General features: G+C 42.7%; 1 protein-coding gene across 1 annotated transcript; it reads right to left on the minus strand.

The window, feature by feature from the left end:
• Positions 1 to 51,609: 51,609 nt before the first annotated feature.
• LOC309559181 (glutathione S-transferase theta-1-like) lies at positions 51,610 to 111,993 on the minus strand. The gene is made up of 5 exons (XM_082262367.1): positions 111,824 to 111,993; positions 106,549 to 106,636; positions 106,292 to 106,442; positions 61,884 to 62,060; positions 51,610 to 51,909 (listed from the first exon to the last, which is right to left on the minus strand). The coding sequence occupies exons 1-5, from the start codon at positions 111,936 to 111,938 to the stop codon at positions 51,691 to 51,693; spliced, it is 750 nt and encodes a 249-aa protein (XP_082118493.1). The 5' UTR covers positions 111,939 to 111,993; the 3' UTR covers positions 51,610 to 51,690.
• Between the last annotated feature and the right edge of the window lie 32,186 nt (positions 111,994 to 144,179).

Below are 144,179 nucleotides of genomic sequence, written 5' to 3' on the forward strand. Positions count from 1 at the left end.
GAGATTTCATCTTCTGCACCCTCTGTGGGGACAGTATGAGTTCTGAGACTTTCCCCTTGTAACGGTGGTTAAGGAGGTTTGCCAACCAATAGTGATCCATCTCCTTGATGCCACGTATTATTGGGTCTTTTCCCAGGCTTTGAGGGAGCCCATGCACTGAAAGTTTGCAGGGGCATGAGAAAGCAGACTCCTCAGGGTTACTAAGGATTACAGTATCTGGAACTGCTTCCTCTCAGTCACGTACTACTCCCAAGGGTTCTGGAGATGGAAAAACATCTCCTAAGGTTTGATGTATGTCTTCCTCTAATTCAATGACTCCAAAATTGCCAGAATCCTCCTCCTCCCTCTCCTCTTGTGCATTCTGTGGTGCAGGAAGAATAATACCACACAGAATCTGCTCCAGCAGGAATACAACAGGGATTGTGTCACTGATGCATGCATTGTCCTTGTGGCCTTCTCAAATGGTGACAGCACAGTGCATGCATCCTTTATCAGCAGCCATTGGCGTGGGAAAAAAAAGCCAAGCTGGCCTGAGCCTGTCATGCCATACTCACGCAGGTACTCTTTGACTGCCCTCTGCTGCCTGTGCAGTAGCTGCAGCATTGCCAAAGTTGAGTTCCACCTGGTGGGCATGTCACAAATCAGGTGGTTTATGGGTAGGGGCAATTCCCGCTGAATTTCAGCCAACCGAGCTCTGGCTGTGCATGACCGCCTGAAATGGCTACAGACTCTTCTGACCTGCTTTAGCAGATCTTCCAACCCTGGGTACCTATTTAGGAAATGCTATGCAACCAAATTGAAGACATATGCCAGGCATGGCACATGTGTCAACTTTTCCCATCTAAGGGTGGACAGGAGGTTTGTGGCATTATCACACACCACCATTCCTGGCTCCAGCTGGCATGGCATGAACCACCTCTGGGCCTGCCCTTGCAGAGCTGCAAGAATCTCTGCTCCGGTGTGGTTCCTGCCCCTAGACACACCAACTGAAGCACTGCATGGCACTTTTTAGCCTGACTCATTAAATAGCCCCTTGAATGCTTAGGGGCTGCTTGTGGTTCGTAGGACAATTCAGCAGAGGAGGGGATGGAGGAGGAGGAGAAGAATGGAGTAGAGCTGACAAATCTTGCATCATCACTACTAGCTGTATAGAAATGTGGAGGCACAACAAGCTGCAGCACTGAGCTCTGTCCTTCATCCTTCTGAATTTCAAGCAAGGTTACCCAGTGTGCTGTGAACAAAATATTGCTTCCCTGACCATGCTGGCTGGACCACATGTCAGCAGTAATGTGGACTTTGCATCTGACTGCCTTGCCCAACAATGCCACAACATTGCCTTCCACGTGATGGTACAGAGCTGGAATGGCCTTACATGAAAAGAAATAGCGACTGGGAACCTGCCATTGTGATACAGCACATTCTGCAAATTCATGGAAGGGGGCAGAATCCCCCAGATGGAAAGGCAGAAGTTGTAAAGCCAGCAGCTTTGACAAGCTTGCACTTAGACCCTGGGCATGTGGGTGGTAGTGATTGTATTTTTTTTTTTTTGCTGCACCAGATAGGGCAGAGAAATTTGCTGGCTATAGGTGCTCTTGCCAATGGGCTGAGTGGTGGGAGGTTAAATGCCTTGTCAAGCATGTGGTACCCAAATGGCTGGTGAATCATTTGAATCAAGCAATGGCTATGCATCATCAAGGAGCAAGTGGCTGACACTGTTTTTAAATAACTCAGCTGACTCCTCCATGCCTGATGCTGGGGCTATGGCAAGAACAGCTGTGGACAAGGAGTCAGATTTAGCCACTCTGGCAGCTGCAGAGGACTGCGTACTAGTCTCTGCTTGGGTGACAGAGAATGAGGAGGATGAGGATGCTTTAGTAAGCCAGTCCACCACCTCCTCTGCATGCTGTGGCTAGAAACTAAAAAGTGGAAATTATGCCCCGCCTGAGGAATGACCATGTCCACCTTTAGCTGTGGACACATATACTGCTAGCCTCACAGTTTCATGGGAACCTCTGCCTCTCCTTGTTGGCCTCCCTGACATGATAGGGGGGTGCTTATTAACAAAATGCAATAAAGATATGTACGTAGGTGCACTTTAATCAATGAAAAGTGGTGTTTGGTGCACTTTTACCTGAATACTCACTACACTGATGTACTACAAAGACACACTACAATATACTGCAGTAAAACTGCATTAACGCACAGAAATATACTGCTTTAAATGTGCACTAACATACAGAAATATACTGCGTTAAACGTGCACTAATGCACAGAAATATACTGCATTAAACATGCACTAATGCACAGAAGTATACTGCAATATGTGCATTAACGCACTCAAATATACTGCGTTAAACATGCACGAATGCACAGAAATACGTATACTGCGTTAAATGTGCAGTAACGCATTTAAATATACTGCATTAAACGTGCACTAACACACTGAAATTTACTGCGTTATAGGCACATACACCCAGAAAAATAATGCATTAACCACTTGCCGACCGCCGCAAGTACATATACTGTGGCGGTCAGCCCCGTGCAGGCAAAGTGACGTATGGGTACCCACGAGCCAATAGGGGGCGAGCGCGCCACCGGAGGCGCACTCCCGCCCCTGCTCATTCACGGGCATCCCTGCGCGAGTGACCGGCGGCGTCGATGTCCGCCGGTCACTCGTGATCTCCTGCTGGAGAGTGAGAAAGGCAGGCGGCTGATGTAAACAAAGCCACCTGTCATTCTCCCTGGTGTAACTGCAGAGCTCATACAAACATCAAAAGCCACGCCCTTTACAGTTAGAAGCATGCCCCTAGGGACACACTTAACCCCTTGCTCTCTAATAAAGTTAACCCCTTCCCTGCCAGTGTCATTTTTACAGTGCATATGTATAGCACTGATTACTGTAGTTATGTCACTGGTCCCCCCAAAAGTGTCAAACATGTTAGTCAAGGGTCCGACCTGTCCACCGCAAAGTCGCAGTCCCGCAAAAAAAATCACAGATCGCCGCCATTACTAGTTAAAAAAAACAACGCGCTTCTCTGTAGAAGTCCTTTGATGACGAAATGCATAAGAGCGTGAGCATGCGGTCACCAGGGTAATGTCTGACGCCACGCCACGGAGCTCTATCGACTAGGTTCCAGTACTTTGATGACGAAACGCGTGAGGGCATGAGCACGCGGTTACCAGGGTAATGTCTGACGTCACGCCAAAGAGTTCTGTCGGCTAGGTACCGAGCCTCAGAGACGCTGAGTGGAGTCGGCAGAGGAGACAGGTTACCGTTTCTCTTCATTTTATTTTACTAAGCCTTGTTATATTATAGCAATGTGAGTTGTATTTAAGGGAGCAGGGGGACTATTTGTTTTAATAAATATTATGCGAGTTACGCTATGAGTCCTCCCTCCTTTATTTTCATGCCTTGCAAATGATACGAGATTCCATGTGATCAAGTAGCTTTATTGGCTGAATATCATCTGGACCATTCTGTCTTGGTGAGCAGCGGGACTTGGATCTTCCGGGTGGCATAAGCCTTAAAGTGATTGGATAAAGGCATGGTAACAGTCACATCTGGTGAAGGTGAATTGCTGAGGGGCTTCACAGTGGTGCGGTGGAGGTGCACTAAGTTACCATTGGAGCACTGACTTTTTCTGCGATCCTTTTTAATCCTATTCTGCTCACTTGGACATTTGGGGGAGTTTAAGCTGCAGAGCATTGCTCTTTCTATTGTGGTGTATAGATTTGTGTACACTATTAGCGCTGCTGGTGTGACTTTGTACTGATATTGGGATTACTTAGTCAACTTTGCACCCGTTTGATATTCTTTTGTTTATATACACTATTAGCGCTGCTAGTGTGATTTTTGTACTTATAGTAGGCATATTAAGTCAATTTTTTGCACCTGTTTGAAATCAAATATATATCTATTGGTATGAATCTCATGTGCATAAAACAAAACAAAAAAAAAAAGCGTTCAACAATAATTTAACACTTAAACACAAAATATTGTGCAAAATAGCAATAATATAGTGAGGAAAACCAAAGTGTGCCAAAATAATAAAACAACTAAACACAAATGTTGTGCGAAATAACATTTGGTGATATATATACAGAGAGAGAGAGAGTGCGATCACCACACACGCACACATATATATAAACAATTTATTGACATTCCCCTGAGCAAGACATGTGACCCTGTGTCGACACGCATAGGGGAGGGGTCAGGACAGTCACGGCACCGGGAACCAGCGTGGAGCTTGTGACCAGAAATCTGAAGGCTGTTGCGTGTGGTGTGGTGCGCTGCAAGCACCAGAAAAGAGTGAGTAGCCTGAGTTTGTTTTGTCAAGAAATTGTTTTAAAAGGGTATAAGCTTTATTGGTCTCTTTTATCTTTGTATATTTAATATCTGAATGTCACAACCCCTATGGAGGAGATCACAGAGGAGATTGGAGGAGCTGGATGTAGCCACTAGTAGGCTCAAAGCATTTTTAGATTCTACTTAACGGGGATGGTCGCATTACCCCAGGTGAGAATACTCCTAGTGGGGGGGGGGGAGCACCTTGAGGTGACACACTAGCTTTGTGCACAGAAAAGAAATTGCACGAACACTGTCTATGGATTTTTGCTTGGATATTTTGCATGTGCATGGACATTTTGATATATTTATGTATGGTGATCGCTCTAACTCTATATATAAACACTGTATATATATATATATATATATATATATATATATAGTGTGTCACTGTGTCACTGTGTCACTATATTTTTATTATTTCAAAAAACATTTAAGTGTTTGATTATTTTGGCACACTGTGTTTGTCTCACTATATTATTGTTATTTTGCACAATATTTTGTGTTTAAGTGTTTGATTTTTTTTGGAAACTTTTTTGTTTTTTTATACACATGTGATTCATACAAATAGATATATGTTTGACTTTTTTGAGCACCAGTAGCGCAGCATTAAATTATGAATTGAGTACAACACTCACACTGACTGAACTATCACTAGATTCACTCTAAAGTGACACTAAAGTAAAAATGACACAATACACTGACTGAACTATTACTGGATTTACACTAAACTGATATTCTACACTGACAATAGAATCATAATAGCACACTATAGCACACGGGCTCTCTAGTAGCACTGAACAGAGCCCTATTATTTCTCTCTCCACGCCGATATCATACTACAAATGGCCGCTATTGAAAGAATATTTTTATAGTGTGGGGTGGGACTATGAGCCATGATTGTATAGAGTTATCATTACATCCTCCAATCATGGCTTTGAAAGACAGTGCTCTGTGCCCTGATTGGGCAAAGCTTTCATTGCTTCAGCCAATCAGGACCTCCAATGCACCGTGCGGCAGTGCCACGTGTTGTGGTCATTCGGTGGGCAGAACAAACGGTCGAACGTCCCGATAATTCAGGTGTTCGTCGAATGGTCCAACAGCCAGTGTTCGGCCCGAAATCATGCTCGGGCCGAACTGTTCGCCCATCCCTACTGATGACCAATGTAAGTACAGACCCTCTCTTTTAGCCATAAATGTAAGAGTTATCCTCTTGGACCCAGCGTGTGTCAGTGGAGGGAGTAAACCAGTGTTTAATGTGTGATAGTTGTGTTGATAGATAATAGTCTATCAACTCAACCATACCAAGTCCTCCAGCTTTTTTATGTTTGATCATGTGAGACCCACTAGATTGCTAAATTGCACCACCAGAGGTGCAATTGTGCCATGATTGGCTAGCGGAGTTGTCAATTAACGGATCCGCCGGCCACCCGCTATGCAAACAAGGCAGATCGCCATTGTCAGGCATGAACACAGTGATCTTGTGTTCCTGCTGAGCAGGAACACATATCTCTGTTTTCATCCAGTGAGTCCATCCCCCACAATTAGCAAGCACCCCCTAGGGACACACTTATCCCTTTGATCACCCCTGATGTTAACCCCTTCTATGCCAGTGTCATTAGTACAGTAACAGTGCATATTTTTTTAGCACTGATCACTGTAATAATGTCACTGGTCCCCAAAAAGTGTCAAAATTGTCAGTTAGATGTCCAATTTGTCTGCCACAATGTCGCAGTCCCTCTAAAAATCACTGATCGCCGTCACTACTAGTAAAAACTAAAATAAAATAAAGAAAAATGCTATCAAAATATTGCATAATTTGTAGACACTATAACTTTTGCACAAACGAATAAATATACACTTATTGGGTCTTTTTTTTAACCAAAAATATGTAGAAGAATACATATTGGCCTAAATAATGAAAACATTTGATTTTTACATTTTTTTATTGGCTGTGTTGTATAGTAGAAAGTAAAAAATATTGTATTTTTTTTTTTTTTTTAAATTGTCGCTCTTTTTTTGTTTCTAATGCAAAAAATAAAACCCGCAGAGGTGATCAAATACCACCAAAAGAAAGCTCTATTTATGGGAAAAAAGTGACATATTTATTTGGGTACAGTGTCCCACAACTGTGCAATTGTCAGGTAAAGTAACCCAGCGCAGTATCACAAAAAAGGGCCTGGTCATTAAGGAGGTACAACCTTCCAGGTCTTAAGTGGGTAATCAGAGTTTGAAATAAGTCTCAGCTAGTGAAGAAACAGATGGGGTCAAGGTTATGCCTAGATATGGTATCTCACTAGATGTCCATACGTATGGAAGTTGGGCTTCTAGATGGGCTTTGGTGTGTTTTTGCATCCCCAGATCCAGGATCAAGGATTTTGTGAAGTTTACTTTGTAATAGGAAACATGACTAAAATAAGTCAAAATCTGATTGACAAAGGGGAGCGATATCAATGGATTTGTTAGGGACAGAATCATCTGCAAAAAGGCTTATCATGTGGGATGTGCCTTGAAGCCAGAAGCCTGAGATGTGTGGGTGCATACAGATAGCTTCTGCCATAGGTTCTATCGTAAGGTTAAATATAGATGGAGATAAAGGACACCCCTGGCGGGTACTGTTAGCAATAGAGAAGGGTTTAGAAAACAAACCCAAAGTGAACACTTTTTCCTGATGGGTTGGAGTACAGCACTAAAATTGCTGATGGAATGGATCCCTGATCCAAATTTATCTAGGACTATCGACATGTATTTCCAATGAACCCTGTAAAATGCCTTGTCTGCAATAGATCAATAGAGAGAAGGCATTTTAGACATATCAGCACAGTGGATCAATCCTAAGGTTCTTCTAGTAGCGTCTCATGCTTGCCTATTACTCATGAATCCCATTTAGTCAGGTTGGATTAGGAATGATAGGACCTTGGAGATGCATCTAACAAGCAATTCAGCATATACTTTTATGTCAGCTTTGAGTAAAGAGATTGGTCAAAAGTTAGCCGGGGAGTCAGGTGATTTGCCTGGTTTAGGGAGAGTAACTAGGTGTGCCTGTAGCATTTAAGTTGGAAGGGATTCAGAGGAAGAGGTTTCCTGAAACATTCTTAGGAGGTAGGGGGTTAGGCTGTGTTTGAATGTTTTGAGATACTCATTGGTAAAGCTATCTGGACCAGGGGACTTATCGTTAGGTAGTGAGTCTATGGTTTTAGCAATCTCTTCTGTAGTAAACAGAGAGTTGGGATAGGACAGTTGTGTGTCTGAGAGGTTGGGCAGGGATATTTTGTTTAGGAAGGAGTGTATATCTAGCTTAAAAGGTTGTGGAGTTGAGGGGACATTCTGTAGTAATCCGCAAAAGCATCTATGTCTTGGGGGTTAAGGAGTTGCTGTTTAGTGAAAGGATGTAAAATGTAGGGAATTTTAGATTTGACTTTGCGGGCTTTCAATCGGGTTCCTAGAAATTTCCCTGCTTTGTTATGATGTGAGTAATATTTTTTTTTTTTTACAAATCAGTGAGTTTATTGGAAAAAAAGAAAAAAATTAAAACAAGATTTACAACAATAAACATAGAAATTCAACAGATGTCATCAAGGACCATGCATGTAGGTACAGTTTAAGCAAGGCACTTCAGTTGGGCACAGTGGTTAACATTACTTGCACAGAGCACACATAGAGTAGAATTTGCTACTTGCGGGGGTCACAGTCATGGGCAGGAGGCGTCTCAGCTCCCCGTGTCCGGGCTCTGGACCCACCTATCCCATATCTTAGTGAATTTGGCTGGATTTCCCCTGTTCTTATACATGAGTTTATGGTACGGTAGGACCACATTGACTTCAGCCTTCCAGGCACCGAAAGTGGGCGGGGAATCACGCATCCACCTTCGGGCGATCAGCTTTCGAGCTATGAACAATGTGGTCTGGAGAAAAATAAGTTTGCTTTTGTCCATATCCTCATCTGGGTATATACCCAGCAGGCACTGTTTGGGGACCAGCTGTACCGGGGAGCCCATCTTGTCGTGAAGGAAAGTAACGATTTGTTTCCAGTACCCCTGGAGCTGAGGACAACTCCAGAGGAGGTGGAAAAAGGTGCCCACAGCCAACCGGCACATTGGGCAACTGGGTGACACTTCAGGCCTGTAGCTCTGGAGGCCGATGGGGGTTAGATATGCCCGGTGGAGAATGAAAAGTTGGGTGAGTCGATCCGACAGTCTGGGGGACACAGTTTTGCACGACCCCAGAGCATCATCCCATTCATCATCTTCTATAGTCCCTATATCTGCCTCCCAGGGGGTTTTAGCTGCATAGGCGAGCGCCGTGGAACTAGGAGTGTGGAGTTCTGCGTACAAGATGGAAATCAAGTGGTGGGGGTCGGTACTCTTAAGGAATTCTAACATAGAGGGGGTCTCCAGAGGGTGGGGAGGGGTCGGGAATTGGGCCCTAAACGCATGTCTAAGCTGGCAGTATCGGAAAAGCATGGAGGCTGGGAGGTCAAAGGTGGAGCACAGGTCAGCGAATGTGCGTAGGGTCGTCCCATGCAGCAAGTGTGAGAGGGAGTGAATCCCTTTACTACACCAGAGCTCAGGGTCCGGCACAGACACGAACTCCGCCAGAGTCGCATTGTGCCAGAGGGGGGTATGAGTGTGTAGGGCTGGGTACTGCATCTTAGTCATAACCACCTCCCAGACCCTGCCATAATGATACAGCAAGGAGTCCGTCTCACCTGCAATCTCGGATCCCCTCACCCCCCGAAGAATAACAGTCAGTGGTTCGTCAGTCATCTGGGACCATCTGGGGCACAGGAGCTGCAGAAAACGTGTCCTGTCGGTTTTGTCTATGTGAAACAGGTGGGACAATTGGGCGGCTAGGTAGTAGAGGTTGAAGTCCGGCAGGGCCACGCCACCCAGATTTGAGGGATTTTTAAGTTTGCGCCAGGCAAGCTTGTGCCTGCTCTGGCCCCATACAAAAGCTTTAAGAAGGGATTCCATTTGTTTGAAATATTTTAACGGCAGGTATATCGGGGAATGCCAGAGAATATAGAGTATTTTCGGGAGCAGGACCATTTTTACAAGATTCACCCTCCCCATAACACCTAGGGGGAGCCTTGCCCATATTTGGGTTTTGGCTTTGATCAGGTCATAAAGGGGTTGGACGTTATCCCGGATGTAGTCGCGGGGGTCAGTCGTGACTATGACTCCCAGATATTTGATCTTCGATACTCGCTGTAGGGGTAAGGGTGAGGGGGACCGGGGTGGGGCGGGATGATCTACAGGCAGGATCTGGGACTTGTCCCAGTTCATCTGCAGGCCGGAGTATCTGCCATATCGTTCTATCAATTGCAAGGCCGTGGTAAGAGAGGCGTCCGAGTCCGCCAAGTACAGCAACGTGTCGTCCGCATACATGCTAAGCTTTTCGGTCAGGGATCCCATACGCAGTCCTTCTATACCGGGGTGATTACGGATAGCAATGGCTAGTGGTTCGGCCGCCAAGGCGTACAGTAAAGGAGAGAGTGGGCAGCCCTGTCTCGTCCCCCTGGTAAGCGGGAACGATTCAGAGGTCCTGCCATTCGCAAGAACCTTGGCTACCGGAGCACTATACATCAAGCGGATCCACTTAATGAACCGCGGGCCAAACCCGAACCTCTCAAGGCATGCCCAGAGAAAGCTCCACTCCACAGAATCGAAGGCTTTGGCCGTGTCCAGTGTCACAACAACCCTGCTGCCCGAGTTCTCATGCCGAGCCTGTAAATTCATATGTAACCTACGAAGATTAAAGGATGTGTTTTTTCCGGGCATGAAGCCTGTCTGATCACCATGTATCAGTGACAAGATGACCCGATTTAAGCGGATGGAAAGAATTTTTGCAAGCACTTTAACGTCCACCTGAAGGAGGGAGATCGGGCGGTACGACTCCGGGAATCGGGGGTCCTTACCCGGCTTAGGAATCAGCACGATCAATGCCTCCCTCATGGACGCGGGTAACCTATCTTCCTCAAAGATGGCGGTAAACAACCTCAGTAGCTGCGGCAGAAGAAGTTCGGAGAAATGGGCATAAAACTCAATGGGGAGTCTGTCCGTCCCTGGGGACTTAGACCTGGGGAACCTGGACACGGCCTCAGCAATCTCACCTGCCGATATCGGAGCCTCCAACTCAGACACCTGTTCATCAGTAAGCCTAGGGAACTCAACCGCATCCAGTAGCAAATGCATTTCCGTGAGGTCATCAGGAGCCCGAGACGTGTACAAATCTGCAAAGAATGATCGGAACCTGTCAGCAACAACCACGGGGTCAGTCGCCAAGTCACCCGATTCGGTCTGAAGTGAAATGACTACTGGGGGCCTGTCTTCACAGTGAACCAAATAAGCCAGTAGTTTCCCGGCCCTCTCACCATGCTCAAAGATCTTCTGACGTTGGAAGAACATCCTGTTATTAGCCTGTTCGAGCTCAATTTGAGCAACTGCTCTCGTCAGTTCCCTAAGGCGGGAGGCCCCATCGCTGGAGGGGGAGGCCACGAAGTCAGCCTCCGCCCCCCGAAGGTCGGCTATCGCACTGTCGTGCGCCGCCGCCGACCCAGCCCTGAAGGCCTTAATGTGGGATATCAGGGTAGCGCGTGCGTGAAGCTTAAAGGCCTCCCATATCGCCAAGGGAGACGCCGTGCCCACATTGTCACCAAAGTATCGTTCCCACTGGGTGTCGAGCGAGGCCTCCGCCGGCAACAGTGATAGCCAAAGCGGGCGCAGACGCCAGGCCGGTGGCGACCTGTCGTGTGGCAGCCCGATCGACACCCAGTAGGGGCAGTGGTCTGACAAGGACCTGGGGAGGAACCCTACTGTCAACAGTCTGGGAAGTAAAGTTTTAGAGAGTAGAATCAAATCAATGCGGGACATCGAATGGTGGGTTGTGGAGAAGCAAGAGTATTCCCGTCTGGTGGGGTACCTGACCCTCCACGTGTCCACCAGGCCCACACTGTCCATCAAGCGTGCGAACCGGGTGGAGGTGGGGGTCCCGCTCGCGTGTGGAGTCGCCTGCATCCTATCAACGCTCGGGTCCATCACAGTATTAAAGTCCCCGAGCCAAACCGCGGGGATTCCTGGGTTTTGAGCCATAAAAGTCAATCCCTCCGTGATCACAGCCATTGCGAATGGTGGAGGTACATAAAAAGCCAGTAGCAGCCACGGTTCACCAAATATCAGCACAGACATAAAAATAAATCGACCCTGAGAGTCAACCCGAGACCCCTGGAGCTGGAAGTGGACATGTTTGGATACCAGCACCGCCACCCCCCGGGAGTGGGAGGTGTGGGCAGAATGATACACCCACCCTATCCAGGGACGCTTAAGGGATAGGTGCATGCGCCCCTCCAAATGCGTCTCCACAAGAATCAGTACATCAGGCTTATGTTTTTTCAAGATGGCAAAGGCCGCGGAGCGCTTCACCTTATCTCGCAGGCCTCTGACGTTCCACGTCATTAGTTTAATATTAGCCATCATGGGACAGTTGTAGCAGGATAGCAGGTGCACCCAGGGATCTCGGGAAACGCCGTGTCCCCCGTCGGCTGCGGGCGCGTGCGCGGCAGCGAACCAGGCCACAAGGCGAGTCGCTCCGCACATCCCCCGGGCCGACACCGGGGACACAGTAAATGAAAAGCAATGGTATCAGAAAACATCTATGCACGGTCCAATAAACATTTGCAGTATAACATAACAAAAAAAAAGAAAAACCCCCAACCCCCCACCCCGCCCTGCACCCACCCCAACTTGTGCGGGCCTGTAGTCCCAAAAAACCCAAAAACAACAGCAACAAGGCCCCCGCCATAGCCAGCCAAAAACAAAGGGGGGAAAGGGAGATCTCGTGCACGGCATGGAAGGCTGTCCTCCGCGTTAACTCCAGACATGCGACAGTCCAGAGAACCAATTGCAGGGTGCGGGAAGGGAAAGACAGGGGGGTCAGCCGAACCATGCAAGCAAAAATTGGGAGTTTTGGCCAGACGGGGGCCATACACCTGGCCCCAGCAGGTGTCAGGGGCGAAATAACGCTGGTCAGCATGTCACAATTCTCTCCCGGGGCTTGAGGCGTGTTGGAACGTAGCAGGGCTCTCTAGCCCCGTCTCCTAGAAATGGACCCTCTCAGCCAGGGGAGGTGAAGCAGTACTGTTCGGTGTCAGGTGGCTAGTGCATGTATACAATGTCCGTCTGGTCACGGCCAAGGCACAGAGTTCTGCTGCTGGTGATGTGAAAAGGGAGAGACAGCCGAGGCACGGACCAGAGCCAGAGGCGCATCAAGTGGAGTAGAATGTTGAGAAAAAAAAAATTTTTTGGGAAAAAAAAAGAACAAGGGGGGGGGAAGGGATAAAAACAAGGGGAAACGTACAGTTGAATGTATAAGGGGGGAGAAGAACCTGAGGAAGCAAGATGCCAGTGTCAGAGGGTTTCCCAATTCAGCCGCGGGTATCAAGGTGCTCCAGCCACGCTATGGCCGCTTCCGGGTCGTCAAAAAAGTGAACCCGGTCCTCTCCTTCAACACGGAGTCTGGCTGGGTAGAGCATTGCGTATTTGAGGTGTTTAATCCTAAGTCTGCGCTTGGCCTCCATAAAATTCTTTCTCTTCCTCTGCACTTCAGCCGAGTAATCCGGGAATATTGCCACCCTGTTGTTTCCCATTGGGATGTTCCCCTTCTCCCTAGCCAGGCGAAGGATAGTGTCTCGGTCTCGGTAATTGAGGAATTTGGCGATGAACGTGCGGGGGGGAGCTCCCTGGGGTGGGGGTCGGCCTGACAGGCGGTGTGCCCGCTCCACCACGAATGTGGGGGAGAATGAGTCCCGGCCATATGTTTGAATAAGGAGAGTCTCCAGGTATGTGTTGGGGTCTCTACCCTCCGATCCCTCAGGGAGCCCAATGAAGCGGAGGTTACACCGTCTCAGGCGGTTCTCCATATCATCCTGTTTGGCAAGGATTTGAGACACCTGGTCCTGCAATCGAGCGGTGGTGTGCTGCAGCGGGGGGAGGGAGTCTTCCATTCCCCCTATCCTGTGTTCCGCCTCTGTAACCCTCTCCCGCAACTGCCTCATATCTTGCCGGATTAAAGAAATGTCTACCTTTACCTCATCGATCTTAGAGGTCAAGGATGCCTGGCATACAGAGATTGCCTCCAGCACCGTCGCTGTGTCTGCGCCGCCCTTCGATCCCGCGGCCGTGGACGGCCCGGCGCCATCTTGGATCGGGGCCTCCCCAGCCTGTTGGCGAAACTTCTCGAGCTTGGCCGCTGCATCCGAGGGCTTCTTCGGCGGCGACATGACCCGTGGGGTGTCCGGAGTGTGTAGGGGTAGGTGGCGGGTCAGATCGAGCCGAGAGGGTACAGGATTATCAAGGTAAGGATGTGTGGGTGACGGAGCTCCAGCTACTCACGTCTCACCTCATGCTGCGCCAGGCCACGCCCCCCATGATGTGAGTAATATTTAAGTCTAAGGCAGCGCATGGATTTGTCAGATCAGAGTTCACAATTCTCAGACAACTGAGGAGTAGGGCAGGTTTTATTTTTTGTTTCCATAAGATGGATTTCCTGTAAACTTTTAGTGAGGGATGCTTGGTATTGTCTTTTTGTCCTAGCTCCTAGTTGAATCAGGATGCCCCTTCATGTAGGCCTTATGGGCATTCCAGAGGATGGTATATGATACTTCAGCAATATCATTGTTAGAAAATACGGATTGGATATGATGGGATAGTAGGTTTGTATTGGCAGGCGATTGAACTACTACATTGTTGCAATGCCAGTTGAACATCTGAGGTGAGTGACTCTCAGTTTGTAGGGTGATAGTGATTGCTGCATGGTCAGACCAAGTGATGTTGTGCATCGTGGATGAGGAGATGTGTTGGAGTAGCCATTTATCTACCACAAAAAGATCTATTCTAGGGTAGGATTGATGCCTGGATGAAAAAAAGGAAAAATCCCTCTCATTAGCATGGATGCACCTCCACACGTCGTATAGCTCCTCTCTGTGCAGTAAGCCATTCAAAGAGGTTGTTCGGCCCCTACCCAGCGAGCAGTAATCGAGGTAGAAATCAGGTACCACATTAAAATCCCCACAAATTAACATTTTTTATTTTCGCATCATAGAGATCTTCTTCTAAAGCTTGTGAAGGAACCTCAATTGGTGTGAATTTGGGGCATAGATGGATACAAGGGTTAGAAGAATAGTATTGATAGGACAAATTATATATTTACCCTCTGAGTCCAATATCGATTCATGTAAAGTGAAGGAGACAGTGTCTCTTATTGCCACGAGGACACCTCTTTTGGTGTTTGCAGAAGGGGGTTGCATCCTTCTGAAAATATGATTCTTGAATGGTTATCACATCTGCTTTGTGGGTATGGGCTTCCTTCAAGATAGATCTCTGTTTTGCCGGGTGGTTCAGTCCATGCGCATTAAGGGATAAAATAGTAAGTCCCATATTTAAAATAGAGTAACATGAGATCCAGAGGCTGTAGATGTACAGTATATTGAATGAGGTAGGGTTCAAATGAGGTGGGTTGGCAGCTGGCAAGGGCCAACATCTTGGTGGAAAGGTTCTGTGCGATATCAACATATTCGGTATAGAGAGAATTTGTGCTGGAGCCAGTATCCAGTGGTTTGTTCTGATGTATACCAGAAAAGATTTAAACTTAAAGCAGGAATGCAAGTAAAGACTTATACCATAAGTTACAATGGGAACAACAAACCAACTTCCACATTGGAGATTAGAAAAAAAGCCCCTTTAGGAGGGCTCCGAGCAGAATAGACTGCAGTGAATAAAGGGGATCAAGTACGGTGTTGTATACTCATGTACATGACCAGGGATTACGCATGAGATAATGTGGAAAACATGGAAATCAAGAGACTTCCGATGTATATTGTTGACGTTTCTGTGAAACATTAGACTGCCCGGTGTTTGGAATTGACCTTAGACAAGGGACCAGCTGGTGCAGGTAGTGTTGGGAGAATGTCCCAGCTCTTGAGTAGATCTTCTTCCAAGGAATGAATTGTTTTCAATGACCCTTCATGTGTAATAGTCAAGCTGGCAGGATACTTCCATTTGTATTGGATATCATGGGTAAGTAAGGCCTTTGTTTTTGTGAGAAGGTTGTTACGACGCTGCATAGTAAATGATAAGAAGTCCGGAAAGATTTGAAGATGCCTAATCTTCTCTGGGAGCTGATTTAATTTTTTGAAAGTGGTCAGGAGTTTTTCCTTAACCTGGTAGTAATGCACTCTCAGGAGTACATCCCTTGGCACCTCCGCTGGTAGATGTGGAGGTTTTGGGACATGATAAATCTGGTTGATTGTAAGGTCAGTCAATGAGAGGTTAGGTATAGCAATATATCTCAAACAGAAGTTGAAATGGCATAATCGTTTCAGGAATGCCTTTTACTTTGAGATTATTGCATCTAGATCTATCTTCTAAGTCAGCAAGCTTAGATTTGATCCAAGATATTTCTTCTGTTTGTGCCTCGTGTGCATCCACTATTGTGTTAAAAGAGGAGGCATATTCTGACATTTGCTCCTCCATTTGGTCTACTCTATCCCCCAGGTCTACTCTACCACCTGCACTTCTACTCTGAATTGGTGGAGGTCAGAGAGCAGATCAACTTGAAGAGAGGCTCTTAGGGATATCAGCATCAGTTTGAGGGTTGTATCAGAAATAGGCTGGCCACTGGTAGGAAAGGATGTAATAGGATCTGTAAAGCCAGTGTCCATAGAATGTGAAACTGTATTGCCTCCTACCCCTTCTGCTTCTTCATCTGCTTCTCCCTGTGAGTCACCCCACTGCTTTATTTTAGCTGGGCTTCTAGTAGAGGGAGTCGAGTGCCAAGAGGCATTAGGAGGGCTTGAGTATCCTGAGAAAGCATTATATCGAGGCGCCTCTGCCGTCACTAGAGATCCTTCTCAGGAGTGAGGAATATGGGTCCAGCTGCCATTTTGGCAGAGTCCAACAGACACAGCCAAGAAGAACTTTGTTCGTTTCTTTGGCTGTGGTGGGTCTTGGCGTCTCTGGGGCATGTTGGCAGAGGCTATCGGCTGCTTTTGGCGATGGCTCCTCGAACAACTGCAAAAGAGAGCTCTCAGGTCATGCGGCCATCAGCTTTAGCGGTCGCTCCACCCCCCTCCAGAGGTATCCACTTAATTTATGAGAAGATGCCCTTTACATTGGTCTTCAGTGACCAATAAACTCAAAAGGATGGACACTTTTTAATGATCATTAAAGTGAGGGGGCACTTATTCACTGACCACCAATATAAGAGGTAACTTTAGCACTGATTATCAATATAGGGAGACACTAAAATGTTAATGGTCTGCATTTTTTTCCATTAGTATTAGTTTACATTATTGATTTTTACTGACAATAATTTTGCTGCATATAAGAAGATGGCTAAAAATCCATCAGACATCAAGTGTGCTATGTCAGCCATTGTTCTGACCTAGTAGCCTAAGAATGTATTTATCTTTAATTAGAAATCTTCTCCTTCATTTAAATTTTCCCTGACTCTCCCGGTAGAGAAAATAAATCTCCTGAAAGTAGGGGCAGTGATTAAGAGGAAACCATTACCTACTTCAATGTACATCCTACACACAAACAAAAGATATATTCAGCTTTATGAAGAAATAATTTAATAATCCACTTTCCACATTATAAGCACAATGTATTAGTAAGTGGACACACATCTGCATAGTGTAAATCTGATAAATGTAATATATATACAGAACTAGCAATTGTTTTTAATGGCAAATTAATCCAAAACTAACATTCCAGGTCTGAGCAAATACAGATTCATTCTCTCTGTCTTTTATCTTTTAGGAATCTTCAAATTCTTTTGAGCCATTAGGTGTACTGACCTGATATAGAGTTATTAAAGAGTTGTACTATTGCTGTTGGATTATTCATTCTTTCAAGTGGGAAATCAGATTTGATTTCAATTTTATCCACTTTTTAGGGAAGATGACAGTGAGTATGCTACAGTGATATTACATGTTTTTAAAATCAAGAATCCCATATGGTATTGATACGAGAAATTTGATTTTAAGTCTCTAATTAGCCATTTAAACATTTGAGGTATGTGATGTTCCTGTTTTAGTTTTAGTGATGCATCAAATGCAGATAGCAAAAATAAGACTTAAAGATTCAATTCCTAATACTGGTTTACTTTACTCTGTTTCCAAACACTAAGCAGTAGTTGAGCAACAGCCATGATAGAAGCAGTCATAAGAATAATAAACATCCTGGGAAAAAAATGAGCTTGGCCATGAAAAAACCATTGGCACATTAACAAGCATAAGTAAAGAGCCAAATACGTGAGTCAGTCCTGGGCATCGGACGATTTGTTAGTGCCATTCTGGATGATGATTTATGACTTTGCCTTAAGTGGAAGATCTCTGAGACTCTGCAATCTGTTGCCTTAGTACTAAAGACAGTCTAATTAGCTATCTGGGTGGATTCTTCAAGATGGTGCACCATCTGCTCTTGCTAACAAGCAAAACAATCATATTGATAGGGGATGGCAAAAATAAATAATAATGAATCCTGAAGGCCAGTTGGTAAAACAGGTCAAAACTGTTAAGCTACAGGATACAAATGACTGCAGCTGATTACTGGGAAGAAAGGCAATAGGTGTGACATATGGAAGAATGGGTCAGGAACTCCAGTATATTAACTTTTAATGCCTAGACATGAGCCTTAATGAACTTGAGGGCATTAATACATTTTAAAAAGGATATAATTCATTTAGATATTGCATGCATGTTGCTACATTCCAAAATAAATGTTAAATAAATTCCACTTGAGCATACTAGCTTGTACAAATCATAAAAAAAAATAGCTTTTGAGTTTCTTGTTTATATTTTTACTATACAAAGCATATATAAAATAATTTTTTTATGTATAGTAAACTATAAGTATTTTCACTCATTTATATTTGTTGCGGCTCATGTGTTACATTTTTTTTTTTTTTTTTTTGCATGGTTTCTCAATTTAGTCCATTTAATGCTTTGTGATTGGTGAAACACCAAACCTTTGTTCTGTAAGTTCTGGTGACAAGTGAACAGAGACTGCCTAACACATTTAGTACTGTTCCCTGTATCTTTCATTCAAACTGCCAGTGAAAACTCTACCACTATGAGCCCCATTAAAAGTTACAGTACATGGTAAAAATTGCACATGTCCACCCAGTCCAACGTGTGTGTGTGTGTGTAAATTTGTCAAAAATCCTAACTGGTACCACTACCTGGGGAAAAAGTGCCATATTTTATTGCTGTACCCCACTCTACAATTTCAGATTAAACCTTTTTTCCTAAACCCTAAATTATGTCCATTTGTTCTCATCAGGGATATAAGATTAATCAAGTTGTTACTGCCTTTACAGTCACCATTGATTGATTAGTAGATAGCGATCATGTCTCCTTCTATGTGCCTTTTATCTAAATACAGTGAGTATAGAAAAGAATCAAATCACCCCCTCTTAAAATAATCACCTTGTGTTGCTTCCCAGCCTGAAATGAAGACAGACACCGTTTTTATTTTACCCAGCTGCATTTACTAGTGGAATATATAACATCCAAAAAAAAAAAAAAAAAGATTTAACACCAACATGTCAGAAAAAAAGTTTTGCTTTAATTACAGCCTTTAGTCTGTTGGGATATGTCTCTACTAACTTTGCACATCTAGACTTTGCAGGATTTGCCCACTCTTATTTGCAGAATTTCTCAAGTTCAGTTAAATTTAATGGTGACCGTTTGTGGACTGCAGTCTTTAACTCATTCCACAGATTTTCAATAGGGTTTAAGTCTGGGCTCTGAGTAAGCCATGCAAGGACATTTAACTTTTTCTCCTTTAACCACTGTGTGATCATTTTTGTTGAGTGATTTGAGTCATTGTCATTTTGGAAGGTAAACCTTCTTCCCATTAACAACTTTCTGGCAGAGGGTAGCAGATTTTCCTTAAGAATTTGATGGTATTTTGCCCTATCCATTTTTCATTCTATCCTGACAAGTGCTCCAGTCCCTGCTGCAGAGAAACACCCCCATAACAGGATATTACCACCTTCATGCTTTACTGTAGGAATGGTGTTATTTGAATGGTGAGCCGTATTGAATTTCCACCAGACATATTGTTTGGTGTTGAGGCCAAGTAATTACATTTTAGTCTCATCTGACCACCTTAAACACACCTTGGAGATTCTCAGGTAATGTGGAAAACGGTGGTATGGTCAGATGAGACTAAAATTTAATTATTTGGCCTCAACATCAAATGTTATGTCTGGCGAAAAATCTTATACAGCTCACTATCCAAATAACTCCATTCCTACTGTAAAGCATAGAGGTGGTAATATCCTGCTATAGTTGTGACTGGACTGGGGGTGACTGGACTGAAGCACTTGTCAGGATAGAAGAAAAATGGATGGGGCAAAATATCATCAAATTCTTGAAGAAAATCTGCTGCCCTCTGCCAGAAAGCAGTCAATCAGAAGAAGGTTTACCTTCCAACATGACAATGACCCAAAGCACACAGCAAAAATGACCACACAGTGTTTGAAGGAGAGAAAGGTAAATGCATGGTTTTATCAGAGACCAGACTCAAACCTCATTAAAAATCTGTGGAATGACTTGAAGACTGCAGAGGTCTTTCAAAAACCACGTTACGCAAAGCCTATTTTAGGGCTTGTGGATGTACTAGGGAGGATCTCTTATTTAAACAGAAATAAAAAGCCAGCTATGGTGTAAGAATGATTACACCATATACATGCCAACAATCCCAATTAAGGGATATACTCCAAAAACATTGGCATCTTTTATCTAATGATTCTATTCTCTATAAATATGTTGGTGATTGTTCTGAGATCTCATATAAACAAACAAAATCTTTTAGAGATAGGTTTACGAGTAGTCACTTCACCGATCGTGATGTATCTACATCGGATGAAGCTCTACCTAACGGTACCTGGAAGTGTGGAGATTGTAATTATTGAGTGGATTTATGGGAATTAAGCCTTTTACCTACCGAATGGCAGTTTACATCAGATTTAACACCATGTAAACTGCTAGACAACAGGAATTGTATATACTGTATTAAGTTTTGTGTCTGCGGCATGTTCTACTGTATGTCAGTAAAACCAAAGGCCAATTTTGCCGCTGAATTAAAGATCATGTGTACTATGGCAGATTTAAAAAAATTATCCACTCCAACAGGTAGACACATTAGCTTAAAATAAAAAAATTACCCCACAATGATTACATTTGCAGCTTTGAAGCATATAGTGCCCAACCCTAGAGGAGGGGACTGGAACAAGATCATTCTGCAATGTGAATGCAGAAGGATCTGTAATCTAAAAGTGACCATCCCACCTAGTATGAATGATATAATGAGTTTCAAACCCTTTGTATAGATATTTTAATATGTCCCTACTATGGACAAGTATTCAATGTGATGTATCTTTAACTCCTTTACCCCTTGTATTGCGACAGCTCTTCCACATTTTTTTGCCTTGTTTATTCAACTGTATTCAGTTCACCTGTAATTTACCTGTTTTTATATACAGTACCTTGAAATATTATTGTAAAGCTAGTACTGTCTACATATTGGAACATGCAATTGCTCTGGATTGTGCAAGTCCTAGGCTTTCTGTGGGCAGGCATATGTGCTCCAGATGTGTAGCGGTATACAGTGTGTAAGGCTTGGCATGTGGTTCCACCCAAATTGGGTGGTTTCTTGCTTGCCCAGAGGCCCACCACCGTGCACCGCCATTTTGTGCATGCGCGGTGTCGGGGCCCATATCACGTTATATCTATTAGCCACATCCCACGGTCATGATGCGTGCAGCGGGGGTATATTAGGGCACATGGTTTGTGGGTGTTTGACAGTCCAGCGGGCACCATACTATGGCGTTAGTGGACATGGGGGGGGGTCTTTTGACACAGCATATTTTGCTCCTTTTTGCACAGGTACTTTCCTCTCTGATCTTGGCTTAGTTTAATGTATCCATTTATTTCTACTTGACATACTTTCTAGGGCTGACACATACTTTATGTGGGGTATATGGAACTTACATCTGTGCAGCTATAATAGTCCCTTTTTAAGTGGTCTTTTAAATATCTCTCTTATGGTCTCTATATATCCTTCCTGCATGACCATAGACTTCTGACTCTCAGAATGCCTTAGTTGATTGACGGGGCTCTATGTGATTCCTTCGCTTTGCACACTACCCAGTGAGATCATCACCTATTGCCAAGCTTGGCGATTATCCCTAAATAATCAAATTATATAGTAAGTTGTCTACTTATTTTATTATTTGGGCCATTGTGGTTGTATACTGATATAAGGACAACTATATACCATGCATTATAAGGGTTGCATTGATTGGCTAGTTCCGTCTATATGCTCGTGACTTGCCCCCACCACCTGATTTTTGGCCCTGGTGCCCCTGTGCCCACCCCCAGACTGTACTTTGCTGTACTCGCACAATCCACTGTAATATTGTAAGTAGAGTTGATCGAACACCTGGATGTCCGGGTCCGGCCGAACTTGAAAAAAAAGTCCGGGTTCGTGACCCGGATTTAACCCGAACTTTACCCCGATCCCGAACCCCATTGAAGTCAATGGTGACCCGAACTTTTTAGCACTAAAATGGCTCTAAAACAAACATGGAAAGGGCTAGAGGGCTGCAAATGGCAGCAAAATCACATTAAGAGCATGGCAAGTGCTCTGCAAACAAATGTGGATAGGGAAATAACTTAAAATAACATAAAAAACATAAAAATAAAAAATAATAATCTTGAATGATGTAGGAGGAGGATGAGGCCCATATGGAGTAGGAGGTTGAGGTGGCGGTGGATATGGCGGTGGATATTTCGGTGAAGGTGGAAGTGGCGGCGGCGGTGGAGGAGAAGGACGAGGTAGCCAACACTGGTTTTGGTTTTTAATTACTTTTTTTTTAAATTAGGGCACACCCCAAAAGAGTAAGAAAGATCAAACACAACAATGGTTGGGTAAGGCCGGTATACATGTTTATTCTGCACAAGGTACGGACAAGTCCTGTGGGATCCATGTCTGGTTAATTTTAAAGAACGTGAGCTTGTCCACATTGGCTCTGGACAGGCGGCTGTGCTTGTCTGTGATAACTCCCCCAGCCGTGCTAAATACACGTTCAGATAATACACTGGCTGCAGGGCACGCCAGCACCTCCAAGGCGTAAAGGGCAAGCTCAGGCCATGTGCCCAACTTGGAGACCCAGAAGTTGAAGGGGGCAGACCCATCATTCAGTATGTCTAGGCGTGTGCACACATACTGCTCCACCATGTTAGAGAAATGCTACCTCCTGCTAAGACGTTCCATATCAGCTGGTGGTGCTGCTGCTTGTTGTGGCACGCTGACAAAGCTTTTCCACATTTTGGCAATGCTAACCCTGCCTTCTGAGGTGCTGGCGGTGCCCTGGCTGCGTTGGCGACCTCTTCCTCCTCCTCTGCCTTGGCCTTGTGCTTCCACTGTGCCCCTGCTGTCAGGTGGGAATGCCACCAGCAGCGCGTCTACCAGCGTGCGTGTCACGGAACCATGAACCAGACGTACAACAACAGATAAGTGAAAATAAGAAGGCTTTATTGAAAATCAAGCTGTAAAGCAAAAGTCCAAACGGATGGCAAAACCGAAGCAGAGTCTTTGCGAAGCCAGAGGTCAGGAGCCAGGAGGGTAGTCAGACGAAGCCAGGATCAGGAACCAGCAGGGTAATCAGACGAAGCCAGGATCAGGAACCAGAAGCAGCAGCAGTCTTAGAAGCATGTGAACACAGGAGGACCAAGCAGGGAACTGAAGCCACAGACCTCCTATATATATGAGCTAGGCATCCAGCTCCTCCCAGTGGGAAGGAGGAGCCGCAGAGTGGGAGGCTACAAGAAACCCAGAAACCAAGATGGCCGCCAGCACATGTCAAACGAAGGAGAACAGCAAGAAGGTAAGACCATGACAGTACCTCCCCTCAAGGGCCCCTCCTCCGCGGAGTAAAGAACGGTTTCTGAGGGAAGCGTGCGTGGAAGGCACGGAGCAAGGCAGGAGCATGGACATCTGCAGAGGGAACCCAGGAACGCTCCTCTGGACCATAACCACGCCAATGAACCAAAAACTGCACCCGACCGCGGACCAGGCGTGAGTCCAGGATATTGCTCACCTCATACTCCTCACGATTGCCCACTTGGACCGGACGAGGCCGAGGAACCGAGGAAGTGAAACGATTACACACCAGTGGCTTCAACAGGGAGACATGAAACACGTTGGAGATCCGCATGCCAGGAGGAAGCACAAGGGCATAGGCTACCGGGTTTACCCTGCGAAGCACTCGGAAGGGACCAACAAAGCGAGGCGCCAGCTTGGGAGTGGGCACTCGAAGGTTGAGGTTGCGGGTGGACAACCATACACGGTCTCCGGCCTGGTAGGAAGGAGCAGGCGCTCGTCTGCGATCAGCCTGGAGTCTCTGGCGCTGCGCAGAGACCTCAAGGGACTTCTGGATCTGTACCCAAGAAGCACGGACGGAAAGGTGATCCTCCACAGCCGGAATATCCTGGGGAGAGAATACCTCCGGTAACACGGCAGGTTGGAACCCATAATTGGCCATGAAGGGAGACGTCCCAGAGGAGGAGTTCACCGCCGTGTTCCTGGCAAACTCAGCCCAAGGCAGGAGGTCAACCCAATTGTCTTGGTGATCGGAGACATAGCAACGAAGGAATTGCTCCAAGGCCTGATTGGATCGTTCTGCGGCCCCATTGGACTGAGGGTGGTAGGCCGAGGAGAAGGAGAGATGAATCCCCAACTGGGAGCAAAAGGCGCGCCAGAACCTGGACACAAACTGACTCCCCCGATCCGACACAATCTCCTTGGGCAAACCGTGCAACCGGAAAACCTCCCTGGCAAAAATCGTGGCCAACTCCTGTGCAGAGGGTAACTTCTTGAGAGGAACACAGTGGCACATTTTGGAAAACCGATCCACAATCATGAGAATGACCGTATGGCCTCGGGATGCAGGGAGGTCCACAATGAAATCCATCCCCAGGTGTGACCATGGGCGCTCCCCGGTGGCTATGGGTTGCAGAAGGCCCAACGGAAGGTGCCGAGGGGACTTACTCTGGGCACAAACGGAGCATGCCGCTACATATGCGGCGATGTCGGAACGTAGGGAAGGCCACCAGAACAGACGTGAAACAGCCCAGGACAGCTGATTCTTTCCAGGATGCCCCGCGGTCTTGGAGTTATGGTAGGTTCGCAACAACCGAGTGCGCAACTCCTCAGGCACAAAACATCTGCCGTTGGGTCTCCCAGAGGGAGCACCAGATTGAGCCGCCAAAATCTGCTCACCCAGGGGAGAGGTCAGGCTGGTGCGAATGGCGGCCAGGATCTGATTCGGAGGTATGACCGAAGTCGGAATCGACTCCTCCCTGGACAGGTCGGAGTACTGCCATGATAAGGCATCCGCCCTGATGTTCTTGGAACCGGGTAGGTAGGAGACCACGTAATTAAAACGTGACAAGAACAGAGCCCATCTGGCCTGACGTGGTGTCAATCTCTTGGCCTCAGAAAGGTAGGTCAGATTCTTGTGGTCCGTCAGGATGAGGACCGGAACCACCGAACCCTCGAGCAAGTGCCTCCATTCTTTAAGGACCTGCACGATGGCCAATAACTCCCTGTCACCAATCTGATAGTTGCACTCCGCGGAAGACAGTTTCCGGGAGTAAAACCCACAAGGAAGCAGAGGACCCTCTGGTGTTCTACGCTGAGACAGAAGGGCGCCTACTCCCGTCTCAGACGCGTCCACCTCGAGGACAAAGGGCAACCCAGGGTTGGGATGCGACAGAATCGGAGCCGACACAAAGGCGGACTTTAGAGCCTCAAAAGCTCGGATGGCCTCGAGCGGCCAGACCTGGGAATTACTGCCCTTCCTGGTCAGATCCGTGAGAGGCTTGGCTAGCATGGAAAAGTCCCTGATGAACTTCCGATAATAATTGGCGAAGCCCAAAAAGCGCTGCAGGGAGCGAAGACCACTGGGCTGGGGCCACTGTAAGACAGCCGAAACCTTCTCAGGATCCATGGAGAACCCCTCAGCGGAAATGATGTAACCTAAGAAGGTTACCTGGGATCGGTGAAATTCGCATTTCTCAAGCTTACCGAACAGCTTGTTCTCTCGTAACCGTTGCAACACTCTTCTGACATCCAGAATGTGGGTCTCCATGGATTCAGAATATACCAAGATGTCATCCAAATAGACCACCACACACTGCTGCAACAGGTCACGGAAAACATCATTGATGAATTCCTGAAAGACTGCGGGCGCATTGCACAACCCAAAGGGCATAACCAAGGATTCATAATGACCGGTCCTGGTGTTAAACGCGGTCTTCCACTCATCGCCCGCCTTGATCCTTACGAGGTTATATGCCGCCCTCAGGTCGAGTTTGGTAAAGACCGTGGCCCCTTTAAGGCGATCGAACAGCTCGGAAATCAAGGGTATCGGGTAAGCGTTCTTGATCGTGATGCGATTGAGACCCCTGTAATCGATGCAAGGCCTCAACTCACCGCCCCTCTTCTTCACAAAGAAAAATCCAGCCCCTGCCAGGGACGAGGATTTGCGAATGTGTCCGCGTGAAAGCGCCTCCTTCACGTACTCCTCCATGGCCTCATTCTCCGCTACCGACAGTGGATAGACCTTGCCACGAGGAGGAACGGCACCAGGTTGTAACTCGATGGCACAATCGTATGGGCGGTGCGGAGGTAGGGCAACCGCTCGCACCGTATCGAATACATCCCGGTACTCCTCGTATTCAGGAGGCAACAGAGAGTCCGAGGAAGTACACAGCAACTTGACAGGCCCATGGATGCAACTAGCCCCACACTGTGGTGACCACGAGAGGATCTCGGCCGGTCCTTAGCTGCAACCTCATCCTTCAAGGCATCCGAGAGACCATGAGAGAAAGCAGCGACCAGAGCCTCATTATTCCAGCCCACCTCTGCTGCCAGGGTACGAAACTCAATGGCGTATTCAGCTACGGATCGTGAACCCTGTCTGATGGACATAAGGAGCTTCGCAGCAGAGGCAGCACGAGCCGGCACATCGAATACCCTCCGAAGAGAAGCAACAAAACCGGAAAACTCGGCAACCACCGAATTGTTGTTCTCCCATAAAGGGCTGGCCCAGGCCAAGGCCTTGTCCGAGAGCAGCGAAATTAAGAAGCCCACCTTTAATCTCTCAGTAGGAAAGGCATGTGGCAGCAACTCGAAATAAATGCCCACCTGGTTAAGGAAACCTCGGCACTGAGTTGGCTCTCCCCCAAAGCGCTGTGGAAGGGGGGCAGAACCGGACATACCCCGAAACACCGCAGGCGCAACAACAGGTGTCGGGGTAGACTCTGGCGCAACAACCGGAGCGGCAGTAAGAGCGGGCCCAGGAGCGACAACCGACCCATCGGCAACGGGAGCGAAATGAGCCGTGCGTTCAAGCAGGATTTGCAACGCCACGGCGAACTGACCCAACAGGTGATCCTGCTGATCAAGTCTGGCAACCAGCGTGGGTAGCGAGGATGGCCCTGTACCGTCAGAATTCATGGCTTGGTCCTAATGTCACGGAACCATGAACCAGACGTACAACAACAGATAAGTGAAAATAAGAAGGCTTTATTGAAAATCAAGCTGTAAAGCAAAAGTCCAAACGGATGGCAAAACCGAAGCAGAGTCTTTGTGAAGCCAGAGGTCAGGAGCCAGGAGGGTAGTCAGACGAAGCCAGGATCAGGAACCAGCAGGGTAATCAGACGAAGCCAGGATCAGGAACCAGAAGCAGCAGCAGTCTTAGAAGCATGTGTAGACAGGATGACCAAGCAGGGAACTGAAGCCACAGACCTCCTATATATATGAGCTAGGCATCCAGCTCCTCCCAGTGGGAAGGAGGAGCCGCAGAGTGGGAGGCTACAAGAAACCCAGAAACCAAGATGGCCGCCAGCACATGTCAAACGAAGGAGAACAGCAAGAAGGTAAGACCATGACAGTGCGCTTGTACTCGCACATCTTCCGATCATGCTCTAGTGAGGGAATAAAGGACAGTACGTTGTCCTTGTAATGGGGATCCAGCAGTGTGGCCACCCAGCAATCAGCACAAGTTACAATGTGGGAAACTCGGCGGTCGTTGCGGAGACACTGCCAGCATGTGCAAGGTGGAGTTCCACCTTGTGGGCACGTCACATATGAGGCGGTGAGCGGGAAGGCCCAAGTTACGCTGCAGCGCTGACAGGTGAGCAGCAGCAGGGTGAGAACGCCGAAAGTGCGCACAGACGGCGCGCACTTTCTGCAGCAGCTCTGACATATCGTGCTAATTTCTAAGGAACCTCTGCACCACCAAATTCAGCACATGCGCTAGGCAAGGGATGTGTGTCAAACCGGCTAGGCCCAGAGCTGCTACGAGATTTCACCCGTTATCGCACACCACCAGGCCGGGCTTGAGGCTCACTGGCAGCAACCACTCATCGATCTGCTGTTGAATGGCACTCCACAACTCCTGCGCGGTGTGTGGTTTTTCCCCAAACAGGCAAGTTTTAAAACTGCCTGCTGTCGTTTACCCCTGGCTGTTCTGAAGTTGGTGGTGAAGGTGTTACGCTGACCGGATGAGGAGGCGGTAGAGGATGAGGAAGCGGAGTAGGAGGAGTTAGGAACAGGAGGCAAACTGAAGCGCCCTGCAATCCTCGGTGGTGGAAGGACATGCGCCAAACTGCTATCTGCCTCAGTCCCAGCTGCCACTGCATTTACCCAGTGTGCTGTTAGGGAGATATAACGTCTCTGACCGTGCTTACTGGTCCAGGTATCCATAGTTAGGGGGACAGATGGCGTTGCGCAGTGTACACCTGATTTTGTCACTGTAAGATTCTGGTACCTCTGGTACCCTTAATAATCTATTTCCTTCCAAATATGCGTCCCACCTTTCTTACTAGGTGGTACGCATACACCTTTAAGACAGATGATGTCATCGCTGAGCGCCGCAGAGCGGCTATTTCAACCGCCCGCGTTCTCACTCACATCGTTCGTTCAACCTGCCTTGTGTATCCACATGCTTTCAAGCCTGTCTTGCTGTCGGAACCTCCAGCTGGTTGCTTCTACCTGGAGCAGACCGGAACCTCGCTACTGATCCCTGTATCTCGCTACCGGATCTTCCCCTCGCTACTGGACCCCTCTACTACTAACATTTACTAGTGATAAGTACCCCACAGGGGAATCCTCCATAACCTACTTACACTATCTATCATCTGCACTGTTGCATAGATTGCTAGCTCTTGAGCCTACTACCATCTATCATCTGCACTGTTACATAGATTGCTTGTTCTTAAGTCTACTACCATCTATCCTTGCACTGGGTTAGTCTATCCTGTAATTGTCATCTGCTGTCCTTACCACCTGTCACCATACTCGATTACTAACCTATCTGCACTCTACCTAATACCATCTAGTACTCTCCTGAACAAACCTATCAAGTACTTACCATCTCTATCACTGTTCACACCTGTCCCTTCAGCACAACACCTTCATACTGTCATATACATTCCACCACTCCAGGAACATCTTATTGAGTGTGTATATTTCTGTATGTTGAAGCTGACAGGCCCACAGTGATGAGTCTGGAGAGTTGGATCTGGTTATTCAACACATCTCTACATGACTACTGTGTGGAGATTTTGCAGCTGCATATCCAGCTTACTACAAAAACGCAGGAGCGTTACAGATTGAACGAACCAGAAAAAAAAAATGGATTCAGCAGAATTACCCACTCAAGTGACACAATTAACACAACAAGTAAATGCGTTAATACTTGCTCTTACTGAAGTAAAAGAAGAGAATCAGACTCTGACGCAGCAGGTAACCCGTCTCTCACGGCTTACTACTGTTCAGCCCCCTGAACCTAAAATAAACCCTCCCCTAGTGTTTACAGGTGATCGGAAAAAAATTTGTGAATTCAAAAACGCATGTTAAAAAGTGATGGTGCGCTTTTCTAAATTGGTGAAAAAATCATATATTAAACAATATATAAAAAAAAAAAAAAAAAAAATTTGAAGGATGAAAACCCAAATATCACAGTGTTGAGTGAATGAAGTGTTAAATCAATCAATGAAGTCTTAAAAAACTTTCAATGTAACTCCAACAAATAAACCACTAAAATGAAAGTCCATTAAATAATGTGGTCCAAAGTTGTGGGAATGGTGAAAAAGAATCCAAATATAAATCAAAGTGATGTTAAGGTGTTCCCTCCACCTGGTGAAATGCCTCCTTACCCGGCGGAAAGAAGGTAAGTGCCTGATAATGATAATTCATATGTGGATAAAGCCAGTGTCCTAATTCCACCTGCACACGTGCACGGTCACCCGGGTGATAAGTATATACAAGCCTCTTACCAGATGTAAGAGACAATCAAGCCTCTAAATATCTTGGGCATGAGGATGCTTCCTTAACACAATGGATGGATAGGATCGTTCCCACTTTCTTCCCTCTGTACAAGCCACCGTATGTCTCCTATTCCTTAGGGTGAGTAGAGTATACTCCCCACGATGTTCCAATGCACATGAAAGAACAGATGGGACTAATAGTGCATTACCTTTGTAAACAATTTATTGTATATAGACTTGCACTTACAGTTTAGTAGAACGGTTACGGGCAGATTATCAAAAAATTACAGGCTGAGGATCTCTGGGTACATCGGGTCCGGCTGCAGCACGGACCGCCGATGACGCAATGACGGCACGCCTCCCTCCTGACGCGTTTCCTCCAATAGGGCTTCGACTCGACCCATCTCAAGTCGAAGCCCTATTGGAGGAAACGCGTCAGGAGGGAGGCGTGCCGTCATTGCGTCATCGGCGGTCCGTGCTGCAGCCGGACCCGATGTACCCAGAGATCCTCAGCCTGTAATTTTTTGATAATCTGCCCGTAACCGTTCTACTAAACTGTAAGTGCAAGTCTATATACAATAAATTGTTTACAAAGGTAATGCACTATTAGTCCCATCTGTTCTTTCATGTGCATTGGAACATCGTGGGGAGTATACTCTACTCACCCTAAGGAATAGGAGACATACGGTGGCTTGTACAGAGGGAAGAAAGTGGGAACGATCCTATCCATCCATTGTGTTAAGGAAGCATCCTCATGCCCAAGATATTTAGAGGCTTGATTGTCTCTTACATCTGGTAAGAGGCTTGTATATACTTATCACCCGGGTGACCGTGCACGTGTGCAGGTGGAATTAGGACACTGGCTTTATCCACATATGAATTATCATTATCAGGCACTTACCTTCTTTCCGCCGGGTAAGGAGGCATTTCACCAGGTGGAGGGAACACCTTAACATCACTTTGATTTATATTTGGATTCTTTTTCACCATTCCCACAACTTTGGACCACATTATTTAATGGACTTTCATTTTAGTGGTTTATTTGTTGGAGTTACATTGAAAGTTTTTTAAGACTTCATTGATTGATTTAACACTTCATTCACTCAACACTGTGATATTTGGGTTTTCATCCTTCAAATTTTTTTTTTTTTTTTTATATATTGTTTAATATATGATTTTTTCACCAATTTAGAAAAGCGCACCATCACTTTTTAACATTTACACTATATCATCTGGTTGCAGCCTTTCACTCAATCAGCGCACCCCTTTCTTTCAACAATTCAAAAACGCATGTCAATTGCTTTTTTTGTTAAAACCTCGTACATACTCTACTGATCAGATTAAAGTCTGTACCGTTATTTCATACTTAACGGGTGATCCCCGGGCCTGGGCAGACTCTCTCTTTGAGAAAAATGATCAGATTCTCAACTCCTATTTCTTATTTCTAGCAGAACTCGCTAGTTTATATGAAGACCCCAATAGGCAGAGTACTGCTGATATTCAACTAAGGGCTTTAAAACAAGGAAGGAGACCTGTAGAAGACTTTGTAGCAGAGTTCAAAAGATGGACCCTTGATTCAGGGTGGAATGATACATCTCTGCGAATTCAATTCAGACTCGGGTTATCAGAAGCTGTTAAAGACGAGCTCGCCCGAGCGGATTTACCTGGCACCTTGGATGCCTTGATACAACTTAGTATCGACAGACGACTACGAGAAAGAAGGGCTGAAAAATGGAAATGCCATTAACTAGTCCTTCTCAGATTGCGGCCATTGACCCTACTCCCATGGAGGTAGGAACTATACGCCCACCTTTATCAACTACTGAACGATCCAGAAGGAGATCCAGAAATCTCTGCATGTACTGCTCATCCCCAGATCATTTGATATGCGTCTGTCCCCTTGTCCGCAAAAAAGAGGGTGAGTGTTCACATGTCTTGCTAGGAGGATTAACGACTTCCTTTTCTAACCCCTATCTTTTTGTTCATTTAACATTACAGTGGGACCAGACTAGGATCACCACCAAGGCTATGATCAACACTGGATCTTGTGGAAACTATATTGATACACGTTTTCTTACCTTAAATAAAATACCTATTATTTCAAAGCTTAACCCTGTTTCTGTTAGTTTCATTAACGGTATTCCATTGTCTTCTGGTCCAATCACCAACCAGACACAGGCACTCCTTGCCACTGCCAACGAGTCTCATGTGGAGACCATCACCTTTGATATACTATCCTCACCCCATTTTTCCATTATTTTGGGACTTCCCTGGTTACACACACACCAACCAATCATAGATTGGAAAAGACGGACTTTGGCCTTCCCTTCTCACTATTGTGAGATTACGTGTAACCTCCCATCTTATGGAAAGATCCTGTCTTTGGTGTCAGATGAGATTGCACCACTATGCTATCAGGATCTGTCCGAAGTATTCCTTGAGAAAAATGCTCAAGTGTTGCCTCCCCATAGGGATTATGATTGCACTATCGATCTACTCCCTAACAGCAAATTGCCTTTCGGTCATGTTTATCCGCTTTCACAGGATGAACTTTCTCATCTCAAGGAATACTTGGATGAGAATTTGAAAAAAGCGTTCATCAGACCCTCTACTTCTTCCACAGCTGCAGGACTTTTCTTTGTCCGCAATAAGGATTCCAGTCTTAGGCCTATTATCGATTATAGGCAATTAAACACGATTACGATAAAGGATCGCTATCCTTTGCCGCTCATCCCTGAACTCATTGAACAAGTGCGTGGGGCTACTTACTTCTCTAAATTAGACCTGAAAGGGGCATACAACCTAATCCGAATCCGTGACGGAGATGAGTGGAAAACAGCATTCAGAACCAGATACGGATTATTCGAATATCTTGTGATGCCATTCGGGTTGTGTAATGCTCCCGCAGCCTTCCAAAGGTTCATAAACGACATCTTTAGAGACTTACTTGATGTCTGTGTCGTAGTATACCTGGACGATATACTTATCTATTCGCGATCTATGCCTGAACATATAAAACATGTAAGACTTGTGTTATCCAGATTACTCTCACACAATCTATACGTGAAATTAAAAAAATGCTTATTTCATAAGGAAGAAATATTATTTCTAGGATACATCATATCCAAAACTGGAATTAAGATGGATATGAGCAAGATATCCTGTATTCTGGACTGGCCTATACCAACAACTCGTAAGGCATTACAGCGATTCCTTGGATTCTCCAACTTCTATAGGAAGATCATCAAGAACTTTTCCGCTATTGTGAGACCTCTCACACAACTGACAAGTATAAAGAAACCATTCAAATGGTCAGAAGAAGTGAATCAAGCTTTCTGTTTGTTAAAATCAAGCTTTACCTCTGCTCCCATACTACGCCATCCAGACCCATCCCTCCAATATATTTTGGAGGTAGATGCGTCAAATATGGCAGTAGGAGCAGTTCTCTCCCAACGACCAACAAATACTTCACCACTCCACCCAGTTGCTTTCTTTTCAAAATCACTAAGCAGCCCAGAGGTGAACTACCCAGTAGGTGAAAAGGAGTTACTTGCCATAAAACTGGCACTGGAGAATTGGCGACATCTACTCAAAGGTACCCAGTTACCAATACTCATATATACAGATCATAAAAACCTTCAATACCTCCAGACTAACAAAACTCTCTCCCACCGACAGGTACGATGGTCATTATTCTTCCTAAGATTCAACTTCCTAGTGACCTACACGCCTGCAGACAAAAATAAAAAAGCGGATGCGCTATCACGATTAATCGAAGATAACTGCCCCAAATCCCTTCCATTCCCATAATACCCTATGAACGTATTATTGGTGTTGTCCGTTCCTTGAAGGAAGAGATTTTGCACAGTATAGGATTGGATTCACCTCCACCACAACTGAGTACTGATGCAGAAGGCTTCCTCTATTACAACGACAAACTTTACATACCCCCTACTATGCGCACCAAGATCTTGGAGTTGTCACATGATGTGCCCATGGCAGGACATATGGGTATGACGAAAACCCTTAATTTGCTTACCAGGCAATTTTGGTGGCCTGATATGAAGACGTCTGTACAAAAATTTGTTTCTTCATGTGACATCTGTGCAAGGTCCAAGATTGACACTACAAAACCATCTGGTCTACTCTGCAGTCTACCAATACCCCAGGTTCCATGGGAAGTTATGTCCTTAGACTTTATAGTAGAACTACCACCTTCTAAGGGATTTAATACCATTCTAGTGTCAGTGGACCACTTGACAAAGATGGCACATTTCATTGCTATCCGTAGACTACCTTCGTCTAAACAAACAGCAGAACTACTGATGAAACATGTGTTCAAGTTGCATGGAATTCCAAAGACTCTTTTGTCCGACCGTGGTTCACAGTTCATCTCTAAATTTTGGCAAGCACTTTGTCAAATATTACGGATTGAGCGAAAGCTCACTTCTCCCTACCATCCTCAGACCAACGGACAGACTGAAAGAGTCAACCAGTGCATTGAGCAATATCTACGTTGCTATACATCATACCTACAGGATGATTGGGTGGATCTCCTCCCTCTGGCGGAATTTGCTTACAACAATGCAACCCACAGTAATACTAAGCAAAGTCCGTTCTACTTAAATTATGGGTTTCATCCCACTCTTCTTCCACCACACATCCTGCCATCAAGTAACCCAGTAGCCTCGGATTACCTTACCCAAATAAAAGACTCTCTGGGTTTACTCAATACCACTATATCACACGCTCATAGTCAACAAAAAAGGTACTACGACCTTCGTAGAAGACCTTCTCCTCAGTATGCTATTGGGGACCTTGTTTGGCTATCAACAAGAAACTTAAGATTAAAAATCCCTAGCAAAAAACTTGGACCTCTATTTTTGGGACCCTTCCCAATTAAGAAACTTATTGGAAAAGCTGCAGTACAGCTCACCTTACCAGCAGATCTTAAGATCCATCCCATCTTCCATGTGTCGCTACTGAAGCCCCATGTTCCTAACCAAGGAATAAGGCCTACTATCTTGCCTCCACCTCCAATACAAGTTGAAGGCGGAGAAGAATATGAGATCAAAGAGATTTTGGATTCTCGCATCCATAGAGGAAGACTCCAGTATCTCATAAGATGGAAGAACTATGGACCCCAAGACGACACCTGGTTGCATACCTCTGATGTTCATGCACCTAGGCTTATACGAAGGTTTCACTCGAAATACCCAGAGAAACCAGTGCTATAGGCCTTCCGGAGCCGGCCTTAAGGGGGGGGGGGTACTGTAAGATTCTGGTACCTCTGGTACCCTTAATAATCTATTTCCTTCCAAATATGCGTCCCACCTTTCTTACTAGGTGGTACGCATACACCTTTAAGACAGATGATGTCATCGCTGAGCGCCGCAGAGTGGCTATTTCAACCGCCCGCGTTCTCACTCACATCGTTCGTTCAACCTGCCTTGTGTATCCACATGCTTTCAAGCCTGTCTTGCTGTCGGAACCTCCAGCTGGTTGCTTCTACCTGGAGCAGACCGGAACCTCGCTACTGATCCCTGTATCTCGCTACCGGATCTTCCCCTCTCTACTGGACCCCTCTACTACTAACATTTACTAGTGATAAGTACCCCACAGGGGAATCCTCCATAACCTACTTACACTATCTATCATCTGCACTGTTGCATAGATTGCTAGCTCTTGAGCCTACTACCATCTATCATCTGCACTGTTACATAGATTGCTTGTTCTTAAGTCTACTACCATCTATCCTTGCACTGGGTTAGTCTATCCTGTAATTGTCATCTGCTGTCCTTACCACCTGTCACCATACTCGATTACTAACCTATCTACACTCTACCTAATACCATCTAGTACTCTCCTGAACAAACCTATCAAGTACTTACCATCTCTATCACTGTTCACACCTGTCCCTTCAGCACAACACCTTCATACTGTCATATACATTCCACCACTCCAGGAACATCTTATTGAGTGTGTATATTTTGTATGTTGAAGCTGACAGGCCCACAGTGATGAGTCTGGAGAGTTGGATCTGGTTATTCAACACATCTCTACATGACTACTGAGTGGAGATTTTGCAGCTGCATATCCAGCTTACTACAAAAACGCAGGAGCGTTACAGTCACCTACTTGATTGTGCAGGGAAGGGATGGCTTGCCTGGAAAAGTAGTGGCGGCTGGGGACTATGTACTGTGGGACAGCCATCGCCATAAGGCTTTTAAAACTCTGCGTCTCCACCAGCCGGAAAGACAGCATTTCAAAGGCCAGGAATTTTGAAATGCTGGCATTCAGGATCAGGGATCGCAGGTGGGTAGGGGGGTACTTCCTCTTCTGCTCCAGTGTTTGGGAGATAGAAAGCTGAACGCTTCCATGGGACATTGTGAAGATGGTTGTTGGTGACCCAGGTGGTGGTGTTGCTGGCAGATCCTCTGTTTGCAGGGTGGCAGGTGCCACTGTCACTACAGAGGTGGATGAAGAGGCCGAGACTGCAGCAGCAGAAGAGGAAGCAGGAGGAGCCAGAGACCCTTCTTGGTTTTTGAGGTGTGCACTCCACTGTAGCTCGTGCTTTGCACTTAGATGCCTGGTCATGCAGGTTGTGCTCAGGTTGAGAAGGTTTATGCCTCACTTCAGGCTCTGATTGCACAGCGTGCAAACCACTCGTGTCCTGTCATCATCACATTGTCTGAAGAACTGCCATGCTAGGGAACTCCTTTGAGCTGGCTTTGGTGTGCTTGGTCCCTTGCTGCTTTGGGCAGTAGCAGGTGTAGTGTCTATGGCACGGCCTCTCTGCTTTTGCACCCTGCTCCCTCTTCTGCTGTGCTGGTGGCTCTGTGCGACCACCGCCTCTTCCTCCAAACCACTCAGGTCACCTTCATGACGTTCATTCCATGTGGGGTCGAGGACCTCATCGTCCTCCACATCGTCTTCCACCCAGTCTTCTCCCCTGCCCTCCTTGTCGGTCTCCACAATTTGGAATTCCGCAGCAGTTGGCACCTGTGTTTCGTCATCATCCAAGACGTGCTGCGATGGTTCTTCCATGTACTCATCTTGAGACATAAGTGGTTGGGCATCGGTGCAATCAATCTCTTCCACTTCTGGGGCAGGGCTAGGTGGATGGCCCTGGGAAACCATGCTAACAGAGTCATCAAATAGAAGAAGAGACTGCAGCATGACTTGGGGCTCAGACTTCTTGGCTGATTTGCAAGGGGGTGAGGTGAAAGATTGATAGACATCGGCTGCAGGTGCCAACTCTGACCTTTCAGCAGAAGACTGGGTGGGAGACAATGTGAAAGAACTGGAGGCACTGTTAGCAACCCAATCTACTATCGCCTGTACTTGTTCTGGCCTCAACATTTGTAGAAGCACATTAGGCCCTACCAAATACTGCTGCAGGTTCTGTCGCCTACTCGCAGCTGAGAAAGGTGTTTCACCTGTGCATGTAGCTGGCACAGATCGAACACTTCCTCTCCTTGCAACAGGAACTCCACCAGCAACACCACGACCCAGGCTACGTCCCTTATTTGACCTTCTCCTCATATTTATTGAATTTTGGATCTTCCCTTAAATGGGTTTTTATTGATAAGTGGAATACAACAGCAGTATCCAAAGGGTGTATCTCACTGTAACATATGCAGACTAGGCCACAATTAAATTTTTTACCCTAAATGGGTTTTTATTGATATGCGGAATACAACAGCAGTATCCAAAGGGTGTATCTCACTGTATCATATGCAGACTAGGCTGCAAATTATTTTTTTTCCCCTAAATGGGTTTTTATTGATAAGCGGAATACTACAGTATGCAAAGGGTGTATCTCACTGTACCATATACAGACTAGGCTGCAAATTATTTTTTCCCCTAAATGGGTTTTTATTGCAAAGCGGAATACAACAGTATGCAAAGGGTGTATCTCACTGTAACATATGCAGACTAGGCTGCAATTAAATTTTTTTCCCCTAAATGGGTTTTTATTGCAAAGCGGAATACAACAACAGTATCCAATGGGTGTATCTCACTGTAACATATGAATGAAAAATTGAAAAATAATTGTCCCCTCAATTGGTGCTTGTTGAATAGCAGATTTGAACTGCAGTGTCTAAACGCTGTAAGTCACAGTAAAATATGAAGGGAAAAGGTTTTTTTTTTTTTAAATCCAGATTAAGCAGACACATATGCACTGAGCTTGCATTACATGGCCGCTACACACCACACGCCTAACAGGTTGGATACTGTTGTTGTTCTATTCTGCTATTGAATTAAAAAAACCCATTTGAATGAAAAACAGAAAAAACATTTTTTTCCCCTAAATACTGAAAAATAATTATTTTTGCCTTACATTGGTGCTTTTTGAAGAGCAGATTAGAGAAAGCAGTGTCTAAACACTGTATGTCTAAGTAAAATATGAAGGAAAAAAGTTTTTTCTTTTTTAAATGCAGATTAAGCAGACACATATGGACTGAGCTTGCATTACATGGCCGCTACACACCGCATGCCGCCCACCTAACAGACTTATAAAAGTTTTTTTTTTCTCCCTCCTCCCCCTCACTGGGCTCAGGTCAGGGCAAAAAGCAATCTCCAGCCTGCAACTACAATAATCTCCTATCTCTCCCTCAGGGCAAAAAGATCATGCACTGCACCCCCACACAATAAAATCAATGTAGATCGCTGTCTGATTAAAGAAGATTCTTCCTTTTCTTTACTGAACGCAATCTCCAGCCTTCCCCTACAATAATCTCCTATCTCTCCCTCAGCAGCAGCATCAGGAACCTCTCCCTAGTATAGTTATAGCAGAGTGACGCGCGACGCTATGTGACTCCAGCTTATATAGAGTCTGGGTCACATGCTGCACTGGCCAATCACAGCCATGCCATTAGTAGGCATGGCTGTGATGGCTTCTAAGGGCACACTAGTTAAACGCTTTCTGATTGTCTGCCTTGCACCTGTTGAAACCGTGCCATCAAAACCGCGCCAAAACTTTAAAACCACGCCAAAACATCAAATAACATTACCGAACAACGGACAGTATCCCGAACATACAGTGAAATGTTCGGGTCCGTGTCCGGGTACCGAATACCCAAAAGTGCAGTGTGATCCCGAACAATACAGTCCGGGTTCGCTCAACCCTAATTGTAAGCTTGATCTAAAGAGGAATTTGTTTATTGTGGTTCACATGTTATACTTTATGTATACTTATACCATTTTCTTCTTTTTGTATAAAATATTTGGTGTTGCTCTACCTTGCATTATCGGATCCTGAAGAAGCTGCGTTTTTGCCGAAAGGTTTCCCTGGCAGACTGGGTTACCAAAAGCATACAGCTTTAGAAGACAATATGCTTTTTGACATTTATTTATGGTCTTCCAGTACAAGTAGTGTCAATGAAAACATTTATTGATGAATCTATTTTAGGCTTATATGCCTTTGTTTTGAGAATTTTTTTACAATAAAATGTATCTTTTATCATACTTTTGTCTCCTATTGCTGAACCTTTAAAGTCCCATCAGTTAGGCGGGTTCTGGCTTATCTGGTCCCGCATCTTTTTTGCTTTAATACTTAGCGGATGTGGCCTTAGCCAAAATCTTTTTTCTAAAATCTTTAAAAGGGGGTGATTCTTTTCCATACCCACTGTATGTTTAACATACTTAATCATTAGTCATAGCTGAGGTCCTCTTAATTTTTTATTGCCCTTGGCTGGACTTTGTCTAATTCTATTTGGGAGTGCTGTTTTTTTCCATCTGCACTGTGGTGTGTCTTGCATCAGGTGTGCTCTTATGCCGGCCCCATGCGTTTGGGCTGACTGACCTGCTGCTGGCTTTATTAGTAGGAGTATACGATATACAGCCTTGCTAAACTACATAGTGATTGTATAATAAAGATCTGTTACTATTATGTTATTCTAGGTAACTCAAAAAATTGGTCATGTGTCTGGGTCCTGAGGAAGCCAAGTTGATGGCAAAACATTGACAACATCATACCATTGTATGGACCATGTTTTTCTAATTTGTATGTCTACTGTACATATATTATATGTACTATTTCCCCCTGTAGGGGCATTACTAAATCTTTCTTAAAGAATTATTTTAAACTTTTCAAACAAAATTGTAAAGATTTTATGTAATATGTCTCCTTTCTGAGGCCGATATAGTCCGTCATTGTAGGATACTGGGGGTCTCTCCTGTTATTTACTAATCATTTTTAGACTTATTTGGATGAGACCCAAGTCCATTTTATATCTTTTTCATTGTCTAATTATAGGACATTCTTTCTATTCTTTGGGGGCCAAAACTGAACAGCATACTCCACATGAGAGCAAACCAACGTTTTGTATGGAGATAAAAGTATGGACTTGTCCCTTAAATAATTACCATCTTTAATGTATATTTTCTACCGTATGCATAATTTGTTAGTAACAGCCTGCATGCTTTTGCTGTGGTCCACTAGAACCCCCAAATTTTATCCAGGTACTTTTGTAATGTAATGTGATGTTCCACACATCCCGTGTGGAAGTACCTCCTTGCATAATTTTCTACCATAAGCAAATACATAAATGGACTTGATATTCCAAACTCAATGTCTATTTTAAATAAGTTTAATAGCATAGTCCCAAGACAGAACCATGGGGGACACCACTCACAACCTTAATCCCACTCAAAAGTAATTTACCAATACCCATTCTTTAAGCTAGCTTTTTATCTAAATACTGTACATATCCTTACCTCCACTCCAATAGACCTTAATTTATAAATTAAGCGTTTCTTGGGCATGGTGTCAAATGCCTTTGCAAATTCTAAAAAGATGGCATGTTCTATCCTTCCTTTTATCTAGGTTACTGTGTACTTCCTCAGAGAATGTTACCAGGTTGGACTGACAAGAAATCCATATTGATTGTTATCTATAATAATTTCCCCTAACAAATTCTCCAATAGAGTACATTCCTCCAAACACCTGCCAAAGTATTGATGTTAGGCTGACTTGTCTGTAGTCCCTAGTATACATCTCAACCCTTTTCTTCATATAAGTCCTACATTTGCTCTATGCCAGCAGATATTATTTTAGTTATACAATATATAATATATATAATAGAAATAATAATAATATTTACCTTTTTACTGTTTTTTACTGTTGTGTGTTCTCATAATCAATTTTAGCGGCTCTGATTGCATTCTTACGTTTTTTTTCTTTGCGTTCCTTGTAAAACCCTATTTCTATAAATGCAGAAGCTGTACCTTCTGTTTTTTTTTTTGTTTTCTTTTTAAGACTAGCATTGATCCACCTACTGTAGGTTTAAATTTTGTTCTCTAATATTTTATATTAAAAATCACCTGCTCTAGCAGAGAATTGTTTCTAGCTGGGACTTCTAAAATGTATCCCATAAGATTATGCTAAACTGTGTTCAGGAACTGGCAAGTCTTAGTTTCTAGCTTGTTGAAATACCCCATAATAATATTACCATGTTTCCAAGCTGTTTTTTTTTTTAAGTAGTTTCTTCTCTTCCTCCTCATTAATGTTGGGCAGCCTATAACATACTGCTATAACCAATGTACTGTTACTGTTAAAGTTACTCATATGCAGCTTCAGCCAAAAAGATTCTTTGCCCTTACAACCCTCATTGCTGATCTCCTCTTTCACACTCACTTTCAGATGGATTTTTTTATCCAATAATTTTTATTGAAATTTTCAAAAAGATAACAGAAGATTGATAACAAACGAGGCATAGTAATAACTTGCTTACACATGAACTTTTGTGTAGAACAGTACAAGAACAGATAGACTTGGCAAGAAAACAAGGCCAGCGAGTGCTGGAAAAACTGCTGATCAATAAAAACTCCCAGTATGGCTGAATTCCAAGATAGATTGAGAGCCGATCGCCCGGGGCACCCCTAATGGGCTCATACTGGGCCCCAAAGAGAAGCGGCTAAAGACAGCTGAGAGAAAACCGCCTTTGTCTCTGAAAACCTGAAGGGAGGAAAGGCAACTTCCGTCAAACCCCAATAAAAAACATGTATTAGCCAATAACTACCAGTGTAATTATGGTACGAGGTACTACATATGCCTCATAAACAGACTTAAACGTGGAACAGGATAGAGCAAGTGGTAGGAAGAAGAAGAGTAGAAAGAGGAGAGATATCAGAAGGGGAAGGAGAAAAGGAGGGGATGGAAGGGAGAGAATAGAGAGAGAGTTGAGGAGAATAATTCCATGGCCCGACCCCACCTAACCCATAGATGGGTATCAAAACGGAAAGAAAAGGGGAAAACCAAAAGGAAAAAAGGAAAAAAGCGTCCTTCCGACTGAGCCCATCTTAGAGTGTTACATTCACAAATGTCGCCCAGGGTTCCCAGACTGACTCAAATATTGCCCTAGAATCATTCAAGATACTGTACATCTTTTCTTGGGTCATCATCCATGAAATTTTACGCTTCGCAACCAGGAAGGAGACCGTAGACTGTTTCCAATGCTTAGCTATTGTGATTTTAGCTCCTAGGAATATATAAGAAATGAGAATCCGGGTGTGCTTGGGGACCCTGAGAGGATGATGACCTAGGAGGGCATATAAAGGTGATTGCTCAAGGGAAACCCCCGTAACGCGTCGTATTGTGTGGAACATCCGATTCCAAAAAGAACTGATTTTTGGGCATTCCCAAAAAACGTGTAAAAGGCTCCCCAGAAGATCACAGCCTCTGAAGCAGACCGGGGACGAGTTAGGGAAAATTGTCGCCAAGCGAGAAGGAACCATGTACCATCGCATCAAAATTTTAACATTAGCCTCCATGAGGCCCACAATGTGGATCCCACGAAAGGCTCTTCCGGCACAGGTATGCCAAGCATCTAGGTCCCAATCTACATTCAGGTCCTGTTCCCATTTCAGCATGTAGGAGGTTTTATCTTTGGGAGAAATTAAAGAGGCATAAATGAGGGAAATCCCTCCCTTGATGTCTTGAATTTTGGAGCACCATTGCTCGTAGGGGGTTACTGTGAGGGGGCCTGAAGATCCCCTCTGAAGCGTGCGCAAAATGTGTGAGATCTGAGAGAAGCGAAATCGCTCCGCAGGCGGCATCTTCAGATTAGTTAAACAATGTGAGTAGGAAAGAGGACCTCTGGCATCAAAAAAGTGTCCAATTCTATAAAGGCCTTTATCCGTCCACCATTTAAAAGCCTCAATGTTAGTTCCAGGAGGGAAGTCAGGGTTATGAAAAATATGTTTGAGAGGACCCCAGAGGGAGGAGATCTTATTGGACTTATGAATAAGGTCACAAAGAGCAAATGAATGTGAGAGAGTAGGAGCCAGGATTGGGGGGCGGGAGGCAGGAGGGCTCCAAAGTAAGAAGTCCACAGTATGGAGAGGGATGGCCTGTCTTTCCATGTAGTACCAGTCAGGTTTTTCTCCTTTAACATATATAACAGAAAATTGTGCCAGTTGGGCCGCTAAGTAATACTTCCAAATGTCCGGTACCCCGAGACCCCCATTTTTACGAGACCTAAAAAGCATGGATTTGTTGATCCTATGACCCTTCCTGCCCCAAATAAATTTGAAAATGTGTGATTGAAGGGATGTAACTTGTGACTTCACTAGCGGAATAGGAAGAGCGCAAAATAGATATAAGAGACGCGGAAGCAGGGTCATCTTGACTGCGTTGATTCTTCCCAGCCAAGAAATATTATATTTTGACCAGTCCTCTAGGTCCTTTTTCAGTTTATTAATAAGTGGTGGAAAATTGGCTGAATGCAGATCAGAAATCGAGGCAGTGATATGCACCCCCAGGTAGGGTATTGAGTCGTAATGCCAGGAAAAAGGAAAGTGTTCTTTTAGGCGAGAGACCAGGGATTGTGGAAGGTTGACGTTCAGAGCCAGGGATTTGCTCATATTCACCCTCAGTCCCTAGACCGCCCCAAAGCCATGGAGAAGTGATATGATGTTGGGGAGCGAAATCAGGGGGGACGTGACAAACAGCATAAGGTCGTCGGCGAACAAAGCACATTTATGCACTGTATTGCCGCAGTGTATGCCACGTATATCAGGATGATGACAGATGGCAATAGCTAGGGATTCCAAGGCAATGGCAAAAATAAGGGGGGAAAGGGGGCACCCCTGCCGTGTACCCCTGTGGATGGAAAAGGAATCAGAATAAAGGCCTTGCATCTTGATTCGTGCTGAGGGGTGGGAGTACAGGGCCCGGAGAATGGCCAAAAAGGAGGGCCCAAAACCCCATCTCTCCAATGTGGAGAAGAGAAACGGCCAAGAGAGCGAGTCAAAGGCCTTGTGTAGGTCTAAGGATAGTAGGAAGCCCTCTTGGGGAGGGGCTCCATGCCAGCCCGAACGCAAGAGAGTAGCCGCATCAATCACTCTTCTAATTTGGTCGGTCCCTTGTCGGCCTGGGATGAAGCCTACCTGGTCCTTGTGAATATAAGAATGAATGAAGCTAGAGAGGCGAGTAGCTAACATTTTTGTTAGGAGCTTGAGATCATTACTAATAAGGGAAATGGGTCTGTAATTACTAACGTCTGTATGATCCTTACCCGGTTTTGGGATGACCGATATAAAAGCCGCATTCATGGATTGGTCCATAGGTTCCGTGCCTCTGAGGGAGTTAAAGAATCTTGCCAGGTAAGGGGCAAGTGTATCAGCATAAGTCTTATAATATATGTTAAAGAAGCCATCGGGGCCCGGGGGAGAATTGGTGCGTAGAGCTTTAATGGCAACTAGGATTTCCTGCTCGGAAAAAGGTTCTTCTAGCAGGGAGCGCGATTTCCTGCTAAGTTGTGGAAGGGGGACCCGTCCCAGAAAGGACTCAATATCATGTTCCTGGGAAGGCTTAGGGTCAGCATACAGGGTAGAGTAAAAGGATTGGAAAGTAGCCATAATCGAGGCAGGATTCCTCGTGAGTTCCCCGGACCTAGCCTTAATTTTGGGCATAGAAACAATCCTATATTTCGGTGTCAATTTAAGAAGCAAGCCTAGGTCCTATTTTATCCTGCGTGGTCAGCAGGCGTGCATTTTGCCACTGTAAACTCTTAGCTGCCTTGGTGGTTAGAGCCAAATTAAGGGAAAGCTTAACCGCATCGAGTTTGCCCAGAGAAGTCAAGGTCGGGTCACGCTTATGCTCCTCACTCAGCCTTTTAAATTACCATTCCAGCTCAGTAATTTCGAACTGTCGTTCGCGCTTGAGTTTAGCCCCCAATTGAATGAGATGGCCCCTGATGACAGCCTTGTGGGCCCCCCAAAGAGAGGAGGGAGTTATGTCTTGTGAGTCGTTAAGGGCGAAATATTCTAGGATCATTTTTTCTATTGTGGATTTCCACACCGGTTCGTGGAGAAGAGATTCGTTCAGACGCCATGGGGACGGGCCAGTACGCAAGGGTGTGCTCTTGAGTTTAAGGAACACTAAAGAATGGTCAGACCAGGGTATGTCTCTAATTACTGATGTAAGTGCCGAGGGGATGTCCATGGTAGGGACAAAAATATGATCAATTCTGGCGAGTGTATTGTGAGGAGCTGAGAAGTGGGTGCAGTCCTGGGCGGAGGGGTTAAGTTCTCGCCAGATGTCAACTAAACCCAAGGAATGGAGAAGCTTGGCTACTCGAAGGCTTTGCTTAGGGGGTCTGCGCAAGCTTTGAGGTCCTCGTTTAGATTTATGTAGAGCGTGGTCAAAAGCTAAATTGGAATCACCTCCCAAAATGAGTCTACCTTCAAAATGGGTGGAGAGAAGAGGGATCACCCTAGAAAAAAAGGCCGCCTCACCCTTATTAGGAGCATAAAAGGAAACAAAGGTGTATAAAACACCGCCAATGTAACCCTTTACCAAAATGTACCTCCCCTGGGGGTCCGCTATGGTATGAGTATGTGAAAAAGCTACAGTTTTTGAAAAAAAAATTGCTACTCCCTTCTGTTTAGAGGGTGCATTAGCCAGGAAAAAGACTGGATATTTATGGTGGACGTATTTTGGCCTATAAGACTCCGGGAAATGGGTTTCCTGAAGCAGGAGGACCTCAAGTCCCTGGGAATGGTAATGTTGGAATGCCTTTCACCTTTTCACTGGAGAATTGAGGCCCTGAACTTTGTGTGATGCCACCTGTAGAGAGAAATCAGTACTCACGGTTGCCGTCATTGGAGGAGCGAGGTTTGAGCGCCACGGTGTACAGCTGTGGAACAGTAGTCGGTGGAATCGAACTGGAGTCTAGAAGGCTGCGACAAGAACAGAGAGCTCAATTGAACGATGGGATCAGACCATAGGATGCTGAAAAAGAGAAGGAGAATTAGAAAAGAAGGAAAAGGGATAGTAAGCTTGGGAGAGAAAGGCAAAAAACATGCCAGGACAGAGCCTAGCATGGTGTTAGGGAGGCAGGGGATAAGTCCCATGCCCCCTAACCAAAATCGTAAAGGCACCCTATACCAGATAGGGTGCTGTCCTGCCAGGAAAAAAAAAAGATTTTCCAAGCTCCTACTGGGGTGTGCACACTAAAACCTCTCCGGGCATGGAGCCCCTACCTGGACGATTCGAAGAAAAAAAACAAATATGGTGGTCGCCCCGACCTGAGGCAGAGCAAAAGCGCATAAAGGGGAAAGGGGAGGGGGAGGGAGGGAGAAGGGAAGGGAGGGAGAAGGAAGGGGGAGGGGAGGGAAAAGGAAGGGGGAAGGGAGAAACGGGGAAAGGAAAGGAACACGGGGAGGGGGAGGCCTCTGCTACCGTATTATATCAAAGGGAAAAGTGAAGGCAAGATCACAGCACAATAACTTGGGACCGGTCAATATGAAAAAGAGTAACAAACATAAATCGGTACCCCAAACTGTATGGTGATACACAAATGAAAATCAAGCACAAGATAAAAGTTCCGACAGACAATGTCCAGCAAAAAAAAAGGGGGAGATGAGAAAAAAAAGGGGGGGGGAAGAAGGGGGTTAATGGTCAACTCATTCCAGTGGAGAGTGACAAATCCACTAAGGATGGTTGGAGTAACATTCTGGATCAATCAGGAACATCAGGGAGGCTTGACATCACGGTGGCGTTTATGTTGTTGCTTGTTCCAAACAGACGATGAAGGACTGATTGGCGGAGGTCACTTGGAGGATTCCCGTGTCGGGTGAGAGGAGGAGGGGGAAGGATCTCTGGAAATGAGTCCCAATTGAAGAAGCAGGCGCTCCCCATCCTGAAGGTACGAAAAGCCGTGGGTTTTGTTCTATAAGAGAAAGTTAAGTCGGAAGGGAAAGGACCACCAATATTTCAAAGATTTCACAGAGAGAATTGACAACAGCGGTTTCAGGGCTCTGCGACGCTGAATGGTCATAGGAGACAGGTCTGCAAAAAGTTGTATCTTGTGACCCTAGATGGAGAGGTTTTCCTTGTCCCGGCTCTTCCTCATGAGCTCCTCTTTAACCCCATAGTAGTGGGTTTTCACGATGACATCCCTGGGAAGACCGTCCTTACGGGGCAATTGGAGTGCTCTGTGCGCTCTGTCAAGCTCCAGGCGGTGGTCCGGAATATCTGGGAGAACGTCTTTGATAAATGTTTTAACGGTATCGGGAATATCTTTGACAGACTCAGGGATCCCCCTTATTCTGAAATTTAGACGGCGACTCCTGTTCTCCAAATCATCCAATTTGGATAAAGCAGTGTCCAATTGTTCCTGAAGAGTCTGGATACAAGCAGTATTTTGATTGGTTCTTGTCATGGTATGGTCGACAGTATTCTCTATGGCCTCAATCCTGGAGCCTAAATTTTGCAGATCAGCTTTGATAGATCCTGTGATCTGTGCGGCATTATGAGCCAGTCCAGTAGCCAGCATCGCAGAAAACCTATTCATGAGCATGGAAATGTCAGGGAAGTGGCTCTGAGAGTGGAATCCTAGCTGATACTGTAGAGCCAGGGCCTCAGGTGATACCGTGCCAGGCTGACCAGGGGATTGCTCCATGGCTCTGCTCAGCAGGGATGCAGTGGAGGCTGGTGAGAGGAGCTGTGCTTGTGGGAGACTAGTGGGGGTTGCTGGGGAAGGCCAGGGCTCTGGGGTGGCTGGTCGGATAGCAAAAAGTACAGTGGAAGTGTCCCCTACCTCCTGGTCACTGCGGATGGCTGAGGGAAGAGAGGAGGCGGCCGACATCTTGTCCGGATCCCCCTGTGGAGAATCAAATAGCAGCCGGCGGGAGACCTCCCTGCGGGGTTCCGCAGACATACAGGGCCGGATCGCTGATGTTAGCAGGGGCGGTGGTGTAAGTGGCGGGGCGACCGAGCGCAATGTGCCGGAGTAGGGTCCGACGCTGTCCAGAGAGGCGCAGAGCTCCGGGACTAAGCCGCCATCTCGGAGCTCCCGCGCATGCGCACTCCTTTCAGATGGATTTTGGTGTATAACCATACCCCTAAACTATTTCTATCAACCCTGTCCTCAAACATTAAAAGTACCAGTTCATCCATTTTATTTGCCAGGTTTTTAGTATTTGTATTTTGTTAGTATTTTGTTTTAGCAACTAGTATTTTATTATTTATTTTTATTTATATTACAATTTTCATTTTCTAGACTTCTTACATTTTTGTAGGTAATAATATTTTCCCTCTGTGTTGTTTATGTCCCACCTTCCTCACTGTGCCACCCACCTCTACAACGTATATCCTGTATTTTCGTATATAAAATTTTATCACATGGTGGGCTGCGTATAATGTATATGTAATGCATGGAAGAACCTTTGATAATTATACTTTGTCACACTTTAAAAATAATAATATAAACATATACTTTAGATATGTATGTTAAAATAAAAAACTATACTTGCATATAAATATAGACTTAAGGGTCTATTTAGAAATGTTTTCAACCAAGATCTACGCAACATTTTACCTATGAGTCACACATTTTTCTAATTAGATTTGATTGGGATCGTGTGGCTCTCAGGTGATAGTTTTGTGATACATAAAAAGACTCCAACTGTACATGTAATGTACATAGTGTTAAAATGTATTGTTTATTTTTACTACAAACCTCTTAATTTAAATTTTAAACTTTTGTTTTGTGTTTTATTTTTGAGTTTTTAAAGTTTTGGACATATGATATACAATTAAGGACTATGGGAACACAGGAAAAAGTGTTTTTTTTTATTTTTTATTATGGGAACCAACAGTGAAAATCAATACATGGATTGAACAAAGTGTGTTATTAGTCAACAACTACTATTATATGTTACCGGAAGCAATTGTATGTGATATGATACATACTGTCAAAAGCTACTTAAAGTATATTGCGTTCAATTTAGAATGTTTTATTTCTTACAGTAGACCATATCCACCTACAAGAATGCTCTCGCAAAAAAAGTATCAATACTTTGCAATGTTCAATTATAGTACTTTTTGTACAGAGAACAATCTTTCAGAAGCATCTCTTGTTAACTGAATAGTATCTGATTACTGAATACAGATATTCTATCCTTACATACAGGTTTTATTCTGCAAAATTGTATCCAAAGTAAGTTGTTCAAAAGCTGAATTGCTCAGCTACCCAGCTAGCTCTGTGTATGGCTAATAGCGATGAGGCTTGGGCATGAGTCTGCTGTGATGCAAGGCTTGCAGCTAACTTTACCTGTGCACAGTTCACTGAACTTAATGGCCAAATTTGACCTATTCCATGACACCTTTAGCTCCTAGCCAGAAGTAGTTAATTTAGTGGTGGTATTACTACTGCTGCTAAATGACATTTTTTCACTGTGCGGGCCACAAGTGTCTTTGGTTGCTAGAATGCAAGTGGCCACATGACATCATTGGTTGCTAGGATGTGGGTGACTGCATGCATCCTAGCTTCCAAGGATCTGTGCTGGATGGCCAAATGTGTCCTGTAAACCAATGACATCATTGATTGCTAGGACACCAGCAGCTGCACAGTCACTGCAAAGTCAAAAATGACGTGAGCCTCCCCAAAATTATCACCAGACCCTTATTCTATATACTGTAGGGGTCTTTTCTTGAAATGGAGTTTAAGGGTTGACCCCATGCAGAAAACAAAGTGCTGTGGGGTCCTTCCAAATTCATATCAGACCCTTATTTTAGCATGCAGCCTGGCTGATGTCGAAAGGGGGGCAGTGAGCATGCTAGTTCCCCTCCTGAACTATACCAGGTTACATACCCTCAATATGGGAAGGGTACCTTGCTTGGCCCAGTGAATGTGGAGGTTTGTGGGGGAAATATGGAAGCCTCCTTTTATATAAAATAACCAGCCCCCCTACATGAATGAGGGTCTGGCATGGATTTTAAGGGGGAACACTACACACTTACAATCTCACACAGTGCAAAGTGGTTGTCATTTAGTGGCAATTTAAATGGTAACTCTGCTTTCATGGGGAAAAAAGCTAATAAAAACAAAAGAATATAGCATATACAATTGCTACACAAGTCATATTGTAATTGAAGGTATGGCCCTCACATATAAGTCTAAACAAACCATATACAATATCAAAGTATCAAATAATAAAGTAAATAAATCAAATAGTCCAATTTGACATAATCCCATCACCAATGTTTGTTCAACACAAATCTCCTGTTTCTTCACCAATTGTGCTCAAAGTGTAGATGTCTACTGATCACAGATGTTTGACCCCTTTTTACAGGTAGATTAAAAAGCGCATTTGCCCTCAAAGCCTGAGATTCCCCTTATAGTAGGCTCCAATATAATCCTCTGGTTTTGAGGTGATTATAGAGATAATGACCAGGCAGGAGACATAATAAAGTGTTTCATTGTGTAGTAGTAGGGAAATCTCAGCCTTTGAAGGCAAAAGCGCTTTTTGACCTACCTGTAAAAAGGGGTCAAACGTCTCTGGTAAGTGGTCATCTACACTTTAAGCATAAGTGGTGAAGAAACCGAAGATTTATGTTCAAGATACATTGGTGTTGTGATTATGTTACATTGGACTATTTTATTTATTCACTTTATTGTTTGATAGATTGATATTGTATATGGTTTGTTTAGATTTATATGTGAGCGCCATACCTTCACCACTTTCTTATAATTACTGTAGGTGGATTTGTTCCACTTAAAGGGGCAGCTACATTTATTTGATGTTTATTATTTAGTTACCAAGAGGCACCATACACTGGTTTATTTTTTCATATTGTAATTGAACGTTTTTACAAATGACTTTTCCTTTTCAATCTGCCGAGCTGCAATTTTCTGTAAAGTGCAATGCAATATGGCAACCTGGAGGTGTTCTCTACACAGAAATATAATTTCCTGCCTGTGTGATTGGCTTACTGATTCTCTCCGAAGTCTGTACTATGATACAAGTCAGATTTTGGGCATCCCCTGCAACAAAACTTTCATTTTTGGTGAGATACTCTCAAAGGTAAATCATATCTACAGGAGATCAGAGCTTGCCACTTTACAAAGCTCTCATTCGGCCACATCTTGAATATACAGTCCAATTTTAGTCTCCAGTCCTCAGGAAAGATGTGCTGGAATTGGAGAGGGTTCAGAGAAGGGCAACTAAACTAATAGGGGGGCTTTTAGATAGGCTTCTTAGTGTAATCAATATACAGGGATATGAGAAGTGTATGAGACCTACACACACCCCCATAGATTGAACTGGATAGATTGATTTCTTTTTCAACCTTACCAATTATGAAACCATAAGCACAGAGCATCCTTTATAAAAGAAAAAAGACTGACTGGAGTAATTGGATGACTTAAAACGGGATTTTATTTTACTACATGTATACAGTGCTTTACTTCTTGTAGATTGGAAACACCTGTATTAAATAGGAAATATATTTTAATGCTATGCATGAAATCATGGAAATCATAGATTTGATTATAATGCTAATGAAATTATTTTTATCAAATTCTGCTAAAAATGCCATTACATTTGACCAGTATTTATTATAAATGATCATATTATGTGAAGGCACTAAGGCTTTGTGGTATTTAATATCATTTCATCCTTGGCTTAATGTATAAATCTTACTTTGCTTAGCAGAGCCACATTCCACAATTTGTAAAAAGAAGAAGTCTTCCTTTAAGTTGCTCTTTAACTTCAGGAGACAAAGAATTAAGCTGTTGCTCCTTGACATTGAGAATGTCCTCATGTGCCTCTTTAAAGACTTCTGGACCCAATGCTTCCTCTACTCTTTGTTTCCAGGCTTCTAGCTTTGGTCTTTGTTCAAACACAGGAACCCCACTTGCAACTACCTACAAAACAAAAAACAAAGAATTGCTGAATCAGCTTCTTTCTACTTTTTAATTCAGATTTGTGGCCATAACATTAAAAAAATACTGACCCCCCAGTCTTCAGTAGTCTAAAACATATTTTAAAATATAGTTTCAAACAAATAGAAAATTGAATCTGCAGTCCTACGATAGTTGGTGTCCCAGTCTCTACTCATCAATGATGGAATGTGGATGAATGCTTCTAGCAGCATCCACATTCCATCCTGATGTATAAGTGATGATAAAAGCTAGAGTGGTAGCAACAATATTGGTTTAGAGACCACCAAGAAGAGCAGCTTTGGTAGACTGGTTGTCAAAGAATGATGTTTTTATCACATAGTTACATAATTACATAGTTAGTCTGGCCTAAAAAAGACACAAGTTCATCTAGTTCAACCAATAGAGGGAAAATATATATGTGAATGCATGATAATGGTTTTATTTAGACGTTTCGAGGAGGCACATCCTGAGGAAGACGAGCTTGTGCCTCGTTGAAACGTCAAAGAAAAAATGTTATCGTGTGTTCATCTTTCATGACCCGTGAGTGCTGCTCTCTCTTGGTTTATATACATATATAAATACATACTTATATATACGCAAATAAACACATATATATATATATACACACACACACGTACAAATACATACACATACTATACTTACATATACATACATATATACACAATCCCATACCCACAGTTGATCCAGAGAAAGGAAAAAAAAACCCCAATAAAGCATGATCCAATCTGCCTCAGCAGGGGAAAAAAATTCCTTTTGATCCCCCAAGAGACAATCGGATATTCCCTGGATCAACTTTACCTATAGATATTAGTATCCAGTTATATTATGTGAATCCTGGCCTTTCTTAAAACAATCTACTGAGCTGGCCAGAACCAGCTCTTAAGGGAGTCTATTCCACACTTTCACATCTCTTACTGTGAAGAAGCCTTTCCGAATTCGGGGATGAAATTGCTTTTCCTCCAGACGTAAAGAGTGCCTCCTTGTCCTCTTTAATGACCTTTAAGTGAATAACTTGAATAAATTCAGTTCCTCTAATCTCTCTCTCTCTGTATTCCCTGCCTCTCCTAATACAAGACAGGATTTTTCTCACTTTGGAAACCACAGCTTGGCATTGCGCATGCGATAATTAGGCTTATGATCTACCAAAACATCCAGATTTTTCTCCACCATTGACTCCCCCAGCTGTTCTCCTCCTAGTATACAGTATATGATACATGCATATTATTAGCCCCCTTAACTTTACATTTATCAATATTAAACCTCATTTGCCAAGCCTCATTGGCTTGTAAATTGGAGACCTCCTGCAAAGACGTTATTCCATTGGATAGCTTGGTGTCATCTGCAAACACTGAAATGGTACCTTTAATCCCAGACCCTATATAATTTATAAATATATTAAAAAGTAATAGTCCTAACACTAAACCTTGGGGTACACCACTTTGTTATCTTGGCTGTGTGCTTAGGGCCATTGTCCTGTTGGAAGTGGAACCATGACCCTAGTCTGAGGTCCAGAGCAGGTTTTCATCAAGGATGTCTCTGTACATTACATCATTCATCTTTCCCCTGATTCTGACTAGTCTCCCAGTTCCTGCCACTGAAAAACATCCCTACAGCATGATGCTGCCACCACCATGCTTCACTGTAGGGATGATATTGGCCAGGTAATTAGCGGTGTCCGAGTTTCCTCCAGACATGACGCTTGCCATTAAGGTTGAAGAGTTCAATCTTTGTTTCATCAGACCAAAGAATTTTGTTTTTCATGGTCTGAGAGTCCTTCAGGTGCCTTTTGGCAAACTCCAGGTGGGCTATCATGTGCCTTTTCCTGAGGAGTGGCTTCTGTCTGGCCACTCTACCATACAGGCCCGATTGGTGGAGTGCTGCAGAGATGGTTGTTCTTCTGGAACGTTCTCCTCTCTCCACAGAGAAATGCTGAAGCCTTGCAGAGTGACCATTGGGCTCTTGGTCATCTTCCTGACTAAGGCCCTTCTCCCCTGATCGCTCAGTTTGGCCAGGAGGCTGGCTCTAGGAAGAGTCCTGGGGGTTCGAAACTTCTTCCATTCATGGATGATGGAGGCCACTGTGCTCATTGGGACCTTCAATGCTGTCAACATTTTTCGGTACCCTTCTCCAGATCTGTGCCTCCATACAATCCTGTCTCGGACATCTACAGACAATTCCTTGGACTTCTTGGCTTGGTTTGTGCTCTGACATGCACTGTCAACTGTGGGGCCTTTTCAAATCATGTCCAATCAACTGAATTTACCACAGGTAGACTTTGATCAAGTTGTGGAAACATCTCAAGGATGATCAGTGGAAAGAGGATGCACCTGAGCTCAGTTTTGAGTGTCATGGCAAAGGCTGTGAATACTTATGTATATGTGATTGTTTTGTTTTTTATTTCTAATAAATTTGCAAAGATTTTAAACAAACTTCTTTCATGTTGTCATTATGGGTATTGTTTGTAGAATTTTGAGAAAAAAAATGAATTTAATCCATTTTGGAATAAGGCTGTAACATAGCAAAATGTGGAAAAAGTGTAGCGGTGTGAATACTTTCTGGATGCACTGTATGTCTTCTCTTTGTCCCCAATCACCCACTCCAGGTTATTTTGTAAAGGGCCTACATGCCTAGACCTGTCCTTTTTACTATTAATATATTTGAAGAATTTTTGGGGGTTTGTCCTACTATCTTTTCCAATTTGTCGTTGGTTTTGAATGTTTGCATCCTTTGTTTCCTCTTTACATATTCTGTTATATTCTTTGTAACCTTTAAACAATGATAGCGTTTCTTAATTTTTATATTTTTGCTGTAGTTATGATTTAGGGTGCTATTCCAGGTGAAATGTATATATCATAAAGAATTTAGAAAATTTAATTTGGTATTGTCCAGTACAGTATACAGTATCCAGCCCATGGATACAGTATATAGTATACACAGCAACTTGGAGTACAAGGACTTGTGCTTGTGTACTTGTGGGATACCCCATAAAAAGGGAGTGGAGGTTATCTCAACCTTTCTTGTGGAACAGGATCGATCTAGTTGACCATTGGCAGACTTTGTGTTTAGGTTATTGGACCATATCCTCACATCCAATATTTTCCTATTCAATGGGACCACATACCTCCAGGTACAGGGGGGTGTGATGGGGACATGCTGTGCCCCATCCTATGACAACCTGTACCTGGGGGGTTGGGAAAGACCACTATTTTCAGATGATGCCGCGTCGGTCTACCTTCGTCACATCCTTTTGTGGCGTTGCTACATCGACGATGTGCTGGTTGTCTGGTCGGGACCCCAACAAAATTTAAACAATTCAAGACTTTCATAGCTAACAACCAGTCCAATTTAAAATATACAATGTAATTTGACATGCACAGCATCCCTTTCTTGGATGGTAAACTTTTTTTTAACTCAGATGGATCACTATATACCACCCTGTACCACAAAGAGACTGTGGCAAACACATTACTGCACTCTACCAGTGCCCATCCTCGCCCCCTGGTACGCAGTATCCCTTAAAGCCAATACTTTAGGCTGTGGATTACCTTTGCCAGGGGTAAGTATTTTAAATTGGAGGCAAAGGCTCTATGGAACCGTCTCTTAGTCCAAGGGTACAGCAAAAAGGCCCTCAAAAAAGCTTATCAAAAAGCGAAACTTAACCAAACAGAAGAACTAATCTTTGCACCTAAAATCCACAAGAAAATGGACACCACTAAAGTGATTACGTGATTTACTGTGTATCAGGAACAAAGCACAGAAATACTTACTCGAAATTGGAACTTCCTCATTGAGGATAGTACCATCTTGAAATATGTACATAGTCGCCCTGAGGTGGTATTACGTCAATCTAAATCTGTGAGAGACAGTCTGGTTCATAGCGGATCATTCTACATTGGGAAAAAGAAAAGGATATCTGGGCGACAAATATAGAACCACCTATATTATATTGTACATGCCCATTGGAAAACATGTGGGTTTAGACATAGTTATGACCCAAAAGTAATCTCTTTCTTTGTCCTTGAGAAAATCCCCCAAAACCCAAGGGGTGGTGATTTTGACAAAAAAATATTAAAACAAGAGGCAAAATGGATATATAATTTAAAGTCAACTTCTCCTCTGGGGTTAAATACAGCTATGTCCTTTAAGCCATTTTATAGTATTTGAGAATTGAGAGTGATTTTGGGGATGGGAGATGCTCTTAATGGGATTATGTTGATATAATCGACTTTCCTACTTTTTAGAAGTTCCATTTATATAGTATATGCTTGTTAAATATTATTGTAAAGGAGTGTTGTTCATATTAACCTTGCTTATATAATTCTTATTGACCATAGGCTTTCTCTATTGTACCTCTGGACATGATGGCTGTGGGTTTCTGTGATGGGCCCTCGGGCACCCATCCAGGGTGGAAGAGTGATACTTTTCTCATAGCCATCCCTACCCGACAGAAGTTCCACCTCCAGATGGGAATGGCACTGCCGCGTGGTTTAAGGTGGCTCTGAATTGTGTAGTTCACATCCCGGGCCATGTTGGACCATGCGCATGCACACTAGTCTGGGTGCCCACACCGGACATGACGTAGTGGGCCGGGTTATGGCCCTGTCATGTCCAGTGAGACCATGCAATATAATGCGACCTGGCGGGTCTGTGAGACAGATGCGGCTCCAGTGGCATCTTTGCAATACAGACAAGCCTGTCAAAGAGAGTTAAGAGAGAACCTTAGATGCTGGCAGTGGCTGACTGCCTTACTAGCACATTATGTAGCCCTATGGAGTTGGTTGTGTGTGAAGGGGGATACCTTTTTGACATAACCAGGTGCTACTCTATTTGTTACATGTACATGGTGGATGTTGGATTGTGGGCTGTTGATGTTTATGGATCTATTGATGGGATGCTTTGGTATGGAGGATGAGGCTATGCATCCTTCCTCCCCCTATATATGGTGATGATTGTGTGGATTACGTGTTGGTATGATCTGTGGGGGGGGGGTGATTTGGATGTGGGTTATGTAGGTATGTTGGGGTATGTGTGTGGTATTAATGAAAGAGGGGGAGTAAGGGATTATATTAGGTGGGGTGGGGGGGTTTGGAGGGAGGACACATAAGGGGGTTTAGTGGGTTGGTTTAACGGATGATTTGGGATGTGTGCTCAGGGTGTGTGTTGTTATGGATACTGTATGTATTCCGGTGTGTGGGTGGCTAGCTGCGGGTGTATGTGTAGGCTGTTAGTGCTTGGCATTTATCTTGTTAGTCAGCAGTGTTTAGCTGTCGGCCCAGATGTATAGACATATATTGATGTAGTCTAATTACCTCTAATTTTCAATTATTGGGCACTGACTTAGTCCGTCTGAGTCTCGCATGCATGGTCCAGTGTCCATCAGACCTGCCCCTGTATTTTTGTCAGGTGGCTAGATGGCCATTCTATGACTCATACGCATTTGGATGGTTTAATGGCTATACTGTGGTGAATTTGGTGCGCACAGATACAGTATGCCCTTAGTTAAGACAATATTTTTATTCATGGTACCATATTGGATGTATAATATATTTTTTCTTTTTCTCTAAGCTTTATGACAGCTTAGATAATACTAATGTTCCCTGAAGACGCAGGGAAAATAAGTGTTATGCGAAACGCGTTGGAACTTTATTTCCAATTATGAAGTTGTCAATACATGTACTGTAAATGCAATAAGCCGCTATGCTGTTGTCTTGTATACATGATTTTTTATTCAATCCTAGATTTTAAAACCATGTTTGTACAAAAAAAAATGTCTTTTTTTTTTACACACGTTACATAGTTTATGTGGGCATCTCAAGTGACAGCCCCATATCATACAAAGTCCGGTTCTCCTATGTAGGAGTTGTTTTCTTCTCTTTTTGTGATTTATTTAATATATTATTAGGATGTGGATGTGGGATGTTGTCTGTAGAACTGGTAAACTACAATATGATTATGCAAGGACTTGTGTTCCGTGACCCTCTCGGCACATTGGTCTGGTGTTTACACCGCCCTGTCTCCACACCACACCACCACAGGCTTCAGTGCTTGAGTGTCTCTGTCCATACTCTCGCAGCAGCCCTTGGCTCAGAGTCCCAGGCTGGAATCAGCAGCACATCATGGAGCAGCCATTCGGCTGGGTGGATGGGATCACACTGGCTCTATTTCAACTGTGACAGGCGTGTTGTTCGCTAGAACCATGTGAGTGCATCTTAATATTTCTTCCTATTGTGTTAAAATAAAGAAGGTTTTACACTAGGGGAGCATTTCCCTTGTCTTTTCCCCTTCCTATCGTCGGTTACAGATTTCAGCATAGACCTTGTTGGTAATTTTTGTTGGGAGAGTCAAATCAAATGAACCTCACCTAATCAATGGTTCATTAGGTTGAAGAGCGCAGGACTAGAACCTTTTTCCCATATTTTTGGGCAAAGCACTTACATTTTTTTTTTTTTTTTACGTTTGTTTAATAAAAACACTACACTATTTGATTACATTTATTTTTAATTGGTGATAAAACAGGGGTGAGAACAGCTTTTCTATAGGGTAGAGTAGACTGAAAAGGTCTGAGCAGTGTGGGGATATATTCGTATTGTACTTTTTGCAGGGATCCCTGTAAATTGACTTACCGCTCTCTACAGGTGCTTGGAAAGCTGCGAGACAATCACATAAGCAGGTGGATGGCAAATATGGGGGTATGCTCAAAGTAGGGCTCTATTTTAATGGAAAGGTGTTCTGATGGGAAAAAAAAAACGAAGGGGAGTCTGTTTATACAAATGTGCTGGATGATTGACGCAAGCCGATTGATTTTCCCTGTATTTTGTCTAATATTGTTATTTACTTTGATCATCAGCTCTATCTAGTGGTCATACAATGGTATTTTCCTAAAATACCTCAATCAGTAAAATGCCATAGTATTGTCAGAGGTGGAGTTGATGATCATGGTAATTAAAGTAATACTATAGTCTTATTTTTTTTTTTAATTAAAAATAACAAACATGCTATACTTACCTGCTCTGTGCAGTGGTTTTACACAGAGCAGCCCAGATCCTCCCCTTCTCGGGGCCCTCTTTTGTGCTCCTGGGCCCTCCCTCCTGCTAAATGCCCCCACAGCAAGCAGCTTGCTATGGGGGCACCCGAGTCGCAGCTCCCTGTGTCCATTAAGACATGGAGTCATGGTCTGGCCCTGCCCCTTCTCTGCTCATTGGCTCACTTACTTACTGATTGACAGCAGTGGGAGCCAATGAGGGGGGAGTCTTGGGCAGCCGAGTCTCTCATGTAACATCGCTGGATCTAGATGGGTAAGTAATAGGGGAACTAAAGGGGACTGCTACACACAGATTTTTTTTATCTTAATGCATAGAATACATTAACATAAAATAACATCTGCCTTTAAAACCACTTTAATCATATTAGACAAAACATAAGGATAATTCATTATGACTGAGGGAATGCTTGTGAGGTTTCTTCAATTATTATTATCTTTTTAATCCCCCAAGGAGTTTGATAATTTAGGAAGGGTTGATCATATTTGATTTCTAGCTAAGATTATGCTGAATTTTTTAAACTGGTAATTATATCTACAGGCAGTCCCTGGGTTACAAACAAGATAGGGACTGTAGGTTTGTTCTTAAGTCGAATTTGTTCTTAAGTCAGAACAGGTACATTTTTTAAGTGTAGCTCCAGCCAAAAGAATCATTTTTATGTTTTTTGGATAGCATAGGGAAGGGTTAACACCCCTGTACCATTTTTTGCTGTCTGTGCCCCTGTTCAGAAGATTTCACCTCACTTTCTGTCCCTATGACATGGATTTTGAAAATTTTGGGTTGAGGTTCAGTGGAGACACCTTTTTCCCATGAGAACTCTTACAGGAGTGAATTTCCCTTCCTAGAGGTAGATTTCTTCTCACTTCCTGTTGTCTCCCTCCGTTTGTAAGTAGGAGTCGTTTGTAAGTTGGATGTTTGTAACCTGTAATGGTATTTAGGAATAACCTTTTAATTAAATGTATTTTTTAGGTAATACCCACTAGCAGCAATGAAGAAGAGGAATTGCCCTGTCCAACAATTGTTATCCTCTAAACGCAAATAGGTCTTGCCTGGGTGTCCCTCATCTTATTACACAATTAATTGCACTTTTGGCCCTCTGAGCTGAAACCAAAAATCACATACAGAAGCACCCACTCCATCCCTAGGAATGACTGATGTCACTGGGAATACCTACCACTTAAGGCACTGGCCATTAAGGGGGATTCCAAATTCCAATAATTCCCCCTGCCCACAAATCCCCACAACTACCAGCTAGGATTAAGGGCAAGAGGTATGTTTGACAGTATCCTTCCCCCATGCTATATTTTTACATCCCCTTGTCTATTTGCCCAGAAAATTGCATTTTTAATTTGACAGATTGAGCTCCTATTGATTTCAGTGGGGTTCCACTTGGACATCCAAACTTTTTTGAAGCTTAACAAACCCTGCTCGAGCTTAACACAAGATAGTTTGGCTCATCCCTAAGGGCTCTTTCACATGAAACTGACCTGCTCGATGAGAAGTTCTGCTAAATCACAGCTGAACAAGCTTTGAGTCAGGTATTTTTACAATTTTCAATTTATGTCCAGTGGACATGGGTGGGCCCATGATAGCTCTTTGGGTGTCTGTTTACATCAGGCTTCCTCTCATTCTTCACGTTTAGGCCCAGAAAAATATATATAGTCCCTTTGGACAGCCTCAGTGGTAGGCGGGTGTAAACAGACACAATAAACAAAGCCCTTTTTGGGTGGACTCGGAGGTAGGCAGGTGTAAATGGACACAATGGACACAGTCCCTTTGGGCAGACTCAGAAGTGGACACAAATCTGTTTACATCTGCTTGTCCATAGAGATGCATGGAGATTCCAATCAGGTTTGCCTGAAAAAGTGACAGGCTAACTTAATCGGAAAGCCCATCTGAAAGGGTCCTAATTTAAAAAATGTGTTCTGCGTTAAATGAATAACTATAATGATTATTGTAATTTTTTAAATTTCAAACTTTTTTTATTTGTCCAGAAATTGCACAGGACTTCTAGAGCTTTAAAGAGAGAGAGAGAGTGATGAGCCACTGCTCTAGCTCATACAGTTGTGCGTATACATTTCAATAAAAGTTATTGAGATATTGAGTTCTCTGAAAAATAGGGGTGTGGGGGCTGGAAAATATGAGATAGAAGCCTTACTAATCGGCTAGATATAATATATTTATTATTTACCAAATCTAAAAAAATTTATTTCGATCAAATGTATATTTTAGTCCTGACCCTAATAAATAAAATAAAATATGTAAAAAACCACTACACATTTTTTTTAACACATAGGCATCCATAATTTGCAGAAAAAAGTTCTCAGAACATTGACCTGCATTTTATTTTAGAACTAGGAGCCCAGAGTTAACCAGTGTGGTTCCTAGGATGTGACATCAGCAGCCCCAGACAGACTCAGAGGTGTCATTTAAATAATGCTCTTTAATATTCATCTGCTACCTATTTACTGTATGTTTGAAGCTCACTGAACAGTCTCTCTTTTATCTGATGAGAGGGTAGAAAAGCTGAGAGCAGTATTTTGCACAGAGCAGATACACCTCCTCTGCTCTGAACATACAACAATAAGCTTCTGCTAGGTTTACATGTTTGTGCACTCTGCTCCAATGGGCACTTCTGTTTCATTCGGGTATGGATCCACAAATCACATTTTATAATAAATAACTGTGCTGTCAGGACAGACAGTAATAGACATGAGTACTAACAAAGAAAAAAGTGGGGAAGCTTTTTAGGTAGACATAATTTGTGTAACTAGTCACAGAATTACTGTTAACTGAAACTCACTGACACTGCTAAATTTGACAACTAGACCTCAGTCATTTATGGTCAGATAGAGGTTAAATAATAATATTATACTTGTATTAGCATTATCTCACCTGCATAATCTCCACAAGAGCCACAAGATCTGCCAGTGAGATTTCATCACCAACAAGAAAAGGTCTGTCCTTCAAAAATGTTTCCTCCAGATGTTTAATGACAGCAATGAACTCAGCAAGGACCTGGTTCAGTTTTTCTGATTCAGCATTCTGGCCCAGTATTGCTGGAGTCATACACTGTAAAAAAAAAAAAAAAAAAAGTATGCAGATTTGTACTATTTTCCTCAAATTTATATAACTATGCATATTAAAGTTCAGTGAATAACAAAAAAAAAGAATGCTTATATATTTTCAATATTAAAGAAAACCTATACCAATAAACATATTGAGTAAGTCATATCCTAATACTTCAGTTGGGGTTGTCTAACTGTGTTGGGTTTAAGACTTTGAGATACTGACTTTGAGATGAGCTCAAAGTTTGGTCCAAACACAAGTTCGAACTGAACCTTGGCTGGTCAGGCATTTGTCTGAACAGACTTTTTACGCATTTGGCAGGAAACAAACATTATATATATATATATATATAGTAGCAGATTTTCTACCACTACTATGTAAGACAGCTTTCTGTCGATAGTTGCTAAGGAAATGGTAGGTGCTGGCACCTGCTGAGTCCTTAGGAACCAGTGGCACAAAAGTGTCTGGAATAGCTCTGATATCATTGTCCAAATATGCCCACACTATTGCACTGCTAAAATTGCTGCTCCCCGACAAATGGAAATTTTGAGAAAATGTGCTTTTGATTAGATACATGCTCCCATTGGAACCCAGCCCCAATTAGCCAATAGCCTTTACTGCTTTTTACAATTCATGTCAAAGGCATTCAACTCATCACCAAAACTTTAGCTTTATTAACTGAAAATACCTCGAACCAAACCCAGTTGTGTTCAGCGCATCCTTAAAGTGTTACTAAACCCAGAACCTGCATTCACTATATCTGATCTCCCACAGTACACATCACTTAAAAATGCAATTATTTTAGTAAATATAAACAAATAAATACCTTTTTTTTCTCATCAGCAGTTTTGTGACTTGTATCAGTTCCTAGTAAAGCTTGTAGGAGGAATTTTCATTCTCCCCTGATCCTCTGCCTGGACATGTCTGGACAGTGCTGATTGGCCCTGTGCTGATAACATGCACTCTCCCAAGAAAAAAAAAAACTCTCTAGCAAAACACACCAAACTGAGCATGTGCAGCCTCTCCCCTGGCTCTGTAAATATCAGGTTATTTTTTTGAGACAATGAAAAAAAGGAGGATCAGAGAGGCACGATCAAACAACCTTTATACACAATGCAAAGGATTAACCCCTTAGGTTCCACAGTGAGTATAACAAGCATGCTCTACTGCTCATACAGATTGATTTTACTGTTGTGGGTTTATATATATGTGGGTGAAGCTGTATTCACACCAGATGCAATTGTTTTAGAGCATGTAAATGGAACCATGATTTTATATTCAGACTTCAGCATGGGCTGTGAAGGCCAGCTTACTGGTATGGGAAAAAAGGTCTATGCAGCCAAAAAGTAATAGGCAAGATAGTTTGGCAAAGAATTTCAACACATTATGCTATTGTGAACATGAAATTGATACAATTCATTTATTTCATTGTTACATTATAAATGAACCTCCTTCCACCCACAATCTATAGATTCCCCCATGCAATGTCTCATGCTGTGGATACTATATTTTATGTCTTTTGATGGCCAGCTGTCAGACTGGGCTGTCACAGGCAGCTCTGGTTCCCACTAACAATTAGGAACTAATTTAGTTCCCAATGACATGACCACTAGTGATGGGTGAATGTGCTTGGTTTTGACTTGTGGGAGGTTTAGCAAATTCTTTATAACCTCTGCAATTTTCAAATTTTAATGTGAACCCCGAATTGATGGGAAAAGTAAAAATGGTAGCCGGCCGCACATCTAGAACCACCTTTATTGTAGATGCTTGAATAAACACGCAACCAAGGGCTACAGTAGAGGAATACAGAAAACAACAAACATCTTTCATCCTAGCTGTCCCAATTAATGGGAAATTAATCTTTAAAATCAATTCTTCCCATTTTCAAGTCCAATAGGCAAGAGATTGTCAAAGGGCAGGAGTAACTGGGTAACTATTACGAGGGTCATGTATCAATTAAATTTTTATTTTTGAATTACCATTTAGCAAGGAGCAGGTTTTTCAATAGGAATTTAAATAGGTATAACTTTGAAATGCACAATTCCTTTAAATAGCATTTAATGGAGATGTCTTTAACCTGTATGTTAAGTCATGCACCCGTGTGACGTACTAAAGCAAAAGTGGCATTTAAAAGAAAGAGGAAAGAAAAAGCAAAGAAAATAATATACAATTTTGTCACCTAATTATATTTCTAGTCCCTGGCTTGCTATTGTTTGTAAACAAAGCAGCCAAGCAGCCTGGGTGATGTCACTGACAACATGTTTGTGACTATATATGGTCACTAACATCAGCCACCAAAAAAAAGAAAAATTAAGAATGTCACAAGTTTCCCCCTAAAAATCCATGCCAGATCATTATATTTAATGAAAATAGTGGTATGGCATCTAAGGGAAGCACGCACACACATAAAACCAGTGTGGATTCCTCCTAAAAAGCATACTAGATCCTTTGGGTCTGGAACATATTTTAAAAGGAGTCCCTATGCAAAAAAAAAAAAAAAAAAAACAGCATGGGTTCACCCCCTCCCCCCCCCCCAAATCTATACCAGACTCCTACCTAAACCATACCATGCCTCAACACAGTAAGGGGACCCTGCCAGAGGCCCCACTGGCAAGGCACCATGTCCCAATGTTGTGGACAAGGGCCTCTTCCACACAATCCTGGTCCAATGGTTGTGAGAATTTGCAGGGTGGTTATGAAAATCTAAAAGCCCCCTTTAAAACCCTTAGTTCAGTGGTGTCCAAACTTGTTTCAAAGAGGGCCAGATTTGATGAAGTGAACATGTGTGAGGGCTGACCATTTTGCCTGACATTCTTTGGAATATTAAAATTAAATGAAAATTAACTATTTTATGCAAAGTTTATTGCAAACGGCATACTTTTCATTTCGTCACATGGACGACAAATCTAAACAGGTGTTAAATCACTCTGCTTTTTATATCCGAAGGCCAGATAAAAATCCAGGAAGCTGAAATATATGTCAGGAACATTGTAAAGTACATTACATATTATTGGTAATAAAGGTTGTCTTTAACGTTAAAAAAATATGAACAGGAACATAACACCAAGTATACATGATACAACTGATTTAGACCAACTGACATTAACTGAGATTTTACAATGTATTCATCGGAATTCTGAGCATGCATGCTCCCTTATCAGTAACACAAGGTTTAACCACATATAAGCGCTATATGAACCCACCAATGATGATTAATGATGGCAGCAACAATAGTCATGAATGATGCCAATGTAGAAAATAGAACATTGAAAAGTTTTATTCAAAATCAGTTCCATGTATGTATAAAACAGCAGGACACCTTGTACAATGAATGACCCCCACTGGATCTGCAATGGTGAAGCCAAAATTAGGGGGTTAAAAACTCACAGCTTGGTGACCATCCAGTGTGTGTGAAGGCCTAAAACCAGCCAGGAACAATGCAGCAATGTGGACAGTTGTGCCATGCTTGGATTGTGAGGAGATGAGAATGGAATGCCTCAATCCTGGACAGGGAAAGGTGGAAAAGGGGTCACACAATTCCCGGTATAAGAGGCAAGGAGGATCACCGTCTGTGGCTGCTCTGATTACCCACAATGAGTGCTGATCAGGAAGGGGACCCGGATGTGACATCAGACTCTGGGGGAAGGAGGACCAAAACAAGGCTTGAACCGCTATAGAGCGCAGCATGTGCGGTGACCCAACAGGGAGCCCAAGGAGTGCCTGCTTCTCGTATGGTTGTCCTGACAACTTTTCAATGTTCTATTTACTACATTGGCATCATTCATGACTATTATTGCTGCCATCAGTAATCATCATCGGTGATTTCATATAGAGCTTGTTAGTGGTTAACCCATGTGTGACTGATACTTTTGAATATCCCTCCTGGTAAATTTTGTTCCCGCACAGCTTCCCCAAGGTGTTATGCCAATTATCATAGAGAGGGTGGTCCTGTCATACTAGCGCCGGATTTATTTGTGGTTCTTATTGCTTCCTAATCAGGCTAAGTCTGAGGCCATACTGAGCAAGGGATATAAAGCTGGCAGGGATGGGAGGTGGGTGTTAATAATAGTGTATTCACAGGTAACAGGAACAACTTGAATTGGATGCAGCGAGCGGGCTGGGATGGACCATCATTTTGAGTATAAGTCATTCGAAACAGTAACATATATAAGAGGATGTATAAAATGAATGGAAAAATAACTAATATGGCATACGTGCAGTCCTGTGGCGTTGAAAGATGCAGAAATACCAGGGGTCCTGAGCAGTGCTCTGGGATTCACAGGGGCCACAACAATAGATTTTTTCAAAATGACCTGTGGAGCCATATAAAAAGCAGCATGTGGGCTGCAATCGGCCCACGGGCCGGACTTTGGACATGCCTGCCTTAGTTACTCATTCACAGAAAAATTAAATAGTAAAAAAAAAAAACCATACACACAAACCCACAAGGATAAAATTCTTTGTTAACACCCCCTCCCCCCACCCCCATAAAATGTCCCATAGTGTAAATACATTATCAATGACGTCATCTAGTGTTCTAGACCCAGTGTCAAAAACGGTAAACTCAAAAAAAATTATCTGCACATGACAATCATGTCCTTATTGACTGAAGAACAAGTGGCTGGCTGCTGAATGTCAACAAATTATCCGGAGATGAGTCCCCAGAAATGCCCACTGGCTTGTTTACAATATAAAACAGGCCAGCAAGCAGTAGGATCCTTTGTTGCTAGGGCACTAGTGGCTTACTGCGCCCTAGAAACCAAAGAGGTTGTGTGGCCTCTTGCAACTAATGAGGCTGGCAGCTCCCACACAGGAAAGTTGTCATTTAGTGACAGTAGTATACCACCACTAACTGATAGACTTCTGGAAACAACCAACAGAAAAAAAATTCAGCAGTGCACACCCTGCATTACCCCAAACTTAAATGTCATCCCTAACAAATACTATGTCATATCTGACATATTGATCGCTTTACGGTACAGATGAACAATGAACAAAAACACACTGCAAAAGAAACCCAGGAGCTCTTGAAGGAAGAGAAGTGGAATATTCTTCAAGGGTCTAGTCAATCACCTGATCTCAACCCAATTGAGCATGCATTTCACTTGCTGAAGGCAAAACTAAAGGCAGAAAAACCCACAAAGAACAACTGAAGACAGCTGCAGTTAGTGTCTAAGAAAGCATCAGAAAGGTCTGTGGTAATGACCATGGGTTCCAGACTTCAGGCATTCATTGCCAGTAAAGGATTCTCAACAAAATATTAAAATGGAAAATGTTATTTATGATTACATTAATTTGTCCAATTACATTTGAGCCCCTGAAAATGGGGGGACTGTGTATAAAAATGTTTGCAGTTCCTAAACATTGTACTTGATATTTATGTTCAACCCCTTGAATTAAAGCTGAAAATATGCACTTCAAATTTATTTGGATTGTTATATTGAAATTTTTTTTCTGCTGGCATACAGAGCCAAAAGTATGAAACTTGTGCCTGTGTCCAAATATATATGGATCTAACTGCATGTACCGGACATCTTGGCTTTAACCACTTAATGACCAGGCCATTTTTTTGTGACACAGCACTGCTATTTTAACTGACAATTGTGTGGTCGTGCAACGCTGTACCCAAAAAAAAAAAAATGATGTCCTTTTTTTCCCCACAAATAGAGCTTTCTTTTGGTGGTATCTGATCACAAATAGAGCTTTCTTTTGGTGGTATCTGATCACCTTTGCGATTTTTATTTGCTGCGCTATAAACAAAGAAATCGGGACAATTCTGAAAAAAAAAAATATATATATTTTTTACTTTCTGCTATAAAACATTCCCAATGAAAAAAAAATACATTTTTTCATAATTTTAGGCCAATATGTATTGTGATATATATTTTTGGTAAAAAAAAAAAAAATCCCAATAAGTGTATATTGGTTGGTTTGTGCAAAGGTTATTGCATCTACAAACTAGGGGATAGATTTATGTCATTTTTATTTATTTTTTCTTTTTCTAGCAATGGCGACGATCAATGATTTTTAGTGGGACTGCAACATTACGGCAGACAGATCGGACGCTTAACTGACACTTTTGGGAGGGACCAGTGACATTACTACAGTAATCAGTGCTAAAAATATTCACAGTATTAATGACACTGGCAGGGAAGGGGTTAACACCAGGGGCACTCAAAGGGTTAAATCTGTCCCTAGGAGGTTCTTTCTAACTGTGTGGGGGATGGGCTTGCTGGATGAACACAGAGATCTGTGTTCCTATATAGGAGGACCACAGGATCCCTGTGTTCATTACTGACAGAACAGCTGTCTGCTGTGTTTACAACGGCAGACCCCCGTTCTATCTCCATGGGGAGCGATCGCAGGTGCCTCGCAGCAGTTGTGGCCGCCAGACCCGCTGATTGGCTCCTCCACGCTAGCAGGTCCTGCAAAACGACGTACAGTTACGTTGCTTCGCGGGACAGAGCCGACTTGCCGCAGTAAATGTACTGCTGTCAGTCCGCAAGTGGTTAATAAAGGAGTAGAGGTAGTTCACTTAGCAAAGTGTATGTTAATTTTGAAAAAATTAAAAAATGTTAGTAACAAGGCTAAGCCTGTGATCATTTTAAATACTCAGTCACATGCTAGTAAAACTTTACCTTTTTTTTAACTTTCTAATTTTATTTAGTATTTAAAATGAAAACAGGTACACCTTATATACTAATATTTACTCTGCTAGGTCAACAGTATTTACTCCATTTAGTAAATTATCATCAAAACTTTGCAATGAAAATCAAGAAGTTTTAACATACAATGGGCAAGTAAGGCTTCCGCCACACTCATCTGTTGTTATAAATTATACATGACAAAAAAATATTTAAAAGATTAACACATATATTGATAAGATTGCTTTTATAATGCTCTTCTCCTCTTTACTTAAAACATTAAAACTAAGGGGCGTGGCCGCAGCGAGACTGCATGGACGTCTGAGTGTGTAGCTCCGCCGGACCAGGGAGAATATCGGCATCCATCGGCGCCCTAAGGCTTCGTTTCTCAGCCAGACCATCCCCGATCGACTGCTACACACCCCAGACAAGAAAGAATGACCGCACTTCTGATGGATTTTCAAGGAAAGGAGTATCTTTATTCCACATCAACCAAATGGCAGGTACAGGTACACACTGTGATTGCAGGACAATAGGTGGACGCGTTTCACGACTGGATATGTCGCTTATTCATCACCAAATTCATTCTGGATGTGCACCGGCCATATATACCCCCCATACATGCAGCTGGCAACAATTAAGTTCATCAAACTAGTTGTTCCTCCCATCGGTCAGCTGTTGGGAATCCATGGCCGGATTGCACAGGCAGAATGACCCCAGCAAATACAAACTTGAACACACTTATGTAAAAAACATTTTACATTTTCATTATGTATATAAATGAAATAAAATAAGTATTCTAATGATAAAGTGTTGAAATAAAAAATAATCAAGAATGAAAAGCAATCCAAAGTAGACAACATAATCAATATTAGTGATGCATTTTATCATATATCATATCTGATATGTGTATATCTAGTATAGATAAAAAGAAGAATATGTGTGGAAAGCTTTGTAAAAGTGACTTTGAAAATGAAAATAGTGATAATTATCATAAAAAATAAAAAATAAAAGTGTATATTGATAAAATAATTTCTTGTTATGTGTAAAGTGTCACAAAAAAATCTTGAGTTCTGAAAAATCAATTTCGCCGATGTTTTTTTAAAAAAATATGTGTGAATGAAAGAATAATAAAATGTATATCAGAGAGGGAGTCACGTGGAAGCATCTCCCCTCCGTATTTTCTGCCCAATAGTCATATGTGAAACAATATAATAATGTAAAAAATGAAAAACAGAGGAAAAATTAATTCCTGCATAAATTGTCGTGTGTATGTCTCAAAAGTACATTTTCACTGAAACACATATGGGTGAAAAACACTACTAAAAATATATCTGTAAAAATACATGAGAAAAAATTCTCTCGCATATGTAGTCCATGCATTTTTGGGAAGCAAAAATAAAAATAATGATCTCGGTATGTAGACAAACACGCCTAGTTCACGGTATCCAATATGATATATAGAAAGGATACATAGTGCATAATGATATAGCCAGTGTTCCTTTAAGTTGCAATATGTATCAATTTAAATGTTACATTAATATATCATGCATGACAACACATTGTTATATTAAGAACAATACAAACACTGTTATGCACTTGCTTTCTCATGGACTGAAATTTCCTATATAGTGTTAAAAACCAAATTCTCTCTCTGTATGAAGACCTTCGAAGAAGGCCCTCAAACAAGAGAGAAAAATTCTTTGGGAAGAAAAAAGGAATACAAAACACATACAAGAACGGGTATGGTTGACTATATATCCATTGGCTGAATCTATCTAGATATGGTTTTCCCTTTAGTGTTGGAATAATCAACCATTATTGTAAAAAACCCGATCTTTTAAAATCGGCCAATGTATGGGCGAATGTGGGAATTAGTCTCATCAGAAATTTTTTCTCATGTATTTTTACAGATATATTTTTAGTAGTGTTTTTCACCCATATGTGTTTCAGTGAAAATGTACTTTTGAGACATACACACGACAATTTATGCAGGAATTAATTTTTCCTCTGTTTTTCATTTTTTACATTATTATATTGTTTCACATATGACTATTGGGCAGAAAATACGGAGGGGAGATGCTTCCACGTGACTCCCTCTCTGATATACATTTTATTATTCTTTCATTCACACATATTTTTTTAAAAAAACATCGGCGAAATTGATTTTTCAGAACTCAAGATTTTTTTGTGACACTTTACACATAACAAGAAATTATTTTATCAATATACACTTTTATTTTTTATTTTTTATGATAATTATCACTATTTTCATTTTCAAAGTCACTTTTACAAAGCTTTCCACACATATTCTTCTTTTTATCTATACTAGATATACACATATCAGATATGATATATGATAAAATGCATCACTAATATTGATTATGTTGTCTACTTTGGATTGCTTTTCATTCTTGATTATTTTTTATTTCAACACTTTATCATTAGAATACTTATTTTATTTCATTTATATACATAATGAAAATGTAAAATGTTTTTTACATAAGTGTGTTCAAGTTTGTATTTGCTGGGGTCATTCTGCCTGTGCAATCCGGCCATGGATTCCCAACAGCTGACCGATGGGAGGAACAACTAGTTTGATGAACTTAATTGTTGCCAGCTGCATGTATGGGGGGTATATATGGCCGGTGCACATCCAGAATGAATTTGGTGATGAATAAGCGACATATCCAGTCGTGAAACGCGTCCACCTATTGTCCTGCAATCACAGTGTGTACCTGTACCTGCCATTTGGTTGATGTGGAATAAAGATACTCCTTTCCTTGAAAATCCATCAGAAGTGCGGTCATTCTTTCTTGTCTGAAGCTATCTTGGATTGCGGATCCGACCGGCACCTGATCCTAGCCTCACCTGGAGCGGTCTACCCTGTTTGGATTTTGCTACACACCCCAGCCTTCCTGCCTGATGGCCAAAAAGAAGAAGGAGACTGGCCACCCGAGGCAGCTCCAGCACTTTTTCATGCCCCAGGACAGGCCGCGCGGCCAAGATGGCGGCGGTGGCGGATCTCCGGCCTCGACTAGCGGGACGTCCCATTCCTCGCTCAGTCCTCCACAGATCTCGGCACAGAAAGCGGGCCAACCTCGATCGCCAGCAGCATCGACCCCGATGTCCAGGAGCCCCGTCAAGAGCAAGCCCAGACTGTCGGAGGGAGCTCCGGCGGAGGTAAGCCAGGGGGATCTGTCCTCTATGGACTCCACCAGGGAGCTTCCCCCTAACTTCGACTCCTTTCCTGCTAGTGACAGACCGGTTTCTGAGGCTAGGCTTAAGGACATGATGACATCCCTGCGGGCATCCATGCACGCAGATGTCATGGAATGTGTCAGCGCATTTAAAGTGGAGGCCAGAGCCCTGGGGGGTCGCATGGACAGAGTTGAAACTAAGATGGGGGAATTTGCAGCATCCCACAACGAGCTAATAGATGCCCATTACTCCCATGAGGATGAGATCGAAAAGCTCCAGGCCAAAATTGCGGATATGGAGGACCGCTCCAGGCGGAACAATGTTAAAATCAGGGGGGTCCCGGAGTCTGTGCTTCCCGGTGACCTGGATAGCTATGCACGTGCCTTTATCCTGGCGGTCCTCCCGCAAACCCCTATATCTGAGTTGGTTATTGATAGGATCCACCGCCTGCCTAAGCCATCCTTTCTCCCTGATGAGATTCCCCGGGATGTCATTATGAGGGTGCATTTCTACCATGTGAAAGACAATCTCATGTCAGTGTTCCGGAGGAAGACCCCCATCCCGGAGACATACTCCAGGATCCAATTGTTTGCGGATCTATCGCAATATACATTGCAAAAGAGGAGAGCCCTGCACCCGCTGACTAAAGTACTCAGAAATCATTCCATAGTTTACAGGTGGGGGTTCCCTGTCAAACTTGCAGTAACCTACAACAATAAGACCCACAATGTCTCCTCCATGCAGGAGGGCCTGGATCTGCTCCGGACATGGGGTATCCTCCCTGATCAAGACCCCACCCCGCGGGAGCCCTCTGATCGCATATCTCCGCTGTCTGAGGAATGGCAAACGATCACACAAGGCAAGAAAGGGAAGAAAAAGGCCAAGGGCCAGCCCACCCAGGCTGCTTCGCATAATTCCTCTCCCTGAGTCTGGCCACAGGGCTCGCATACCTTTCTCCCCCCCATGATTTTGTGCAGTATACCTGCTCACGAGACTTGTTTCAGCTTCTCAACCGTTAACAGAGCTACTCCAATGAGCTCTTTCGTTTTAATATTCTTTGTTTTCACCTTGTTATTTTGTTTTTCTGGTCAGCCGAAACATGCCTGGTTTTGCACACATCAACGTACCCTACCTGCAGCCGGAGCCCGCAACCTTGAATGGGGATCCCTGTCACCGCTCTTTAGAGGTAATGGCCCAGGCAACACTCTATATTCTTCTACTTTTCTACCATGACTGTAACTGTTACATCCCTGAACGTACATGGCCTGAATCACCCTGCCAAGCGGGCGTCAATGTGGCGCGAGGCCTTAACCCTCAAGAGTGATGTCCTCTGTATACAGGAAACCCACTTTCATCGTTCTGCAACCCCTACACTATCTCATAGGAGTTTCCCGCATATATTCATGGCTTCTGCTGATTGCAAACGCAAAGGAGTCCTCATAGCCGTCAAAGACACAGTGGCCTTTTCACTACGTACTGCAGTTTCTGACCCCAACGGTCGCTACCTTTTGCTACAATGTGATATCAATAATGCCCCCTTTACAATTTTGTCTGCCTATGCCCCCAACTCACACCAGCCGCGGTTCTGGAGGAAAATGTTCCGCTTGCTGGACAGACATAGATATGGATCCGCGGTTGTGTGTGGGGACTTCAATATGACAGCTGACCCGTCCTTGGACATCTCTTCCTCGCCTAAACGTCGCCCTCCTGCCCTTCAATCCATGTTGCACGAGGTGGAGATGTTTGATGTCTGGAGATGTCATCACCCGGGGGAACGTGACTACTCTTTTCACTCCTCCAGATACAATATGTACTCCCGTATTGACATGATCCTGGTTGACAAACACTTGCTGCAAATGACTGGGAAGTCTTCCATCCATGACATTGCCTGGTCGGACCATGCCCCTGTGTCCATAACGATACAGGAGGCTCGTTCTCCAGGCATGGCCTACATTTGGAGAGCAAACACTCAGGTCCTGGACACCCCTCAATATGCCTCTCACCTGGAGAGGCACCTTGTGGAATATTTCTCACACAATGCGGGTTCAGTTTCTGACCCAACGGTAGTATGGTGTGCCCATAAGGCCTTTATCCGTGGTATTTTTATTAAATTGTGTGCACGGCTTAAGAGGCAGAGGACGCGGCAGCTGGACCATATCTTGGCTGAGATTCGCAGATTGGAACCTATAAATAAGACCACCCCAAACCCTACTCTGTCCCTTCAATTGACCAAACTCAGATCTGACCTGCGCAGTATGTTGATAGCGCAACAGGACAAATGTTTTAGGGCCCTTAAACTCTCCCACTATTCAGCGGGTAATAAAGCCGGGAAGCTCCTGGCCTCCAAGCTCAGAGCTAGGCGGGTCAAGGATAGGATAGCCTATCTACTAGATCCTGTGACCAAGGCGAAAATTCTAAACCCTCAAGATATAGCAAACGCGTTTGCTAGCTATTACGAATCCTTGTACAATTTAAAAGATGACGCGTCCACCCCCCAACCGACAGAACAGCTTATCTCCGATTTCTTAGCTTCTATTGACCTGCCTGCGCTTTCCCTTCCCCAACTGCAAACTTTGAACGCCCCGATAACACAGGCTGAAGTAGAACGAGCTATACAAACACTCCCTTCTGGTAAGTCCCCTGGACCAGATGGTCTACCCAATCTGTATTATAAGAGATTCGCACAAATACTCAGCCCCCATTTAGCCTCGATGTATGCGGCTGCGGTGTCCTCTGCCTCTCTACCTAGGGAAATTCTTCAAGCACATGTAGTAACGCTACCCAAACCAGGGAAAGAGCCGGTATCCCCTCCCAACTTTAGACCGATATCCTTGTTAAATACCGATGCAAAGTTGTATGCCAAGGTCCTGGCTCTTAGACTTCATCCCATATTGCCTGCTCTTATTGATCCGGACCAATCCGGATTTGTACGTGGTCGCCAGACTTCTGACGCGACTAGAAGGGTTATAGGGCTTATAGACAGGGCGGGATCTGGTCGGGTGCCTTCTCTGCTGCTCTCGTTGGATGCGGAGAAGGCATTCGACCGGGTACACTGGACCTACATGACGGCAGTGCTGCGGCGGTTTGGCTTTCATGGTCCCATTTTGAACGCAATTCTAGCGTTGTATTCTAACCCTTCAGCGAAGGTTTACACCTCTAACATGTTATCGACAGCATTTGACATAACCAACGGAACGAGGCAGGGCTGCCCACTATCCCCATCCATCTTTAATTTGCTTATTGAGCCACTGGCGGCGGCAGTTAGATCTTCCCCCCACATAAAAGGCCTTGTGACCGCCTCGGGCTCCCATGTAATTAATCTTTTTGCTGATGATGTAATCATCTTCATGACGGACCCAGAGAGGTCACTGGCCGCCACACACTCACTACTGCAGAGATTTAGTCTGATTTCCTATTACAAGGTGAACTTTACAAAGTCCCTGATCCTGCCTTTGGGCCTTCCCCAGCTGCTTTGTCGTAAATTGCAACAGAAATACCCCTATACCTGGAAAAGGGACTATATACCCTATCTGGGTATCCTATTGACCCCTAAAGTGGATCAGTTGGCTATAACTAACTACCCCCCTTTGATTGCCAAGATCTCACAGGAATGCCAACGAATAGCAAAAACCGAGCTCACATGGTCGGGACGCCTTGCCTCGTTCAAGATGGTTCTCCTGCCCCAAATTCTCTACATCTTTCGGTCCTTGGTAGTCCCAGTTTCTCGGGGCATTCTCAACTCCTTGCAAAGGGCACTGAGGGGGTTGGTATGGAGGGGGAAGAGACCTAGGAGCGCACACTCGTTCCTTATCAAACACTGGTCCGCGGGGGGGATGGGTATGACCGACATCAGGGATTATCTCCTTGCCTCTCATCTGACCCAACTGCGCCATTGGGTAGATCCCGGATCCCATGCAATTTGGAGCTCCATGGAGGCTGGTGTTTGTCCTTCCCATCCTCTGCGGACGATGCTCTTGGCAGATGTATGGAACCCCGTGCCACTGGAGGGACTGCCTATTTCGGTCAGGGCCTCCCTGTTGGCATGGAGGGCGTTCGTAAAACAGGACATTCCGGCCCCCCTGAAGGCGTGGGTTCCCGTGCCGCTGGGGGTGCTGGAAATGGCCATACCTCACTCGTCCTTTGGGGTGTGGAGAAACAAGGGTATTAACAATGTTGACCATATCCTGTCAGGCGACACTCTCAAATCCTTTGAGGATCTGCAGAGGGAGTTTAAACTTCCGGCCTCTGAACACTATCGATACATACAGGTGGCACATCTTTTCCGATCATTGCCGTCCCCGCATATCCACTTGCCTTCGAGAGGTTGGTTGTTCATGTTGGGCAATCTACGCTCGGTCAAGGGCACATCTCTATTCTACAACCTGTTTCAAGCCAAAATGGATTTTAGCACATCCACTCCCTTCACAAAATGGGAGGCGGATCTAGGGGAAGTGTTTACAGCTGCCCAATGGAAAATAGCCTTCCGTTCCATCAAACAGTCCTCCTCCTGCACCAATCACTGGGAATTGTCCCAGAAGATCAATTTGCGTTGGTACCTTACTCCCTATAGATTGTCCAAATTTCTTCCTGACCATTCGCCATTATGCTGGAGGGGATGTGGCGAGGTGGCCCACCTCCTACACGTCTTCTGGTCTTGCCGACACCTTACTAATATATGGAATGCACTCTTCTCCATGATATCGGATATCTCTGGGCTCCCTACCCTGCCCTCTCCAGCATTGGCGATCTTGAATGTGGGGGTCGAGAGGTTCCCTTTCGATAGCAGCACCATAGTTACCCACATTCTATTGGCTGCTCGCGGCCTGGTGGCTCAGAAGTGGAAATCTAATATTGTGCCCCAAGTCTCGGACGTTATTGATAGAGTCAAAACTACCTTTGACTATGAACGCCTACTTGCCTATAAGGCCGGTCGCAGTGCCAGATTCGATAGGGAATGGTCTAAATGGTCCTCCTGGCTCAAGGGTAAAATCTAACATTGAGTAACCCCAATATTGAATACTTTGAAATTGATGTGTTGATAATTCAGCTGACCAGCTGTTATTCTGTTGTTATGTTGTTAAGTTGTTAGTTGTTATACCTTCTATTCCAATTTCCATTACTCCTCCGTTTTGGTAATACTGGAGATGGCTATTGACATGCTTCACATCCCCTCCAACACGTACACTATGCCCTATCCTCCCCCCCCATTCATGCTACCCTAATCAGGTACTCCTTCCTTCCCCTCTTCCCACCCCCCTTACTCCCCTCCTGTCTCCCTCCCCCCCTCCCCCCTCCCTCCTCCTCCTTCCTTCCCCCCCTTCCCCTCCTTCACGTCTTCTTCTTCCCCTGCTCCTTCCCCCCTACCCTCCTCCTGTCTCGTCCCTCTTCTATGAGTCCCCCCCCCCTCTCCCATTTCTACCCCCCCTATCTTCCTCCTCCCTCCCCCCCTCCCTTCCCCTCACCTCTTCCTCTCCCCCCCCCTACCCATCTCCTCCCCCCCCCCTTCCCCCCCCTTACCCCTCTTCCTCTTCCTCTACCTCCGCCCACCTCCCCTATCCCCCCCCCTTCTCCCCCTCCCTCCCCCCTTCCTTGTAGACTATGACTGTGTCAATTGGCTCCTCTCCTGCTTGCAGAGTATCAGGTCGTGAATGTACATCTGTGCATAATGATGCAATTATTGTCCGTATTACGCTACTCTGAAGTTTTTGTATTTCCCTTTTAAAAATGCTGGATGTTATTATGCTTGTATTGCCTCAATATTTAATAAAAATCTTTAATGGAAAAAAAAACATTAAAACTACAAATTCCTCTTATCAACATGACATAATTCTACTAATCACATAAAATAAAAAGTAATGATAATATTACACACAACATTAATAACAACGCATCAGTAATCATTTAAAAAGTACAGAAATTGAAGGGTTAGGGCTCTGAAGCTGTTCTAACATGGAATGTTGTAATTTTACAATAAAAGATGTGGTGTGATACTACAAAACAATACAATACCCAAAAATGTTTGAGCTTTTCTTGGTCAGATCTAGTGATAAGATAAAGCTAGTTCTCTAATTGCAAATCTGGATAAGGATTTTTACTATAGCCTGCAAAGCTAATACACATTTCTCTCATTTTTCAGCAGAGGGTTTGTAAAGGAGATATCAACTGAACGTTTTGCCTCCAGGAATATACAAGATCTATATCAGCATCTGCATTTGCAGACAGTGAAGCTTTCCATGGAATGTGCTGAATCACAAATAACATAATGTATTACTGGGTAATATTAAAACAGTTAATTTATATTATCTGGCAATGAAGGCAGGCATAATAAAAACAAACAACTTGGGATGAGATTGGGATAACTGCTACCATGGGTTTAATGTGAATCTTGCTTGATTATAGTTTACAAATAAATGTGGGAATTCACCATAGTAACCATAATGCACTGCCTGACCTTTGAACCTGGGTCTGCTGGCTTAGACGGGCAAATAAGGGGGATTTTGAATGAACCAGCTCATCAGTCTGAGATGATGGGTTCCAAGCAACCATATTTAGAATGTGCTCTAAATTTTATAGGAAAAGCATGTAAAGTGCATAGGGAGAGATTCGTTTAAAGCTGGGTACACAATGATTTTTTTTTTGTTCAATTGGTGGGCTGAATGAAAAAAATTATAAATTCCTGCATCAACACAAGTAATGTGGATGCAGGGATCTCCCCTGTTGCACTAATGTATTCTTACAGTGTGGACTACCCCCATGTCAGAATACATTGATCAGAACTGCAGCCATTGATTGCAGCACCTGATTGAATGCTGGTTTTCCAGCAGGACCATTTGACAGAAGCTAGTCTAAAGCCCCGTACACACGTACCGATCGTCGGCCGAACGATCGGCCGTCTTTTGTCCAGGGCTGTCGTGTCTGTTGAAAACTGCAAAAGACTGCACACGAATTTTGTCGGCCAACAACAGCCGACTGCAGAAGTGATGTCATGTGATGGTTAACTTTCCTTGTCTTTTTTCTTTTCTGAGCATGCCCAGTCTTGCAAATCTGCTGTCTGTCGGCCGAATTCTGTACTGACTGGCGAATAATCGGCCATTCTGGTGTTGGCCAACAAAAATTTTAATGCTTGCACGGCAGATTCGTCCTCGGCCGAAAATGCGCTGTCGGCTGTCAGAAGCATCATACTAACAAGCCTACAATCGGCCGATCGGTCGTCGGCCGAATCTTTACGGCCGACAATCGGTACGTGTGTACGGGCCTTAACAATCGGCTTCTGCTGACCAGAGAGGGCTACACACAAATCAACATTCATCCAGTTGCTGGTAAACTGGCCACATTTTGATAAGTGCTAACCCACTTAAAGCTTGTAGGCACTGGTAGGTATTGTAAACCCTCACTGAATGCCTTTTAGGAAGCAAAACGTGCATTTTGGAAAAATTGACCAACGTCAAATACGCTGTAACGGTAATTGTGAGAGACAAGACCCCTTTTTTTTTTTTTTTTTTTAGAAATCTGTTTATTATTTTGCATACATCAAATTATACCATACATATTCACATAAATGGTAACAACGACAATAACAAAAAAAAAATAAAAACGAAAATTGGATAAATAAAAAATGAAAAAAAAATATATATACACTATATGAACAATATATATCCTTCCTTCCTTCCCCCATGCATAACCTTCATAAGGATACTTTAAATATTATCTAAAAATAAAATTCCCCAACTCCTACTCAATGCCTGACTACTGCCAGGATTAAAGAAGATAGAGACAACTCCTTATGCGGCCGTGCCACCCTGACCATATCCTGTTGTATTTCCTCAGACAACCCCTATGTGCATAGGTTTCTCTGTACAATGGTAAATTACTATTACCCAGACCTTTCCTTCCTTCCTTCCCCCATGCATAACCATCATAAGGATACTTTAAATATTATCTAAAAATAAAATTCCCCAACTCCTACTCAATGCCTGACTACTTCCAGGATTAAAGAAGATAGCGCCAACTCCTTATGCGGCCGTGCCACCCTGACCATATCCTGTCATATTTCCTCAGACAACCCCTATGTGCATAGGTTTCTCTGCACAATGGTAAATTACTATTACCCAGACCTTTCCAAAATGAAACCGTAGGTGGATCCTTTTTCTTCCAGTGTAAAGTGATGGCCTTCCGTGCGTAAAATAAAAGAAGACTAACAAGAACTTTTTCAGCTCTGGTGTGTGACAAGCCTATCACCAGACCCATTAAACACATTTCAATAGCCCTAGGTATTGAGATTGTTGTATGTACATTAAGTACCACCAAAACTTCCTCCCAATAACTAATGATCTTAAGACCAGAAAATATGTGTAAAGTTCCCCGCACGGTCTCCACATCTCCTTTACGGAACCTTAACATCAGTATCACCAGTTGTTTTTTTTTTTCATGAATGCTAACAAATAAAAATAGAAGTTTAAAGTGATATTATCATTTTAAAGCTTTTATGAGATTTTAGTAGTAGGTTTCTATCTACCTTACCAAACTATGTTTGAGTTTTTGAAATTGCAGTGCTAGGTATATATATATATACACTTATTTCCCTGTGTGTGTGCACAGATCAGTACACCCAAAACCAATATCTGTCTGCAACAGCTGATCAATAACTAACTCTTCAACTGTCAACATGAATTTGTAACTTTTATGTTGAGGTGATTTGTTGCTATTTTTTTTGCAGATACTGGGCTACAGAATAGTACAATTCTACAGAACAGCATCAACAATACCATATTCTGGCATCACATAATTTATATATATATAATATATATTTTTTTTAGTACTTTTTCCTCGGGGCTTAGATAAAGCATGAGCAGCCTTGTCTGATTATTTTGAACTTTTTAGAACCCGTTCACACTGGGGCGATCCAACTTGCCGGGGCGACCCTTTACAGGTCGCGGCGCGCAGCTCGCACCGCGACCTCGGAGCGGCCGGCGCGGACTTCATAACATTGAAGTCAATGCAGGTCGCTCCAGGTCGCCCCAAAAAAGCTCCGGACCCTTTTTCTTAGTCGGAGCGACTTGTGTCGCTCCTATTAGAACGGGTCCACAGCTTCTCTATGGCAGACGACCTACGGCGACCTGTCAGGCGACCAGGTCGCCTGACAGGTCACCCCAGTGTGAACGGGGTCTTAAAATGTCGCAGGTAGCTTTTGCTATGGTTGGTTAATAGATCTAGAAATGCATCATTTCTAGTTGGGTAATCCACCAATTGGGACATGAAATTGTCCTGTAAGACACTTAAGAAATGATGGGCCTTTAATGAGTGAGCTTCCTCTTCTGCCCAGTCAATATCGGGATAGTTGAAGTCCCCTATTTTAATAACATTTCCCTGGCTCGCTGCTACTTCAAACTGAGAAAGGAGATCCAACTTCTCCTCTTCCTTTAGGTTAGGGGGCCTGTAACACACCCCCACTATTAATTTACCCCTTGTTTCCACTCACCTACATGGATTTCACCTACCCCTTGCCCCATCACTGATGTCACTCTTCTCATGCACCCGTAAATCATTCTTGATATATAGGCAAACCCCTCCACCTTTTCTACCCTTGGCTGGAGCACACAAGGAACACACTGAAGGAGGGATGCTGGAGGCAGCTGGAGTGCATGGGGAACTTAATAGAGCTTTTGGGTTTGATGCAGCTGGGAGTGCACAGGGAACACACTGGAGCTGAAGGACAGACTGTAGTAAACAGAGTTGGATACAGGCAGGCATGCACAGAGACACAGAAGCAGAACACAGTCTGCAATGCACAGAATCACAGGATCAGAAGCAGGCCAAGGTGAACACATTGGAGCTGGAAGACTGACTGGGGTACTCAGCGTCACTGAAGCATGATACAGGCAAGACTGTATAAAGACAGGAGCAGAACACAGGGTGTAATACACAGGGTCATTAGATCAGGGTGCATGCTAACTGGGCCAAAGGATGCAGGGCAGTGGGTACATTGAGGGTTGCTAGAGGCATATGGGCCCCTGTTCTGTCAGTTATGAAAACAGCGATCCTGTGTTCCTCCTATTTAGGAACACAGGTCTCTGTGTTCATTCAGCAAGCTCATCCCACATACAGTTAGAAAGCACCCCCTAGGGACACATTTAACCCTTTGATCCCCCCTAGTGTTAACCCCTTCCCTGACAGTGTCATTAGTACAGTAACAATGCATATTTTTTAGCACTGATTACTGTAGTAATATCACTGGTCCCCCCAAAAGTGTCAAAAATGTCAGTTAGGTGTCCGATCTGTCCACTGCAATGTGGTAGACCTGCTAAAAATCGCAGATCGCCGCCAATACTAGTAAAATAGAAAACAATAATAAAAATGACATAAATCTTTCCCCTAGTTTGTAACTTTTGCGCAAACCAATCAATAAACATTTTGTTTTGTTTTACTAAAATTATGTTGCAGAATACATATTGGCCTAAAATGCTAAAAAAAAAAATATTTTTTAATTTTTATTTGGAATGTTTTATAGCAGAAAGCAAAAATTTCTCAGAATTGTCGCTCTTTTTTTTATAGCGCAAAAAATAAAAATGGCAGAGGTGATCAAATACCACCAAAAGAAAGCTCTATTTTTAGGAAAAAAAGGACATCAATTTTATTTGGGTACAGTGTCATACGACCACGCAATTGTTAGTTTAAGTAATGCAGTGCCGTATTGCAAAAAATGGCCTGGTCATTAAGGGGGAAAACCTTCAAGTCAAGAAGTGGTTAAAGAAGGCCTGTGAAAAACCAAATGAAGCTTGCAACAATTAGGAAATATGCCCTGTGAAAAAATACATGCAGTCATCACTGTAGTGCATGTAAACAGGAACAGCTTGAAAAGAGGCTGCAGAACAATAGCAGCATGTGGCCTCATACACATTGCCATACTAAAATACTCTTATTTATCTTGGATCTCTCTGCCAGGCGCTGGCAGAAATATCCAGCTTTAAAAAAATGCTCATTTTGGTGTGTAATCATGCATAGCGTTTAGAGGCATATGCACATAAACTCATTCTATTGGCTAGTATATTTAGATATTCTAGCCACTAGAATGCATTTACATGTATTTATAAGCTTTTACTTGCTTTTAGCCCATGTGCTTCTATGGTAACGTGATCTTTGGGCATTTTTTTTAAATTCCTGAATGCTTCATGCAACTAAGGACTTAAATGCTAACATGCAGCTACATTCAGAGGTGTGAAAAAAAAAAAAGCCAGAAGCCTCTGAAGGCTATTTTACAACTGTGCATGAGGCCTTAAAGTGTTCCAAAGGCAAAATGTTTTTTACCATAATGCATTCTTTGCATTAGGGTACAAAACCTTCAGCATGCAGTCCCCTCCCCTCGGTGGCGTAGCATTGGGGGGTGCAGAGGGGGGGTGGCCCTGGGCGCAATGTTTAGGGTTGCGCATCCCACGCCCACCATCTACAAAGCCACTCTGCCCCCCCTTCTTTATCCATACACTGTCCAGTCCTGTGATTGGCCCGCTTTCCCCCATTTGGACTGCGCTCTGTGACCGCCGCTTGTCTAGCACATGGGTGCCCTGTTAATAGCTGAAACTGTCCCGTGCAGCCACGGGGCAGGGATGGGCTGTTGGTGAAGATCGTAGTCGGTGCTTGTTTCCAAAGCCCCACCTTGCTGTCCGGCCGCCTCTATGCTGGCACACTGCGTCTCTCCTCGGCTCTGCATCACCTCTTTGATTCCTCATTGTGGAAGTGTCTGGCAGAGGCAACATAATAGCCCAGGGAAGTGGACATGGTCAGGGGAAGGGGGTGGAGGTAGGTTAGTGTTGTGGTCAGGTAGATCAGTGTAGGTGTCAGTGTAAGGGTCAGGTAGGTCAGTGCAGGAATCAGGTAAGTCAGTGTAGGGTCAGGTAGGTCAGTGTAGATGTCAGTGTAGTGGTCAGTGTAGGTGTCAGGTAGGTCAGTGTAGGTGTCAGGTAGGTCAGTGTATGAATCAGGTAGGTCTGTGTAGTGGACAGGTAGGTCAGTGTAATGGTTGGGTAGGTCTGTGTAGTGATTAGGTAGGTCTGTATAAGTGTCAGTGTAGTGACAGGTAGGTCTGTGTAGTGGTCAGGTAGGTCAGTGTTGGAATTAGATAGATCTGTGTAGTGGTCAGGTAGATCAGTGTTGGAATCAGGTAGGTCTGTGTAGTGATCAGGTAGGTCAGTGTAGTGGTCAGGTAGGTCATTGTAGTGATTAGGTGGGTCAGTAGGTCTGTGTAGAGGTTAGGTAGATCTGTGTAGTGATCAGGTAGATTTGCATAGGTGTCAGTGTAGTGACCAGTTAGATCTGTGTAGTGGTCAGGTAGGTCTATGTAGAGGTTAGGTAGGTCAGTGTAGGAATCAGGTAGGTCAGTGTAGGAATTTAGGTAGGTCAGTGTAGTGGTGAGGTAGTTCAGTGTAGAAATCAGGTAGGTCAATGTAGTGGTCAGGTAGGTCAGCGTTGGTGTCAGTGCAATGATAATGTAGGTATGTTTAGTGGTCAAGTAGGTCTGTGTAGTGGTCAAGTAGGTCAGTGCAGTGGTCAGGTAGGTCTGTGTAGTGATTAGGTAGGTCAGTATAGGTGTCAGGTAGGTCAGTGTTGAAATCAGGTAGGTCAGTTTAGGAATCAGGTAGGTCTGTATAGTGGTCAGGTAGGTCAATGTAGGAATCATGTAGGTCAGTGTAGGAATCAGGTAGGTCAGTGTAGGGGTCAGGTAGGTCAGTGTAGTGGTCAGGTAGGTCTGTGTAGTGGTCAGGTAGGTCAGTGTAGTGATTAGGTAGGTCAGTGTAGTGGTCAGGTAGGTCAGTGTAATGGTCAGGTAGGTCAGTATAGGTGTCAGGTAGGTCAGTGTAGGAATCAGGTAGGTCAGATTAGGAATCAGGTAGGTCTGTACAGTGGTCAGGTAGGTCAGTGTAGGAATCAGGTAGGTCAGTGTAGTGGTCAAGTAGGTCAGTGCAGTGATCAGCTAGGTCAGTGTAGGTGTCAGGTAGGTCAGTGAAGGTGTCAGATAGGTCTGTGGAGGTGTCAGGTAGGTCAGTGTAGTGACCAGGCAGGTCAGTGTTTTGGTCAGGTATGTCTGTGTAGTGGGCTGGTAGGTCAGTACTACTTTACTAGTGGAAGGTACTGCTACAAGTCCATGGGATAGGGGGTGCAATTTACTTACCTTGCCCCGGGCGCTAACAACTCATGCTATGCCACTGCCCCCCCCCCAACCCCTCCATACACATCCTTGAGCCTAACCTCAATCCAGAACTGTGCTTGAGGGTTGCAGCTCTCTCCATTCTCTCTCTCCTCACTGGACAATTAGGTCGCAGTGGGAGCCATTGGCTTCTGCTGTTGTCAGTCACAGTCAGTAGAGTAGAGAGCGGGGGATGAGGCTGATGGTGACACAGAGCGTGGCTCAGGATCAGACCCGCAGTTGTGCCACCATAGGATGCAGCGTGCTATAGTGGCACACTAAGAAGAGGAGGAGCCAATGCCTCCAGGGATTGAGCTGCCCTGTGCAATGCCAGTACACAGAGAAGGTAAGTAAAACATATATGTTATTTAAAAAATGTTTAGGTTTACAATCACTTTAACATTGTAACAAAGGAGGAAAAAAAAGAAAAAGCATAACTTCTCCCCACCCCCCTATTATCCTAAAAAAATAAATAAACAGCACTTTACTACCAACAGGACATTCAGTAAGAGTTTACATCTACTTGGCACTAAAATAGGTGGGGTTATCTCCACCCACAGTACAAGTAAAGTCCCGGCCTGAGGGGAGAGAGAGCTGCATGGAAGCCTTTCAACAGGTGAGGGGGATATGGGATGGGGGAGGATGGTGAACTTCCACTGCCATGGCCAGCAATGAAAGGAATTCTCGGGGGGGGGGGGGTGAACATTCACTGCCATGACCAGCAACATAGAGGATTATTGGGGGTCAACTCTTACTACCAGCAATGGAGAAAATTACGTGGGGGGGGGGGTAACTTTCCCTGCCATGACCAGCATGACCAGCAATAGAAAGGATTATTGGGGGTTAACTTTTACTACCAGCAATGGAGAAGATTACAAGGGGGGGAGGGGGGTAACTTTCACTGCCATGACCAGCAACTAAGAGGATTATTGGGGGTTAACTTTTACTACCAGCAATGGAGAAGATTGGGGGGGGGGGTAACTTTCCCTGCCATGACCAGCAATAGAAAGAATTATTGGTGTTAAATGTTACTACCAGCAATGGAGAAGATTACAGGGGGGGGGTAACTTTCACTGCCATGACCAGCAACAGAGAGGATTATTGGGGGTTAACTTTTACTAGCAGCAATGAAGAAGATTGGGGGGGGGGTAACTTTCCCTGCCATGACCAGCAATAGAGAGGATTATTGGGGGTTAACTTTTACTACCAGCAATGGAGAAGATTACAAGGGGGGTAACTGTCCCTGCCATGACCAGCATGATCAGCAATAGAGAGGATTATTGGGGGTTAACTTTTACTATCAGCAATGGAGAAGATTTTCACTGCCATGACCAGCAACACAGAGGATTGTTGGGGGTTAACTTTTACTACCAGCAGTAAAGGAAATTACGGGAGGGGTAACTTTCACTGCCATGAACAGCAATGGAGGGGATTATTGGTTACCCTTTCATTACAACTGACCACCAATGCTGGGGGAGGGGTTACCTTTCAGTGCCAGTAGTCACCAATGCAGGAGTAGGTGTTAACTTTCACTGCCAGTGACTACCAAAGTTAGAGGGAAGTAATGTTACCAACACTAGTACTGGGGGAGGGGGGGCTTTTATTACATCCACTGATACCACTGTTGGAAGTATTATTGTACTCACTGACACCAATGTTGTGGGTAATATTACATCCACTAACACCAATTATTAAGTCCACTGACATCAGTGTTGTGGGTTATTATTGCACTGAGTGACATTCATTCTGGGAATATTGTACTCCAACTCCTTCTGTTGCAATACACTACAAAAAATGCAATGGGACCAAAATATTGAATGTTGAGGTGTGAAAATGCGCTACTATTGTGTGGCCCCCTGGAAGTGTCAGGGGCTGCACTTAAGGCCTTCTATAATTTTTAAAGGCTTTGCCTAAAACCACTTGTAATAGTGAACTCAAACCTCATCCCTATGCTGCAGACTACTGTGACAGGGTGCTACAGAGTGTTAGATATTGACGGCAACACTGTTCCTTCATAGCTTTGACTTTGGAAAGATTTAATTTTAATGACAGGGCCACTTTAATGTAAGTTCTTTACCCACTTGCTGTCATAGTTCATAAATGACCCATTCCTCTGTAAAGGCACAGTGACACATTAGATGTTCAACTGAGAAGTTCATGTAAAAGCTAGAGGGTTACTGTGTCACCAATAGGGTTGAGCGAACCCGGACTGTATTGTTAGGGATCGTACCGGACTTTTGGGTATTCGGTACACGGACACGGACCCGAACATTTCACTGTATGTTCGGGTACTGTCCGTTGTTCGGTAATGTTATTTGATGTTTTGGTGTGGTTTTAATGGCATGGTTTCTGATGCTGCTGAGGGAGAGATAGGAGATTATTGTAGGGTCAGGCTGGAGATTGCTTTGAGGGAAAGCATAGGAAGAATCTTCTTTAATCAGACAGCGATCTACATTGATTTGATTGTGTGGGGATGCAGTGCACGATCTTTATGCCCTGACATGAGCCCAGTGAGGAGGAGAAAGGAGAAAAAAAAAAAACTTTTTTCAGTCTGTTAGGTGGGGGGCGTGCGGTGCTAAACATTTAATGCAAGCTCAGTGCATATGTGTCTGCTTAATCTGCATTTAAAAAAGAAAAAATCTTTTTTCCTTCATATTTTACTGTGACTTACAGCGTTTAGACACTGCATTTCAAATCTGCTATTCAACAAGCACCAATTAAGGGGGCAATTATTTTTCAGATTTTCATTCATACGTTACAGTGCGATACACCCATTGCATACTGTTGTTGTATTCCACTTTGCAATAAAAACCCATTCAGGGGACAAAAAATAAATTGCAGCCTAGTCTGCATATGGTACAGTGAGATACACCCATTGCATACTGTTGTATTCCGCTTTGCAATAAAAACCCATTTAGGGGATAAAAAGTTAATTGCGGCCTAGTCTGCATATGTTACAGTGAGATACACCCATTGCATACTGTTGAATTCCGCTTTGCATTAAAAACCCATTTAGGGGATAAAAAGTTAATTGCGGCCTAGTCTGCATATGTTACTGTGAGATACACCCATTGGATACTGTTTTTATATTTCGCTATTCAATAAAAACCCATTTAGGGAAAAATATTAAATTGCGGCCTAGTCTGCATCTCTACGTGTGACATAAACCCGTTGTATACTGTTGTTCTATTCCGCTATTCAATAAACACCCATTAAGGGAAAAAATATTAAATTGCGGCTTAGTCTGCATCTGTACGTGTCAGAAACACCAGTTGTATACTGTTGTTCTATTCCGCTATTTAATAAACACCTATTTAGGGATAAAATATTAAATTGCGGCCTAGTCTGTATCTGTACGTGTGAGATACACCCGTTGTATACTGTTGTTCTATTCCGCTATTCAATAAACACCCATTTAGGGAAAAAATATTAAATTGCGGCCTAGTCTGCATCTGTATGTGTGAGATGCACCCGTTGTATACTGTTGCTCTAAGTCGCTATTCAATAAACACCCATTTAGGGAAAAAATATTAAATTGCGGCCTAGTCTGCATCTGTACGTGTGAGATACACCTTTTGTATACTGTTGTTCTATTCCGCTATTTAATAAACACCCATTTAGGGAAAAAATATTAAATTGCGGCCTAGTCTGCATCTGTACATGTGAGATACACCCTTTTAGATACTGTTGTTCTATTCTGCTATTCAATAAACACCCATGTAGGGAAAAAAGATATTAAATTGTAGCTTAATCTGTAACTGTACGTGTGAGATACACCCTTTGGATACTGTTGTTCTATTCTGCTATTCAATAAACACCCATTTAGGGGAAAATTAATAATTTTCCAGCGTTTGCTGATTATGTTACTGTGAGATACACCCTTTAAATTTGTTTGGCGCATCTCCTTCTACCACCGAGGATTGCAGGGCGTTTCAGTTTGCCTCCTGTTGTTAACTCCTCCTACTCCGATTCTTCTTCCTCATCCTCTACCGTCTCCGTATCCGGAGCAGTGATCATTTCCAAGGCTTTCAGGGCTGTCATTCACAAGTGGCTCCGAGGGTGGGTTCCTGCACCCACAAATGCCAGGTACACAATTATCCAGCAAGGGCACAGTTCTGGAGGATGACGAGGTGGAGGATGAGGAGGAGATGGAGGAGGAGGAACCATGTTCACAGCAGGGTGGCACCCAGATAACTGATAAGAACAGATACTACACTTGATCTTAGCCAAAAGGTCGAGAAGCAATGCTGGTGGCATTCCCACCTGAAAGCGGGGGCACAGTGGAAGCACAAGGCGAAGGCAGAGGAGGAGGTCGCCAACGCAGCCAGGGCAATGCCAGCACCTCATACGGCAGGGTTAGCATGTATGGAATGTGGAAAAGCTTTGTCGGCACCCCACAACAACCAGGACCACCAGCTATTTTTTTTTAAGCCCGTGGTGTGTGAACACACTCAGACTATAACCGGGGGGTGCAAAAAAAAGTGCACACCAAAAAAGTGAAACACAAAATGTGCACAGGGTGTACACATGGTCCTTGACCCTGATCCCCCCGGGCGCAAGGCTCCTGACAGGGACTGGTGTACTTACACTGGCTTACCTGGCCGAAACCAGGCAGCCCCCGTTCTTTAGGAGGTCTGCTGAAACAGACCACCCCCAAATACTAGGTGGGGCTCTCCCGAAGAGAGACCCCATGAGAGAGGGAGAACCAAGCCAGAAGGCCATATCCACCCCCTCCCAAGACTTTCAGGGACAGGCCCAAGGACCTACACCCTACTAATCATGCTGTGCAAAATAAAGTGTACCGCCACAATAAAAAACACAAAACGTGAGACACACAACACATAAAAGTGGGGAAAGGGATAGTGGAGAAGTGCAAGGTTAGTGCCACATTGCAATACTATGGCAGGCCCTTCGGCCAGGAATAAAAAATTCCTCTGGTCCTGACTCCTGACCAAAAGGCCCGGCCCTAGAGTCAGTTGTGAAAAACATGTGTAGGAAGTGCATTGTCCTTGGTGCCATACTCATAGTGTTGCCATGCACGGTGAATTATGGCACCCCTGGACTGCCACTCCAGGGGCACATACACCACAGGCTTTTCAGAATCCCGGTCCCTGGCAAGACCAGTGCAGCCCCGTCCCTACCAGAAGGCCTCATAACTTTAACAGCTTTGGGAGAGCCCTGCCCACAACCAGGGACATATACCTTTTCCAAGGCCAGACTCAACCCAGAAGGGGGGAAAAAGTCCCCCCGCCGCCATCACCGTTCCTTACCATATACCATATACAGTTCCTTACCGTTACTTACGTACTATACACGTACTGAATGACGGGTCTGCCCCCTTCAACCTCTGGGTCTACAAATTGGGCACATGGCCTGAGCTTGCCCTTTACGCCTTGGAGGTGCTGGCCTGCCCTGCAGCCAGTGTATTACCTGAACGTGTATTTAGCATGGCTGGGGGCGTTATCACAGACAAGCGCAGCCGCCTGTCCTGAGCCAATGTGGACAAGCTCACGTTCATTAAAATGAACCAGGCATGGATCCAACAGGACTTGTCCGTACCTTGTGCAGAATAGACATGTATACCGGCCTTACCCAGCCATTGTTGTATTTTTGATCTTTCTCAATCTTTTGGGGTGTACCCTAATTTAAAAATAAATACAATTAAAAACAAAAACCAGTGTTGGCTAACTCGTCCTCCTCCTCCACCGCCGCTTCCACCTACACCGCCACATCCACTGCCACCTCAACCTCCTACTCCATATGGGCCTCATCCTCCTCCTCCACCGCCGCCACCGCTTCCACCTATACCGCCATATCCTCCGCCACCTCAACCTCCTACTCCATATGGGTCTAGTCCTCCTCCTCCTACATCATTCAAGATTATTATTTTTTATTTTTCATTTTTTTATGTTATTTTAAGTTATTTCCCTATCCACATTTGCTTGCAGAGCACTTGCCATGCTCTTAAGAAGATTTTGCTGTCATTTGCAGCCCTCTAGCCCTTTCCATGTTTGTTTTAGAGCCATTTTAGTGCTCAAAAGTTTGGGTCTCCATTGACTTCAATGCGGTTCTGGATCGGGGTAAAGTTCGGGTTAAGTCCGGGTCACGAACCCGGACTGTTTTTTCAAGTTTGGCAGGACCAGCCGAACCCGGACATCCAGGTGTTCGCTCAACTCTAGTCACAAACCTAAACATTCCTGCAGCAGGCAAGTACCAGCAGTGCAATACATCCTGGTGAAATGGCAAACACAAATAATGGGGCGTCTCCAATGCATTCCGCTTTGCCTTTCTGTGCCTAATAATGATTAATCTCTGAGGGGCGAAGTGCAACCTCAGCCTGGGCTCCCACCAGGCCATGTTCCCAATGCATTTTGCTTCGCCTTTCTGTGCCTAATTATAATTAATCTTTGAGGGGTGAAGTGAAACTCATAGGGGGTTTAGCCAAGTTGGAGCCCAGGCTGAGGCTACCATTCACCTCTCCACACATGGGTCTGTCATTTGATATGCGGCGCATGGGCTCCTTTACCAGAAAATGTTTTACCCATTTATTTTTTTTTTTTAGTTTTTTCACCAAAGAATTATTCAATATAATTGTCTCAAGAAGCAATCCGAAACATCAGGGAAACATTTTTTTTTCCAAAACTTTATGACTTCCAGTTAGTCAGAGACAGCCAATCAATTTATGTTCTAAGAAAGATGTCAGTAATGACTGTTTTAATATCTCTCTCAGTACAGGACTAATTAGCAGTATAACAGTAACTGATTACAGTAATCCCCCGCTACATCGCGGTTCAGTTTTTGCGGTCCCGGTAATTCGCGGTTTTTTTTGTAATGTTATTTTACTATATAAATCATTAAAAATGAAAGATTTTTGTGTTTTCCATAGCTCTTGCTCTGTCTCTAAGTATCTTTTATGTGTTTAAATGAGTTTCTATTGTTTTAAAAGTGTGTTTAAAGACCTTAAAATGCTTCTACACGTACAGTGACAGTAAAAAATCATGCCTACAATGCATTTTAATAGGGTTTTTCTATTTCGCGGAATTTCACTTTTCGCGGCTGGGTCCGGAACGTAACCCCCGCAATGGAGGGGGGTTTACTGTATATTCTGTTGTGTTTGCCTGGTCAGTTAACCACTCCTTGACCGGAGGATTTTCCCCCTTAATGACCAGGCCATATTTTGCGATTTGGCACTGTGTTATTTTAACTGACAATTGCGCGGTCGTGCAATGCTGTACCAAATAAAATTGATGTCCTTTTTTTTCACACAAATAGAGCTTTCTTTTGGTGGTATTTGATCACCTGTGCAATTTTTATTTTTTGCGCTATAAACAAAAAAAAGAGTGACAATTCTGAAAAAAAAATAAAAAAACAATATTTTTCACTTTCTGCTATATATATATATATTCTCAAAAAAATCTAAATTTTTTAACATTTTAGGCAAATTTGTTTTCTGCTACATATGTTTGGTAAAAAAAAAAATCACAATAAACTTATTTTGATTGGTTTGCGTAAAAGTTATCGCATCTACTAACTATGGGAAAGATTTATGTCATTTTTATTGTTTTTTTTTTTATTAGTAATGGCGGCGATCTGCAATTTTTAGCAGGACTGCAAAATTGCGGCGAACAGATCGGACCCCTAACTGACATTTTTTACCCTTTTGGGGGGACCAGTGACATTACTATAGTAATCAGTGCTAAAAATATGCACTGTTACTGTAATAATGACACTGGCATTGTGAGCCTAGGGGAGTTATTCTAACTGTGGGGGGGCGTGGCTTGGGAAATGATCATAGAGACCTGTGATCCTATATAGAAGGATCACAGGGGCTCTGTGATCATTCCAGGGAGTTTACAACAGCTGATCGTTCTTCTCTCTCAGCGGGGAACATTCACGGGTGTCAGGCAGCAATTGGAGCTGCCTGCCCCATGCATCGGCATCCCCGCTGCCGATTGGGGGTGGGAGCGCACCCCCTAGCTGCCTGCGCGCGACCGACGTAGGTCTATGTCGGTTTGCGCAGGAGGGCCACACTGCCGCAGTAAAAAGGCGGTGGGCGGTTAAAGGAGTTGTAAAGGCAGAAGGTTTTTTACCTTAATGCATTCTATACATTAGGATACAAAAGCCTTCTGTGTGTAGTAGCCCCCAGCACCCCCTAATACTTACCTGAGCCCTATCTCTCTCCAACAATGTCCATGAGTCCCTCGGCCATCTGGGACTCTCTCGTCTGATTGGTTGAGACACAGCTGCGGTGCAATTGGCTCACGCAGCGGTCAATCAAAGTCAGTGAGACAATCAGGAGAGAGATGGAGCAGGGCCGAACGGCAGCTAAATGAATAAACACACGGAGCCTTCAGCTCAGGTGCCCCCATAGCAAGCTTCTTGCTGTTGGGGCACTCGATAGGAGGGAGGGGCCACAAGCAACATCTAGGGACCTGAGAAGAGGAGGATCTGGGCTGCTCTGTGCAAAACCAACTGCACAGAGGAGGTAAGTATAACATGTTTGTTATTAAAACAAAAAAAAAGAGACTTTACAATCACTTTAAATTAGATAAATGTTAAAAAGAGTGTTTCGCTATCATTGAGAAATTTAATTACAAATACACCCAGGATTGTGGTTTGGTGACTTGGTGAAGTCAGGTGTTATACATACAGTGGATATATTGGAAGCTGTCATTATTCATACCTTCGTTTCTTTGCACAGCTTCAAAATAGTACACAGGGGAGTGCGGGGAATGTTTATTCTTTTACATCAAATCATTTGCAGCCCCAATGGAACTGCCAACAAGCACCAAAAACCACTGATGTCAATTTTGTCAGAAGAGATTTACTGAAAGAATATTTTTTACAGTCAGATCATAAGGAGAGGTGAAGGTTTTACAGAGTGTTATGCTAAGTGAAAATTCTCTACTTCTTTAGTAAATCATTTCTATTGCATAAATTATACTAGTGAGCTTGCTCTGTCTTATGTGAAAAGCGGGCATGTAAGTGGTACAAAATCATCCTGCTTGATAAAAAGTAAAAAAATAAACACAACGGGGACTATTTAGTCATCAAAACTGCCCAGTGAATATTAACTCAAAAGATTCTCCCAAAGATTTTATGGGATTTCTGGCAACATTCATTCTATTTGAAGGGTAACTCCACTTTCATGGGGAAAATAAATAGCAAATAAAGAAAAAATAAAACAGCGTATACAATTGCGACCAGGGGCTGACTGTCAACTTTCAGCCGAGGGGGCAAGTACAAACCAGAGGCCCATGTTGCAGCGACTCAACCCCCCTCCCACTCTCTCTCTCTCTTCCCAGCCTCTTCCTGACCCCCATTCCAGGCAGAAGTTCCCTCAGGGGAATTTTTTCTCTTATCACCGGCCGAATCTTATTTCCCGACCTGGCCAGCGGGGGCAGTTGGGGGGGGGGGAGTGGTAACAGCTCGGTCAGGGCTGGCCGGAGGAGAAGAGTCTCCAGTGGGGCATGAAACTGGCCTCTGCTCAGACACAGTGTACACCATCCATGCTGGGGGGGAGGTCTGCGCTCTCTCCTTGTCTTCATCCCGCACTCAGTAGGTCAGCAGTGGGGACTTTATACTTCTCTTCACCAGGAATCCTTTAGGTATGTCTGTAGCAGAAGTGGTGCAGCCTTTTTATAGGGCATCAGAGTGGCCAGGGGGGCAATCGCCCCCTGCCCCCTGGCCCAGTCCTCTCCTGATTGCGACACAAGTCATAATGTAATTTAATCTGCAGTGCTGTCTTTTTCTGAAAATGCAATGCAATATGGCTACCTGGAACTGTTCTGTACACAGAATGTGTACTGACCACACCTCAAAAACATAATTTCCTGCTTGCGTGATTGGCTCACCAATTTTCCAAGAAGTCTGCACTAAGATATAATTCAGATTTCAGGCATCCCCAGCAACAAAAATGTCATGTCATGATACTCCCAACAGGAACACATCTAAAGGGATGCAGACCCAGCAGTTTTCCTCATTAGTGCCCTCTGCAGGTGCACAGCTGATTGATAATTATGAAACCATTCCCATTAGACTCACTCAGCACAGGGGCACAGAGGAAAAATGCAGTGGTTTATTTAAAATAACAAAAGGTAGGAATCTGCAACAAAGTTTGTTAAATCCTCTTAATGTTCATAGATCACGCAGAGGGGAATGTTTTTTTCTCAACAAAAGTTGAGTTACGCTTTAATATTCAGACATTTACATTTTAGACTGTTGCTGAGGTGAATCTCATTCAAATATCTAAGCCCTCCTTTCACACTTGTGCAACTTGCCCTGCGACTTGGGACTACAAAGTCGCATGACAAGTCATACCCCGTGATTTCCAATTAATACCATTCATATCTGTGCGAATTTAAGTCGCAGCAACTTCAGAGTAGTCCCTGCACTACTTTGGTCTGACTTTGATGCGACTTGAGGTCTAGAGACATCAAGATTACACAGGCATTGCTTCAAGTCCAGTCAAAGTTGTGTCAAAATTGCGTCAAAGTTGCTGCAAAAACCGCATCAAATTTGCGTGACTTTCAGGTCGCACAAGTGTGAAACGGGCCTAAAGCAAAGTAGAAGAATTTTTTGAATTTCTGTTCACATTGTTTCACTTAGCAATTTTGTCCATGGTGTTAAAACTGGGTATAAACAAGGTTTTATCACGGAGGCAGAAAATTATTATTTTTTTTTTTTAATTGTATGTGTAGTGCTACTTCTGCAACAGCAGCTTGGTAATTGGGGTTCTCTGTTCTGTGCCTTGACTCCAAAAACACCCTCAGCCCCTCTGACACACCTTGTTGAATGAAAGTTACTGCAAGCACTTAAAAGAACACGCAAATAGAGACCATTTACTCGGCTATGAATTAGCACCAGGAAATAGACAAAAGACCGTTTTGTTTTAAATTAACTCAATAAATTGATACATTAGAGAAAATGGTGCATAAATGAATAAACAGAAGGTAGGTTCAGACACAAGACAAAGCCAGAAAATTTCCCAGCTTAACTCACCAACCAGTCTATTCAGGTTCAGACACAGTCCGCTAGACAGAATAATCATCATGCCAAGGTAATTTAGATTAGAGTTCTGTACCGTTAGACTGGGATTAAGCCCCCATTCATACTGGTGCTGCTTTAAATCACAATATTTCAGCGTGATTTCAAAGCCGCACATCAGTGCGATTTGAACTGCTGATTTAATTGCGGCTTGTGACCGCATACAACAGATATCTATGCAAGTTGCAATAAAATCAGCCAAACGTAGTGCAGGAATCTTTTTAAAAGTCACTGTGACATGAATCATGGCAATTTGAACGGTTCCATTGCTGACAATAGGGTGCAACTTGTCATGCGATTTGGAGCTGCCAAATCACATGACAAATCGCACTGGTGTGAAGGGGGGCTAACTCATGAATCAGAGAAGTCAGCAATAAACAGTGCATAAAAGCATTAAATTGGTAGCAAAGTCACATGTATTAATTTCTTTGATCCTCTCTGTTTAAGGTCAATGTTTAGTGCGGTGTGTGTGTTTTCTTAAAATACACAATGCCAAATACATTTCTTGCACTGCCCTGCTGTGCAGTCATGTGTCCTCCCTCTGCTTCCCTTCCCAATCTAAGAGACTACATGGGGAGTGACTGAGATTCTCTGCTGATGTATGCAAGATCGCAGAGAGAGGACATGTGACTGCACAGCAGCACTGTGAAAAGAAGGTATGTATCATAGTTTTAAAAAAACTTACACACTGCGCTAAACATGGACCTAAACAGAGGATCTAAGGAAGTAAGTATTAGATGTTTCTTTAAATGCACTGGAGCAGCTGCAGAGAAAAGTATTACTCAAGGCAGGAAGGGCAGGAAGGAGATTGGCTTCACAGTTCATACACAGACAACAGAAATGACAGGGCGAGTGGGAGGGGGAGTGGGGGAGATGCAAAGATGCTGAGGAGAGGTGAGGATGATGGAGGCACACAATCTGACCATGCTATCATGGATCAGCAGACATGATAAACATGGTCAGATTGCAGAAGGGAACACAGGAACAGGCAGGATCAACCAGATATTGTACAACATGGAAAGGGCCAACTGACACCGGAAGATTTTACCCCCTTCCTGACCAGGGGGTATTTTGTGATTCGGCACTGCGTGACTTTAAAGGACAATTGCGCAGTCGTGCGACGCCGTACCTAAACGAATTTGACGTCCTTTTTTTCCCACAAACAGAGCTTTCTTTTGGTGGTATTTGATCACCTGTGCGATTTTTTGATCATGCGCTATAAACAAAAAAAGAGCGTCAATTTTGCAAAAATAACAATATTTTTTACATTTTTTTTATATGAAATTCCCCCCCCCCCCAAAAAAATGTAAAAATCAAATTTTTTTAACATTTTCGGCCAATTTGTTTTATGCTACATATGTTTGGTAAAAAAATTGCAAAAAGCGTATTTTGATTGGTTTGCGCAAAAGTTATCGCGTTTACTAACAAAGGGAAAGACTTTTGTCATTTTTGTTGTTTTTTTTTTAAAAAGTGTAATGGCGGCGATCTGCGATTTTTTTTGCGGTACTGCGACATTGCAGCGGACAGATCGGACCCTTGACTGACATTTTTGACACTTTTGGGGTTACCAGTGACATTACTGCAGTAATCAGTGCTATACATATGCACTGTTACTGTAAAAATACACTGGTAGTGAAGGGGTTAACTTTATTTGAGAGGGAGGGGCTGTGTGTGTCCCTAGGGGCGTGATTCTTACTGTGATTTGCTGTGGCTTGAGCTGTAGGAACAATGATCAACGGTCCTACATAGTAGAACCGTATGATCAGTGTTTCTACACAGGGGAGAATGACAGGCGGCTTGTTTACACTAGCCGCCTGACTTTCTCCCTCTGCAGCAACGATCGCAGAGTGACCGGCGGACATCGGGTCCGGCGGTCACACGCGCGGGGGGTCCGTGACCGCGCGGGAGCGGGAGCACCCCTCAGGCGGCGCGCGCTCGCTCCCCAGAGCCTCACAGGCTAGTGACGTATATATACGTCACTTTGCCTGTGAGGGGCTGACCGCCGCAAGTATATCTACTTGCGGCGGTCGGCAAGTGGTTAACTGTACTGTAAAACATTATATTAATACTCTAGAGTGCACTTTAGGAAAAGGGCTAGGATATGGTGCAATCTCCTCTGAGAGTTACCTCTTATCATAAGCAGTAGATGAAGGTTGTAACAGTTGCAAAGGGACAGTCTTTAGTCCTAACTCTTCAGCTTGCCAGCATCGGGGCCTACTTGTACTGTTGCTGCATATGACAATAATCACAGTCAAGCCAGCAGGCAGACATAAGGTTACTAGATGGTTGCATGGTCAGTTCTTAAGGGGCTTAGTCCCTCTAGCAGAAGTAAATCCCCACAGCAGCAGCTCACTAGTCCCAGCATATTGCAGCTCACCAGCTGGTCGCACAGAGTGATTTGACCACTCTCTGCCCTACATCCAGGTAACTCTAACTGTCAGCACACTGGACCCAGCACTCCAGATCCTGCTCAGGTTGCCATTATGTAACAGTGGTAGTGTACACTGGACAGCAATGTGCACTCACATGGCAAGTGGAATCTGTGCCCTCTACAGCCTAGAAAATGCAGCTCTTTCCCCTCATCCTGGCAATCTCCATCTGGGAAGTGCAGTTCACAAGCTCTTGATTACAATCTCTCTCCTCTGGACTACCACTCCCACAGTGCAAGGGTGCCTGACTCAGTCTGTTGAACTCTTCCTGCTTAGCAGCTCTCTCCTCCCCCTTTCCTCCAAGCTATTTGGATACTTGCAGAAATAAGAGTGCTTTGAAAGGAGTACCCCAAAAATTGTGTTTCTCCTTTCATAGCACTGGTACCCAATGGTGATTAGTACCAAACTCTTTAGAAGCTTAGTACACAGGGGATGATGCCTAAAGGGGAAGCTTATGTACCACCTACTTCCTCCCCCCTTTTTGGTAACTAAGCCCCCTTTGCTGGTGCCCCAATCCTGGGCAGCTGGGGTGCCACTTAGCCCACTGACATCAGCATCAGACAAAGTTTCTTTTGGAGGAAGACCCCCATTTATTGGGGGAACCCCTATGAAAGCACCCCTTCCCCAATGCTGAAGAACTGATATCCAAATAGCAGGGGACTACAAGCTTTTGCAATCCTTTCTTAGTTTGAATCCCTTGTTAGGGGAAAAAATGTGTAAATGTTGGGTGGATTTCAGAATTATACCTCGTACACACGCAACGATTGTTGGCCGTGAATTTTTGGCCAACGTCCGATCGGCCGATTGTCGGCTTGTTAGTATGATGATTCCGACAACCGACTGCGACTTTTCGGCCGAAAAAAATCTGGTGTGCATGCTATAAAATTTTTGTTGGCCGTCAACAGAACGGCCGATTGTTCGTCAGTCAGTACAGATTTCGGCAGACAAAAATCAGATGAGCAAGACTGGGCATGCTCAGAGAAGAAAAAACACACGGAAAGTAAACCAGCACATGACATCACTTCTGAAGTTGGTTGTTGTTGGCCGAAAAAATTTGTTTGCAGTCTAGAGCACATTTCAACCAACACAACAACACTGGACAAAAGACGGCCGATCGGTCGGCCAACAATCGTTGCGTGTGTACGAGGCATTAATCTACATTTGCAGAGTGATGGAACAGCATTAATAGTACAGTAAAACATGTTCCCATTGATGAACAGATGTGGGTTAACATGGGTAAATGTTTTTTGATCCTATTTGCACCTAGTGAATGTTCTTTGAAAGTTGGTAATAAAGAGTGAATGTGAAAATTTGAATCTTGCCTAAAAATGTGTGAATTTTTGGTAAGAGATGTGTACATTTTGGACTAAAAGGCTCACATTAATGGATAAACATCTTAAAGTAGATGTAAACCTAACTGAATGACAAAAATAGTAACTTGCTAAATCACAATGTATCAGGAATCATTGTATTTTTTTTTTTATTAAAAAAAAAAAACAGATTTTCCCTTTTTTTAAATCCATGTTGCACATTAGTCCAGCAAATCTCCCACTGCCTCCTTGCAGTTACTTCTTATCTACAAGCATACACTCTCACAATTGTTGCATGCCCATTCTCAGAGAGTGTTTCCCTCTCTCACACGATCCATACCTGCACTAGGTGTGTTGAAGAGGCCACTTGTAATCTCATTGGAAGCAAATGGGACCTGGAGCAATACAAGAGCACAGAGGGGGCACACCAACAGAGCAGTGTCACCCCTATAACAGGAAATGCCTGAATTCTGTCTTTTAGGATCACCGGGTGTTATTTTATTGAAGGCTGTAAATGTACAAATATTAAAAAAGGCTTTTGACAATATATTAACATCTTTACGCTTTTTTAAGTTTTAGTGAATTGGTCAACATATCCTTTAAGAATTAAAACATTAATGTTAACATTACACGTAATGAAACTGACTGTCTACTGTTATGTATTTATTAAAATGATATTAAATTATAGAAGAAATATGCACAGATACCCATGGTTCCTGTTAGTGAAACTGACTGTATTTATTCTCATTGCCTTGGAACTAACATGAGGAATAAGGGGTTTTACTTTTGAAGTAGGCTGTTGCATTTTTAAAGCAAACAAGGTTTTAGGAGTCTCTTTTTTGACCAATGTGGGGCATAGAATTTTTATATACAGTACCTTGTCCAATTGTATAGCATGGTAAGTTCTGTGTAAAGAACCAAATTTATAAAATCTCTATAAAAGTAAACATTGAATAGTTATGCAGGCAGTCCCCGGGTTACAAACATCCAACTTTCACACGGCTCCTACTTACAAACGGAGGGACACAACAGGAAGCGAGAGGAAATCTACCTCTAGGATGGGAAGTTCATTTATGTAAGAGTTCTCATGGAAAAAAGGTGTCGCCACCGAAGCTTTATTACTAATCCTTGTTTCCACAACAACCCAACATTTTCAAAATCCAATTGTTATGGGAACAGAAAGTGAGGTGACATCTTCCGAACAGGGGTACAGACAGCAAAACAAATGTTACAGAGATGTTAATCCTTCCCTATGGTATCCAAAAAAAACAAAAAAATTTTTTTTTTGGCTGGAGCTACACTTTAAAAATGTACCTTTTCCGATTTACAAACAAATTCAACTTAAGAACAAACCTACAGACCCTATCTTGTTTGTAACCCGGGGACGTCCTTTAGATGCTAAAACACCTCATGAATATGCAAGTTTACAAATGTTACTATTGGCAGTTTGCTGATTGGGTGAACTAAATTACCAAATATTGCTAGTTTGCCTGCCCTCTCAAACCTCTGACTGCTGCATCCATAAGTCATTTGTTTTGTGGCAGTATTGTCACTGCCACTAAATGTCAGCTTCCTGCTGACTGCCTGTTGGCTTGTTTCAAATTGTAAACAAGACAGTGGGCATCCCATGTGACATTATTTTGTCATTCCTGAGGACATCAGTCAGGAATGCAAGCCAGTTTGTTAACATTTAGTAGCTGATTGGGTAGCTGCCATTTGTGACAGGAATGTGACAGGACAGTGCAACAGAAGAGGATCGTGGTGGTGCAAGTTTTCATTTGTATTAGTGGGTTTATCGAGGTATTCTTCATCATGACTGACAATAGATCTGCATCGCTGGATGATGTGATTGATGTTGGATTTAAACTGTAGAATATGTTTTTTTATAGCAACTGTGTACTGTTTACTCATTATTCATTCATGTATGTAGGTGCTTAGATATATGGGGGTGTAATGATATCACATACTGGACACACGAAAAGCTGAAGCTAGCGGCCATGTTGTTCAGTAATCATAGGTCAGCCATGACAGTCTTGCAGAACAGTTACACATTGCAGCAGTGATCTTACTCCTCCCTCCTTCTTTAATTCATGTTATACATAGGTTTACCTTTAGGTTTTATACTTCAAAAGAGCCGTTATCTCAACTCAGAGATATCAGAAACCAGCACTTAGGCCTGTGCAGAGCTGTAAACAGCTAATTGAGTCCTGGAAGGATGTCTGGTTCTGCTGTCCAGGCCTATCATAAAACTTAAAACTATGACTAAATCCATTAAAAATACATAGCATGCCATAAAAGGATACCCGGTACTAATAGGGATTGTAAAAGGCAATCAAGGACCTCTGCCCAATTCAAAACTTAACAATTCCACACACAATTCATAAACTCAGATGGGAACATGACACATTAATAATAAGTATATAGTTTAATGAGGAATGTCAGACTAAAGGAATCAAGGTCATAAATGAACACACTAGCACATTAGAAGGGAAGATAGCTGTCAGATATTCCCTGGGTGACAGGTCTGTCTAAGCTACCCTATGTTTAGTATCCATGGACATGAAATTCAATGCTGAACAATAATCTATTAGTTTCAAGAATGCAACTGGTGCATATTGGAAAATATGAACAGTGGTATAAAACTGTCTGTGACTGTAAGGGAGGTACATGATATTGTCATCAACCCAGGAAAACCCATGGACACTCCGTTTTATTGGCCAGGGGCATCTGTCAACACCCCATTATCCCAGAGAAAAAGGGAGATGCCAAGACAGTTGGGAGTTCTCCTTTACCATCAAAGCAGGAACATCTGTCAAGCTTGAGATTTGATAACACCTGGCTCATAAATTGAACTCTAAAAACACCCAGGACATTGATTGCAAGTATCCTTCCTCCTCAATTCTACATTATTTTTCTATTGCTGAATTATGTATCTATTTCTTTGAAATACCTTTATTCTGTAAATATTTTATTTACACCAACTTTGACCTCTTCATTATTAAAACCATATTTTGAAAATTGTTAGCCTTGTCCCCCAAGCTCCTAATGCAAGCTAAAAAAAGAACCTGTTTCCCACTACTGTATAGGATAAATCCTATGAACATACCTGTCTGTGGTGACAGTGTGTGCTACAGACGATTATCCTAAAATCATAATAGGCAATGCTAGAATTTTGAGCTTCCTCCTGATCGGTCCAAAAAAACAGGGGTGGTGGCAGTTAAAGGGTTTATTGCTTAATTTGTCCAGTGACAATCACTCTCAGGATGCTTGGCATGTTATTGGCATGTGGCCTGGTTCTGGTTCTGGGGGCACAGTTCCTTTTCTAGCTAACAATTTTTAATCTTTTTATTTGCATAAGGACCCCTCTTAATCCTTTAGTGACTGAGGGTAAAACAAATTTTAATGCCTGAACAGAATTTTGCAACTTTGATATGTGTTAGTAAAACTGTACATATAGTCACAACTACTTTGTGTATCCAGGTGGATATTATAGCTTGTTTTTTTTCAAGACGAATTGGACTTTCTTGTAGTGGTAAATGGTAGAGGATATCTCCCTATTTTCTTTTTATTATCAAAGGAAAACTGGCCCAAAATAGAAAAAAAACATTTTTTTCGCTATTCTAAATGTAGTTATATAAGCAGCAAATTTCTACCCTCTCTCATTGCACTCTCGCCATAAATGACAACTCCCTTGCAGGCTGCTGATTGTCAATAAACCACTCATCACTGATCACATATAATCATGACCATATATGGTAATTGACATCACCCAGAATCCCCTGGCCAATGTCATTTAGCAATTATATATATATATATATATATATATATATATATATATTTTTTTTTTTTTTTTAAATGTTACCTTCACTCTATGAACTGCATTAAAAGACCCACTTTTTGCTAAAAGTTATTTTTTAAAACATTTTTTTTAATGCTACATGTCCCTAATGACATTGCCCAGATACCCTTGCACTTTTGTTTCCAAAAGCTTGCAAATTGACCTTGAAAAAGGCCAGAAAAAAATACAAGATTTGGCTTTTATAGACTTCAATGGGATTAAGGGCCAGTTCACACCATGGAAACACAGTCCGGATGCGTTCCAGGATGCTTTTCTGCATGCATGTTTTTGATTCGTTCCAGTGCAGTTTTGATGCATTTTCTGTGCGGTTTTAATGCAGTCCAGTGCATTTTACCCCTCTTTATATAACCTTAAATAAGGACATGTGTGTTCCAGTTTGTTTTTGGTGCGTTTAGGTGCGTTCCAGTGCATTTTTGGAGCGTTTTATAGCGTTCCAGTACAGTCCAGTGCAGGAAAAATGCAGCATGTTCTACTTGTTTTTCTGGAACTGCAAGCACTGGTATGAACTATGCTATTAAAAACCATATAACATACTATCCATGCCTTTTTGATGCAGAAATAAAAAACACTGGACTGCATGTGGTGTGAACTGGGCCTTAGTCAAAATGTTTCAAGTGTTGGGTGAACCGAACTTTGCTTGGTTCTCTCTTAACTATTCCCAAGTTTCTTGTCACAAATGTATTTCATACTGGAAGTGTTTAGCTTTCTGGATGCTAATCAGAAGTTATTGCAGGCTTCCCACTTTTACGTCCAAATTCTAACTACATGCCTACAACCAAAATACTGTAGCTGTAGTTAGATGGCCCACTTGAATAAATTAGTTTCTTCACTTTATCTACAGTCAGGTCCATAAATATTATGACATTGACACAATTCTAATCTCTGTGGCTCTATACACCACCACAATAAATTTGTCATGAAACAAACAAGGTGTGCTTTAACTGCAGACTTTTAGCTTTAATTTAAGGGTATTTACATCCAAATCAGGTGAACGGTGTAGGAATTACAACAGTTTGTATATGTGCCTCCCACTTTTTAAGGGACCAAAAGTAATGGGACAATTGGCTGCTCAGCTGTTCCATGGTCAGGTGTGTGTTATTCCCTCATTATCTTATTTACAAGGAGCAGATAAAAGGTCCAGAGTTAATTTCAAGTGTGCTATTTGCATTTGTAATCTGTTGCTGTCAACTCTCAATATGAGATCCAAAGAGCTGTCACTATCAGTGAAGCAAGCCATCATTAGGCTGAAAAAACAAAACAAACCCATCAGAGAGATAGCAAAAAAATAGGTGTGGCCAAATCAACTGTTTGGAACATCCTTAAAAAGAAAGAATGCACCGGTGAGCTCAGCAACACCAAAAGACCCAGAAGACCACGAAAAACAACTGTAGTGGATGACCGAAGAATTCTTTCCCTGGTGAAGAAAACATCCTTCACAACAGTTGGCCAGATCAAGAACACTCTCCAGGAGGTAGGTGTATCTGTGTCAAAGTCAGCAATCAAGAGAAGACTTCACCAGAGTGAATACAGTGGGTTCACCACAAGATGTAAACCATTGGTGAGCCTCAAAAACAGAAAGGCCATATTAGAGTTTGCCAAACAACATCTAAAAAAGCCTTCACAGTTCTGGAACAACATTCTATGGACAGATGAGACCAAGATCAACTTGTACCAGAGTGATGGGAAGAGAAGAGTATGGAGAAGGAAAAGAACTGCTCATAATCCAAAACATACCACCTCATCAGTGAAGCATGGTGGTGGTAGTGTCATGGCGTGGGCATGTATGGCTGCCAATGGAACTGGTTCTCTTGTATTTATTGTTGATGTGACTGCTGACAAAAGCAGCAGGATGAATTCTGAAGTGTTTCGGCAATATTATCTGCTCATAGTCAGCCAAATGCTTCAGAACTCATTGGACGGCGCTTTACAGTGCAGGTGGACAATGACCCGAAGCATACTGCGAAAGCAACCAAAGAGCTTTTTAGGGGAAAGAAGTTGAATGTTATGCAATGGCCAAGTCAATCACCTGACCTGAATCCGATTGAGCATGCATTTCACTTGCTGAAGACAAAACTGAAGGAAAATGACTCAAGAACAAGCAGGAACTGAAGACAGTTGCAGTAGAGGCCTAGCAGAGCCTTACCAGGGATGAAACCCAGCTCTGGTGATGTCTATGTGTTCCAGACTTCGTGCTGTAATTGACTGCAAAGGACTTGCAACCAAGTATTAAAAAGTGAAAGTTTGATTTATGATTGTTAATCTGTCCCAAAACTTTTGGTCCCTTAAAAAGTGGGAGGCACATATACAAACTGTTGTAATTCCTACATAGTTCACCTGATTTGGATGTAAATACCCTCAAATTAAAGCTGAAAGTCTGCAGTCAAAGCACATCTTGTTTGTTTCATTTCAAATCCATTGTGGTGGTGTATAGAGACAAAAAGATTAGAATTGTGTCAATGTCCCAATATTTATGGCCCTGACTGTACATTATTTTCTTAGTTCTGACAGAGATAATACAAAAAATATATACATTTATGATTAAATGAATAGGAGATATTGTATTATTACCTTTACCCAGAAGACTCTGCAACCATTGGGACGTGTATTAGTGTGTTGCCAAGCTAGGTATTCATCAACACGGGCACGCTTCTGTAGATCAGATGGGTACCAGTAATCAGGAGTGTTATATTTCTGTACTAGGTAGCGCAATATTGCAGTACTAAAGGTAAAACAAAATAAGTTATCTTGCCTTTCTTTTTCTAAACAATGATTAACAATTAATAGAGAGCTATAGAATATTTTTTAACATTATTTATTTATTTTACCTCTCAACAAGTGTGAATTCTCCTTCTATTAGAACAGGCACTTTGTGCATAGGATTCACCTTCTTAAACTCGTCAGTGAGATGATCCCCTAGTGAGACATAATGTTATTTAGAGAACATGTAATTACAGTGGCTCAAATATACTAATAATGTACTTTAGGTGAAAAAAATACATACACTATATTGTCAAAAGTATTGGCCTTTACACGCACATGAACTTTAATGGCATCCCAGTCTTAGTCCATAGGGTTCAGTATTGAGTTGACCCACTCTTTGCAGCTATAACTGCTCAGACTCCTCTGGGAAGGCTGTCCAAAAGGTTTAGGAGAGTGTCTATTGAAATGTTTGACCATTCCTTCAGAAGCACATTTGTGAGGTTGGGCACTGATGTGGACAAGAAGGCCTGGCTCACAGTCCCCACTCTAATTCATCCCAAAGGTGTTCTATCGGGTTGAAGTCAGGACTCTGTGCAGGCCAGTCAAGTTTCTCCACCCCAGACTTGCTCATCCATGTCTTTATGGACCTTGCTTTGTGCACTGGTCCAAATCATTTGTGGAGGGGGAGTTATAGTGTGGGATTGTTTTTCAGGGGTTGGGCTTGGCCCCTTAGTTCCAGTGAAGGTAACTCTTAAGGTGTCAGCATATCAAGACATTTTGGACAAACTCATGCTCCCAACTTTGTGGGAACAGTTTGGGGATGGCCCCTTCCTGTTCCAACATGACTTCACTCCAGTGCACAAAGCAAGGTCTATAAAGACATGTATGAGTGAGTTTGGAGTGGAGGAACTTGACTGGCCTGCACAGAGTCCTCACCTCAACCCAATAGAACACCTTTGGGATGAATTAGAGCCTGTGATCCATGCCTTTTCATTCAACATCGGTGCATGACCTCACAAATGCGTTTCTGGAAGAATGGTCAAACATTCCCATAGACACACTCCTAAATCTTGTGAACAGCCTTCCCAGTTAAGTGAAAGCTGTTGTAGCTGCAAAGGGTGTGCCAACTCAATATTGAACCCTACGGACTAAGACTGGGATGCTGTTAAAGTTCAAGTGCGTGTATAAAAGCAGGCGTCCTAATACTTTTGACAATATATATATATATATATATATATATATATATATATATATATATATATATACACACACACACACACATACATACTGTATATACACTGAACATAGTTATAAATGCAACACCTTTGTTTTCGTCCCTATTTTTCATGAGCTGAACTCAAAGATCTAAGACTTTTTCTTAGTACACAAAAGGCCTATTTCTCTCAAAAATTGTTCACAAATCTGTCTAAATCTGTGTTAGTGAGCTCTTCTCCTCTGTCGAGATAATCCATCCACCTCCCAGGTGTGGCATCAAGATGCTGATTAGACAGCATGATTATTGCACAGATGTGCCTTAGGCAGGCCACAATAAATGCCAATATAAAATGTCCAGTTTACCTGTATTGCAGGGGGTCTGAAAACCAGTCAGTATCTGGTGTGATCACCATTTCCCTCAGGCAATGCAACACATCTCCTTCACATAGAGTTTATCAGGTTGTTGATTGTGGCTTGTGAAATGTTGGTCCACTTTTCTTCAATAGCTGTGCAAAGTTGCTGGATATTGACAGGACCTGGAACACGCTGTCGTGTACGCCGATCCAGAGCATCCCAAACATGCTCAATGGGTGACATATCCGGTGTGTATGCTGGCCATGCAAGAACTGGGATGTTTTCAGCTTCCATGAATTGTATACAGATCCTTGCAACATGGGGCCGTGCATTATCATGCTGCAACATGAGGTGATGGCCGTGGATGAATGGCACAATAATGGGCCTCAGGATCTCGTCACAGTATCTCTGCATTCAAAATGCCATCAATAAAATTAGTTTATTGTCCATACCATAGGCCTACCCATACAATAACCCCAGTGCCACCATGGGCCACTCGATCCACAACGTTAACATCAGCAAACCGCTCCCCCACACAACATCATAAATGCTGTCTGCCATCTGTCCTGAAAACCAGGATTCATCTCCAAAGTGCCAGATGCCATCAAATGTGAGCATTTGCCCACTCAAGCAGGTTACGACGACGAACTGCAGTCAGGTCGAGACCCCAATGAGGATGACGAGCAGACAGATGAGCTTCCCTGAGATGGTTTCTGACAGTTTGTAAAGAAATTCTTTGGTTATGCAAACTGATTGTTACAGCAGCTGTCCGGGTGGCTGGTCTCAGACGATCTTGGAGGCGAGGATGCTGGATGTGGAGGTCCTGGGCTGATGTGGTTACACGTGGTGTGCGGTTGTGGGGCCTCTTGGATGTACTGCCAAATTCTCTATAATGCCTTTGGAGACGGCTTATGGTAGAGAAATTAACATTCAATTCATGGGCAACAGCTCTGGTGGACATTCCTGCAGTCAGCATGCCAATTGCACGCTCCCTCCAAACTTGCGACATCTGTGGCATTGTGCTGTGTGATAAAACTGCACATTTTAAAGTGGCCTTTTATTGTGGCCAGCCTAAGGCACACCTGTGCAATAATCATGCTGTCTAATCAGCATCTTGATATGCCACACCTGTGAGGTGGATGGATTATCTCGGCAAAGGAGAAGTGCTCACTAACACAGATTTAGACAGATTTGTGAACAATATTTGAGAGAAACAGGCCTTTTGTGTACATAGAAAAAGTCTTAAATCTTTGAGTTCAGCTCATAAAAAATGGGGGCAAAAACAAAAGTGCTGCGTTTATATATATATATATATATATATATATACTATATATATATATATATATATATATATATATATACTGTATACACATCATAGGTTGGACTGGTGTCTTTTTCAACCGCACTATGTAACTATATATATATGTACAGTATATATATATATATATATATATATGAAGGCATTAGATCCTCTGTCAAGATTTTATTACTGTTTCTGTCATTAAGACAGACAACAAACAAAATTTTGATATTTCACAGTAGTAATAAATAAATAAAAATATACAATAATACATACAACATTTTTTTCTAAAGTAAATATGGCTGAGAACCTCTCAAGGTGTTATTGCTGCTTTTATCCTCACAGTAGAGATTTCATTGCTTTCTGATTGTTTGCCAGGACAGGGGCTAAAATCTTCTTAACCACTTGCCGACTGCCTAACGACTATTTACGTCGGCAGTCAGCCCCTCACAGGCAAAGCGACGTAGTACTATGTCGCTAGCCTGTGAGGTTCTAGGGAGCAAGCAAGCGCCGCTGGAGGCGCGCTCCCGCTCGCGGCCCCCCCCGCGCGAGTGACCGGCGGACCCGATGTCCGCCAGTCACTCGCGATCATCGGTTACACCGGGAGAAAGGCAGGCGGCTAATGTAAACAAAGCCGCCTGTCTTTCTCCCCTGTGTAACAGCAGAGATCATACGGTCCTTCTATGTAGGACCATAGATCTGTGCTGTTACACACACAGCCACATCCAATCACAGAAGGAAGCATACCCCTAGGGACACACTTAACCCCTCCTTCTCAAATAAAGTTAACCCCTTCCCTGCCAGTGTTATTTTTACAGTAACAGTGCATACGTATAGCACTGATTACTGTAGTAATGTCACTGGTAACCCCAAAAGTGTCAAAAATGTCAGTCAAGGGTCCGATCTGTCTGCCGCAATGTCGCAGTCCCGCAAAAAAAAATCGCAGATCGCCGCCATTACTAGTTTAAAAAAAAACAATAACAAATGACAAAAATCTTTCCCTTAGTTAGTAAACGCAATAACTTTTGCGCAAACCAATCAAAATACGCTTTTTGCGATTTTTTTTACCAAACATATGTAGCAGAAAACAAATTGGCCTAAAATGTTAAAAAAATTTTGATTTTTACATTTTTTTGGGGGGGGAATTTCATATACAAAAATGTGAAAAAATATTATTTTTGCAAAATTGTCGCTCTTTTTTTGTTTATAGCGCATGATCAAAAAATCGCACAGGTGATCAAATACCACCAAAAGAAAGCTCTGTTTGTGGGAAAAAAAGGACGTCAAATTAATTTGGGTACAGCATTGCACGGCCGCGCAATTGTCCGTTAAAGTCACGCAGTGCCGAATCGCAAAATAGGCCCTGGTCAGGAAGGGGGAAATATCTTCCGGGGCTTAAGTGGTTAAAGGTTCCTGAGATTGCAATACAAATGTAACAGAGGTTCTATATCTTCTCTAAACTAAACTAAACCAAAAAATATGTTTTGGATGGAGCTGGGCTTTAAAGAAAAAACGCTGCATTTCTTTTTTAACTCCCCAATATGATTGGATATTTGAAGTGATCATAATGCATAATAGGCAGTCCCATTCCTGTGACTATAATGCACTGAGCTTAACAGTAATTATTTGACATCACAAAAGCATACCTTAGATAAAGACTGTTTAGAAAATCAATAAAGGAGTGTCTAAATGTAAAGTACAAGATGAATATTCTTTAGCGTAGAAACATGGGAAAGGTTCTGCTAGCTGCTTACACAGCATTCTACTGGATGCTGCCCCCAGGTTAGTAATTAACCTGTTCCAACTCATATACAAGAAAAACACTCTCAGAAATATAGAGTCTACCTAGATGTAAAGTTCACAGTTACTGATGCAAGTGAAATACTGCAGGCATGCGAAAACAATACAGCTAAACTCTAAATTCTGCTCTGAGCTTCTGATCATTGCCATTTGTCTGATGTCATGCCCAAAGGCACCAGAAAAAGCAAAGAAGCTGACAGTCTTTTGTAATTGAGGGAGGCTTGTCATCAACTTGACAAATGTACAGTACAGACCCAGTAGATGTTTATATGGATTTTTCACAGTATTGTAATTCTTGAACACAGCTGGTACTGGATGAAGTTAGATTTTTTTTGTTTCGCTGGCAAAATGCCAAGCTTAACAGATAAGTAAGTATGCAATAGTAAATCACAAGTTCTCTAGTTACAATTCTTCCATTTCATTTGCTTTATCTGTCTGACGACAAGCAAGTGCAAGCAATGAAAAGTTTTTTTTTTTTTTAACCTCTAAAAAATACTTTAAGATTTACTTTAGATAAAATAGAAGTAGAGTTTTCTTTTGCAGTTTATAACAGATTTATAACATGTTTCATTCGTATGTGCTAAGACAATTCATCTGTTCTTTCTATTAGATGCTAGTTTCATTAAGCTTTAAAATACATGAATTCATGTTTGCATTAATAAGAAGAGCTGTTTCTATCAGTAGGTATGATAACAACCACATATTAAACCATCATGATCTTCATTTCTGACCTTTAAAAAGTTTCACCTCATGGTGCTTGAATGGGATGTTGTTGGCCTTAGCAAACAGATACACCGACCTGCATGGCTGGGACAGAAGATCCAAGTATAATTCCAATTCTGCCATTCTTATAACAGCTGTTGAGATCTGCTCTGCAGAACAGGGACACCTGCAATAGTTTATCTCTTTTTTTCGGATCACGCCTCTAAGAAATCCTGCCTATTACCACTCCCATTTTAAGGATATTCTTTCAACAGGATGTAAATGTAAATGCAAAAGCTTTTGCAAAAAAAAAAAAAAGATGTAGTTTCAGTGTATAGACAATCATTTTCACAGACCATTTTCCCTCTCTATATTGTTATAAATGAGTAATACATTTAGGTGAAACAAGGAACGTTTGCAGCATAAATTGGCCTATTTGATGTAACAATATATACACTCACCGGCCACTTTATTAGCTACACCTGTTTAATTGTTTGGTAACACAAATTGCTAATCAGATTAAATCAGCCAATCACATGGCAGCAACTCAATGCATTTAGGCATCTATAAGTGGTGAAGACAACATGCTGAAGTTCAAACTGAGCACCTAAATGGAGAAGAAAGGGGATTTAAAGCAGCGTTCCAGCCTCCCCCCTTCCCCTCCATACTGTAGCTGCTGACTTTAAAAATTAGGACACTTATCTGTCCTGGAGTCCAGCGATGTCGGTACCACAGCCGATGTTTCCATCGGCTGTCAGGTGCTGCCGCCGCCATTGCCAATGAGGGGACCTGGCAGTGAAGCCTTTCGGCTTCACGGACAGGTCCCTAATGCGCATGTGCGAAGCACACTATGCATTCGGATTGGCTCAGTGGCAGGGGAAGCAGGAGGGGGCCAAACTTCAGAGGGACAGCGCCGCAGCGCCGTCTCCCGGAATTGGGGAAGGGTACCTGTCAAAACAGGTACCTGTTCCCCCCTCCCCCTCTTAAAGGTGCCAAATATGGCACTCGAGGGGGGGAAGCATATGAGCGAAAGTTCCACTTTTGGGTGGAACTCCACTTTAAGTGACTTTGAATGTAGCATGGTTGTTGGTGCCGGACTGGTTGGTCTGAGTATTTAAGAAACTGCTGATCTACTGGGATTTTAATGCACAGCCATCTCTAGGGTTTACAGAGAACAGACCAAAAAAGAGAAAATATCAAGTGATCCACAGCTGTGTGGGTGAAAATGCCTTGTTGATGTCAGAGGTCCAAAGAGAATAGACAGATGGTCTATGGTTTGAGATGATTGAATTGCAACAGCAATTCAAATAATCACTTGTTACAAGCAAAGTATGCAGAATATAATCTCTGAACAAACAACACATAGAGCCTTAAAGAAGATGGGCTACAGCTACAGAGGACAACAAGGGGGGCCCCTCCTATCAGCTAAGAACAGGAAGCTGATGCTACAATTAGCACAGGCTCACCAAAATTGGACAATAGAAGATTGGGAAAACATTGGCCGGTCTGATGAGTCTAGATTTCAGCTGCGGCATTCAGATTGTAGAGTCAGACTTTGGCATAAACAACATGAAAGCATAGATCTATCCTGACATTTATCAACAGTTCAGGCTGGTGCTGGTGGTGTAATGGTGTGTGGGATATTTTCTTGGCACACTTTGGGCCCCTTAGTACCCATTGAGCATCCTTTAAAGACCATGCCTACCTGAGTATTGTTGCTGACCATGTCCATCTCTTTATGACTACAGTGTACCCATATTCTGATGACTACTTACAGCAGGATAATGCACCATGTCACAAAGCTCAAATCATCTCACCACTGGTTTCTTGAACATGACAATGAGTTCACTGTACTCCAATGGCCTCGTGGGCATCACTGGAAAGAGTTGGGACTCGCTACCACACACTGATGGCTTTTTTAATGCATAGAATGCATTAGGATAAAAAACCTTCTGCCTTTACAACTTCTTTAATGTGCTTCTTCTTGAGCCATTCCTTTGTTGCCTTGTCTGTGTGTTTTGGGTCATTGTCATGCTGGAATACCTGTCCACGACCCCTTTTTTAATGCCCTGGCTGAGGGAAGGAGACTCTCACCCAAGATTTGACGGTACATGGCCCTGTCCATTGTCCCTTTGATGCGGGGGGGGAGATGTCCTATCCCCTTAGCAGAAAAACACCCTAAAAGCATAATGTTTCCACCTCTATGTTTGATGGTGGAGATTGTGTTCTTGGGGTCAAAGGGAGCATTCCTCCTCCTCCTCCAAACATGGCAAGTTGATTTGATGTTTAAAGAGCTCCATTTTGGTCTCATCTGACCACAATGCTTTCATACAGTTCTCTTCTGAATCATTCAGATGTTTTTTTTAGCAAACTTCAGACAGGCCTGTACATGTGCTTTCTTGAGCAGGGGGCCCTTGAGGGCGCTGCAGGATTTCAGTCCTTCACGGCATAGTGTTTTACCAATTGTTTTCTTGCAGACTATGACCCCAGCTGCCTTGAGATCATTGACAAGATTATCCTGTGTAGTTCTGAGTTGATTCCTCACTGTTCTCATAATCATTGAAATTCCACAAGGTGAGATTTTGCATAGAGCTCCAGACCGAAGGAGATATTTTGTGCTTTTTTCCATTTGTGTATAATCAAATTAACTGTTGTCACCCTCTCACTAAGCTGCTTGGCGATGGTCTTGTAGACTATTCCAGCCTTGTTTAGGTCAATCTTGTACCTGACATCCTTGGACTGTTCTTTGGTCCTGGCCATGGTGGAGAGATTGGAATCTGTGTAATTTTTCCCATGGATTAACATATATACCTTGCTGAAAACAAGTATTACATTACTATTTAAAATAGTATATATTTAAATGATACAAAAGGGAAACATAATGGCAGTTATAGCAGATACATAATGCATACAAATAAATGTATACAAAAATCTGTGTTTAATTGTTTAGGTGCTATCTATTCATAACTGATATCAGCATTACAATTTCCTGTCATTTCCCCTTAGGTGTTGTGGAACATGGGATTGCAGACCCCATAAGCACCACCTTAACCAAATATTAACAAAACCATCTGACATAGAAAAGTTAATGAAAAGTAACAGCAAAAGACAACTGTTCTAAAAAATATTAGGCCACAGCCCTTAAATGGGGTTAAAAGTGAAAATCATTAACTTTTCTTTAAAATGTATAATCATAAATAAACCAATAATTATTTTGTAATAAATATCTAACATCAAAGTTTAGTCAACAAAACTCAAGTTTAATGTAACAGTCTATCGAAGTCTTTAACCACACTGTCCATCCATAATAGTGGGCGACAATACCCAAAAGAAATCATAGCCGTAATGAAAGGAAGCTTGCCTTCATTGAAGGTCTAACTGCTGAGAAACACCTCAGGGAGAAAATGTTTAAAGGTGAGTGTAAATCCTGGTTGGATGTCAGGTTTAATTCGGAAAGTCCATAGCCAACCAAAGGATAGAAAGCAACTAGTTGATAGCCTAGCAACAATCGGTGGCTGAAATCCAGCAAAGGGGAAACATGAAACAGATAAAAGGAGAGCCAAGAAACTGCCTAGTATAAAGACCCTATTAACAACTACAACAGGCCTTAATTCATTTTAACAAGGGGTGCTAGGGGCTTACAATCTCCTTTGGCCAGTGAGTATTACTTGTTGCCTTGACATGATCAATCATCACCATGAATCTCATTTAAGAATCTCATTTAAGAAACTGAATGTCCTCACTGAATGGAATGTTGCTATAATGATAACTCTAATTGTGCGGATCAAATAAAATATTTATATTGTGCTAGTCTATTCTCGATTTTTTTGTGTAGTTCCCCCATGTAGTATAAACTTCACAGATATTTCAGACGGTATATGACAAATGAGAACAGGCACACGTAATACTCTTTTGTATAGATTTTCATTGTGTGAAGATGTGTGAAATATAAACCTTTAAAGTATCTGTAAACCTTCACCTTGAAAACAACTCACTCAGTTTAAAATAGAAATGAAAGGCAAAACATTATAAACACTTCTTTCCCCTTTTTTTACTAGTGATCACATTCCCTCTGTTCTCAGCTGCATAAGAGCTAGGGGAGGAGAAACAACAGGCTGTGCAGATGGGGGGGGGGGGGGGTATCAGGGTAAGTCTGATCATTGGAGGAGAGCAGCCTGAGTTCCCAGCATAGCTAGAGATCTGACCACAGTGTGTTCTCCTGTTTAGGGTGGTCAGTTTTTAATAGTAAAGCAGAGGGATTGGCAGGCACACCAGAGATTTCACATAAAGGAAGCAATACAAAAAGAACAGAATACTTTTCATACAAGTACATGGTACAGCATGCACAAATCAGGGGTATGAAATGTTAGGGTTACATATTCTTTCTTTAATCATGCTCGAACATTGATTGTATGAAAGACAGGGGTAGAATTAATTTTTCTTAGGACCTAAAAAAGTAGGTATGTGGAGCCTTAAAGTGATTGTAAAGTCTGTTTTTTTTTTTCTATTAAAATAACAAACATGTTATACTTACCTCCTCTGTGCAGTTGGTTTTGCATAGAGAAGCCCAGCTCCTCCACTTCTCAGATCCCTCTTCTGCACTCCTGGCCCCTCCCTCCTGTTGAGTGCCCCCACAGCAAGCAGCTTGCTATGGGGGCACCTGAGCCCAGCTGCAGCTCAGTGTATGCAGTCAGACAGGGAGCTGCCGTCTGGCCCTGCCCCCTTCCCTCTCCCGATTGGCTAAATTAGTTTGATTAACAGCAGTGGGAGACAATGGCGCTGCTGCTGCGTCTCATCCAATCAGGAAAGAGAGTCCCAAACGGCTGAAGCACTCATGTACATCGCTGGATAGAGAGGGGCTCAGCTAAGTATTAGAGGGACTGACTGGGTCTGCTGCATACAGAAGGCTTTTTATCTTAATCCATAGAATGCATTAAGACAAAAAAAACTTCTGATTTTACAACTCCTTTAATGGCTTGAAAGTCTGCTCTGACAATAAAACCTCTAATTGATTTGCTTCTCCCAAATGACTGAAAAGGTAACTGGTAAAATTCTTCAATATAGGGATGATTCTCCCTAAAATATTTTAACACCTTTTAATGAAGTCATAACTGTATCCGGAAAAGGCAACATGATATTAGAACGCCAAAGGAATCCTGTACTTTTTATATCCAGGAACAAGGCTCCATCACCAGTGTCAATTAATTCCTCTATCCTCCGCATCTCAGATTCTAACATATTTAGAGAATAACCCCTGCTGCTTAACTTGTGAATCTCCGTCAATCTCTTGCTTCTAGTGTGTTTATCACTTACTATTCTTCCCATCCATGTATTGTCTGCTGTATCAAATTAAACACGGTAGGAGGATGACAGCTAGAATACAACTGTATTTATATATAGTCTATGTAAACACTAGTATACAATAGTAGGTTTCAGATACAAAGTAGTCACCAACTTATCCTTGTTCCTGTTAGGGTTAGAGTTTATAATGAAAACAGTCTTCATGAAAATACATGAAAGGGTATCATACTTGCCAGAGCTCAGTTGTCATATAGCTTGTGAAATGTCCATTGCGATAAAACTACGTGGGAGGAACCACACAAACAATTTAAGGATAGACTAGCACAACATATATATATATATATATATATATATATATATACTGTATATATACAGTATATACATACATTATCCAATGGTTGCCACCACACACAAATCAGGGATAAAAGATGGGCCCGGGTGCACAACAGAGGCAGCGCATTTAAACCAAAGTAGAGAGTGACACTCACGGGTCTTGAAAGGTGAACGGACAATGATGGCTTAATCGATGTTTCAACAAGGCACAAGCTCCTAAAGGAAGACGAGCTTGTGCCCCGTCAAAACCTTGATTAAACTGTCACCTTTCAAGACTCGTGAGTGTTGCTCTCTTCTTTAGTTTTTATATATATATACAGTATATATATATATATATATATATATATATATATATATATATATATATATATATATATATATACATATACACACTATATTGTTAAAAGTATTGGGACGCCTGCCTTTACACACACATTAATTCATTGGCATCCCAGTCTTAGTCCATAGGGCTCAATGTTGATTTGGCCCACCATTTGCAGCTAAAGCAGCTTCAACTCTTCTAGGAAGGCTGAGCACAAGGTTAAGAAGTGTTTCTATGGGAATGTTTGACCATTCTTCCAGAAGCGTATTTTTGAGGTCAGGCACTAATGTTGGATAAGATGGTCTGGCTCATAGTCTCCACTCTAATTCATCCCAACTAGACAATATCCTGAAGTAAAACTGCACTGATGCACTGCAATAAACTGCATTAAACATGCAGTAATGCACTGAAATTTACTGCTTTAAATGTGCAATAAAGCACTGAAATATACTGCATTATACGTGCACTAACGCACTGAAATATACAGCATTAAACACACAGTAACACACTGAAATATACTGTGTTAAGCGTGCACTTACGCATTGAGATGTACAGTGTTAAACGTGCAGTAACGCACTGAAATAAGCTGCGTTAAACGTGCAAAAATGCACTGAAATATACTGTGTTAAACATGCAGTAACGCACTGAAATATACTTTGTTTATTGCTCAGTAACACACTGACATATACTGTGTTAAGCGTGCACTTATGCACTGAGATATACAGTGTTAAACGTGCAGTAACGCACTGAAATTAACTGTATTAAACGTGCAAAAACGCACAGAAATATACTGCAGTAAACATGCAGTAACACACTGAAATATACTGCGTTTAATGCTCAGTAACACACTGAAATATACTGTGTTAAATGTACACTAACTCACTGAAATATACTGCAGTACGCCTGGCTTGACAAAATAAACCGACTCTAAGGTAAAAATGGTCGCACTACGCTCACACTGAACTATCAGTAGATTTACACTAAACTAACACTAATTTAAAAAAGAATGTTCGCACTACACCTACACTGAACTATCACTAGATTTACACTAAACTGACACTAAAGTAAAAATGAATGGTCGCACTACACTCACACTGAAATATCACTAGATTCACACTAAAGTGATACTCGACACTGACAAACGAATATAAATAGGTTAGCACAGTGATGTACACAGTCAATGATTGTAATCTCTGTACAGCATAGAGGGCATTTTTCTGAATGTCAGTGTGCAATAAAAACCCTACATCTCTACAGCACTTATAATATTCAGAGGCAAACCTCAATTTGCAGAATTATGTGTAAAAATGACTCAAAAGGAATAACAAATACCACTATAATGCTATAAAACATATTGCTAATAGGTGAGATTATCTTTCCCTGCCACTGTTTTAATTTTGCTAGCCAGTACATGTCCCTGGTCATTCTTATATCATGACCACTTCATTTATTCATAATGACCAATCATTTCCTTTTGTCAGTAGCATATAGTGATAAATGGCATTATTGGGAATTTATTTCACTCTTATTGTGCTGCAGTTTGATCATCTGGTCTTATCACATCTGCTCCTTTTACACCACTGAACTTTATGGATAGAAATCAGGCATGAACGAAATATTCCTAAAAAACAATATAAATAATATATGACCACAGCAGAAGGCATGCCTTGCGATCGGATTAGCAGGAGTGCTGGAGTGGCAATGCCCAGTGAATTTTAGCAACATCAAAATTTACAGAAGGATGAGCCTTTTTAAAGGCTTTGTTTCCCCTATTAGTTTTAGGTCTGCTTTGTTCTAATTTTTCTTGAAACCTCATCTTAAAGTATTCTAGGCAACCTTTAGGGGTGCAACTGGTCAGTGATGATTTTCAAGTAAGCTATGGAATTCAGATGAAGCACATTTGCATAAAAGCAGAGTTATGGTTTACAATTCATAAAGCAAATTCGTAAAGCAAATGGTAGCATAGTTAATTCACATTATTATTTAGAGGTAAATTCCTCTGAATAAAAAAGTAATGTTGCCTAATTCCTCAGCTTAGCCAGCTAGCTCACATGGGCATATTCATGATTACTGCAGAAAGTCTACTGTTGTCATTCGGCAAAGAAATATATGGTTCAAAAAGGCTTCCATATGTACATGCATACAGAAAGAACAGATTTACACTTGTTTTGCATTCAGAGATGTGCTTTTCTGCACATTATTTTTGTAAAGAATAGTTTTTTGAACAGCGGTGGACTTCTGGTCAACTCAACATTTTTTAGCCATTCTCTACTTACCTACCTCTCTTAGTATTAAATATGCCCCCCCCCCCCAAAAAAAAAAAGTGTTGTACCATCTCTGTAAACTGAATGTACTTTCTGAAAGTCCAGAAATTTCTGATTTAAAAATTTAAACATTCATACTTACCTAAATGCCCGCAGCACTGATCCTAGCTGCAGCAGCCCCCCCCCCCCCCCCCTCTGATTGCTAATTGCTCAGCTCTCACTCTTCAGTGAGCAGTGAGCCAGTGACTTTCAATCACTGGCTCTCTGCTTTGCCCCTCCAGCGATCATTGTAGCCCTGAGCTGTGCAGGGATGGGGAACAGCTGGCTCAGGCTCTCAGCAGCTCACTAAAAGGCTAAACCTGCTGCCGGTCAAGGTTTCTGGGTGGATCCTGAGCATATGGGCTGGATCTTTTTAGAACTGGGAAAGGGAATAATCAGCGCAGGGGTGGTCACTAGACCAGAAGCCAGAGTTCAGAATACAATTGAGACTAGTAGATGGCGCAGGGAAAACAAATAATCAAATGATGGCTCATTGGCTGGAGTCCATAATATTAAGAGTGCAAAGTGGAGTCTGTGTGCAGCTCACTGAGGCAGCTCTGTGTAAAGCAAGAAGCAGCTCTATGGGAAACACAAGAAAGCACAGGCGCCTTTTAAGTGTAGCTGTTGGGAATTTTAATAGTAGTTCATTGTTGTTTTCCTGAAATAAAGTTCTCAACAGCTACACTTAGAAGGTGCCTGTGCTTTCTCTTTCTGGATCTTTTCAGAGCCTGGGCTGGGTCTGTGACGCAGTTCTAACTGCACTCCTGTGATCCATAGGAGAAGTACAGACAAAAAAAGCTTTCACTATGCTTCTACTTTAAGTATTTTCTAGATTTTTATTACTGTTTTATTAATGTTAATTAATATAATTAATTGTTAAAATGACCCTGTGTATTTCCTGAAGCCTTTTTTCTTTATTCTTAAATATAATGATGCTAAAATGTTGTCTTTTTTCACACTCTGTTCTCTATCTATGATCCATTCAAAAATGTAAAGCCACTTTCAGCCACTGGCCATAGGAAATTAATGACATGTACACTGTAAATACAAAGCTACATTTTCTCCTAAAAAGTTTGCCTATGAAAAATATAGGATGTAAGAACTATGGGGATTACTGTACCAATAACACTTAAGTAATAAATGTATATGTACCACCCTCCTAGGTAGGTGCTAGTGAGAGAGTATAGTTTTTGGCTCTGTCTGCCTATCAGAGGAGCAGCAAGCAAATCTATATTGCTCTCTGCTTATTAGAGAGCAGGATCTGTTAGTGAGGTCTGCTCATTGTGCTCAGTATGTGATTCATTATGTCTAGAGAGTGTTTCACACTGGTCCAATAGGGAGGCATGTTGGACAGTGGGAGGAAACCTGACAAATGGATGCATAGGCTTTGGTACAGTCCTGGTGATTGGCAGGGGCAGGTTGCCTTAGTGCATTCTGGAATGCTGTGTAAAAGCCAGGAGCACATGTGCTGCAAGGTCTTTGGCTGGAGAGCAGAGTGCCAGAGGGAGGGTGGCGGCTGCCTCCTCCTCTGTAGCAGTGGCACATGGCCTCAGGAGGGTCATCCTGAGGGCCAGAGGAACAGAGCTGAACCCAGATGTCTGAGAGAGCTGACTGAGGGGGAGACACTGGAGACCCTATAAAAACAGTATCATGAGTAAAGGGGCTCATGTCGAGGGGCCTGTCCTGAGGGCGGCCACCCCAAGAGTAGGATAGTCAGTGGACGGGTGTCGGCAGTCAAGAAAGAGATTACTGAGGAGGGTCTCCTGAAGATAACCTTAGTTCATCAAGTCGCTTTAGGAAAAAGACTTAAATCGAAATTCACCTCATTGGCATGGTGGATCAACATCCTGGCTGTACCAAGAGATAGAAGTCCTCCAGTATTGTGCATAGTTCATTCGGAGCATCCCACTATTCCCTTCGCCCAACCCTAATTAATATTTAATTCCAAAAACAACTACATACCCCTGGACTTATTATTGGATGAGCCAAAGAAGTAAAGTGAGAGACTGTGCATGTCAAGGTTGCTAATGGTAACTCAGGGGGACCCATAAGTGTGAAATCTGGCAGTCCAGAAGGGGGCAGTGCTACATGTAGTTCTCAATTTTTTTAAACAATATTTAATTCCAATAATTAGGTAAAGTGAAGTCCAGCGATAACAATCATTTGTGAACGAATCCCATAGATTGGAATATTGAGTTTAGATGTGTGAAGAATACTGATAATGAATATACTGTAGAAATGTATAGAAGCCAATCACATTTAAAATTATTTTATTCAGATCCAAGATAGATCAATTCTGAATGGCTGTTGTAAGTTACTGTACATGTACTTTGAATATTGTGTTTACGATATAAGGAATGTGTAATATATATATATATATATATATATATATATATATATATATATATATATATATATATATATTTATATTCTTTCGGTAATAATAAAAATAGGATTGTAATTTCGGTTCTTCCTATTTGGGTATATATGAACCTGCTTGCCACATGAAGCAAGCAGATTGCATGCTTGAGGCTGCTCTTTAGCATTTCAGCTGTGTGACTTAAGGCCATGCTGTGTATAGCCTATGCTGTAGGGAAACCTGAAAAACAGGTGATAAACTTACATATGTACATCTAAATTAGTGAGAGGATGAGCACACCTGCTTCCTCTTACTTAGAAAATATGCACCATAGTGATATTCAGTTATAAAGAAACCATTAGCAATTAAAGAAGGCAGGGCTGGGTTTTCTTATTAGGGTCATGGAAGCACCATGTATTAAATGTTAATTTTTTTAAATTATTATTTTGTATAGGAAGAGAAGAAAATGTAAAATAATTATTGAGTAATACGTGAATAGTGAATATTCAAAAACATTAAAGTGTAACTGCACCCTTAGTACAGTTTTACTTGTCTTGTAGCTTGCCCTGCATTCCAGCTTCTCTACTAACCCTTTACACACGTGGCCCTCATCCAGCGAGATATTGCTGAAAAAGCGTCACAGCTGCGTGTCAAAATTATGTGAGCTAGACCCCTGCATGTTCTGCCATCTCACCATTCCACCGTATGAAGAATTTTTCACTTTTTGTTTTATAGAGTATGATTTTTTTATGTTACTGAATTTTCCAAAAACCAATACAAAATTAAATTTCATAATGTCCTACTGTTGCATCAGTAAAGGTACCTGCATTTTTTCAAGCAGTTGGGATGGCTGTCCACAGAGGAGATTTACTCCCAAATCTCGTTTGTGGCAATGATCCTGGAAGCACATAGGAATTTGTCGCTTCCAGTTTCAATGCTGTCATTCCCAGACCGTTAAAGCCAGGGAAAAAGCTGATCAAACATAATCTGTGCTTTATCATCTGCCTTGAAGGGTAGGGGAGACATCAGGGGACTAATATACCACTGATGTCTCAATACAGAATACACTGCCCAAAGCTATCACGGGGGGGGGCTTGTTTACTCATTGTGATAGCTAAAAAGTTAAATGAAATAATTTTTTTTTAAATGCATAGGGCCTCTGCTTTCAGGAAAATATATAAAGTTTAGGAGATGTAAGAAATTTTCTAGCAAAAAATGCTGATTATAACATAGATGTGAAAAATGGCAAAATTGTCCTGGACCGCTAGTGGTTCAAAAATACACAATTTCTTTAAATGCAATGCTTAGGGGATGCCCTAAATCTGCCTGTGAAGTGGTGTGCTTGTGCACAAGCATACATGATATTTACAAAGAAAAAAAATACCATTTACATTTTCAAGCCCCTAATCCTCCAAAAATACCATTGCATTTTCCAGCTGTTTCTTCTTCTTTGCAAACAAAGTAACTTGAGATTCCCTTCATCTATACCAGCACCATATCCTAGAGGAGGGTCTGGTATATATAAAAAAAAAAACAGCATAGAATTACCTCCAGAAATACAACCCAGACCCTTGTCTGAGAGTCTGGTATTTGCTTTTGATGGGGACTTAACATATACCATACCCTTCAGCTGGTTCTTTGCTGCATTTTAGCTTTATGGGTGATTTTTCTACTTTCTCTGAACTATGCTTCAGAAACAAATATTCCTGGTTGTGAATAATTTAATTTAATTTAATTCTCAGATATCCACCAAAATGGTTTGCAGGAGCTAGCTTCCAAGAGGTTTGGTGATAGTCTGACCACCAAAAAGGTTCTACAGCAGCTGCCCCCCCCCCCCAAGAAATAATGCAACAGCAGCCCCTTTGCAAAGTACTGGATCCTCATGAGTCAAGGGGGCCCAGGGAGTCCTGGGGAGAGCGATTCAATGCAGACAATGCAGAATTGTCAGCAGAAGCCCTGGAGCAGCAGCTAGGTACTAAGTACCCACAGATATAGCAGGGATATAGGGAAGAGGGGGGATCTTGCAGAGGCAGCAGCAGTGTGAGTTTCAGAGGTTCCACTTTCCCTCTATCAGAACAATCAGGGGCGTAACTACAGGGGTTGCAATTGCAACTGGGCCCCATGCTCCAGGGGGCCTGTGCGGCCCCCAGTACACCTGGATAGGAGGGGCGGCGGGGGCAGCATGTAGAGAAATCACTGTCCTCCTTTTTCCTCCTGTAGCTGCAGGAGGAAAATGGAGGAGATTGATTCTTCTGTATGCTGCCCCCGCCACTCCTCCTATCCAGTTCACTTGTGTTCCACTGTCTCTGGGCCCCTGTGTGCTCCCCTGGTCCCCTCCCACTGTGCTGCCTCCCCCCCCCCCCACTATGCTCCCTCCCCTCTCCTGCTGGCTGCTGCAGGGGATGTGTCACAATAGAGAACCTGATTTGGTCAGTAAATATGTAATTTACCAGCTCCTTCCTTTTCTGAATGACCAGAGTCATAGTCAGTGACATTGTAAAAAAAATAAAATAAAAAAATAATACAATTAAAATACCAAAAAATAAAAACTACTGACACCAGTGGGTGAACTTCCAGGATCGCAAAGGTCACACTTGTGACCAGGCCCTGGCATTCCAACACCGTGGGGAGGCCCCAAGATGGCAGGAAGGGGGCCCACTGCAGAACTTGTGAAAGGGTCCCGCTGCGGGACCATAATAAAGGGCCCGCAATGACAATAAAGGGCCCTCGGGATCAGTAGGAAGAGCCCCAGGCTTGAAAGGAAGGGGTCCGGGGGGCCCATCAGGGTTTCTTGCACTGGGGCCCTGAAGGTTCTAGTTATGGCTCTGAGGACAATGTAGTGCTCATGTCTGGCAGGGGATCATTCTAGCAAGTAGAGCAGCAAAGAAGCCCAAGCCAGGTGTCAGAATGAACATTACAACACCCATCCATGGGATTCTGGGATTTTGGTAAAATCCAGGACATTCCTGTGGAATTTGGGACTGTTTAAGAGTACCTTGCCCCTTGGGCATCTTGAATGTGGGGGTCTGTGGTGGACATATCATAAACTGGTTACTCATTCACAAAATGAAAAAAAAAAAAAAAAATACAATGTAAATAATCACATCACATATTTTGCTAAAGGTAACATCCAAGAAATAAATATCATGTCATCTGGTGATGCAGATCCTCGTCCATCACGATGAACGATACCCAAGTACCTCTGCACGTAATTCACTTCTGATGGACTCCTCACCACAAATTAATTTCCTCAGCCTGCAGCTGAATGCAAACAAAGGGGCAGAGGATTTCAGGTGATGCCATCGACCAGATATGGACATGACAATATTTGATCAATTATATTGCCTGAGATCCCTGTCCCTTTTTTTTTTTTTTTTTAATTCAGCTGCAAGGCTGATAAATGTAATTTGCAGTGGGGAATATGTCTGGAGAGGATTGTATACACACCATGGGATGTTATTTATGTATTTATTTTTTTGACCACTTCGGTCCCGGAAGGTTTCACCCCTTCCTGACCAGGCCATTTTGTGTGATATTGCACTGTGTTGCTTTAACTGACAATTGCGCTGGCGTGCGACATTGTACCCAAATTAAATTTATGAACTTTTTTTTCCACAAATACAGATTCCTTTTGGTGGTATTTGATCACCTCTGCAATTTTTTTTCCTGCGCTATAAACAAAATAAGACCGACAATTTAAAAAAAATAAAACAATATTTTTTACTTTTATGCTATTAAACACATCCAATAAAAAAAATGTAAAAATCTAATTTCTTCAACAGTTTAGGCCAAATTGTGTTCTGCTACATATTTATGATTAAAAAAAAAAAATCAAAAAAACCTTATATTGATAGGTTTGCACAAAAGTTATAGCATCTACAAACTATGGGATAGATTTATTGACTTTTTAAAAAATGTTTTATTGTTTTTATCAGTAATAGCAGCAATCAGCCATTTTTAGCAGGACTGCGACATTGCGGCTCACAAATCTGACACTAAGTGAAACTTTTTTGGGGACAACAATACAGTGATCAGTGCTAAAAATATGCACTGTCACTTTATGATTGACACTGGAAGGGAAGGGAGTAACACCAGGGGCGATCAAAGGGTTAAGTGTGCTCCTAGGGAGTGCTTTCTAACTGTGTGGGGGATGGACTCACTACAGGAAGAGAAAGATATGTGTTCCTGAATAGTAGGAATACAATATCTCTCTCTTCCTGTCTGACACAACGACAGTCTGCCTTGTTTACAGACCATCATTCTGTCATTCCTCTGAACGATCGCAGGCGGTCGGCGGCCATTGGCTCCCGCTGTGCACCCCCTAGCTCTGATGAAAACAATCATCCACAGGTACGTGATTTTGTGCTTAAGGGCCGCCCTGCCACAGTAAATGTACGTGGGGCGGTCCTTAAGTGGTTGAGTAAAGGACTTCGCTAATGTGTGGTGTGTTTATTTACTACTTAAAGCGGAGTTCCACCCAAAAGTGGAACTTACGCTTTAAGGACTCCTGACCCCCACACATGCCACATTTGGTATGTCATTTTTTTAGGGGGGAGCGGGTACCTAGTTTTGACAGGTACCCGCTCCAACTTCTGCTCAGGCAACCTAGTCGGCTCGAGCAGGAGTTCTCCTCTCTCCCTCCCTCCCTGCAATCTTCTGGGACACGTCACAGGTCTCAGGAGAATCCCCAGCCATTCAGGGCACACTCGGGCGCATGTGCATACCTGGCTGTGAAGCCACAAGCTGTCACAGCTGGTGCCCACACTAGTGATGCTGGCGCCAGGGAGAGCCGAGGGAGAGAGCCGAGGGTTCGGGTGGCCGCATCACTGGATCGTGGGACAGGTGGGTGTGTTACATAGTTACATAGTAGTTGAGGTTGAATAAAGACTATATTCCATCCAGTTCAACCTGTGTAGGTGTGTGTGGCCTTAATCATTTTTCATACCCCTGAATGTTTTGATCCTTGAGATATACGTCAAAGAGTCTTTTAAACATAGCCATACTCCCCGCAGTTACTACCATTTGTGGTAGTGAGTTCCATAGTCTTGTAGCCCTTACTGTAAATCAGCCCCTGCATAGCCTGAGGTTAAAATGCTTTTTCTCTAATCATTTTTTTTTTTAAATTTAAATTAAAGCTGACACAGCGGTCAACGCCGGCCTGTGTGATGATCCAGCTGGCTCCCCTATTCCTCTCTCCTATTTGATCCACTGCACTGGTGACGCTGCATTGGATGGGCACTGGTGAGGCTGCATTTCTGGGCACTGGTGAGGCTGCATTGGATAGGTACTGATGAGGCTGCATTGCTGGGCACTAGTGAGGCTGCATTGCTAGGCACTGGTGAGGCTGCATTGCTGAGCACTGGTGAGGCTGCATAGATGGGCACTGATGAGGCTGCATAAATGGATACTGGTGAGTCTGCATTGCTGGGCACTGGTGAGGCTGCATAGATGGGCACAGCTGGGCCCTGCATTCCTCATGTAGCACACTGCTAAGCCCTGCATTCTTTATGTAGCGCACTCCTGAGCCCTGCATTCTTTATGTAGCGCACTCCTGAGCCCTGCATTCTTTATGTAGCGCACTCCTGAGCCCTGCATTCTTTATGTAGCGCACTCCTGAGCCCTGCATTCTTTATGTAATGCACTCCTTAACTCTTCACTTTGTTTTTTCTCTATCTTATCTTCATAACAATTGGTAGTCATATCTCAAATAATTCTAATATATAATAATTCAAATAATAAGTATCTTTTTTTAATCTTGTGGACAAAATGTGAGAAATAACATATATATCATACAATTAATTCATAAACACATACCACATACACTGCATATATAATTTGAGGAAAATATGCTTATAAAATATAAATAAATGATGAATAAAAAGCTGATCAAAAGTGAACTATAAGTAAAGTGATTAGTGCTGAATGGGTGCACACTGAAGATAAGCAACTAAGCACAAGTTGCTGAAAAAGTGACAGTGATCCAAATAATGTTGAATAAGTGCAGGTGAAGAGATGCTCAGTGTGCAGACAAAGTGCAGAATATAATAAACAGCACTAAAAGGATGTTTAAGATGATAAATATAAATCACAAAATTCCATAAGATATATATATAATAAAAAATGTAAACAATATTCAAGTGTTAATATATTCATGTGCTAGTATATTCAAGTGAATAAGTAAAGTGACAGAAAAGTCCATATAAAATCCAGGGCTGGTATATTCAAGTGAATAAATAAAGTGACAGAAAAGTCCATATAAAATGCAGTGACTATAGAAAAATGTTTCCGGTGACAGCCAAGTGCAATGATATGTGAGCTAAATCATCCAACATTAAGTGCAATGGCCGCTCACCTCCATTAACACTCAAGTGAGCGTTTTGGTGCAATCATTCATAAAGGACCTCACGATCTTCTCCAAGAGGTATAATGCTTCTATGTGCCGACAATCACCATGCAGGACCTTATGATATCCTCCAAACACTATATAAGGCTTCTAGGTGTATATATATAAGGGTCTCAGCAATATAACCCGGAATATCCTTTCCCTTTTATCGATTTCCTCCTTAATCATGATATACCATTAATTCCTGGGACAATCGCTCATTGAGAAACAAGAGAGAACTCTCATGGTGCAGTAAATCAGGGGTGTATTTAATAAAAAGTGCAGAAAACTTACAGTTTAAAACAGAACGATGCGTGTGTAACAAACACAAGCCACCGATGCAGTAAGCTCCGATGCTTCCGGTCTCGGCCGTAGACCGGAAGCGACGTCACCACGGCTTCTCCCGACGCGTTGCGTCACAAACACACGTGACTTTCACGTGACCCTTGAGAAAGTCACGTATGTTTAAGATATCACCATGAACATGAGAGCGAGAGCAATATTTCTAGCACTAGATATCCTCTGTAACTGTAAACTTGTAACTTGTAGAAATTTTAAAACGCTAGATGTGAATGGGACCTGAAAATGAGGAAGGCGTAAAGCCGAAACGCGTCAGTTTGTCATGTTGTCACCGCTATCCATGCTGGAACAAAGAATTTATTATTTAATATTAATATTTTTATTTAATAATTATCTATCAGCTGTGGCAGCTGTAGAGCACCAATGAGGAAATCTGCTGAACCTGCATCCCTTTAGACGTGTTCCTATTGGGAGTATCTCACCAAAAATGACAGTTTTGTTGCAGGGGATGCCTGAAATCTGACTTGTATCTTAGTGCAGACTTCTGGGAAAATTGGTGAGCCAATCACACAAGCAGGAAATGATGTTTCTGGGGTGTGGTCAGTACACATTCTATGTACAGAACACCTCCAGGGAGCCATATTGCATTGCATTTTCAGAAAATTACAACAGCTGAAAATTTAATAGCAAAGGTAATTTTAAAAAAACATTCAATTACAATATGGTTTGTGTTGCAATTGTATACGCAATATTGTTTTTTCTTTATTTGCTGATTTTTTTCCCCACGAAAGTGCAGTTAATCTTTAAGGCTGCTTACACATTGAGGAGTTTTTCCAGCGCTTTTGCGTTAAAAAAGGCACCTGAAAAGCTACAGAAAAATGCTTCCCTTTAAAATCAATGAAAGTGTTCACACTGGGGTGGTGTGCTTCTGTTGCAGTAAAAAAAACCCTGCTTGCAGCATTTTTGCGAGTTAAAAAGAAAACACACCAAAAACGCATCTTCCCATTGAAAGCAATGGAAAACACAGTAAAAACATGTCAAAAACGCACCTGCTGTGCATTTTTGATGTAGTTTTTGAGTCACATGCCCTTTAAAAACCTTATGCAAATGCGGTAAAATTGCAGCAAAATCGCATATGCGTTTTTGACCAGTTTTTGCAGCGGATCAGTGCGAAAGTAGCCTAATTGCCAGAAGCAGGCAGCACAGGAGGAAGTTGTCATTTATTGGTGGCAGCAATACCACTACTAAATGAATGGCTTCCTGCTGCTGAGGTTCATGTGGGTAAACAAGCCAATTCTGGTCATTTCATTCACTTGGCTTGTGAATAGCCAAAATGCAAATTTGATGTGAACCCTGCATGCCTGTGAACACAAACCTAACCTCATCCCCAGTTGTGAGCAGTGAGGTAGTGCCAAAGTACAGATTTGCTTTAACCACTTCTGGACCGGAAGGATTTGCCCCCTTAATGACCAGGCCATTTTTTGCGATTCGGCACTGCATTACTTTAACTGACAACTGCGTGGTGGTATGACGCTGTACCCAAATAAAATTGAGGTCCTTTTTTTACCCACAAACAGGGCTTTATTTTGGTGGTATTTGATCACCTCTGCAGTTTTTTGATTATGCGCTATAAACAAAAAAAGAGCAACAATTTTGAAAAAAAGGCAGTATTTTTGTTTTTCTGCTATATAACAGTCAAAATTTTTCATCATTTTTGGCCAATTTGTATTTTGACACATATTTTTGGTAAAAAAAATCCCAATAAATGTATATCGATTGGTTTGCGCAAAAGGTATTGTGTCTACAAACTAGGGGAAAGATTTATGTATTTTTATTTATTTTATTTTTTTTACTAGTAATGCGATTTTTAGCAGGACTGCGACATTGCGGCGGACAGATAAGACCCCTAACTGACATTTTTGACACTTTTGGGGGGACCAGTGACATTACTACAGTAATCATTGCTAAAAATATGCACTGTTACTGTAATAATGACATTGGCAGGGAAGGGTTAAACACCAGGGGCGATCAAAGGGTTAAATGTGTACCTAGGGGGTGAATCTAACTGTGTGGGGGCCAGACTTGGTGGATGAAAACAGGATTCATGTGTTCTGAAATAACAGGAACACAGGAGCCCTGTTTCAATCAGTGACAGATGAACGGTGTGCCGTGTTTACAATGGCACACCACTTTCTGTCAGTCCCTGCAGCGATCTCTGGGTTCCTGGCAGCCATTGCGACCACCAGACCTGTTGCTGAGCTGCAGGGTTAGAGAGCGGGTGTGCGATCGCACTGGCCGCACCGCATGTGCACGTTCAAGGCCCACGTACCCTTACTTCGGTTTGCGCAGGAGAGCGAGCCTGCCGCAGTATATCTGTATATAGTGGTTAATAACATCATTACACTATAACAGCAAGGGTGTCAACTTTTATGTCAATCTGAAGCAGTGAATGTTAAGGTTGGGTTCCCATATTTGCAAATTGGATGCGGGTTTCCCTGCATCCAATTCGCATGACAGGAGACTGACCGGATCTCTATGGAGCCGGTTCACACAGCTCCGGAATGGCCACGGCCCAGAGTTAAACAGGGTCCTGTGCGTCTTTGGTTCCTATTCAGGTGCAAACTCAGGCAAAAATTCGGACCTGATTCACACCTGAATCGGCGAACAGGGACGCACCGGACCTAGGGTTGCCACCTCATCCCTTTCAAACTGAACACATATTAATTACACAGGCTCCGTGGCTGATTAAGGTGGTAAATTACCTAACTTGGTGCCTTATCTGCACTAAATTATCCTCAGAACCTGTGTAAATCATATGTGTTCAGGTTTAAAGGGAGGAGGTGGCAACCCTAACCGGACCCCATACTGTGAACTGCAACCGCAGCATATGTGAACCCAGCCTCAGTATTAAATTCAGCTTTGCCTTTCACTAAAAACTGGATCATTATAGATTCCCAGCAGCTCCACATCACAAGCACAGTTTTTACCAAAGACCTACTTGTAACTTTATGTTTTTAATCAGTACCAGCTTTTTAAAATAAATCAGATTTCATTTTTAAGTTTATCGGTTCTTTAAAGCAGTAACTACTTTCACAGACATTAAATAAGACTGACCATAAGCTAAATGAGCTGCTTTTAAGACAAATGGAATCCTAAAAGTATCAGTAAATGTTCCATCTAATTCAGCGGAAGGGCTTCTTCTTAAATAAATCAACAGCTGACGTGATTTAATGTTATCCTTAAAGAGATCACAGTGAAATTAAAGGTGAAATAAGGAATTATACTATATATTATTCCCAGTTCTATTTAGTGAATTCCCATGGCTTAAGCTTTAGTAGCATCAAGTGACATGTTCATCAACATCATTATACTTTAGAGGAAAAGAAGACAGACACATTTTGTGCATAATTGCTCTAGGAAAGTTACAGGAGCTTTCAGACTCATTTTCGTTACAAATGCTGAATCATTTAGCGAGATCACATGAGGCATCACAACAGCTGCTTAGAGAGTCTTTAAACTACCAAATCTGTAAGACCAGTCATTCTGTAAAGTGAAACGATATAACTAAGCAAGCACAGCTACTCTTCCCAGGATTGCTCAAGTGGCTGCATTAATTCTAACATACTGACATAATGAACAAGGTAATATAACACAATTAATAGTGTAGAAGGTATTATAATAGAAGGACATTGTTAGCTTTTTATAGTCAACATACTATTATTTAGAAGAGATCATGTAACCTATCTCTGCTCCTGTAATTTATTAAATTTAACCCATTCAATTTTTTTTTCACAATATAATTTTTTTATTGAAGAAAATATGTTGTATACATATAAATAAGTGAACAATAGTACATAAGAATGAATGAGAAAATGATAAGGAAAGAAGTTACATTTTACAGTTCTTTGGTGCTAAACAATTTGTATTGGAGGGAGTCCAAAACAAAAAACAAAAACAACAAAACAATAGGCTAAGTTGGATTGTCAAAAGGAGGCATTGGTAACACGAGTAGTGATAAAAGGAGAAAGTCGAATTGGCTTAGCTCTTAAAGTGGAGTTCCGGCCTTTTTTGCAACTTTAGTGATTCCTGGAGTGCTCGCTATGCTGATCAACAATTGGCATTTTCAATTTTTTTCAGGGGTCCCTTACCTTATTTTCAGGGCATTTTTGATTGTACTTCCTCCTTCTCCCCCCTCTGTGGCCACGGCCACCGGCATCACTTCCGCCTTTGCATTGCATCCTGGGAGCTGTTTGTCATCACTCCCAGGAGGCTGGAATCAGGAAGAACTCCCAGAACACTCCCTGGAATAAGGAAGAAGGACACAGCAGATTACACTGTGTCTTCAGATGCCCACATCCAAGATGGCAACGCCCAGACAGCATTTTTAAAAGTAAGATTTTGACTACAATCCAATACTGTACACCTTGTAAGTATGAGAATAACGGTTCTGTAAAGGGCGATAGATAAGTATTATAGGGGTATTTTTAGTAAAAAAAGGTATTTGAGGCTGGAACTCTGCTTTTTAAATAATATCCATAAGGTACATAGGGGATCCAGAAAGGACCCAGGAGGCAAACTGGTTAACCCTATTTGGGCCTAACATTTTTTTTTACTAACAAAACTGGTACCTATAATTACATTGATATCTAAAATTAATTTTATTTATTTTTTTCTGTTAGTGTAATGGTTCAGAATACACTTTTTCTTTTTTCTTTTTTTTCCCCACACATTTATGTATCAAATATTCTTTATATATATATATATATATATATATATATATATATATATATATATATACTTAAGTTTTATTGAAATAAAAAGATTGAACAGAAACAACTTATCCAAAGATTAGAGATGGTACAGTGGAACTAAGAAGCAGCCCAAAATTATTGTGACCACAGTATTTCAAATGAAATGTATTTATCAGATTTAAATGTAATGATTATGACATCTAATGTGTATCTAGAGGTAGCCAGCCTGTTCACATCTAAACCATTGTATAAGTAAATGGGGCACAGATGTTGCCAAGGCTACTGTTGGTGTATACCTGGATATTATCAACTGATTGTGTGGAATGGTAGGGAGCAAAGGTAGCATTGTATGTGTGAAAAGAAGGGGTACAACCAGAAAGGTATGTATACGATAGCTGTTCGGGTGCTGTGTAAGGCTGAATGTCATCTTGAGAGACTTTCAACATAAATGTATATAAAAAGAATTGAAGATGCAAAGTCTAACAAATACAATTATAATTCTGAGAATGTATTAAATATTCATATATCTTTCTATTTTTCCATATGCAAATAAAAAAAAATATGTATATATATATATATATATATATATATTGTGACAGGAAGTCAGGTAAATCTGTGGATGTAGTCACAGACAGGAGATACATTTCCACCTGGTTTAGAAAATTCACCAATTCCTATAGGCTGTCGGCTGAAAATGTAGCCAGGACAGCTTAAGGAAGTTGAAAGGCCTTCAGCTGTTCGGAATGAGGAAGTTAAGGCCTCTATAATTTGTCCAAAGGAAGTCTATTGATTGCTGCCTCCTGACGCTGTGTGAGCTGGGGAGAGGAGGACAGTCAGATGTGTGAAGAGATAATAAATGGACTATTGATAGTCTGCTGTATGATCAGCCAAGTCTGCCCAACAGTAGGTTGGGGACAGACTTCATTAGATAGGTTCCTGTGTGTGAGAAGGTAGCCGCCCACAGTGGCAAGGATTTATTTTGTGTTTTATTTTATTTTGATGTTTTTGAGGCTTGCAGTCTGGTGAAGAAAATTGCAAGAATAAAACCTTACACTGTTGTTTGCAACCATTTCTCAGCTATCTCCCTGTGTAACGAATCCCCCCAAGGGGTCATCCACGCCCGCCACCGAGCAAATCGCCTCACATATGGTGGAGGTATGCATTGGGCAGAAGCAGAGATCCCTGCAAAGAATTTCATCTGTTCTATGAACTTTGTCTGGTGCATGAGATTGCACAATCTGTGTGTGCAGGAGAGAAGATGCTGAAAGAGAGAAAAACTACTTGTTTTAAAGAGACAGTGGTCTCAAAATTTTTGATGAACTTTGTCTGGTGCATGAGACTGCACAAACTGTGTCTGCAGGAAAGGAGATCCTGCAAGAGAGAGAAAAGCTACTGGCTTTAAAGAGACAGTGGTCTCAAAATTTTTTGCTGGACTGTGGAAAATTTATTGTGGAGTTATTGAAGATGGGGCGATCAAAACGCCTGAAAGATAGATGAAATGAGAGACCGAATTCTGTGGATGGAGGGGATGTTACCGCCTGAACGAGCCCCATCCATGCCTGAACAGAATCTGCTAAAGAGAAAGGTTGTTGTCCCTAGCAACACTGAGGCAAATGCAGCTCAACAGCAGGCAAATGCGGATTTTCAGCGGAGCTTTGCAGCTCAACAAAAGGCTCACCAAGAGAGCATGGCAGGCTGGAAACAGAGACGCCAGCAGCAAATGGAGGCCATCGGTGTGGAGGAAACCGAGTATGTGTGCAGGGCTGAGCTGGATGCCTTGCAACGGAAAATGGAAGAAAAGGAACACGCCCTGGAGTTGCTTAGGATGGAGCATAGAAACTTGCAGGCTCAGGTGTTACAGTGGGAAGAATCCACTGCTCTTCTTTTTTCCGAGTTACAAAAACGTAGAGAGACTATAATGGAGAAAGATACCATGCTCATGGAAAAGGAAAGTGAAATTCAGACTTTGAAGGAGCAAAGTAAGGGTGATATGTTGGAGTTGCGTAATCAGCTGGCAAAAAGTCTTCAGTCTTTAGAAGCTACAAAAATAGACCTGCAGGATGTGCAGGAACAGAATGTCGCTCTGAAAACAACATTGTCTCTCAGCTACAAGAAGAAAAATGAGAGAGAGGCTAAATTACTGAGTACTGTGTATGAGCTCACAACTTTGAGCAATGTGGTAGATGAATTGCGTAAGGACTGTGAAAGTTGGAAAGATGAAGCCCAACGTGTCCAGCAGCAGCTAAAGGAGAAAGAAGCCTGTGTGGCAGAATTACATTCTCATTCCCAGAAACTAGCCAATGAGGTGAAGGCTCTTATGCAGGGAAAAGGAGATTCTGAACACAAGAGAAAAAAAGTAGAGTTACAGCTTCTGGAATCGCAAGTCAAGGTGTCAGAAGGTGACCGATTGTGTGCTAAGCTGTCAGAAAAGGCAAACTGACTGCAGGTTGAGTTGGACAATGTCACAAGTCAGCTTTCTCAAGCAGACAGCAAATTTAGAGAAATTGCCAAAGATTTCTCTATCTTGGAATCGCAGCTGCAAGACGCTCAGGAACTCTTACAGGAAGAGAGATGTCAAAGGCTGAGTTTTAGCACAAAGCTCAAACAAATGGAAGATGAGAAAAATGGTGTCCTGGAACAATTAAAAGAGGAGGAAGCAAAGAAAAACCTATCAGAGCAAGTCGCAACATTGCAAGCTCAGATAGCGGATATGAAAAAACGCATGGAAGAAAGCGTTGGTTCATTAGAAAATGTTGAAAATGTGAAAAAGAAGTTTGATCAGATGCTTGGTGAGGAGAAGACTGTGTCTGCAAAATATGCAGAAGAACGCGACCGCGCAGAAGCGGAGGCGCGTGATAAAGAGAGCAAAGCCCTATTCTTGGCTCGCTCCTTGGAGGAAGCTCTAGAGTGTAAGGCTGAACTAGAAAGAGTTAACAAACAGCTGTGTACAAAAATGGAAGATTTGGTCAGCTCCAAGGATGAAGTTGGGAAAAGCGTTCAGGAGCTAGAAAAGTCTAAGCGAGCCTTAGAACAGCAAGCAGAAGAGATGAAGATTCACTTGGAAGAACTTGAAGAGGAATTACAGGCAACAGAGGATCTGTCCCAAAGAGGGGATAGTGTGCCTGATGCAGTTTTTAAAAGGATCAGTGTTTTGGGGTCTGTCCTGAGTGAGCCTCAGAAATGTGATGACATGTGGCTTGAATCACCCCTTTGGAATAAACCGTTCCTTCAAAAACTTCAAACATTGGAAAATGTATCATTAGAGCTTCAGCAAACAAAGGACCTGTGTAAGAAATGTGATGATTTCTCAGTTCAGGCTGAAAACCTAGTGGAGAAAACTAAAGCAAGTGATATAAAGCTTGGAGAAAAAAGCAAACACCACCTAGTGGAGAAAACTAAGGCTGTTGGCGAAAACGTGAAGCAAATGAATAAGTGCCTTTCAAGGAATATTTCAAAAATGGAACTGGTGAAAGACAGGTGGCAGAAGTTTGATCGTGATCTTGAGATACATTCCATGTGGAGTTCAGATAAAGAAAAGGAACTAGGTGACCTTGAGCGGTCAAATAGTTCAGCAGATGTGCAATTCAACCAAATCAAGGAAATACTAAAGGAGCTACAAGGGAAAAGTAGTGCAATAGCAGAAAGTGCATTGAAGGAACCTGTAATAGACTGTGTTGTTGACCCATATGATGGTGGAAGGAAAGTTGATAAAGTACAGGCATTTCTTGGAACAAAGCCAAGTGAAGCAGAGGTTCTCAAAGTTTTGTGGAAATCATTTATTGATTGCAGAGAGAGGCGGCTCAAGAATGTTGAAGACATTAAGACTAGCAAAATTGAGTTGCCTATGGAACACAAAATAAATCCTTGCCACTGTGGGAGGCTACCTTCTCACACACAGGAACCTATCTAAGGAAGTCTGTCCCCAACCTACTGTTGGGCAGACTTGGCTGATCATACAGCAGACTATCAATAGTCCATTTATTATCTCTTCACATCGAGAATGTCCCTTTTTTCTTCACACAGCACATGTTCATTTGACTTTCCTTTCACATAGAAAACATCCATTGGTTTTTCTCTTCACACTCTTCACATAGAAATAGTTCATTTTCTCACCTTGAGAAGTCTTCACACTTTTTACCCTCCTCAGTGCACATCGCTCCAGGAGGTCTTCCCCATGCTCACACAGCTTCAGGGGGCACACGTCTGACTGTCCTTCTCTCCCCAGCTCACACAGCGTCAGGAGGCAGCAATCCTTAGACTTCCTTTGGACAAATGATAGAGGCCTCAACTTCCTCATTCCGAACAGCTGAATGGTCTTCAACTTCTTTACACCTTCCTGCTGCCTTTGCAGCCGACACCCTATAGTAATTGGTGAATTGTCTAACCCAAGCAGAAGTGTATCTCCTGTCTGTGACAACATCTACAGATTTATCTGACTTCCTGTCACATACCCCCCCCCTCTTGTTTCAACCCCAGGGTTGGGACACAGTTTTCCAGGCACGCATGTGTCAGGCACTGCTCTTGACTCTCACTGATAAGCCTCTTAGTATCTTCAAGCTTCAGGATGAAACTGTTTCTGTCATCTTCATTGACAGATTTCTCATAAATGCCACACAGTTTGTCTCTTATCTCATATACATCTTCTTCAACTGCATTTTTGCCATTTCGCTCCTTCTCAAGTTTGTCCTGCATAACTGTCTGTCCTTTCCACCATGGAGGACCGTGATCCATAGACAACTCAATTGTGCTAGTCTTAATGTCTTCAACATTCTTAAGACGTCTCTCTCTGCAATCAACAAATGACTTCCACAACACTTTGAGAACCTCTGCTTCACTTGGCTTTGTTCCAAGAAATGTCTGTACTTTATCAACTTTACTTCCACCATCATATGGGTCAAAGGCAGTAGCTTCATTAATTAGCCATAGACAGTTGAACCCAGCAATCTGGGTGGTATCCATTACAGACCTCCTCTCTGCATCAGTGAAGAAGCATGGAACTGCAACACTGTCTATTACAGGTTTCTTCAATGCACTTTCTGCTATTGCACTACTTTTCCCTTGTAGCTCCTTTAGTATTTCCTTGACTTGGTTAAATTGCACCTCTGATGAACTATTTGACCGCTCAAGGTCACCTAGTTCCTTTTCTCTATCTGAACTCCACATGGAATGCATCTCAAGATCACGATCAAACTTCTGCCACCTGTCTTTCACCAGTTCCATTTTGGAAATATTCCCTGAAAGGCACTTATTCATTTGCTTTACGTTTTCACCAACAGCCTTAGTTTTCTCCACTAGGTGGTGTTTGCTTTTTTCTCCAAGCTTTATATCACTTGCCTTAGTTTTCTCCACTAGGTTTTCAGCCTGAACTGAGAAATCATCTAATTTCTTACACAGCTCCTTTGTTTGCTGAAGCTCTAATGATACATTTTCCAATGTTTGAAGTTTTTGAAGGAACGGTTTATTCCAAAGGGGTGATTCAAGCCACATGCCATCAAATTTCTGATGCTCACTCAGGACAGACCCCAAAACACTGATCCTTTTAAAAACTACATCAGGCACACTATCCCCTCCTTGGGACAGATCCTCTTCAAGTTCTTCCAACTGAATCTTTATTTCTTCTACTTGCTGTTCTAAGGCTCGCTTAGACTTTTCTAGCTCATGAATGCTTTTCCCAACATCATCTTTGGAGCTGACCAAATCTTCCATCTCTGTACACAGCTGTTTGTTAACTCTTTCTAGTTCAACCTTACACTCTAGAGCTTCCTCCAAGGAGCAAGCCAAGTACAGGGCTTTGCACTCTTTATCACGCGCCTCCGCTTCTGCACGGTCGCGTTCTTCAGCATATTTTGCAGACACAGTCTTCTCCTCACCAAGCATTTGATCCAACTTCTTTTTCACATTTTCAACATTTTCTAATGAACCAACGCTTTCTTCCATGCGTTTTTTTCATATCCGCTATCTGAGCTTGCAATGTTGCGACTTGCTCTGATAGGTTTTTCTTTGCTTCCTCCTCCTCTTTTAATTGTTCCAGGACACCATTTTTCTCATCTTCCATTTGTTTGAGCTTTGTGCTAAAACTCAGCCTTTGACACCTCTCTTCCTGTAAGAGTTCCTGAGTGTCTTGCAGCTGCGATTCCAAGATAGAGAAATCTTTGGTAATTTCTCTAGATTTTCTGTCTGCTTGAGAAAGCTGATTTGTGACATTGTCCAACTCAACCTGCAGTCGGTTTGCCTTCTCTGACAGTTTAGCACACAATCGGTCACCTTCTGACACCTTGACTTGCGATTCCAGAAGCTGTGCCTCTATTTTTTTCCTCTTGTGTTCAGAATCTCCTTTTCCCTGCATAAGAGCCTTCACCTCATTGGCTAGTTTCTGGGAATGAGACTGTAATTCTGCCACACAGGCTTCTTTCTCCTTTAACTGGACACGTTGGACTTCATCTTTCCAACTTTCACAGTCCGTACGCAATTCATCTACCACATTGCTCAAAGTGGTGAGCTCATACACAGTACTCAGTAATTTAGCCTCCCTCTCATTTTTCTCCTTGTAGCTGAGAGACAATGTCGTTTTCAGAGCGACATTCTGTTCCTGCACTCCCTGCAGGTCTATTTTTGTAGCTTCCAAAGACTGAAGACTTTTTTTCAGCTGATTGCCCAACTCCAACATATCACCCATACTTTGCTTCTGCAAAGTCTGAATTTCAATTTCCTTTTCCATGAGGATGGTATCTTTTTCCATTATAGTCTCTCTACGTTTTTGTAACTCAGAAAAAAGAAGAGCAGTGGATTCTTCCCTCTGTAACACCTGAGCCTGCAAGTTTCTATGCTCCATCCTAAGCAACTCCAGGGCATGTTCCTTTTCTTCCATTTTCCGTTGCAAGGCATCCAGCTCAGCCCTGCACACATACTCGGTTTCCTCCAAACCGATGGGCTCCATTGGCTGCTGGCGTCTCTGTTTCCAGCCTGCCATGCTCTCTTGGTGAGCCTTTTGTTGAGCTGCAAAGCTCCGCTGAAAATCCGCATTTGCCTGCTGTTGAGCTGCATTTGCCTCAGTGTTGCTAGGGACAACAACCTTTCTCTTAAGCAGATTCTGTTCAGGCATGGATGGGGCTTGTTCAGACGGTAACATCCCCTCCATCCACAGAATTCGGTCTCTCATTTCAGCTATCTTTGCATCTTTCAGGCGTTTTAATCGCCCCATCTTCAATAACTCCACAATAAATTTTCCACAGTCCAGCAAAAAATTTTGAGACCACTGTCTCTTTAAAACTAGTAGTTTTTCTCTCTCTTGCAGGATCTCCTTTCCTGCATACACAGTTTGTGCAGTCTCATGCACCAGACACAACAAAGTCCATCAAAAATTTTGAGACCACTGTCTCTTTAAAACAAGTGGTTTTTCCTCTCTTTCAGGATCTTCTCTCCTGCTCACATAGATTGTGCAATCTCATGCACCGACAAAGTTCATAGAACATATGCACTTCTTTGCAGGGATCTCTGCTTCTGCCCAATACATACCTCCACCATATGCGAGGGGACTAGCTCGGTGGCAGGCCTGGATGACCCCTTGGGGGGATTCGTTACACAAGGAAATAGCCGAGAAGTGGTTGCAAACAACAGTTTGGTTTATTCATGCAATTTCACCAGACTGCAAGCGTCAAAAACATCCAAAATAAAATAAAACACAAAATAAATCCTTGCCACTGTGGGCGGCTACCTTCTCACACACAGGAACCTATCTAAGGAAGTCTGTCCCCAACCTACTGTTGGGCAGACTTGGCTGATCATACAGCAGACTATCAATAGTCCATTTATTATCTATTCACATCGAGAATGTCCCTTTTTTCTTCACACAGCACATGTTCATTGGACTTTCCTTTCACATAGAAAACATCCATTGGTTTTTCTCTTCACACTCTTCACATAGAAATAGTTCATTTTCTCACCTTGAGAAGTCTTCACACTTTTTACCCTCCTCAGCGCACATCGCTCCAGGAGGTCTTCCCCATGCTCACACAGCTTCAGGGGGCACACATCTGACTGTCCTTCTCTCCCCAGCTCACACAGCATCAGGAGGCAGCAATCCTTAGACTTTCTTTGGACAAATTATAGAGGCCTCAACTTCCTCATTCCGAACAGCTGAATGGTCTACAACTTCTTTACACCTTCCTGCTGCCTTTGCAGCCGACACCCTATAGTAATTGGTAAATTGTCTAACCCAAGCAGAAGTGTATCTCCTGTCTGTGACAACATCCACAGATTTACCTGACTTCCTGTCACTATATATATATATATATATATATATATATATATATATATATATATGTACCTATACTGTATAATATACACTATATTACCAAAAGTATTGGGGTGCCTGCCTTTACATACACATGAACTTTAATGGCATTCCAGTCTTAGTCCATAGGATTCAATATTGAGTTGGCCCACCCTTTGCAGCTATAACAGCTTCAACTCTTTTGGGAAGGCTGTCCACAAGGTTTAGGAATCCGTATATGGGAATGTTTGACCATTCTTCCACAAGGGTATTTGTGAGGTCAGGCACTGATGTAGAAGAGAAGGCCTGGCTCGCAGTATCTGCTCTAATTAATCCCAAAGGTGTTCTATCAGATTGAGGTCAGGACTCTGTGCAGGCCAGTCAAGTTCCTCCACCCAAAACTCGCTCATCCATGTCATTATTGATCTTGCTTTGTGCACTGGTCTAAATCATTTGGTGAAGGGGAATTATGGTGTGGGCAGTTTTTCAGGGGTTGGGCTTGACCCCTTAGTTCCAGTGAAGGCGTCAGCATACCAAGATATTTTGGGCAATTTCATGCTCCCAACTTTGTGGGAACAGTTTAGGGATGGCCCCATCCTGTTCCAACATGACTGAGCATCAGTGCACAAAGCAAGGTCCAAAAATGGATGCGAGCCAGGCCCTCTAATCCAATATCAGTGTCTGACCTCAAAAACGGCTTCTGGAAGAATGGTCAAACATTCCTATAGACACACTCCTAAACCCTGTGGAAAGCCTTCCCAGAAGAGTTGAATCTGTTATAGCTACAAAGGGTGGACCAACTCAATATTGAACCCTACGGACTAAGACTGGGATAAAGTTCATGTGCGTGTAAAGGCAGTTATCCCAATACTTTTGGTAATATAGTGTACAATATATGATAAGGGAGGGCAAGTCCACTTGAATGTTATTTGAAAAGTGCATTTATAAAGAAAAAAAAAATTAAGAGAAAATAATTTCTACTACCTAGCTAGTCGCAGAGATCACTCTTCCCAGGTTTAAATCTATGAAGATGTTTTCTGCATATCTTCTGTAAGAAAAGACAATAAACACTTATTTTTGAAACAAACTTCTATTCTGTACACAGAACACTGAGGGAGATGAAACAGAAAGTGGCTCTGACTTGATAATGTTAACATTGATAAGTGCAGGGTAAGTGTAGGGCAACCCCTCAGAGGCTGGGTCCATGATGCCCTGTACTCAGAGGATCTCCTCTGTCTTCCAGAATGAACGATGCTGGATGTCATTTAACCTGAAGGACTAAGGATATTATATGGAGTAATGCAATAAATGTGGGAGACAGCCAGGGAAAGAATTAAGTATTGTTTTCCTTTTTAAGGTTATAAATGCTCGATTTTAAATGCTCTGAGTTGGGCTTGAACTTGTATAAAATGCTCTAATGTTGTTAGATAGTGGGCATTGGGCTATGCATGTACTATCCCATGTTCCTTTCACTTATTTTCTCTTTTATTTCTACAGTATACCCACTGTATTTGGTCTGTCTAGCTTTCATCCTACTCCATTCTTAGAGTGTATTTCAGTAGAGCAGTTTACTGTCATTTAGTTGTTTTCTATAGCTTTCCTAATTGACCATTTTGATTTATCTCTTTTTCAGATCCATAGCTGACCTTATTTTCCTTTCAGATTATTTTCCTTTATGTAGCCTCATTTTGTCTTCCAATGCCTATAGCAACTTACAGAGAAAACTAACACAAACAGCATGAGTTCTTTTTACATGTTTTCTTAATTTGGTCAAATTTATAGCACCCAATGTTTAAGGAATAAAGATACAAATGACCAAAAATAAAGACATACACATCCCAGCTTCCACCTGACCTAGAAAAACTAGAATTCAGCAAGTGACCAAAAGAAAAAAAAATGCTAAGCTTTTACCACTTAGACAGCATTATTATTATTATTATTATTATTATTATTATTATTATTATTATTAATATTAATATTATTATTATTATTATTATTATTATATAGGATTTCTATAGTGCCGACAGTTTACGCAGCACTTTACAACTTGAGGGTAGACAGT

This window comes from Pelophylax lessonae (assembly GCF_965119305.1).
Source record: "Pelophylax lessonae genome assembly, chromosome: 1".
Classification (NCBI taxonomy): domain Eukaryota; kingdom Metazoa; phylum Chordata; class Amphibia; order Anura; family Ranidae; genus Pelophylax; species Pelophylax lessonae.

Excerpts from the sequence above, each read along its gene's own strand:
- LOC309559181 (XM_082262367.1), bottom strand. The coding sequence starts at position 111,938 with ATGGCAGAATTGGAATTATACTTGGATCTTCTGTCCCAGCCATGCAGG. Across the intron at positions 62,061-106,291 it reads GCAGAGTCTTCTGGGTAAAG|TGTATGACTCCAGCAATACT; the intron begins GTAATAATACAA and ends TTTTTTTTACAG. Across the intron at positions 51,910-61,883 it reads CTCTTGTGGAGATTATGCAG|GTAGTTGCAAGTGGGGTTCC; the intron begins GTGAGATAATGC and ends TTTGTTTTGTAG.